The 144,179-nt window shown below is 37.2% G+C and overlaps 4 long non-coding RNA genes and 1 pseudogene across 4 annotated transcripts; 2 read left to right on the top strand and 3 right to left on the bottom strand.

Annotated features, from left to right (window-relative positions):
* Nucleotides 1-44,484: 44,484 nt before the first annotated feature.
* Nucleotides 44,485-49,458, bottom strand: LOC115832159. The gene is made up of 4 exons (XR_004027596.1): nucleotides 49,334-49,458; nucleotides 49,091-49,219; nucleotides 45,377-45,494; nucleotides 44,485-44,692 (listed from the first exon to the last, which is right to left on the bottom strand). It is a non-coding gene; the product is annotated as an uncharacterized LOC115832159 (long non-coding RNA).
* A 5,369-nt stretch (nucleotides 49,459-54,827) lies between these two features.
* LOC100588697 lies at nucleotides 54,828-55,531 on the top strand (annotated as a pseudogene).
* Nucleotides 55,532-77,790: 22,259 nt separating this feature from the next.
* Nucleotides 77,791-104,000, bottom strand: LOC115832152. The gene is made up of 3 exons (XR_004027590.1): nucleotides 102,321-104,000; nucleotides 90,068-90,072; nucleotides 77,791-77,802 (listed from the first exon to the last, which is right to left on the bottom strand). It is a non-coding gene; the product is annotated as an uncharacterized LOC115832152 (long non-coding RNA).
* Nucleotides 84,480-99,915, top strand: LOC115832151. The gene is made up of 3 exons (XR_004027589.1): nucleotides 84,480-84,495; nucleotides 91,142-91,144; nucleotides 99,230-99,915. It is a non-coding gene; the product is annotated as an uncharacterized LOC115832151 (long non-coding RNA).
* An 8,214-nt stretch (nucleotides 104,001-112,214) lies between the features above and the next one.
* On the bottom strand, nucleotides 112,215-123,803 carry LOC115832153. The gene is made up of 3 exons (XR_004027591.1): nucleotides 123,667-123,803; nucleotides 115,472-115,596; nucleotides 112,215-112,278 (listed from the first exon to the last, which is right to left on the bottom strand). It is a non-coding gene; the product is annotated as an uncharacterized LOC115832153 (long non-coding RNA).
* Nucleotides 123,804-144,179: the final 20,376 nt, after the last annotated feature.

Raw genomic sequence — 144,179 nt, 5'->3', positions numbered from 1 at the left:
CAGGACATTGAGTGGGCAAAGAATTATTGAGTAATACCCCACATGGGCAACCAAAGCAAAAATGGACAAATGGGATGACATCAAGTTAAAAAGCTTCTTACACAGCAAAGAAAAGGATCAACAATGTGAAGAGACAACCTACAGAATGGGAGAAAATATTTGCAAAATGCCCATCTGAAATGGGATTAATAACCAGAATATATAAGGGGCTCAAACAAATATATAAGAAAAAATCTGATAATCTGATTTAAAAATGGCCAAAAGATCTGAATAGATCTTTCTCCAAAGAAGACACACAAATGGAAAACAGTCATTTGAAAAGATGCTCAATATCATTGATCATCAGAGGAATACAAATAAAAACTATAGTGAGGTATCATCTTTCCACAGTTAAAATATCTCTTATCTAAATGATAGTCAATAATAAATGCTGACCAGGATGTGGAGTAAAGGGACCCCTTTAAATTGCTGGTGGGAATGTAAATTAGTACACCCACTATGAAGTGAAATTTGTAAGTTCCTCATAAATTAAAATCCAGCAATCCCACTCCTAAGTGTATACTCAAAGGAAAGGAAATTGGTATTTCAAAGAGATATCTACACTATCACGTTTACTGCAGCACTATTCACTATAGCCAAGATTTAGAAGCAACCTAAAGGTCCATCATCAGATGAATGGATAAAGAAAATGTGGTACATACACACAATGGAGTACTATTCAACCATAAAAAAGAATGAGATACTGTTATTTGCAAGATAGGTGGAACTGGAGGTCATTATGTTATGTGAAATAAGCCAGGCACAAAAAGACAAAAATTACATATTCTCACTTATGTGTGGAAGCTTAAAACTGAAACAATTGAACTCATGAAGATAGAGAGTACAAGGATGGTTATCAGAGTCTGTGAAGTGTAGTGGGGAGTGGAGGTGGGAGGGAAGTGGGGATGGTTAATGGGAACAAATAAAACCCAGAAAGAATAAATAAGACCCAGTATTTGCTGGCACAAAACCACGATGAGATACCATCTCACGCCAGTTAGAATGGCGGTCATTAAAAAGTCAGGAAACAACAGATGCTGGAGAGGATGTGGACAAATAGGAATGCTTTTGCGTTGTTGGTGGGAGTGTAAATTAGTTCAACCATTGTGGAAGATAGAGTGTGGCAATTCCTCAAGGATCTAGAACTAGAAATACCTATTTGTATGCAGAAGAATGAAACTGGACCCTCTACTTATCCCATTACTGGGTATATATCAAAGGATTATAAATCATTCTTCTATAAAGACACACGCACACATATGTTTATTGCAGTACTATTTACAATAGCAAAGACTTGGAACCAACCCAAATGCCCATCAATGATAGACTGGATAAAGAATATGTGGCACATATACATCATGGAATACTATGCAGCCATAAAAAAGGATCAGTTCATGTCCTTTGCAGGGACATGGATGAAGCTGGAAACCATCATTGTCAGCAAACTAACACAAGAACAGATAATCAAACACTGCATGTTCTCACTCTTAAGTAGGAGTTGAACAATGGGAACACATGGACACAGAGAGGGGAACATCACACACTGGGGCTTGTCAGGGGGTAGGGGCTAGGGGAGGGATGGCATTAGGAGAAATACCTAATGTAGATGACGGGTTGATGAGTGTAGCAAACCACCATGGCACGTGTATACCTATGTAACAAACCTGCACGTTATGCACATGTACCCCAGAACATAAAGTATATAAAAAGTACAGTAAATAATTCAAGAGAATTATAATAAATTCAACAGGAGATGTATGAGATTGCGAAATGGGGAATTTTTTTCCTTTTGTGTATCTTCTGATTGATTTTTGTAATGTAGACATATATTCAATAGATAAAATTTCTGTTGTGTGAAAACTAAAATGCATTAAAATGTAGGGTAATAACTAAAGATAAAACTAAACATAAATTTTATTGATTTTAAGTGTATTTGTAATAATAAGAATAGACAAAATGACTTTTCATATGTAAAATATTGGACTAGAGCCAAGGTCAAATTTGCCATCTGAATGTTTTTCATGTGCTTAGATGAGCTATCTTACTTTCTGTTTTGATAAAGGTAAAAAAAAAAAAAAAAAGCCCTTTTTGTTGTTGTTTTTTTTGTTTGTTTTTTTGTTTTGCTTTTACATGAAGCTGCATGTTAAATGAATTTTGAAAACAATTTCAACCCAAACCAACATTCTCTGGAATTATTAGGACAGAAAAATAGAAATATTGAAAGGTTGTGTCTGCTTTTTTTATTGGAACAAAAATATTTTAGCTGCATATCATACAAATCATGACTTTTATACACTATCCATAAATATTTTGTCCATTACTCATCAACTGAAAAAAGAATGTTTAAAGACAGAAACAGAATGGTAACTCTGATTCTTAGATGGACAGTTTCCTTTTTGGTGCCTGGATTTACAATCACTGTAGTACCAACACTACACTAACCAAAACAGCATGGTGCTGGTACAAAAAACAGACATATAGACCAAAGAAACAGAATAAAGGACCCAGAAATAAGGCTGCATGCCTACAACCATCTGATCTTTACAACACTGACAAAAATAAGCAATAGAGAAAGGAATCCCTATTCAATAAATGGTGCTGGGATAACTGTCTATTTGTATGCAGAAGAATGACACTGGACCCTCTACTTATCATCATATACATAAATTAACTCAAGATAGATTACAGACTTAAATGTAAGATCTCAAACCATAAGAATCCTAGAAGAAAGCCCAGAAAATACTCTTCTGGACATTGGCCTTGGGAAATAATTTATGGCTAAGTCCTCAAAAGCAATTGCAACACAAACAAAAATTGACAAGTGTGATGTAATTAAACTAAAGAGCTTCTGCACAGCAAGAGAAACTACCAACGGGGTAAACAGATAACCCACACAATGGGAGAAAATATTCACAAAGTATGCATCAAACAAAGGACTAATATCCAGAATCCATAAGGAACTTAAACAATTCAACAGGCCAAAAACAATCCCATTGAAGGGTAGTGGGAGGATGGGGTGAGCTGAGGGTAGTTAATGGGTACAAAAAAAATATTTAGAAAGAATGAATAAGACTAGTATTTGATAGCACAACAGAGTGACTATACTCAATGATAATTTAATTGTACATTTTAAAATAATTAAAACAGTAAAAGTAGATTGTAACACAAAGGATAAATACTTGAGGAGATGCAGACCCCATTTTACATGATGTGATTATTATGCACTGCATGGCTATATCAAAATATCTCATGCACCCCATAAATATATACATCTACTATGAACCCAAAAATTAAAATTAAAAAATTTTACAAAATATGATAAAGTTGGCAAAGGAAGACACACGTCTCAAGAGAGACACAGAAGCATCCAACAAACATTTGAAAAAATGCTCTGCATCACTAATCATCAGAGAAATACAAAACAAAACCACAATGAGATACCATCTCATACCAGTCAAGATGGCTTTTGTGAAAAAGTCAAAAAATTACAGATGTTGGCAAGGCTGCAGACAAAAGGGAACCCTAATATGCTGTTGGTGGGAATGTAAATTAATTCAGTACTGTAGAAAGCAGTTTGCAGATTTCTCAAAGAACTAAGAGTTGAACTACCATTCCACCCGGCCATCCCATTACTGGTTATATACCCAAAGGAAAATAAATTGTTCCACCAAAAAGACAAATGTATAAGTATGTTCATCACAGCACTATTCACAATAGCAAAGACATGGATTCAAACACAGTGCCCATCAATAGTGAATTGATGAAGAAAATGTGGTACATATACATGATGGAATACTACACAGTCATAGAAAGAACAAATGCAGCTGCAGCTGGAAACCATCATCCTAAGCGAACTGACACAGAAACAGTAAACTAAATACTGCATATTCTCACTTATAAGTGGGAGCTAAACATTAGGTACACATGGTCATACAATGGGAACAATAGACACTGGAGAATACAAGAGGGAGGAGAGAGAAGAGGGGTAAGAGTTGGAAAAAACTATCAGTCGGGTACTATGCTCTAGGGGTGACAGATTCATTCATATTCTAAACCTCAGCATCATACAATATGTCTTTGTAATAAACCTGCATATGTACCCTTGATTCTAAAATAAAAGTTGAAAAAAGAAAAAAAAACACTGTAGTAAAAAAAATAGTTCAGTAATCCCAGGGGTTTGTGTTACAGGTAAAGAGAGAAAGAGAAATAAAAAAGAAGAAAGAACCTCAGGGAGATGCTGAAAGCCAAGAGCATACATGCTTGGCCAGTGTTCCCTCTAGTCTTTTATACACTGTGGTGAGCAAGACCTTGAATGCAAAAACATGAGAGGTGAAGTTGTTGACCCTATGGTCAGGCAATTAAAGATACCAATCCTTAGCAGCACAGTAGACCTGAGGATTGTTCTTTAGAGTAGGTGAGCAAAGGGAGAGATTGAAAACAACAAAACAAGCAAAACCAAAGAGATGAGATACTAGTATAAATCACTGAAAAGTACAAGTGTTAAGGCAGTTAGTCTAAATGTATTAATGTGGCTTCTTATTAGCAGAATAGCCATCCTGCAGATAATTACAATATCTGAACAAATGTAAAAGGAAAAAGAAGTTGAATACACTGAGAGTGACAATAAGCAGAACTGAAAGGGATTTGGTCCTTGAAGGAAAGGACACACACAAGGTAGAACTAACATTTAAATGGCCTCCTTCTAATGACACTACAAAGCGTGTACGGGATTGGCAAATAGAACATAAAAAATTGCAGTTTTTATTTTATATTACATTATTTTGTTTTGTTTTGTGGCTTGTGATGTTTAAGCAGTCTAGGCTACAATAATAGGGAGATAACAAGGAGAGAAATCTTGCATAGAAGGGACCCACAATGGAAGGCCCAAAATTGTCATCTACTCTCTCACATTCTTGGCTGACTACTGAGTGGTATCAGCCTAAAGTAATCAAAAGGGTCAGAATCTAATGTGAAGATATTATTCAAGTGAAAAATTTAAGGATGGCCCACCAGGAAACTCCAGTTTCCAAAAGAAACTTCAAAGGAATACAGTCAGCATTCCCAAGGAGGGAAGTTAAAGTTTCATTTACACAGGCAGAGACAGGGGAGTTTCATCTAAGTTTAATATATAGTTGAAGCATTTTGATTGGTGATAGGCAGTGTTTCTTTTGGGGAAGAGGTCATTTCACAATTTTTTTAATACAGGGTATAACAGTCATAGGTTTTCCATCATATTGTCTAAGCAAAACAGGAACAACAAAGGGAAGTTAATTTATAACAAGGGTAATTAATTTAAAAGGCAGGAGGTTTTTGTCCCTCATGTCATTTAATTCTCTCTAGTCATTGAACAGAACAAGGAAAATAAGAAAGCGAGTTAATCTATAATCTGAGAATAAGTTGTAACTATATGTGACTCAGATACCATTCACATCTAACTCAAGGCTTCACAATGGCAAACAGGGAGGACTTGAAGAATTCTAGAAGAAAACAGTTGGAAGGCTATATAAATTGAGCAGAGATTACACAGATTTCCTAATGCATAAAAATTTGGAGTGTAAATCTTTCCAGGCTAAAAAGGCCCTAGTAAATACCTCAGGTTTGCCACAGACCTGCCCTAACAAAGCACAAAAACAAGACTCCATGAGTTTAACGTAATTAGCAAATAATTTGACTCTGACAGAATAAAGGTAACACTCTTCAGAAGAAAATAACAGAATCCGTAGTTTCTACAATAAATCAGAATTTTCAGAAAAAATTTAGCAGATAATCAAATAAGTAGAAAAATGTTACCAATTATCACAAGCACACACACATACACAGAAAGCACTTAGTAGAAATAGACAAAATATGACTAAGAGTTGAAATTACCAGACAAGAAATTTAAAGTAGCTATTAAAAATAGGCTCAATGTAGTAAACAAAAATAAATGCTTATAATGAATAAAAATTAGAAAATCTTAGCATACAAATTGAAAATACTTTAAAAACTAAATTAAAATTCTAGAATAAAAACTTACACTATATCAAAATTTTCTGTGCTGGGAATAAAAGCAGATTGGAGAGGAAGGAGAACTGGTCAAAGAATGATTAATAGAAATCATTTGTTTTGAAGAACTGAAAAATAAAGGACTGAATAATAAAGATTAGATTCTCAGTGACCTGTGGAGGAATATCCAGTCTAAAATATATAAAGTCCTAAAAGAAACAGTAGAAAAAAGGGGGTAAAAACATATTCAAAGAAAAGTCCAAAAATGTCCCACATTTTGTGGCAATGTCAACTTGCAAATTCATAAACTAAGCAGGATTAATACAAAAAAACCCCACACCTAAGCATATTATTGTCATACTGCTGAAAACCAAAGATAAAGACAAAATCTTGACAACGGCCAGACATAAAAAAATAAATTACACACAGAATAAAGATATGAACGGGATCTGGCTTCTTACCAGAAACAATGAAGGCCAGAAGATGACAGAACATCTCTTAAGTTCTATAAAATATGTCAACCCAGAATTACTTTTCCATCAAAAATATAATTCAAAAATTAGGGAAAAATAAAGTCATTTTCAGGTAAGTGTAACTGAGAGAATTTGTCACCCTCAGATCTGTATTATAAAAAAGAAGTATAATAGCTAAAGATAAATATATGAGATGAAATATGAGTCTACAGAAACAGCACTGATAATGCTAAATATGTGAGCAAATATAGAAATGAAAATTCTCTTAATTCATTTAAAAGATATCACTGTTTAAAGAAAAAAAAGTGGCCAGGTGCGGTGGCTCACGCCTGTAATCCCAGCACTTTGGGAGGCCGAGGCGGGTGGATCACAAGGTCAAGAGGTTGAGACCATCCTGGCCAACATGGTGAAACCCCGTCTCTACCAAAATTACAAAAATTAGCAGGGCGTGGTTGTGCGCACCTGTAGTCCCAGCTACTCAGGAGGCTGAGGCAGGAGAATCTCTTGAACCTGGGAGGTGGAGGTTGCAGCGAACCCAGATTGCGTCACTGCACTCCAACCTGGCGACAGAGTGAGACTCCGTCTCAAAAAAGAAAACGAAAACAGGAAAAAAACAGTATAACATTATATTAGTGGATTTATAATGTATGTAAATATAAATTACATGAAAACAATAGCACAAAGAAGGATAAAGTAGCACAATATTAACTTTAAGTTAAGTAATCTATGTTGAGTTAAGAATACATATTTAATCCCTACAGCAGCCTCTAAAAATAACACAAAAGTATATTTAAAAAGTCAATGGAGAAAATAAAGTGGAATATTAAACTGGACTATTAAACTCATTTTTAAGAAGATGGGAAAAAGTACAGAGAAACAAAACAATAGGTGGGATAAGTAGAAAACAAACAGCACAATGATAGACAATTCAAAGTGAGTCATTAATTAGACTAAAGGTAAATTACTAAACACTCCAATTAAAAGGAAGAGATTGTTTAAGTTGGTAAGGAAAGTAAAATTTGTTTTCCATAAGGAAGGTACCTTAAATAAAAGAATAGGCTTGAAAGAAAAAGAAGAAAAAGATATGCCACATAAATGCTAATATAAGAAAAATGAAGTGGTTATATTACTAATATAAGACAAAGTAAGCGGGGGCAAGGAATATTGCCAGAAACTAACAGAAACTTTCTATGATGATAAAACAGTAAACTCATTAAGGAGATACAATCCTAAATGTGTATAAACATAACAGCAAAACTTCAAATCACAAGAAGCAAAAAACAATAGAAATAAAGGGAAAAGTGGATGAATCCACAATCATAGCTGAAGTTTTTAACACTTCTTTCTCAGTAATTGGTGAACATGCTGGACCAACTATTAAAAAGTTCATAGAATATTTCAACAACAATATCAAACTACTCATCCTAATCAACATTCATGGGACATTTCACCCAACAAAGGTAGAAAAATCATCTTTAAAGTATATATGAAATGTTTAGTGGAATAGGCCATATATGTGCAATAAAATAAATCTTAAATTGCAAAATGTTTAAAATTAATTCACATCAGAATTATAAATCAAAAACGAAGTTAATTTTTAGAATTAGTAACATATTTTAAAGCCTCAAATATAAATAAATAAGACAGTCTATTTGAAATTACATAGATTTAAGAAGAAAACACAAAGCACTTTAGAACATACTTCTGATTTGATGACAATTGATAATAAAATATAGTATACCAAAATTTATAAAATTAAGTGCTCAGAAGGAAATTCAAAGCTTTAAAAAACTTATACTAGAAAAGAAGAAAGGCCTAAACATTTACTTAAGTTATCACTTTAGAAAATTAGAAAAAGAACTAACTGTAGGCAAAGTAAGTTGGCAAAAGGAAATAATGAAAATAAAAATAGAAATTAATTAAATGGAAAACAAAAATAACTAGACATCCAGAAATCAAGAGAGAGAAAAATTAACAAGTAAGGAATTCAAAGGAGATGCCACTACAGATAGTAAAAAACATTAAAATGATATAAATAAATATATTGAATAATCAAATGTCAGAAAATTCAACATCATGGATGAGATAAAAAAACTGAAGAAAAACACAACTTATCAAAACTGACACGTGGAAATTAAGAATGTGAATAGTCGTACAGCTATCCAAAGAAGATGGATTTTTTTCTTTAAAGCCTTACTACAGATGATTTCAATGCAAAATTCTATCAAGTATTTCACAAAGAAATTATGTCAATCTTACAGGATATCCTTCAGAAAACAGAGAACTCCTCTCAGCTTATTTTCTGAGGCTAACGTAACCTTTATGCCAAAACCTGCTGAACTATTACCTATAAAAGAAAATCAAAGACAAAAATCTCTCATGATTATAGAAACAAAAATCTTTAATACATTATTAGCAAATAAAATTTAGCAATACATAAAAAATCGTGTCAAGGTCTATCTTGGAAATACAGGTTTGTTTAATATTTGAAAATCTGTGTAATTTACTACTGAACAAAATATAGAGAAGAAAACTAAATAATTATTACAATTTCAGATAAAACACTTAACAAAATTCAATATCTATGCTTAATTTAAAAAACAAAAACAAACTCAGAAACCTAGGAATAATGGGAGCATCCATTATTGATAAATGGTATCCATGAGAAACCTACAGCTAGTATTAATATAATATAAAATGTTAATGTGAAATCGACACACTTTCTTCCTAAGTTTGGGAAGAAGGGAATATTGGTTATTATTTTACTACTTTTATCATTATTATGGCATAACTAGCTAATACAAATGCAGTAAAAAAAAAAAAAGACATGGAAATTATAAAGGAAAAAGTAAAAGTTTCTATATTTGTTGGGGGCATAAGTGTTTATATAGAAAGTGCTAAGGAAATACAAGAACTGTATTAATTTGCTAGAACTACCATAACAAAGAAGTGGTTGGCAACAGAAGCTTATTTCCTCACCGTTCTGGAGGCTAGAAGTCCAAGATCAATTTGCAGCAGGTTTGGTTTCTCCTGAGCCATCTCTCCTCAGCTTGCAGATGGCTACCTTCTAGGTGGTCTTTCTTCTGTGTCCCTGGTATCTCTTTGTGTGTCTAAATTCTCTCTCTTTTTTTTTTTTTGTTTTTGAGACAGAGTTTCACTCTTGTTGCCCAGGCTAGAGAGCAGTGGCACAATCTCAGCTCACTGCAACACTCACCTTCCAGTTGCAAGCGATTCTCCTGCCTCAGCCTCCCGAGTAGCTGGGATTACAGGCGCACGCCACCACACCTGGCTAATTTTTGTCCTTTTAGTAGAGACGGGGTTTCACCATGTTGGCCAGGCTGGTCTTGAACTCCTGACCTTGTGATCCACCCACCTTGGCCTCCCAAAGTGTTGGGATTACAGGCGTGAGCCACCGCGCCCGGACTAAATTTTCTCTTTTTACAAGCATGCTAGTCAGACTGGATTAGGGCCTAGCCTTATGGCCTCAATTTAACTTAATCACCTATTTAAAGGCCTTGTCTCCAAATACAATCTCATTCTGAAGTACTGGGTGTTAGGACCTCAACACATGAATTTGGGGGTGACAAAATTCAGCTCATAACAAGAACAAGTGAATTTTAAAATTTTGAAGTATATATTCTCAATATAGACAATTCAGTTGTATTTTTGTATAGTAGCAGCAAAAAAATAGAGAATAAGATTTAAATAACATTTCATTTACAACAGCATTAGAATCAGAAAATACTGTACACGCAACATAATATGGAAAAAATACACCACTGATACACACAACATGAATCAATCTTAAAAACATATTTTGAGTCAAAGAGGCCAGTCATAAAAGAATATATACAGTATTATTTTACTTTATGAAGTTCAAGAGAAGGGTAACTACTCCAAGGTAATAAAAATTAGAACAGTCTTTGCCTATTTGGGGATTGACTGGAAAGAGAATAAGCAAGTATTCTCAGGTGATTTATATGTTCTATAGCTAGCCTGTGTAGTAATTACACACCTATAAATATTTATTAAGGCCGGGCATGGTGGCTCATGCCTGTAATCCCAGCACTTTGGGAGACTGAGGCAGGCAGATCACCTGTGGTCAGGAGTTTGAGACCAGCCCGGCCAACATGGTGAAATCACGTCTCTACTAAAAATACGAAAATTAGCCAGGCATGGTGGCACGTGCCTGTAATCCCAGCTACTCAGGAGGCTGAGGCAGGAGAATCACTTGAACTCGGAAGGCGGGGGTTGCAGTGAGCTGAGATCTCACCACTGCACTACAGCCTGGGGGTACTCCATCTCAAAATAAATAAATAACAAATAAATAAACAAATATTAAAACTTGTTGAATTGTGCACTTAAGATCTGTACGTTCGGCCGGGCGCGGTGGCTCACGCTTGTAATTCCAGCACTTTGGAAGGCCGAGGCGGGCGGATCACGAGGTCAGGAGATCGAGACTATCCTGGCTAACAAAGTGAAACCTCGTCTCTACTAAAAATACAAAAAATTAGCCGGGCGTGGTGGCGGGCGCCTGTAGTCCCAGCTACTCGGAGAGGCTGAGGCAGGAGAATGGCGTGAACCCGGGAGGCGGAGCTTGCAGTGAGCCGAGACTGTGCCACTGCACTCCAGCCTGGGCGACAGAGCGAGACTCCGTCTCCAAAAAAAAAAAAAAAAAAAGATCTGTACATTCTCTGTATGTAAATTTTACCTCGTGTGTGTGTGTGTGTGTGTGTGTAAAATTGGAGTAACATGAAATACCAACTTCCGGGCAGGTAGTGTACTATAAAAATTAAGAGAACAAGTTTTGCAGTCAGACAAAGAGAATTATAAACCCAGATCTGCCAACCACTGGCTTTGTGGTATTAGATGATTTATATCAAGCTTGTCAAACCCGAGTCCTGTGGGCTACATGTGGCCCAGAACGGCTTTGAATGCAGCCCAACAAAAATTTGTAAATCTTTTAAAAACATTGAGTTTTTTTGAGATTTTTTTTTTTTATCATCAGCTATTGTTAGTGTTAGTGTATTTTATGTGTGGCCCAAGACCATTCCTCTTCCAGTGTAGCCTAAGGAAGCCAAAAGATTGGACACCCCTGATTTATATAATGTGTGTGAGCCTATACTTTCCAGTCAGAAAACCGGGGGTGTGGGGGGGTAGTAATAATATCTACCACATTGAGTTATCATGAGGCTTAAATAACATGTATGGTAAAGGTTTACCACAGTGCTAGTGTATAGAATGTACTCAAAAAGTAGTAAAAGTTATTATGATTAAAGTGCAATTGATGTTTTAAAGAAAAACAGTGGTTTTATCCTTAGGCTGAATTGTCTTCTACCCAGTAGTGTAATACAATACAAGATACACGGAGAGAGATGGATGAAGGATGAAAGAATAGCAGAGCAGACAAGCTGCTGCAGTTAAGGCAGAATGTTTACATTAGCATAATTGAAGGAAACAGAAATTCAGTGCCATTTCTAGGGATACCGTGAAGATTAAATGAGGTGCAACATGAAAAATTACTTGGCTTGACGTCAGGTATTCAGTAAACCTTCAATAGGTGGTCAATATTAATTTATTTGTATTACCATTCAACTTTATTAGCACAAATGCTAATAAATGTTTTCAAAAGCTTTTTAAAAACTTTATTCAGAAAATACACCATATAATCTATCCCCTAATAGTTTATTCCAATTGACTGTTAGTTACTCCTTTACTCAACAGATGTATATTTCTTAACAGATTAATAATTCTTACTTATATGGTGGCTTTTTAAAATTTACAGTCATATAAATTCATATATCTGAGTAAAAGATGTTCTCCCGTAAGATTTGCTCAGTTATATTTATTCCATTTTAATTTTTCCCCAAAATCAAGTCCTCAAGCATGTTAATTACCCCTACTGCTCTTCCAATTTATTACCCTTTGTTTATCTAGTTCTAAAAGTATGTGACAATGTTCAGATCTCAGCCAATTTTAATTAACTTCTGAGTTTTTAAACTAGTGAAACTGTCATATAGTTATGCTAGATAGATACTGAAATTTTAATATAATTTGATCAATTTGGAAATTCTCCTAATCATGCTGCTTATTACAAGAGTTATTTTGAATGTGTGATTTCCCTCTCCCTTTTCCCTCTCAATGAAATCATTAAACGCAGTTTTCTACCCTATCTCTGGCCAACTTTTGATCATAAAATAAATTTGTAAACTCTGGATTATTAGTACTTTTATTTATACATATTTTTGTTTTTATTCTTGCAACCTCTCAATATTTTAATTGTATCTATTTTAGTAATCAACAGAGAATTTCCAAACTGAGGATCAGGAAAAAAAAACAAATAAAGGTGAAATATTTAAAATGTTATCAGTTGTATTGCTCACTAACAGACCTCTTAAATAACAGCAATGGAAAAAAATTAAAACCACCTTAAACCTTCTCTATCATAAAGTAATTTGAGGAAGATAGTTGGAAAACAAATGATTAGGATAATATCTCTCAAAAACTAGATCAATTTGTCAATACTAATTTCTATTAGAATTAAACCAGCTCTTTGTCTTGGCTTTGGAAACATATTACATGATTAGATAAGGATAATGTGTGACTTAATTAACAAAGTTTTTGCATGCAAACATATCAATATATAGGGATTTCTCTAGGATGTCAATCACTATTCTATTCCTAAAAGTGTGAGTATATCTCTTGAAATTATATTTACGATAATATACTTAAGAATATTCCTTTAAAAAAAGAATATTCTTAATATATTAACTTCTATATACAAAAGAAAAATTTAGTTCAGATCTTAAATGAAATTTCACGCATTTCACTTTATCTTACTTTATTTTTATAACTTCAAATTTATTTTAGATTCAGGGTACATGTGCAGTTTTGTTTCATAGGTACATTGTGTGATGGTGAGGGTTTTCTGTTCCTGCATTAATTTGCTTAGGATGATGGCCTCCAGCTGCATCTATGTTGCTGCAAAGGACATGATTTTGTTTTTTTTATGGCTAGGTAGTATTCCATGCTACATATGTACCACATTTTCTTTATCCAATCCACCGTTGATGGGCATCTAGGTTGATTCCCTGTCTTTGTAATTGTAATTAGTGCTGCGATGAACATATGAGTGTATGTGTCTTTTGTGTAGAATGATTTATTTTCCTTTAGGTATATATCTAGTAACGGGATTGCTGTGTTTAAGGTAGTTCAGTTTTAAATTCTTTGAGAAAACTCCAAACTGCTCTCCATGGTGTCTGAACTAATAATTTACATTCCTATCAACAGCATATAAGTGTTCCCTTTCCTCCACAGCTTTGCCAGCATCTGTGATTTTTGACTTTTTAATAATAGCCATTCTGACTGCTGTGGGAAGGTATCTCATTGTGGTTTTGATTTGCGTTTCTCTGAATGATTAGTGATGCTGAGTATTTTCATGTTTGTTGACCACTTGTATGTTTTCTTTTGAAAAGTTTGTGTCTTTTTCCCACTTTGTAATGGGGTTATTTGGTTTTTGCTTGTTAAATTTTTTAACTTCTTTATAGATTCTTGTTCTTAGACCTTTGTTGGATGCATACTTCACGAATATGTTCTCCCATTCTGTAAGTTGTCTGTTTAGTCTGTTGGTAGTTTCTTTTGTTGTGCAGAAGCTCTTTAGTTTATATGTCGCACTTGTCCATTTTTGTTTTTTTTGCAATTGCTTTTGAGGATTTAATCATAAATTATTTCCCAAGATCGATGTCCAGAAGAGTATTCCACAGGTTTTCTTCTAGGATTCTTGTAGTTTAAGGTCTCACATGTAAACCTTTAACCCATCTTGAGTTAGTTTTTTAAGTGGTGTAAGGAAGGGGTCCAGTTCTATTATTCTCCATATAGCTAACCCAGCTATCACAGCACCATTTTCTAAACAGGCAGTCCTTTCCATATTTCTAATTTTTGTCAACTTTGTTGAAGAGCTGATGGCTGTAGGTGTGTGGCTTTATTTCTGGGTTCTTCATTCTGTAGCATTGGTCTATGTGTTTGTTTTTGTACCAGTACCACGCTATTTTTGGTTACTGCAGCCTTATAGTATAATTTGAAATCAAGTAATGTGATGCCTCTTGATTTGTTCCTTTTATTTAGGATGGCTTTGGCTATTCAACCTCTTTTTTGGTTCCATACACATTCTGTTTTAACATAATCTTAATTGTAGATTTTAAAATGTTTTATTCAACTGTGCTGGTCTTTTTCTTCCATTAATATGTTGATCATTTCTAAACTTTTCTTAATATGTGGCAATGGTTCAGCAAAATAAATATGTTCTGTTCTTATGAATATCATATATTTATAGGATACCTTAATTCAACTTTTTAAATGAGCATTATTCAAGCATATAATTTTGACATAAAAAGTTGATAATGCTGAGTGAAAAAGAAAAATAGGACTAACTCATGTCCTTCTTTGTTGTTAATGTTTATTTTGTTCTGTTTTGTTTTAAGGCACTCTGGTACACTAAGAAAGGATGAAATGCTTGTAGAAGGCAAGCATTTAAAATACACGCTTTCCATAGTCCCTTCATAAGAAGTAGAGTTCATGGTGTCTCTAATGTAAAAGATGAATTTTCCAGAAGAGAGAAAACCATGGTTCTCATACAAATATAAAATTAATGTATGCCAAAGATTATATTTAACTCACTAGTAAATGAGGAAACCAGTAAGATGTTACAACTCCCTCAAAAAAGAATTTAAAGTGTTTCCACATATAGGTAATCAGGAATTCTGAAATAAATTTTCAAATAGATACAAATTGATCACTATATATAAGACAATATAATAATCAATGGCATTCCACCTAACATATTTCATTTGCACTTCTGTGGGCAAAAATCACATTCATTATTATCAATTTTCTAACAATCACTCTCCAAGAAAACAACAAGCAAACATGCTGAAAGAGGTGCACTAGATAGAATGCCTAATAATCTTGTTTGCCCATTTCAAGATCTTTCACAATTTTTCCCTAGACTAAAACGTTTTCTTAAAAGTCTTCTTGGCTGGGTGTGGTGGCTCACGCCTGTAATCCCAGCACCTTGGGAGCCGAGGCTGGCAGATCATGATCATCCTAGCTAACATGGTGAAACCTCATCTCTGCTAAAAATACAAAAATTAGCCGGGCATGGTGGCACGCGCCTGTAGTCCCAGCTACTCGGGAGGCTGAGGCAGGAGAATCGCTTGAACCCGGGAGGCGGAGGTTGCAGTGAGCTGAGATCACGCCATTGTACTCCAGCCTGGGTGACAGAGCAAGACTCAGCCTCAAAACAAAACAAAACAAAAAAAGTCTCCTTAAACTCCTTAAATATGTGTCCTAATTAGAACTGAAATAGTTTTAGTTTTTCAACACTATTAGTTGGGGTGAGTGGCACTTCCTCGCTCACACAGAGTTTACGCATTATGTTGGAAGAAAGGTAGCTTCTTACATGTAAGAAAGAGGATAGAATTTGGGGAGTTTTCACTAGGGGTAAAAACAAAGGTTTGTAGGGGAGAAGGCAATGAGTGCTGATGGGAAACTTAATGTCATAATGTTGGGCATGTGTCAGCAGAGAGCATGACTATGAGGGACAGCACCAGCCCATGCAGAGCAGCAGACCCAACAGAACCAATGATGGAGCTGCTGTTGTAGCCAGAGATGCAATGACATGGATTCCAAGTCCCATGGGCTAAGAATCAGCCCTACCCCTGGTTTCCCAGATCTATGTAAGCTTGGAGTTTTCAAATGGAGGAATGGATCCTAAAAAATGCCTGACAGCAGATTTCTAGTCTAACCTCGTAACTCAAGACTCAGTACTGAACATAATTTGACTTATAAAAGTAATGTGACATTTTTAGAAAAGAAATATAGTATAGTAAGTCTATTCCCACTATACTAGTTTAGCATTTGATTAATGGCATTACAGAAAAAGATGGCTATTCTTCATTTATTTATATTTTCAAGGCCAATAAAGCACAGAATTTTTTACTTTGGGAAAATAAAGATCAGAAATAAAATAGTAAAACACATATTGCAGAATATATTTGATAAAACTGTCTCCTAAAACCCTTGACATTTTTAGGTTTTGCTAGTTAATTCAAAATCAGAGATCAGTAAATCTGTTGCAAAATCCAACTATGTTTGTGAATGAATGAGGTATGCATACCAGGGTGTGAAATTTTTATCAGTTATAGCTTCACTGGAAGAGGTTTTACCTCTAGAGGAACCAACATTTTCCTTTTATGGATATTTCTCAAAATAAAGTCAATTATCAGCTTAATATAAACCCCCTTAATAGATCATAATATTCACATCTATTAAAACACTCAATTGTTGATCCATGCATCCATTCAATAGGTATTTACATAGTGACTTTTTGTTGGCAGACAGTGTTGTGAGAGCACAGCAATGGCAAAATCTCCACTCCCACAGAGCTTTTATTTCAATGAGAAAGAAAAAAAGGGAAATAAATAATATGGAGAAAACGTACAAATGTAAAGGATATACAAGTGCCAGGCAGTGGAGAATGAAATTTATTGAAGTCGTCAGGAAAGGAATTAATGAAAAGATAACAACTATGCAAAATTCTAAAATTGTGGAAGCAAAATACTATATGCAGAATGCTAGGCAGAGATTTGCTGCAGAGGAATTAAAAAAAAAAAAAAACCACACCACCAACAAAACAACATTTACCCTGAGTAAGGAACACTGAGCATATCTGGAATGTTTAGGGACAGCAAAGAAGTATGGTTGAAGCTCTCTAGAAGGGAGAGCAGTAGTAACACATTGTATGAGTTATTGTACGGACTCTACATAGAATGGAAAACCATCTCATGCAACATATGATGGTAATGGTATAATTCCAAGATTGCCAGACATTTAAACAAGCATAATGCCCATTTACTGCACTTAAATTTGGTAGTCATATCAACTGGCAGTATAACATTTGCAAATTATTAAATGGCACTGTGTGTTCAGTTGCTGTAGCTAAGATCTAAGTATCAGTAGTTAAAACAAATAAATGTTTATTTTTTCTCTTGCATAAAAGTCTAGGCATAAGCAAACTAGGGCTGTAAGACAGTTCCATAGTATCAGGGTCCAAGTCCCTTCTGACTTCTTCTCTACAATCTCCAGTATATTGCCCTGTCAACATGGTCCAGAATGAATTATGACCAGATCACTAATCTAGTGAGTGGAAAAGATAAAAGGGAAATGGAGGGTTATGGCTTTCCTATAAGAGTGCAACCAGGCAGTTGTACACCTCATTTTTCCTATCCCCATGGAAGATTACTTCAGCTAATGCTACTGAAAGCAAAGCAGGAACATGTAGTTTCTATTCTGGTTGGCCACGTGGCAAGTTAAAATTAGGGGTTATATTATTAGGCTGGTGCAAAAAGAACTGAGGTTTTTGCCATTAAAAGCAATTAATGCCATTAAAAGTAATGGCAGGCTGGGCGCGGTGGCTCACGCTTGTAATCCCAGCACTTTGGGAGGCCGAGGCGGGCGGATCACGAGGTCAGGAGATCGAGACCACGATGAAACCCCGTCTCTACTAAAAATACAAAAAAAAAAAAAAAATTAGCCGGGCGCGGTGGCGGGCGCCTGTAGTCCCAGCTACTCGGAGAGGCTGAGGCAGGAGAATGGCGTGAACCCGGGAGGTGGAGCTTGCAGTGAGCCGAGATTGCGCCACTGCACTCCAGGCTGGGCGAAAGAGCGAGACCCTGTCTCAAAAAAAAAAAAAAAAAAGTAATGGCAAAAACCGCAATTCTTTTTGCACCAATCTATTACTAGAGAAAAAGCGGGTAATGAATGTTTGACAATTAGTATTGTCTAGTTTAAGAAGATTCGAATAACCATTTTAACTTACAATGTATTAAACATCTTTAAAAACAGTGTGAAATCAAAGAAAGAATATCTGACAAAGGGCCAAGGGATGTTGGTCCTCTTCCAGATCTACCAAGAACTAGCTGTGCAACCTTGAAGCAGTCACTCAACTCCTCTTAAATTTGGTATGCCATCTGTAGTACTGAACTAAAAATACTCAGCTGCACCTAAGCAAAAGACTCTCCCTAAAACTTTAGAAAAGTCATTTTTATCAAACATATACTAATTCTAAAATATTGAGGCCCATACAATGTTATAAAAACTCAACGGCAGAAATATCTGGCGTCCAGCCCAAGGCATACCACATGTGTCTCTTAAAAGCCAAAAGTAATTGTCTTTATCTTTGAAAATTAAGAGAAAAAAACCCCAAACTCAAAGTGAATATAATTTTTTCTACCTCTGTCCAGATGGAACTTTGCAATCGCCTCACTGATGGGGTACAATGACCCAGCTGAATGCACCATAGGATAACTGGCTGACATTCCTGACATCACAGCTGATAGGCCAGCCAGATAATCTTCCAGCATGGATATAAGAAATGAGCAGTTTGTTTTTGTACAGTTAATGTGGTTGCCACCCACAGTATTTATTCATGGAAAGCTATTAGTTGCGAATGTGCCAGATAACTCTAAGAAGTGCTTTACTTGGGTTCACAAATCACAGAAGATGCTGAGATGTGGTCCTATGTTGGATCTTGTCAGAGATTTTGTTTTCTTCATTGAACACATTTCCTTATAGCCCATTTGTGGTTCTGCTCTCTTTGCTATCTGCTTTCCAATGCCAGAAAAACATTAATTCACGGGGCCAAAGCCAGTCATGGCAAAAACCAGGTCCTTTGCTCCTCTTTCAATGAATGTTGTGAAGTCTCCCTCCATAAACAGAGAAAGGAAATTTGTCAGTCTTCATGTGGTGGCCAGAGTCAGAGTTCCCAGGAAAACCATTTAGTCTGAAGAAAATAGTATCCAGCCATAAAACAAAAAGAAATATTCTAGTGTCTACTAACATTGTAACCTAATACATATTTAAGAGAAAATAATAAAAAAGAAGGGCCTCACAAACACAAAAAACAAAAACATAGAATAACATTTCTTCATTTAGGTACTAACACTGTAGTCTATCAGAAACAACTACAGTGACTTAATGCTACACCTTTTTATTTTGATAACTTTTGCTGAGTGAGAAACATGATTAAAATAAATGATTAAACACATGCTACTTTACATAAATCAAATGTTCTGTGGGAATCGGTGATTTTCTTTAATGGGTTAATTTGGTATTCTGTTTAGAAAGCAAAAACCAGATATGATGACAGGGCACAAAAAGATAAATGTTCATACCTGCAATAGCAACAACAACCTCCACAATTAATTTGATAGAATGAATTTCTGTGGATACATTTAATAATTGAGGTGCTGAGTAAGTTCAATTTATTCATTCTGGTCTACTTCACACAATGGGGATTGACTCACTGGAATAAAATTCTGATGCCTCCAATCTCTGTCTTTTGTTTACATTTTCTTTTTCTTAAGTCAGGCATTTGGTAATATGGGCTGATAAAACAGAAGACAAAATATCAGTGCACAGCAAAATCTTTCAGGACCTAAAATTACTCATCCTCTCCATAGCTAATTTTGTTATGAATACTTTTGTAAAGTGGAGGATAGTTACCCTTTTGTTAAAAATAAATTTTCAAAATACTTTTGGCATCTGAACTACAAAAACAGTTGTGTTTAGTAAAAAGATCATTTACTTTAGAGTCATAAAATTAGGACTTGTATCATGGCTCCACCATTATAATGATTCAGTAATTCAAGGAATATATACATACGTATAATATAAACTAACTGTTATGCTGTAGGCAGTAAACAAATATTAGTTTATATTCTAACTTAAGCATGAGATTTAACGTAAAAGTCTTTACAGTACACTGGGTTAACAGCATTAACTCTGGTGCCAGGCTGCTTGGGTTTTAATCCTGGCACTTTTGACTTTATGTCTTCTGTGCCTCAGTTTCCTCATCTGTAAAACTGGGATAGTGTATTAGTCCATTCTTATACTACTATGCAGAAATGCTCGAAACTGGGTAATTTATAAAGAAAAAGAGGTTTAATGGACTCGCAGTTCCATATGGCTGGGGAGGCCTCACAACCATGGCAGAAGGTGAAGGAGGAGCAAAAGGCATGTCTTACATGGCAGCAGGCAGGAAAGCATGTGCAGAAGAACGGCCCTTTATAAAACCATCAGATCTCGTGAGACTTATTCAGTATCGTGAGAGCAGCATGGAAAAATCCCACCCACATGATTCAATTTCCTCCCATCCGGTCCCTCCCACTATAATATGTGGGATTATGGGAACTACAATTCAAGATGAGATTTGGGTGGGGACACACCCAAACCAAATCAGATAGCAATAGTATGTACTACCTAAAGTTGTTACAAGAGTAAACGGAATTTATTTATTTGTACTGGGGAGAGATGGCCAAGGAGACAAGCCAAGAAGGAAGTTACATGGAGTACCAGCCTTCATCCCACACATTTGGGCCATGCAGAGTAGATGACACTTGAGCCTCCTGGCTGGTCATGGGCCAATGCAATACAAAGCAGAGCTTAGCCCCAGAGGAAAGAGCTTGAGGATGAGATCACCAGCAGGGGTCAGAAAGAAGACGAGGCAGAATATCTCAAGGGCTAACCATACCTGAGGGACCAGCTTGGATCTGAGTGCCTGGGGCCTGTTGAGGCCAGCAGCCACACACCCTGTGTCCTTAGGCAACAGTTTATACCTGTGGTAATGACAAATAGGAAAAGTGATGCCATAGCAGGCAGTCATATAAGAAGATAGATGTCTGTTTCCTCTTCCTCTTTCCACCCCAATACAATAAACCTAAGTGCTGGGAAGGAACTTGGTGAATAAGTTTGTATCTCACCCTTGCAGAGCTCACTAATTGATAAGGCAAACATTCAAACAAAGAAATATTGAACAATTAAACTTAAGGACTTTATAAAGGTATGTTTGCGTTGGGTCCTGAAGGATGAGTATGAATTCTCCAAGCAGGCAAAGGAGAGAAAAACAAATTTAAAGTAAAATCTGATGCAAATATCATGAGGAAATTCTCAGAGGCATAAAAGTGCATGACACGTTCCCCCCACAAAAAGCACTCAATTAGAATTATGGGCACCAGGAAAAGGGAAGATGAGAAAGAAGTTAAAGAGGAGGCAAGAAAGAGGTGCTCCAGGATGGAAGGTGGAAAGAGTTTCATGCCAGGTATTGAAAGCCATTCCCTTTATACCCAGATAAAAGTTAGAAATTTATTCTGTAGGAAATTAGGAACCACTGAATAGCAACAAACAAAAAAAAATGGAGACTTTTGAGTCTCATGTGTCATAAATTATCTTCCGGACTTTTTGAAACAAACCGGTGGGGAATGATTTCAAGAAGAATATTTGATATAAGAAATTTTAGGAAAAGAAATAAACACCATTACAGGATTGCAAGGGAACTTATATAGATGCATTTTACTAGACCAGAAATCTCCTCAGACATTAGAAAACCATCACAAACCATTAATTTCATGGTTGCCTACTCTGTTAAAACCTATGATTTATTTGCCCCATACATACATACACACATACCTACATACATACATATGTACCTACATACATACCTAAATGGACTGGCCACACAAATACCCCCAAAATATGTGATGCTGATAAATACATGGCAGCATTTGCTAGAGATTTAACTCCATATTGACCCCACTTTAGCTCTCTATTTGACCCTTTCTTTTTTTCCAATTGGGAGAAAAGAAAAATAAGGCAAAAGAGCCACAATTTTTGGCAAAGCAGATTTAAAATAAGGTCTGCCAAGTTCAAAATTGAAAATGCAGCAGCTGTTTGCACAAAACATGGGCCAAAAAATTCCTGCATGACTGACAATGTGCCTTTGCTTCCGGCCTCACAATCCTTGATCAGGGTATTCGTTTCAGCAGCTGTCAACTAAATCTAGAAGGAAGAAGGTTTCTTCTTACTACAGGGGAGAAGACACCCAAAATGAAAGAATTAAGGGTGCATACTTTATAATGGGAGTGCTTCTAAGGAGAAAATCTGTGCTTCCAATGAGGGGGAAATGTGCATGGGAATAGAAAAGTAATGTTTCTCACAATGTGGGTAGATTCAACACAATGCGCGTCCTAAATATTTGAAGAAGTGTCTTCTGTTGCGGAGGAGAGCGCCAGGGGCCCAGACAGGGTGCATAGGACTAGAAGACACTAACTGCTTTTGGAGAAGGCACCTACGTCTGCCATGGCAACAGTGGAAGTGGCAGGAACAAACACTGAGAAAGTGTCTAAGGCAGCACCATCTCTCACATCAGCTCAGCAGCTGTGACGGGAGCAGGCCAAAGGCATTTGTGGAACCAGTTCAACAGGGGCAATGGCCACTGCCTGGCAAGTGCACAGCCAGCAGATGGAGAAAACTGCCCAAGGCTCAAAATGTAAAGGAATTCCATGGTGATAACTGCAGTTAAGAGCAACAAGGACACAGCAATGATTTAGAGAACGAAAACTTGGGGGAACTGGAAGGCAAATAAACAGCCCTTTTTACCTTCCTCATTCAACTGTAAAACAAATAGGAAGAAAGGAAAGTGGACATATGGATATAAAATTATCACACTACTGATAAAGTTTATTGCAGAATATAGCTCAAGATCTGTAGTTAAAGTGGCTTGTTTAGGCTTTATCTTAAACCAGACATTGGCATATCTGGATAACCACAAGCCTTGTCTATTGAGGCAGGCTTGGTGAAAGGAACACCTGAATTGTATGTGCTGTGGACAAATTATATCTGGGAAGTGATAAGGAGCTGAAATTGACACATTAGGACTTCCATGTTCCAAATAAAGTTATTCACTCTCCCACCCATGGGTAGGAATAAAAAGAGAAAGGATAGAGGTTCTCTCCCCAACCCACTGTAATTTTTTCTAGAGAGTGAAGTGGTAATTCTCTCCCCTTCATGGAAATATGAGGGGCATGAAGGGGGAATACTATTACATTAACTATAATAATAATAGCAACCATTATTTATGAAATGTTTGTTGTTTTCCAGCATTGTGCTTTGTGTACATTATCTTATTTAACCCTCACTACAACCCTATAGGTAGGTACTGTTTTTAAACCTCACTTTAACAGATGAGCAGATGGAATCTGGGGATTAGATATCTTGACCAAGATTACAGTTATTAAGAGACGAAGTCTGGATTCTGTGCTTCAAATCCCTGGATACTTTTGTCTCCTACAAGTGAGAACTGTGAGTTCCTTAGTGTTCCACCAGGAAGACAAAGAGACTGGGTAAGGATAGAAGTGGGTTCAAGTTCTATATATTATTGGGGAAGATGAGGGCAGAATAACTGACAAAAAATTCATGGGTTGGTTATAACTTACTCCCTCCAGATGCTGAGTCCCTGTTAGATAAATTCTTCAAAGCAAAAATCTATTTTTTTCATAGAAGCTTAGGGTTACTTAATTATATCACATACATAGAAAACATAGCTCCATATTCTAAGCATATACAGAGAAATAGCTTATAGATATGAATGTGGGTGGTAGCCAACTTATCTAAGCCTTGAGTCACCATCTTTTTACCTGTATCTATATCCTTTAAATATTGCTGGTGAGAGACAGTAGTCCATTTCTAAAATAAAAGAATATTCTTTTGCAAGCATAGAGTAAGATTATGCCAAATGGAAGTACTTAACAGTCCAAGACGCTTACATTGTCATCAACCTATGAAAAGCAACCCAAAATCTATACACAATTGGGTGATTTATAGTAAAGGTCTTTTAATTATTACCATGTGGTGGTAAAAAGAGCAAAAATAGGATAAAACAGCTATCTTCATATGTGTTAAATGAGAAACAGAAAACACTGGGATATTTTCATCTCTGTAAATTTGTTACTAAGTGGCCTTTATACACTTTTTGAAACCCTAATCTTTTCCCCATCTGGATCATAATATAATGCATATAATATTGCACTAAATAAACACAAAGATGTTTATAGTACTATTTGCATCACCTCTTTTGGCAGATTAGGACAATATTATATAAAAATACCATCTCAAGGGAAGATTAAGTTTTGACAGACGTGTCAATAACTCACATTTGGTCTTTGGTGTCCCTAATTACCATCCTTGCTTTCTCTGCTCTTCCCTTCCTGTCGTTCCTACCTTTCTCCAGGTATACAGAGCTCCTGCCTCTCCAGATTTCTCCTACCATGAAGATAAATGATCTGGTTAATAAATTAATGCATGTCTCTACAGATTTCTGTTTTAACATTAGTCTACAGCATGACTGCAGAGCTAAAACAAGGCAATAGATACGTGGAATCCCAAACACAAATAAACGAAATTTAGAGGAGGGAAAATCTTACTGGTTTCCTTAAAATTACACCACCTACGTGACACCATTTGCCCCACCTCTGAATGTTAAGGCTGATTCATAGAATTATCAGCTATCAAAAGATATTTAAAGTTTGTAAGTTCAGGAATAAACAGAATAATAGAGTCCAGTGGTTCTGAGAAGGCCTCTCTGCTATCCCAATAGCTCTTATACACAGACAATTGCTAACTAAAATCCCAAATTAGAAAGTGTCATTTTGTTGTCATCTTTTGAAAATGTACATACTCCCAAGCTAGACAACATTCTCAGCTTAATAATGCATCCAGCCAATATTTTCTAAGATACTTCTATGCACCTGGCTGTGTGCTAGGTACTAAGGATACAAAGATATTTATGTAACGAGCTCAGTAATTAGGTGGAAACCCAGACATGTAAACAAATAACTAAAAGGCAATATAATAAGTTCTATAACAGAAGAACTGACACAGAGATGAGAGTAACTGAGTCACCTGGAAAAAAAACTCTTAAAAGACTTCCTATAAAACACAACTTTTTAACTGGATCCAAAATGAGTGCAGTTTTTGATCAAAGAAGTCAGCAAGCATGAAGCTGCAGAGACTTGAAAGGACTCTACAAGAAAGGAAAGAATCAGATGTGTGCATAAAATAATCTCTGTTTATTTACACCTTTTTGGGGTCCTAGAGAATAAAGTAACTCTAAACTCAAAGAACATTCATACATCTCCTCTTGATTATAGCTAAAGACATAAATACGCACTAATAAACCAATGTGCTAAAAACATGCAATATTTTTACTAAGAAAACATGTACCAACAGGCATATGGGTAAATGTAGAACCTACTAGATATGTCAGTAGACATCAAGATAGAAAACAAAATTTTTAAATTGTGGTTTTATTATTTTTTACGTATGTGAACTCAGCTGTCTATTGTCTATTTACTTAACATTATTAAGTGCCTACCAATTGCCATGTGCTTTTCAAGACACTGGGGATTTATTAGAGAAGAAGCCAAAGTAACCAAACTTCACAGAGCTTACGTTCCTAAAGAAGAAGATGGAAAATAAACAAGAAACAAATATGTAATATGTTCCAGGTGTGGCTAAGTTAAAGCATCTTGCAAGCAACTCAAGGAAAAGAAAACCCATGTGAAATACAGGGAAAATAAAGTTTAGATTTGAGGCATTAGAGATTGGCTGAAGCTGCTAGAACTTAAGGTGCCAAGATCACAGAGACGCTGAAACCACCGAGAAGTGGGCAGACATTGTGTTGGCCATTTTTTCTTGCGGGGCAATTCTTGGAATGCTGAAAACCAAGTCAGGCAGTTTCCACACCCTTATATGTCTATAGGAGTCACTTGGTCCTCTAAATGTCAGGGTCTGGGGAACAAGCACGAGGAAATTATGCTGATACTCTGGCTACTGCTATTACTGTCCTTTGTCGTTTGTCACTTACCCAGGCATCTCATGACGTCTGTTAAGCAGCAGAGAAGCCAACAGAGGCATCTCCTGTCTCTCATTCAAGGGCAGAGGGTGTTTTGTGTCTCTTTCACCTTGCTGCAAAGGATGTTCACCTCTAGTCTGAGGGTGATAGTGTTTGTTGCCCTTTCCACAGAAGCTTGTCTTTTGTTCTGTAGAGAAGGTAGGGGAGAAGGTTCTTGGTAAGGCTTTCTGCCTTTTCCTTTTCCTCTTCCACAATATCTTTTGTTCCCCACTCCTTTGCCTGCATCAAGATGAAGGCTTTCTCAGGACTCCCACCATGATCCTAATCTCTCTTATAAGTACCTGGTGAGCTCTGTGGTGATCATGCACACACCTGCAATTTCCCCTTGTGACTGTAGCTCCCAGGGATTCTATGCACTCATGCTAAACCAAAGTCAGCTTTTAGCAATTTGTCAAAAATTGTAGTTGCATTCTTCTGAACACATTTTATGGGGTCCAGCATCTACTGCAAAAAAGCAAATTCTCATGGTCTGTGTCTCCTTTCAGGTGAATATCTTTCTTTAGATTTTGTGTTAGTTGGCTGCCCCAAAACCTCAGCTCTCTGATGAATCCAAGAACAACTATGAATTTGTAGATGATCTATTTCCTATTTTATAAGGGTACAAAGGATGCCCTGACCAGCCTTTTACATCAAAAGCAAAAGCCAGAAGATAACTCTCTCCTTTTTTTAACCACTAGTACAGTTCATCTGTATGTTGGGAAAGAAATAGTCACTTATTCCCACCCCTTTTATAATAGCTTATGCTTTTCTTGAATTTTACATATTTAAATGTTTTCACCAAAAAAAGACAAGTATGTGAAGTGATAGATATGCTAATTATCTATAATTAATGAGTTAATCATTTCATGTTGTATACATATATCATAACATCACTGTATACCACTAAAATATATATAATTATAATTTTTCAATTTACAATAAAATTTTAAAATAAAAAATATCTAATAATAACAAAATTCTTTGTGAGAAATAACCTAATACTTATCAAAATGTTGAGCAAATGCTTGTGGATTTACTCTGTCTAAATACTTTGGTCCATAAATAAGCACATATAGCTTTTTTATGTCATATACCAACAGATGGTACAGAAATGTCAGTCCTCTTATCATAAACTAGTGGAGTGACAGGCAAATTAATGAAACACATGTCCTTTTTTCTGATATTTAGTGTACCACCATATGATAAAAGACTTTAAATTAGGCTTTATAAAATCTTATTTTCAACGGCAAATATGTAACTGAAAGAAGACTGTCTATCAACAAATTTCACCAAATTGACTAAAGGTACTAATTAAATTAGCAAGTAGTTTTAAGTTAATAGCAGTTTATGTCCTAAATAGTAAATAAGTGACTCATATTTGGCCTAAGAAGTGGCTCATGGGATTTAAGATACAAAGATTAAGTGTGTTTCATTTGAACAAATGAGCTTGGAAAAAAGTACTTCTTGAAGAATACCTTGGAAAACAGACGACTTGGGGGGAAAGTTGATAAACATAGGTCAGTTTTCTACCAGATAAAGAGGCTTGTTTATAATTAATCTGATGGTGCTAAAAAGGCTTTTAATTAGATTTCTAACACAAAATGGGAAAGGATAGGTTTGGGGTCTGAAACACAAAAGTTCAGCCATCTGCTGCCAACTAGCTCTTGCCAACATGTGATTTGCAAGTTAAATTATGCCAGCTGATGACATATGGTGCTCCTTCTCTAAATATCTTACTCAAAATGAGTTTGCTGCTCTACCACTTGGCTAAATACTAAATGCTCTCAAATGCTGAGTTTGGCTTTCAGAAGAAACAACGGTTTCCATAGTTTTCCTTAGCAAACAAATGTAAGTAAAAGAACACAGATCTCAGTTATTGGCTATGTGTTATTGTCCTGTGGCATGATTGTGAGTTATAGAAATTCGGCCTCTGAAATGTTCACATTCAGAATTTACAAACAAAATTCTCCTCAGTTTTAGGTTAACGAAGTAAAGAAGACAAAAGTCACCTCCCTAGGTTTTGATCTGTATTTGAGGAAAGAAGAAAGATAATCTAAAAAAGTTAAAAAAAAAAAAATTTGAATCCATTGCTTCATCTCTAGAATGATGTGTCTGTCAGCTGGCAGAAGAGTTCAGACTGACAGTGCAGTAGGTGTCAAAAATTTAAACCATCAACACACTGCAAAACAATGTATTTTTATTCCCAGTGGTCTACAGCTGCAAAGTTCTGTCTCTCAAGGTTTTGGGCTTTGCAATAGTTACAGTTTTGTCTCCAGAATTATTGATCCCATCTGGCTTGAGTTAATGCCACAACATTTTTCCAGACCCTTTGATCTCTCAACCTCTACAAAATTCTCCATAGCAGTTTTAATAGGAACTAACTAAACACATCTATGTAAGCCGATAACTACACTTATGCTAAGACTATATAAGTACACACAAACACACACACATACATCTTCCACTAATCACACCATAAATTTCTCCACCTGCGATACATCCCTATTGTCACTTGAAGGTAGGGATTTGAGGCTATTTGATTGAAAATTATGGTGCCTATCGATCATAGTTTTTGTCTCAAGCATGGGAGGGAGGCCAGGGCAGTGACTGAGAGTGGCTCGACCCAGGCCTGCAGGCACCCCTTGGCACAAACATCTTGTGCACTATGGACGGCATGTTGATGACATTGGGAGGCAGACAGGTTCCTGGGTGGAAAGGAGCAGGTCACCAGTGAAGCCCCACTTTCAAGCCAGGGATGGCCTGGAACCTGGGGGCTGGGCTGCTAGTTCCAGGTCGAGTCCGTGGCCTGGAGAGAGAACTTATGGGTGCTTTTTCCAGGCCCACCCATGGCTACCCATAAACCAATTAGCACACACTTCCTCCCTTCTGAGCCTATAAAAACCCCAGAATCAGCCAGATTCATACAGATGCTGGGACTACCAGCTGTGGGAAGGAGCTACCCACTCTGGGTCTCCAGAGAGCTGTTCTGTGGCTCAATAAAGCTCCTCTCCACCTTGCTCATCTTTCAGTTTTCTGCAAACCTCATTCTTCCTGGATGTGGGACAAGAACTCAGGACCCATCGAATGGTATGACTGAAAGAGCTATGAAACAAACAGGGCTGGAACATGCCCCCACTGCTCACCATGTTGTGGGCAATGAGAAGGAGAAAAGAACTGTGGCCTTTTGGGGAGCCCAGACATAGGAACCCCCCAAGCCAGGGCTGTGACACCCTCTTTGAGACTCTGATTTCTGGCATTTTCAAGCTCCCAGGAGCCACTGTGTTCCCTCTGTCCAGATGCAGGTGCCTGCAGTGGAAGCTGTTTGTGGTGCATCTGATCCAGCCACAGGCTTGCACGGGAGTCAGCGCCTGAGCCGGCATCTGGAGCTGCCTGCCCTGCTTCAGCAGCCGGCAGGCTTGGCTGTGCACAGTGGCCAGACCCCACGCTCACTCGCTCATACACCCTGTGCCACTCCATCCCCGACTCACCCTTGGCAGGCATGGGATCCAGGCTGGCAGCCTGAGGCAAGCGCAGCCTGCCAGGCCGAGTGGGTGAAACAAGCTCAGTGGGCCTCGAGCAAAACTCGAGTGAAGGTTCCACCAGCTGCAGAAATTTCCAGCTGGAAAAGTGACACTCAATGGCTCCCATGACAATATTTCATTACTTTGTATCTCTGTGATACGGAGGATTTAAAAATAATGTAATCAACAAATAAGTGAAAATGTAGGTTGATGAACCAACACACAAAAAATAAAATGCTGGTAGAGCATGAAATGATTGTTTTGGTTTTCCTTGGGAAGCCAAAGGAAATTGGGATTTCAGGGAAACTGACTGACATGATGTATTAGTCTGTTCTCACATTGCTATGAAGAAATACCCAAGACTGGGTGATTTCTAAAGAAAAGAGGTTTAATTGACTCATAGTTCCATATGGCTGGGAAGGCCTGAAGAAACTTATAATTATGATGGAAGGCACCTCTTCACAGTGTGACAGGACAGAGAATGAGAGCTGAGTGAAGGGGGAAGCCCCTTATAAAACCATAAGATCTTCTGAGAACTCACTCACTATCACAAGAAAGGTATGGGAAAAACCGACCCCATGATTCAATTATCTCTACCTGGTCCCGCCCTTGACACATGGGGATTATTACAATCCAAAGTGAGATTTGGGTGGGGACACAAAGCCAAACCATATCACATGAGCACTGACCAATCAGAACATAGCTGGTTTAGAGTAGTGTCTCGGACTGGGAGGCCCCTGCCTGTGTCAGGAATTAAAACTTTAATTGCTGGACTGTGACAAGAGACAGAAGTGAGGCAATAAGCGATAGGAGATAATTTGACTTAGGAAAGATGTTACATAAAACTAGTTCATAATCATTTATATGTTTTAACAACCAACATATTATATTTTTATACAATGGCTGAATATTAGTCCCAGTCTACAGTCTTGCTTCCGATGTTCCCGATAGTGAATTTTTGTAACACACAAGGTTTCAGAAAATAAATCTTCATAGTTCTAAAGGATACACTAAATCCTGATGAAGTTAAATCTATCACATCTCTTTATACTACCAGTATCAATAAAACACAGAAAAATCTACCTGTTCAAGAATTGAATATGAGATGTGTGTGTCTGCATGTGCTGGAAACGGTGGGTAAAATGTGTGCATTTCAGTGTTCTAAGCACTTAAATGTATGATTCAGATGTCTCAGCTTTACTAGACTTTAAATACGAATATTGTCACATTAATTGTAAAGTCTTATTTCCTGTATTTAACTACCACCTTTACTTGCAGGCTTCTACCCCACCCTACCCATGGTATTTCTGATAATTCTTGGAGCATGCTTGTCATGTGCTTATGAAGCAGAACAGCAGTTCACAGAAGGCACATGACTTGCTCTATGTGCTTAATGTCTCACTTTGCTACCCTTTTTATGACTCTCTACACAAGAGGTTTCTAGACTGTGCCTCACATGTTGATACTGCTGATGTTTTCAGGACACTACTTTATAAACTGTATGGTTTCTGCTGCTTCCTGACCAGGACTTCAGGTATCAAATTCTCTGTACTGAAGAGCGAAATTCTAATTATTAACCCTGTGTGGTACACTGTCACTAACATGGAGCAGGGATCCCTCTTAGGGGCCTGCTACCCACTGCCCACTCTCCATGCATGAAAATAAAGAAAAATTTTGAGTTCCTTCAAGGAAATTTCAAGGTACCTAGCTAGCTTTGGTAAGTAAATGAGCAACCTGATAAGCAAAAAGGTGATAATAACTTAAAACAACAGCCAAGGAAATTTGAGCCTCAAGATGTTTGATTCCCTTGGTAGCTAAAGGTAATATCTTAACATATACTCCTGAGTTGTTTTTCAGAAACCTGGACCCCCACTGGGTAGAAAATGCCATCCACTGGCACGGAGATCTCAGATAAAGGGGCACTGAGGGCTGAAATCTGACTGCTGTTCTAAATTTCTTCCTGAGGGTCATGGAGAGAGTCATGCCCACAGGCCAAACTTCAACATTCCTTTCTGCTAACCCCAAGACTTTAGACAAAGATTTGCTCTCTTAACCAATCACAAATCAAAGAATCTTTGAATCCACCTATAACCTGAAAGCCCCTGCTTCAAGATATCCCACCATTTTGGGCCAAACCAATGTATAACCTCCATATATTAATTTATCATTTTGCCTGTAACTTCTTTTTTGAAATTTAACCCTGCCTTTAAAATCCCTTGCTTGTAAACCATCAGGGAAGTCAGGTCTTAAGCATTAGCTGTCCAATTCTCCTTGCTTGGCACCCTGCAAATAAACACCATGCTTTCTCTTGCTGCAAACCTCAGTGTGGATATTTGGTTTTACTATGCCAGATAAGCAGACCCAGGCTTGGTTTAGTCAAACCAACCAGGCCACAAGGTGTCACTGCTTTTGCCCTTTCTCACACAGTCCTTTCACTTCTTCCTTAACCGCTATTTAATAATGGCTTCCTCTGAACTCAAAACTATTCTAGAAGGGCAGTGAATTGAATGGTCCACAATAAAATGTGACTCAGACTACACTATGAGTGTCCATCCTCTTGCACACAATGATATACCTAAGCAAGGTCAAGTAGAATCCTTCTCAGAAGTTGACAAGGCTACTGAAGGAGGGATAGTTTTTCTCCTTCTGTGAGATCATAATTTTTTTAAAAACTAGCTAAGTCTGGACACTCCAGGAGCCATCTAGATGCCACACAGAGACAGTCTGTCTTGAGAACAAAGCCAAGAAGAGGCAAGCACAGCATAATTTAGAATGGCGCTCACTAACAGAGTTGCCACCGTGCAGTGTTTTACATTTGAACTGATTCAGAATAAATGGAAATAGTTTATTTTCTCAGTTGCCATTAGCCGCACTTCAAGTACTCAATAGTCACATGTGACAACTGAATTAGACAGTTGAGATATAGAACATTTCTATCATCACAGAGTATTTTACTGAACAGCATGATCTAAAGGAAGAAACTGAGTTCTAATTTTATCCTTTAAACCCCTGTATCCAGCATTGCCTAAAGCTGCATCCACTTTAAATTTCATTTTGATTTAAGCTAAAACAATGAAAGTATGTTTAACTTTTACTTGTGACCTTTACAAATTTACAACATAAACTAGCCCTCGGTCCTTTTCCTCAGAACCAGATGCAGAAAACAGACAACCTTCTCATGCTTTTCCAAGTTTTTTTTTTTTTTTTTTTTTTTCCGTGAACTATCCTGAGAAGACTCAACCTCACCGTCTCCTTCAGAAAATATACACACACATATAAGCACACACATTTACCATGAAAAGAAATTTGAGGCAGGGGTTTGGTAGGTGTTATCACAAAGCCAGTCTCTAGTGTCAAAGATAATCAAACTGGACACTAGTTTAAAGTAGTGAAAACAGATTTTATTCAGTAATTGTTAACAGTAGGAGAAAGAGCGGAGCTGCATTCTGATTTGCACAGAGGTGACTGGGCAATTTAAAGCAGGGAGTCAAGTGAAAAATTACAGTCAGTCAGTAGAAATGCCATTAGGCCAGCTGTGTCTGCTGGCTGGCAACTACTGAAGTTAGGATTCTGTTCTCTTACAGAGCCTGGAAGACAGAGACTATCCTTCCTGATGATTGCATTTCAAAAGCATGGTTTTCAGGCCCTTGAGAAAGACATTCTTGAATTGTATGAAATACAAACACATCTCAAAGAAACAGAGAAAGGATTTACAATTTGTTTGTTTGTTTGTTTAATAAACATTCTAAGAAAGGGAGACCTGTCATCAGATATTGAGTAGAACAAAGGGAAAATTCTTTTGACAGCCCAGAGCTTTTCAAGACAGGCACTCAAAAGAGGGCTGGATTGTGCCAGAGACAGGCCTTAGGTAGCTATTGGCCATGTTAAAGTTTGGTCAAGTCTCAGTAGTGCACAGGTTTGAATGGAATATTTGTACCCAGAGTTCTTTGCAGTTCTCATTACCTAGATTTTTCCAGAATGCTCAGTCAAATGCAAATTATGTAATTTAATCTACAAGGCAACCCTCTGATGCCGAGATCATTATCCACTTTACAGATGAGGGAACTAAAGCTCAGAGGGCTTAAACTACTTGTTCAGGTCACATACCAAAAAATTAAGAAGCATATTGGAATCCAGATTTCTGACAAAATTGTGTTTTTCCTCGTCTCGCCCATAACTTTGTCTCCCTACAGATCTACCTAATTTTTCATGCATGTTTCTGTAACTAGTTTTCACAGAAGTGCCCTTGCCTTTAAATGACAAAGCCTGTAAGATTTGAATAGGAAGGAAAAAAAACTCAGCAAATGTCAGAAACTTGTGATTAACAGGCAGCAGGTGTATAAACTGAAAGTGCGAGACTCACATCCATTGTCATCTCAGCAAATGGCTTGGTCCCAAAGTTGCTGAAGGGGGAAATTTGATTATCTTTGCTTCCCCAGAAGACTGATAAATCGAATTCAGACTGTTATTGTTCCAGATACAGCCTGAATCTTCCATAGGATTTTAATCAGCAGCAGCATTATGTAGCATATGGGAGTTATTTGGCTGAAAGGAGACTCCAACTGTCACTGGTACATCCGCTCAACATGAAAGGAAAATAATAATACAAAATAATGGGGCTTTCTTATCTACAGAGCAGCTTCCCTCTGAGAAACTCTGTGGTTTACTGTACTGCATCTTTACAACATCCTGTTACATGGGTCAAGCAACTACTTGACTATAATCTTGGAGGCTTACTGGCTGATTCCACCAACATTTTAATGTCTTTCATAGCTCTTTCTCCATCTCAACTTATAAATCCTGTTTCCTCTTACTTTTCAATCTCTTCTGTTCTCTTTATTGGTTGATTAACTTTCACCCATCCCTCCTCATTTAAATTGTTTCATCCTTCATTCATCTTTCTCAGTACCAGGTGTTTTTCCTTTCCTACCTTTATTTTATAGAAGCCTAGATAGGGAAATTAGAATTCATATGGCAATAGTCTTTAGTTCAATTACATCGTCCTGTTTTTCTACAGTATCGGGCAAATGTAGCCTTCACTTTACTTATTTACCTTAGTCACCAAAACTCTATTGAATGTGTTTGTTTCAAGATTCAAAAGGGAGTAACACATGGTCTTTTCCTTCAAACATGGAAGACAAACCAACGGCTAATGACAATAGAGTGTGATAAGTGTCATCTTCTTACTGAGCCCATTAAAGTACAGAGAAAACACACTAAGTGTGCGGTGCCTACAGTGGCTGATCCCTAGAGCCAGATTCCAGAGTCAGGCTCAGAAACCAGTCACCAGGTTTCTTTAAAACCCTTCCCCCATCTTTTGACCTTTCTTGACATGCCTCAACCCCCATCCTCACCCTTTTGCTCCACACACCTAGAAAGGTTGTGAAAGGAATATTATGCTTAACAGTCTTAAACTGTCACCTGAGGATGACATTAACTGAGCTCATCTGTTAACTCATGAGTCAGCATTTTTAGTAAACTAGGAATCAAATCTAAAGTACCCCCCAACCCCGCTGCGTGTGTGTGTGTGTATGTGTGTGTGTGTGTGTGTGTCTCTCACACACACACACACTTTTTCAAATTACAGGGAATATGAGCAACGAACAAATGTTTTGCTTCGTAATAGCACCAACATTTTTTTTTAAAAAGTATCAAGACTCTCTTGAAATTCCTATATTTTGTCCAAAACGTGTAGTCAAAAGTGGTGAACTAGACATTGCCAGTTTTACGCCCTTGGGTAAGAGATAAGCTTTATCAAATGACAGCGAAAAGAGAAAGATGGTTACAAACAGAAATGATCATGAATTACACACTAATTCAGTAATGGAGCCAGCTAAGAAGGTACTATTTCCTTTCCCTGTCTCTGGACCTAATCATCTAACTTCAAAAACTCAACTGCCAAAAGAGAGAAGATGCCTTCTCTACCATGACATTACCATCAAAGTGTTCAAGCTTTAGAAAGGAAAACCTAAAGTAATGAATGCTTGCAAAAGAAAATCTATGCTGTCTGTACTTGGGTGGGAATTCAGTAAAAAAGAATTCCTCCTTCACAATTAATAATGAAAAAAAAACCTATTTCATTCGCATCAAACCCTAGGAAAAATTAGGCAGCAAAACAATTCTGAGTGTCTCAGATAAGGCCTGAAAATCAGAATCTAGTCACTTGGGATCCAGAGAGAAGTGATGTTGTTGTTGAGAGTTTATGCTGAGAGTAAAAATTATGTAGCAAAAGGTCTCTATATAAGATTGTAATATAATCCTTTTTTTTTTTAACTGAAATAATAACCTTTTCTTCCTTTCTCTTTGTATAAACACAGTACCTAGGACATAATAGATGCTAAATGTTTATTGCATAGATAAATGAATAAACATTATTTTCAAGCACTCCAAAACAAGATTTAAAATAATTAGCATAAAGAATTATAAACATAAAAAGCCTTTTAGATTCAAAAACCATAAACATAGAACTAATAAAAACTGCATAGGAAAAGTTCAAAACCCACATATTAACCTCCCAATAAATTTGTTAATCTCGATTTGCAGTGACAACACTGTTATTGCAAAACCAATACATCTTAAGCTAATGGGCTAATTGCTTCAGCAAACATCTTAGAAGCCTGACTGTTTTCACACAATGAACTTTTCATTCTTGTTTATGTCTGAGTCTAAGGCAGGAGTGGGATGTGGAGGCGAGATACTCTGCACCATCAAGCTATTCAGGGACCTTGATATTTTAATCTGTTGGTTCTTTCATTGCCTATCACCTCAGAGTTCTCCACAGGATGCCCTCCATTTAGCCAGCAGATGATAGAGACAGGGAGCATGTGGTAAATGGTGTGGGAGGTTTTGTGGTTCAGGCAGGGATGCGGGCACATTCCTTCTGCCCACATTCCACTGGCCAGAACTCAGTCTTTGACTTGAAGTCAGACAGGCTGAATAGCTTCCTTTTGATACATAATAGGCATGTTAGTTTTTAAGCAGAGAAATGACCAAGATGAAAGTTGGGAATTACATTGGCCATGCTGAGTAGAAGAACCTAGTGAAGGGATAAACTAGACACAGGGAGATCTGTTAAGAAGCTACTGCAGTAATGTGGGCAGAGAATGATGAGGCTCAGACTAAAGTAGTAGAAAAATAATAACAAGAAAATGATGAATTTGCAACATACATTGACTGACTTGTTGACTGAGCAGGAAAGAACCAAGTAATATTCTTGGGTTTTACAAATTTATAAAATTTGGGTGGGCTTTTAGTTAACTGATGCATTTTTTGTTGGTTTATTAGTTTTTTCTCACAGGGATTATGATAATACAGATTTAAATGTGAAGGAAAAGTTCATAGAACGCAGTGTCTGTGGGAAGTCAGGGAAAGCTAATGAAGAGTCAAGAAAAAACAAAGGGAATGTTTTGAAATTCTGTAGATCACACTGAGGATTTTAAACTCAAAGTGTGATAGCAAATTAAGTGTCAAAAGAGGACAAATTATCTTCAAATATTTTCCCCTATTTGTTTTGTTGCTATTCTCCACAACTGCCAAACATTCAGATGCAAATAAAATGCTTGAATAAATAATTCCATTTTGGCTGTGGCAAATGGCTTACAGTATGCATTTTGGGAAATTCTGTAAAGATGTTATTTTTAGGGCTTTGAGGAGAAAAACTACCTGGGAGGCTAACTGGTAACCACTTAATCAGACAATTGATCTAATTGAAATAGCTTTAGTCACATTGTTGACACGTATTATAGCAATTAACTAATGCTCAATACGTTTAAAATACATCATGGAAAGTCCATTACTTAGACAAATAAGGGTGCCATTAATCCCCCCCCAAAAAAATCTACATTTCAAAGCCTTCCTGCAGCCTTTCTGCAATTTATGAGAGACAGGGACATAGCAGCAGTACCAAGCACAGGGTGATCCTTTTAGTGGTAATAACAGCCAGAGTGATTAACTTAATGTGAGAGCATTTCCATTTCCTTGAGCATGTCGGCACCCCCTCTTGAGTCCCACCTGGGGCCAATTACCAGAAAATTCCAGAATATTCATATTCTCTCTGTACTGGGTCATTCACAATAAAAACAAAAGAGACTTCCTTTCTTTAGGTCTTCTAAACATTTAATTCCTTTTATGGAAAGAAACAAATTCACATACATCTCTCAGTTGTTCGATACAAACTTGGGAGAGGTACTTTTAGGTATCTATGCTGTTTGTAGGCAACAGGAACATTTTAAATAAAATTCTCATTAATTTCTCAACAATTATGCAATAATTTACACGTGCAAGTACTCTATCAAATACCTTTCATCATACACATTCATAAAGTAGAATTTGAAAAATATGCTCACACAGTAACAGATTCAGAGTGCAAAATGGAGCAGCAGAATTCCTAAACAGGAACATGTCATTGCTAACAAATAATAAAGCACCAAAGAATACTTGAGCTACTATGAAGCAAGTACTCTTCACTGAATCCTTGTCACAACCAAATAACGTAGGTGCTGATATTAATCTCTATTTAGAGATGAGTAAACTGAGGCACCAGAGGGTAAGTAACTTGCTGTAAGTCACACAGTTGGGAAATGACAGAGAAAATGCAGGGACTCGGCTGGCTGCAGGGTTCACCCTTTTAACCCCTTGATGTCTCTTGGAGCAGGAGCACAGAGAATATTCCAGTATCAGAAGCTACATATGTGGTTTATAGGATGGGAAGGGCGTGGGCAAGAAAGGAGCACAAGGGGTGAAACGGAAGTGTTAGGCAAGGATCAGGTGATAAGATATTTGGATAATAGAAATTACAAAACTATTTGCTAATAATTCCAGTAACAACAGTGATAATCATAAGGCTGTGGATTTGCACAAAACATGCAAAAAGGTAACGGACAAATCAGGGTTGGAGCCTCAGCCATCTGCATCTATTTCCAGTCTTTTGAAAAATAAATACTGTTCAAGTAACTCTCCGTTGAGAGAGGCTGGGAAATAAAATTTGTTTACTTGTAATTAACATTGGTCATCTTTCCTGAATTGTTGCTTAGATGCCAAAGATTTCTATCTACATCTTGCTTTCAGAAAGTTTCTGCCAAGGATCAACCTCATATTACTGATTGCAGTTTCCTCAGTAAAATTGTCTGTGACCCATTCTCAAGACCTATCAAATAGAATGTTCTGTATCAACACGTGTTTCTGTAAGACCAATTTTCTCTTGATTAAAAAATACATCTCAGAATCTGTGTACACAGGCAAATGTCTTTGCCACTATTGCTCCTAGTAAGTTGCAATCACCCATGCACTATATCACTTTTAACAAAACAACTAATTTTTATTTCTGATTATTAGAGCATAGGTAATTGAGAGCTATCTGTCATATGCAAGCTTTGAGCATACCAGAAATTTCATAAATGCATACGATGCACACATTCTTTTTATACTTTCTTAAAGTGGTTAGATAGAAAACCAAAAGTGCCCCAGGCTAGATTTCCCAGCAAGGAGATACTGATATGGAGATAAACATGAAGGAAGATTATCAGGGAGTACTTTTGTTACTGAAACACCAGGGGCTCAGTCTAAGTCCCATTCCTCCCTCCATAGAAAGCCAATCACTGAGACAAAAAGTATTGCCAGGGAAGAAGGTTATTCAGATGCTGCAGCCAAGGAAAACAGGATATGGGTTCCAATGCATCTCCCCAACCAACTAAAATTAAGGTTTTCTATAGCAGGACAGAAATGTAACTATGTGTGGGAAAACAGGAATTAGTTGAGGGATGGGGCAAGGGAGAGGTGTTAGGCCAACAAGAAGCCCGGTGGTCAGTTAAGCAATCATGACGGAAGAGGGAACAAACAAACAATGATTTCTTTTCAGCCATATTAAAAGGCATCATCACATATTTCCAAGATTGGCTTCTAGATACAATAGTGACACCTGATTAGGTAACTATCATCAATAGAATCTTCAAACCAGAGCCACACTTGTACATATTTTATTTTCAAGTGCACACATGAAGGCCCATCATCAGTAATAAAAGGCTTAGGATAAAAATTTAAAAATCACTAGAAAGTTTCACAAGTTTTTATTGCTAATTAATCTAAGAGAATGTCACTAAATTTTAATAATGGTAAATATAACTAAAGTAGTTTGATAGAAATCCTATTTAATATAGCTTCCTTAAGGACAAGGCCAACGTTTCCTCAACATTAAAACTTTGTACCCATATCACAGTTTGTCCTCATTACTTAAGGAAAAGATCTGAAACCAACTCAAATTATTGATTAAACTAAATTACTTTGGAAAAAAACAATATTTAAAAATTTCTATTCTCACCTACTTTTCCAAATAACAAAATAAATAGTGTACTATTGCTGTTCAGAGCTTATAAAAATAAGTCTTTATTTTAAAACTCTATATTTCTCTAGATCATTAGAAGTAAGCAAAACCAATCCAATTTTAAATGGCTGGTGTGCTCTATCTTTTTCTGGAGGCATGGCAAAGGTAGCTTAGGAATTTTAGCTAAATAGAGCAAATGATGAATTGTTGGAAATGCATACAAAACAAAATAACTACTACAGAACCAAATAAAAGCCTTCCATTAGAAACTAAAAACGTCAGTGGCTTTATATATATGTATGTATAGGTGAAACCCAAAGGAGAAAAAACAGCAAATAAATGAAAATTAAAAGGAGAAACATAAACAGAAAATCCACTCCAAATTTTTCTCTTACTCAATTGAACCTTGGAAGTTACGGTGTTACCCAGTGCCTACACACACACACACACACACACACACACACACTGAATATTTTGTTCCTGGTACACAAATTAATGTCTTTATGTCCACCAGTACCACTATACATTTCATGCAATTAAGAAATTCACTTCAGGCCGGGCACGGTGGCTCACGCCTGTAATCCCAGCACTTTGGGAAGTCAAGACAGGAGGATCACTTGAGATCAGGAGTTTGAGACAAGCCTGGTCAATGTAGTGAAACCCTCTCTCTATCAAAAATACAAAAATTAGCCAAGCATGGTGGTGTGTGCCTGTGGTCCCAGCTACTCAGTAGACTGAGGCACAATAATCGCTTGAACCTGGGAGGTGGAGGCTGCAGTGAGCTGAGATCGTACCACTGCACTCCAGCCTGGGTGACAGAGCAAGACTCTGTCTCAAAAAAAAAAAAAAGAATTCACTTCAGGCACATGACTAGTAAGTACCTTGGTGTTAGTACTATCTACAAAGCAATATAAGCGTTTATGTGAAATTTGCTTGTACTGCTTTATAGATAAAGCAATCTAAAAGCATGCTAAATCTGGCTTCGTGTTTAACTATATTAAAAAAGAATTGTCAAACTGTTAATTTATTTATTTACAATATTTCTTATTTTACCTTCATCAAGACGAAGAGCTTTATCTATGGGCAATGTTAATTTGCCAGATTTCTCTAATTTTCTATTAGGTTTTAAAGAATAGTTTACTATCTAATCTTTTTGTTTGTTTGTTTGTTTTTTGAGACGAAGTCTCGCTCTGTCGCCCAGGCTGGAGTGCAGTGGCGCCATCTCGGCTCACTGCAAGCTCTGCCTCCCAGGTTTACGCCATTCTCCTGCCTCAGCCTCCTGAGTAGCTGGGACTACAGGCGCCCACCACCAGGCCCCGCTAATTTTTTGTATTTTTAGTAGAGACGGGGTTTCACTTTGTTAGCCAGGATAGTCTCGATCTCCTGACCTCATGATCTGCCCACCACTGCCTCTCAAAGTGCTGGGATTGCAGGCGTGAGCCACTGCGCCCAGCCCTAATATTTTTAACCTTCTATTTTCTCTGTATGTACATGAAGGTGATAGACAGAGAAACAGAAAAAAAAAAAAAAAGTTCATATGACATGCTTACACTTTCTGTTTTTTCCTAAATTTTCTTTTTAAATACAAGTCATTTTACTATAGTACAAAAATTTACCATACAAGATTCTTTCTCATACAAAAATCTTTTCTTTAACCTTCCTTACCAAAAATATATCTTCATATCCATAACTTTTTCCTGTCTCTCTCCCATACTTACTGGTTCCTTTCTTCCTTATCTCATAAATAAGCTTTCCAAGTCCATAATTAGAATTAACCTTTAGGTAACTTCTGAATTAGACAAAATTACTATTTTTCTCAATAAAAACATATCTTCTTTGGCACATTTTATATATAAAATTTTATATTAACTAGAATTCTTATTCTTACTAATCTTAAATGTTAATGAAAACTAGGAGGCAAGAAATACTGAACTATTTGTTAGATATTAACTAGCATTTTATAGATGAGAACAGTTCACACTTTTTAAAAACCTGTTTCCCCATATCATAGCCCTTTTTTAATTGGAAGTGACCCAAACATCCAATGAGCATTGAAAATAATTTTAAGATTTTAAACTACACAAAAAGTTCACCTACAAGCATTTATCTCATTTACATGTTTTCAATTCTTTCATTTTTTAACAGTTTATTTAGATTACTTCTGAAAACTGAGATATTAAACAAAGTTAATAATCATTTTAAGTCACTTCCTTGTTAACCACTTTTTATACCCTGTGAATATGACGTGCTCACCTAAGTGAGGACTTTAAAATTAAATATATAGGCATTTTCCCTAGTAACTCAGAAGATTCAGCTGTTTTCATTAATACAACATTAAATTAGACTTATTTGTCAAACAAATCACACAAACATAGATTATTTTATTTTGGCTGGGTTTATAGTTTTATAACCTTCTGTACCAAACCTTGACACCTCAAAATATCTAATAAAGACAAATATAAAACTCAGACAAAAATGTATGCTGACAATTCTGAAGACATTTCTACTTTTATTTTACCAATAATTTTAAAGCCATCTTTTTAATTGACTATTTTCTCAGGTCACATGAACTTGAAAAATGCTTGGACATATTCACTTAATTTATGAGTGCTTTTTTATTTATGAGCCAATCTGGTACCCTGTAAAAACAACACATATCATCTAGACCCACATACATATATACAAACAAAGACCCAATAGTTTTTACTTTAGAATTCTAGGCATGAGATAGCAATACAAACTCACTGGTTTACGAACATGTTCACAGGGCTAACTTTTTTGCCCTGATAGATAATACAATGAAGGCTATGAACTAAAACTGGGTAAATCGGTTCCCATGGCAGTTTAACTTTTAAAGGCCAAACTTCCCCAGATTCCAAAGAACACTGGGGCCAAACAGCACCACAGAAGAGCATCACAGTACTAATCAGGCCCAACCCTGTTTAGAACAGCAGCATAAAAGCATACATACATGGACCTCCATCCTGCTTTCCCATTCAACAGCAAAATGAATTCAATTCTAAGACAGCACTACAATGCAAAGACATCGCGATCAGACAAGATCAGCCACACTCAGAGTGGTATGGCTGTAGAATTTCCCCTGCTCCGTCAACCCACAACTACATACAGACTAACCCAAAGAATGCACCCATGTGGGCTGCACTCTGGGATCAAACCCTGACCTCCCATAATTACATAGACATACACAAACAATCACCAAAACACAATCCAACTTCTGTAGCAATGAACAAGCCCCAAGAGTGTTCAAACTGAATCAGTCAAGGTATTATCCTCTCTCCATCACTTTGGCTTGTTTAACCTGCAAACTGATATGCCTCTGGGATTTCCCAAATCGAGAGGAACCATTCCCACTGTCTAGTACCCATAAAAGACACTCACCTTTCTGGACATAGATGTCAAATTTCAAAGGCTGTTCTTCCTAGGCAATCAGGAACATGGTTGGGGTGGGCAGAAGTGGGCCCAAATCGGGAGAGACTAAAATCCACCTCTGGCCAAAATGGTCAGGTAGCTGCTTAGGGGGCTTCTGAAACTCTCCCAGCCCATGGCAGCTGAGTCACAAGCAATGCATTCACGGTCAGGAAACCAAAATTTGTTACCAAAACACCAGGAGTTTGGTCCCATTGCTTACTGCACAGAAAGCCAATCACTGAGACAAAAAGTATTGCCAGGGAAAAAGGCTATTCAGGTGCAACAGCCAAGGAGAGCAAAAAATCAGCCTCAAATCCATCTCCTCGACCAATTAAAATTAAGGGCTTCTATAGCAGGACAGAAATGTAACCATTTGTGGGAAAACAAGAATTAGGGAGGGGTAAGGGAGAGTAGTTGGCCAACAGGAAGCAGGTAGTCAGTTAGGTAATCAGGATGGATGAGGGGGATCTGACATCTCATTGTCCAGATGTCATGATCTGGTAAGTTTCTGTTCATTGATACTATCTGGGAGCCTTGATGATTGGATTCCTGAGAAAGGAACTCCCATAAGACAAATGTAAGTTTTTGAAGTTTTAAGACTGGGAGGGCCAATTTCTATGTTTATTTAAAAACACTGTAAACATCAGTTCTATGAGACGATTGAGTTGGCTTCACTTTTTGTTTTTTTTGTTTTGTTTTGTTTTGTTTTGTTTTGTTTTGTTTTGTTTTTGAGATGGAGTCTTGCTCCATCGCCCAGGCTGGAGTGCAGTGGCACAATCTTGGCTCACCACAATTTCCTCCTCCCAGTTTCAAGTGATTCCCCTGCCTCTGCCTCCCAAGTAGCTGGGACTACAGGTGCGCACCACCACACCTGGCTAATTTTTTTGTATTTTAGTAGAGACAGTGTTTCACAATGTTGGCCAGGGTGGTCTCGATTTCCTGACTTCTTGATCTGCCCGCCTCATCCTCCCAAAGTGCTGGGATTACAGGCGTGAGCCACTGCGCCTGGCAGAGCTGGCTTCACTTTTAGGGTCAAAGCAGCATAGGGCAGTGAGGAGAGTAGAGCTGAAATGCAGGTCTAGTGAAAGTCCCAGGTAATCACACATCTCAGGACTGTGTTGCCATTCAGAGCTGTCCCAAGCTTCTGCAAACTTATGAAACACAAGGCTGTGTACATATATGTATATATATTTAAGATATATACATGCATGTGTGTATGTATTTAAATATGTATGTATATTTTTCTTAAAACCATGCATGGTGACCAATTTTCTTTTTTTTGAGATGGAGTTTCACTCTTGTTGTCCAGGCTGGAGTGCAATGGTGCAATCTCGGCTCACCGCAACCTCCGCCTCCCAGGTTCAAGAGATTCTCCTGCCTCAGCCTCCCTAGTAGCTGGGATTACAGGCATGTGCCACCACGCCCGGCTAATTTTGTATTTTTTAGTAGACACAGGGTTTCTCCATGTTGGTCAGGCTGGTCTTGAACTCCCGACCTCAGGTGATCCACCCGCCTTGGCCTCCCAAAGTGCTGGGATTACAGGCATGAGCCACTGTGCCCGGCAACCAATTTTAAATAATCTATCTTGCTTGGATATTATAGAAGATTATCTATAACAAGAGTTAATAAGCCTAATATTAAAATTAACTAAATTATACTTAATTATAAGATGTTAATTTTATAAGACATTAATTTTAATATCTTAGACTTATAAGATATTAAGATTTTAGACTTATAAGATAATTACAGCTACACAGACATGTAGTTGGCAGCTTTAGTGCTATACCCTTAGTCATGGTTTAAAATAAACAGAAAACAAAAAACTCACATTTCCAGGTGTCAAAGAGCTCTCCTTTCTTGTAGAAGGTCAGTGTATTCTTGAACAAACAAACCAACCGAAAAATAAGATTTTCTGTCTTCTCTAACCCAACAGAATAGGTCTCCACCTAAAAAGGATGATCAAATAGGCTATAAAACCAAATTCACAAACATTTCTGGCACATTAGGAAATAACTTCTGAGTTACACAAAAACCAAAACCAGAAACAAAAACAAAAGCACAGAATCCACGGGAAAAAAGAAACAAAAGTCAATGAAGGTAAAGTTCCATTGCCACTTGGAATTTGCTGCAGAAGCCAAGAGAGGATGTTTGCTTCCATGCCTACACACAGATTGGCTCTGGAAGGTGCATTTACAGGGATATCTTGGTGGAACCTCTAATTTGAATGAACTTATGCAAAGATTTCTTTAACTCATTGGCTAAAGGAAGACTGTAGACTGGTTCATTAACTCTATAAAAAATAAAATAGAAATGAATGCCTAAACTAAGATCTCCTTCAAAGAAGGAAAATTCCCAGCTTTGCAAAGTTCAACCTCAGAGCAGGCTGTTCTTCCTCTGATTCCTTCTTAATGAAAGCTGTACCGGCTCAGAGATCTACTTCCACCTGTACTGGCCAGATACCATGAGCCATTCTATTCTATCTTTAACCATGCTCAGCTGCCTTTCTGGATTATTCAAGTTATCTCCTGAAATACCTCTCATTGTTTTTGTTAGTACTTTGGTTAAAACTTTTTATTTTATTTAACTCTATTTTTCTCAAAATGAGCATTCTTTCATTTTGCAGAATGCAGTGTACATAAATTTCCTCAAATGCATGTAATGTGTTACACTAGAAACACATAGTTTCTCCTCTTTCCATGATTGCTGTAAATCAAAAGTAGAAATTAAATGGCTGAACTCAACCTCTTATGGGCTAAGAACCATAAAAGTATTCAAACTCTGTTCAAAATTTATTCTTGGTGGAACCAAGAATCCACGAGCCTCTTTTACATGGTGTCTACTTTGATGGAAAATCACCCATGCATGATGACTTCTCCCCTCCATCAGTCTCATTCTAATAAGAGCAGCATACTGGCAGCTACAAAAGAGAATATATATTGAATCAAGGAGTATTTTCAAAATTTTTCTCTCTTAAGTGCTTAGGGAATTATATCCAGTAAATAATAAAGCACTCCACAACTTATTCTAAAAAATTTTCTGATTTAAAGTTTCTGACACAGCATGATACGGTTGATTGTGCCAATGGATTTTCCTCCTTAAGTCAAGAAAAACTGCACAACAATAATTACCTAATTAAGATTTGCATAATTATGATTACTAAATCCAAGAGAACTATTGTAGTAACAATATAACAACTTATCTAAGGCCAATTAAGTTGTGTTTCCGTTCTGCTTTAATTTATTTTAATCCAAAAAAGCAATAAACCTGATATGTCTAGTTGATGACTTAATTAACTACAGTATAATAAGAAGTTTGAAATTGTTATGATGCCGAAAACCTCAATGCCCTTCAAGGGCAGCATCTTTATTCTTTATTACTTAAATAGCTTAGAATTTTCACCATTTTCATAAGAAAGGCTATATCCCAAATTAATATCAACGTGCAACAAAACTTAATGATTCAGGGATTTTTGTTTAATAACGAGAAAGGGAAAGAACAGGGTAATGTCACTTTCAGTGAAATGGAAAGAATTGGTTTTATATCTTTGACAGTCAGATTGGAAAAGCAGCAACGCAAAATTGAAACTCTGTTCACTTTATGAAAGGAGCAAAAGCATTCAACGACATAGAAAATAGGATCAAAGAGAAGGTGTGAGATAGATTTTATCCAAGGTCTTTGATTCATGTGTTTTGAAAACATCTCTAAGACTTCTTGAAGAGGAGGACAAATGTTAAAATCTTCAAGTGGGTTTCATAGTTCAAAATCAAAGGCACCCCACACAATCACAAAGAGGAAAATCAGAAAATCACAGAGATATATCGAGCTAGAGTGGCTTAATCAGAATGATAAAAATATGAAAACTTTCTTTTTTTATATTCTTAGTTTTAAAAAATGTATTGGTTTCATGGCTGCCAAACATGTGGTCGCATGATCACTCATGTTTTGTCAACAATACCACACAATTTGAGAAGCTGTTAATATCCACAGCTATCCACTCTCCTTTGAATCCTCAATTCTTCTTCCCAATATTTTTTATCACAATTAAGTATCTAACTCTTTATTCACCCATTTTTTACATCTATCTTAATTTACCAAATAATTTTCTTTTCAGAGATAAATTGACATAGCTATTTCCTTTCACTTTAAGAATATTTGGCCTCAATATGGTGATATCTTCAGTTTAAAAAAACCTACAAAAATTTTCTATTAAATTCAAGAGACCTGCATTTACTTTCTTTAGAACAATCAATGTTTAACATTTCATGAGGATGATGGGTTCACACAGTTTTATAAAGCTGTCATCCATGACATTTTAGAGATTTGACCCGAGCATTTCAAGCTATGAAAAAACTTTGATATTTAACTAAAATATCATCAAATGGGACTCGATTTAATGTTTTTATACTTAATTATTTAATATCTAGACATCTCTAAGCATTTATTTTTCTACTTCCTATCCCTGTACATCAGTAGTTCTTTTTTTTTCCATTCTAACACCTGTTTACATGCAAAACAATCACACACCCAGGTATTAAAGTTGGGCTGTCGATAAAAGTTGGGATTATAGGCTGGGCATGGTGGCTCACGTCTGTAATCCCAGCACTTTGGGAGGCCGAGGCGGGTGGATCATGAGGTCAGGAGATCGAGACCATCCTGGCTAACACGGTGAAACCCCGTCTCTACTAAAAATACAAAAAATTAGCCGGGCAAGGTGGCGGGCGCCTGTAGTCCCAGCTACTCGGGAGGCTGAGGCAGGAGAATGGCGTGAACCCGGGAGGCGGAGCTTGCAGTGAGCCGAGATTGTGCCACTGCACTCCAGCCTAGGTGACAGAGCAAGACTCCATCTCAAAAAAAAAAAAAAAAAAAAAGTTGGGATTATACACATTTGCTAATATGGGCTATCACTAATTTCATTTCTTTCTCACAACGATTAGAAACAAATATGTGAGAACTGATGTCTTTGATTATCACCACTGGAATGCAGCAAATGTTTAAAGAGAAACCCCGTTGCTCATGGGGTTCCTCCTTGATACTTTTAGTCCCCTTGATATTTTTACTCAGAACATGTCAGAAAAATGCAATACTCACTAAAATAGGAAAGTGTCATAATCACTGACTCCCCAGACAGAAGCTTCTTTTACAGAAGAATAAACTGATTCTTTAGAAATAAAAGTTACTTTCCCAAATTGGTAATACAGATTTTGATTAAAAATGAGTGCCTTTCCTATACTACTAAGCTGGGCTTTGTTATTTCTTTCATCTTAAAGATCCTTTGGTATTCTGGATTTCTCTCTATAGCTCCTTCTTACTTTTACTTATAATTACTGTGTGTTATCCTTCAGTTCCCTAAAGTTGAACAACTCTGGCTTGTGAGCTTATTAAAAAAATTTTAAGGATGGATAATCTTTATCAACAGCAGGGTAGTATTATTAACATTACCCATTTAGCATATATAAGCATTTTTCAAATGACCAAATAATTTAAGATTTAATGTTAAGTCAAAAGCCAGTGAGTCACACCACCTTTGCCTTCTTATGCTTACTTTTAAAGATTGTCTTAGCGTGGGAAGAAGTTCTCAGCGTTCACTGTCGTCCCTTTCCCTAAGGCAATCTCTTCTTTTGTTTGTCAAGACTTCTACATTTCTTTCTTGCCTCAAGGAAACAATCTTACTCTATAACAGTTAGAGAGGAAAAATAAAATAAAAACCTTTCTGATTCGAGAAGGCAATTGAATAAACAATCTGTAAAACATTTTTTTTTTGTTACAGAGTTTCAGGAATAATTACCATTTTTGAACAGCTTCTGCATTGAAGCATATTTCTTATAGTTTCTTAGTCTGAGTTTGGAGCTCAACGTCTCTCATCCTAAACTCCAAATCAAAGCAAATGGGGGCACCAAAGCACATAGATGTTTAGAGTTTAGCAGTTTTAACATACAAACTACCTTCAGACAATTAGAACTGTTGTATTTGGCTATAATTCTTAAAAGTCCAATTTAAGACGTGTTTAAGACTTACAGAAGGATGCTACTGAAATGAAGATGCAAAATCTGAGCCTAAACTTTTTCTAATTATTGTCATTAAAACATCAATGGCTTTGCTTTCATGGCCCTAATCTTATGGAACTCGATCAATATTAAGTTCAGCAAGTGTTTCATTTGTAGTTTACATGTAGTTACAATAACAGTCACCAATTCAAAATGATGTTTGTCAACTCTAAAAACAGTGTGAGATTTTGTGTTTATTTATTTTTATTATAGTAAAGGTTCATGATAAAGACATTAAACAGTTAAAAATACCAGTGTTGAAATATTCAAACATTAACTCACCAGTAATATGTTTGAATTAAAACTAGAGTTTATCTTCTCTTAAGAGTTAAAGTATTAATTCGAGCATATCCTTGATAGATACTAAAAACTATCATGGCTCTCTTTCTCCCTTCCTCTCTTGTTAAGAAAACATGAGCTACTTCACCTGAAAGGTATTTCTATTTTGCAAAAAAAAAATAACATTTACAATCCTTCACATCCAATTTGTATTTCATAAAATAATTTCTTCTTTCTTCTTTCATCAAACAATTAATGAATACCTATTACATAAATGCGATGCCTGTCCTCATGGTGTTTACAGTCTAGTGCTAATCATGGGCATAAAAAGGGGCAACAAGTAATTTGAGACGAAGTGGAGTGTTAAAGGAGCCATTAGGAAAGTACATTTGACCTGAATTCACAGCCAGAAAAGGCTTCCTGGAGGAGTTGGCAATCTGAAAAAAGAATAGCAGTTAGCCAGATGAGAAGGTGAGAAAAATAGCTTCTAGACAAAAAGAGCAGCATGAACAGTATATGGGAGAGTCAGGAGGAGAAAAGGGAAAATGAGAGAGTGATTAGAGCATCTAAGGAAGTGAAAGAATACAATGAGAAATGAAGCTAGAGTGCAAACCAGTGGCCTCAATACACAGGAGTACTGTGGTTTGAATGTCCCCTCCAGAACTCATGTAGAAATTTAATCGCCATTGTGACAGTATTAAAAAGTAGGATTTTTAAAGAAGTGATTAAGGCATAAGGAGCCTGCCTTCATGAACAATTATGCTACTATCTGGAGAGTAGTCTCCCTGTAAAAGGGTAAGTTTGACCCCCATTTTCTGTCTCGCATGCATTTTTTCTTGCCAAGTGATACCTTCTACCACGTTATGACACAGAAAGAAGACCTTTACCAGATGCAGCCCCTCAATCTTCAATTCGCCAACTTCTAGAACTATGAGCTAAATCAATCTCTTTTTATTTAAGAAATTGTCTAGTCTGTGTTAATTCTGTTATAACAGCAGAAAACAGGCTAAGACATGGAGCTTTCATACTATGTTGTAAAAAATGGTTTTGTTTTTATCCTAGCATCAATGAAGGGTCATTGGATGATTTTAGATAGGAATGTGGCATGATTAGATTTGTGGTTTACAAAGAGGGCTATAGCTGATTGTTTCACTGCCAGTCCAGCTTCAATACAGGGAATGAATCTGAAGGGAGTCATCCTGGATTTAAGACCATTTAGAAGTCTGTTGCCAAAATATAGAGAAAAGAGAAAACTGGACTAGATCGAGGAGTGTTGGTGCATATGGAGAAAGATTTATAAAGAAATTCAATTTAATGTGCTTTTCAGGTCCATAATGATTTGGGGAAGGGAAGGAGATGGAGGAAGTAAAGATGACTTTGACTTAGGCAAAGGATGCGTGGAAATGACATTAAATGAATGGGTAAAACCGTGCACCTTTGAAGGTGCAAACATGAGTTCAGTCTGAGACATGTTATATGTGAGATGTCTATGGATTTTTTTGTGTAAAAATTCAATAGCAGAGTCAGGAATATAATAGAGATTTTTATAATCCACTGAGGGAATTATCTTGATTGCACAGGATAAGAAATACAATGGTAATTTTTAGGATTTACTTTGGGATTGATCCCAATTACTAAGAATAAAACCTGAGAAGCCCCAATAATTAAGGAAAGAGCATAGAGTAAAACCTGAAAGGGAATTTGAAAAGAAATAACCAGACACTTAAGAAATATAAAATGCAACAATATAGTATTATAGAATCCAAGGAAAGCAGATGCCATATTTGATAGGTAAAGTAATGGCTCTCAAATGAGATTCACATTCTAAATCCCAGGAACTGTGAATATGATATATTATACAACAAAAGGGACTTTGCAGAGATGATTAAGTGAAGGACCCTAAAATGGGAGATTTAACTAGATTATTACCTGGGCAATCCCAATGTCATCACAAGTGTCCTTATAAGACAGAAGCAGGAGAGTTAGAGTCAGAGAAAGGGATATGGTAATGGGTGGTGTACTAAAGAGACTGGGAGAGAAAAAAGAGATGAACCAGAAAACTCAGATGGCTTCTAGAAGCTGAAAAAGGCCAGGAAATGAATTCTCCCCTAGAGAGACGAAATGTGGCTTTGCCAATTCATTTCAGACCTCTGACCTCCAGGATGTAAGATATATTTGTGTTGTTTTAGGTCACACATTTTGTGGCAATTTGCAACAGTAGTAGGAAACTAATACCCTATATGAGTTGACTTAAGCAATAGAGAATTTATTAATTACTTTTAAAAGAGAAGGAATCTTTTAAAAAAAAAATTTGTGAAATTGCAGTGTTTTTGAGTAATTAAAAAGAATAAGTCATCCTTTTGAATCTTCATTGGTTACATCGCTGCCCTGGGCGTTTCGGGTTGCTAGCTGCTTCAGCTCCAAGTCTGGGATATATGAAGCAAAAAGAAAACCCAAGGAACTCTCCAGTGTGTTATTTCTTGGTCTCAAGATTCTTAGCTGGTCTACTTTCCTCTTTCTACCTTTCGTAGCCTTCTTCTGTTTTTTTATGCATAATGTTCAGGGGTTTTAGCTGTACTTGGCAGGAAGAATTGGGAGGAAAGCTCCAAAATTGAGTTAATTTTATTTTTTAAAATTTTTGTTTATCTATGCTTTCCAACATTTTTCCATTGGACATGAATTACTTGTGTTTTAAATAAACGTGTTTTTACATCATAATGCCTACATTGGTACTTTACATGGTACATAGTAATTAATATACAAATTGAAATTTATTTTGCATAGAATACAAAATCTGAAACCAAGAAAAATAAACAAATATGATAAATGTTCCCAATCCTATTTCATCTGTGATCTGTGAATCATCAATGACATCACCTCTCAAACGGAATTTTCTTTTTTCCTTTTTTTTTTTTTTTTTTTTTTGAGACAGAGTCCCGCTCTGTCGCCCAGGCTGGAGTGCAATGGCAGGATCTTGGCTCACTGCAAGCTCCGCCTCCCGGGTTCACGCCCTTCTCCTGCCTCAGCCTGTGGAGTAACTGGGAGTACAGCCGCCCGCCACCACGCTCGGCTAATTTTTTTGTATTTTTAGTAGAGACGGGGTTTCACCGAGTTAGCCAGGATGGTCTCGATTTCCTGACCTCGTGATCTGCCCACCTCGGCCTCCCAAAGAGTTGAGATTACAGGCGTGAGCGGCCTCGCGCAGCCTCAAATGGAATTTTCTAAAATACATCCTATACAAGGTGATTTTCAAAATACTTAACAACTGGTATGGCACAGGCAGAAACTAATAAAGTGATTGTCTGGCAGTCAGAAAGGATACTGGCTAGTACAATATAGTGAGGCGTATCAGTCCTGCAACAGTGAAGCTGATAAAATTCCTAAGAAAGAAAAGAGTTCCGTGGACAATGACCTTTGGGAAATAATGCTTATCATTTCCTTCTCTTCAGAAAAAAAAAAAAGTATTTTTAGCTTTATTAAATCTAGATTTTTATTTTATCATGAAGTTGTTTTCGTATCACACCCACTCCCCACACACATATTCACAACCTAGAGAATACAATTTGAAATGTTCTCTCAAGTGCTTTTATGCTGCTATTCTGCCAACTCATTTCTTGTCCGTATCCTTTTCTTCCAGTTAAGAATTATTGCCGCTCAAATAGAATTTATTCCATAAAATTACTTATTCTATATCTTAGTGTGCTTAAGAAAAATGACACATCTAAAATTAAGTCATATGAGACATTAACACTTCCCTGGATCTATGGATACATTTATTTACTGGTGCATATTAGCAATAAGTAAATGCAGCATGGGCCGGGCACAGTGGCTCACGCCTGTAACCCCAGCAGTTTGAGAGGCCAAGACGGTCAGGTCACCTGAGGTCAGAAGTTTGAGACAAGCCTGGCCAACATGGTGAAACCCCATTGCTACTAAAAATACAAAAATTAGCCAGGCATGGTGGCGCATGGCTATAGGCTCAGCTACATGGGAGGCTGAGGTGGGAGGATTGCTTGAGCTCGGGAGGCAAAGGTTGCAGTAAGCCGAGATTGTGCCAGTGCATTCCCACCTGGGCTCTGTCTCAAAAAATAAAATAAGTAAATTTGGCATATTAGAAAAAGGTGAAAGTGATGAGTTCAGAGCTAAAATCACAGATAGATTTTCTGCAATATCATCCCTTCTCACTCGGTAACAGCTACTTGTGGAAAATTCTGCAGCTGTATCTTGGCTCAGATACTACAAAGTTTAGTAAAAATCTGCCATCATCACAAGATGAATAAATGAAGACCCGTGTACAAAGTACTTTATGCCTCATGTATGGAGTAAGGTTGAATAGGAATTATAAGACATTGATCTAATTCTTTTTCATATTTAAAGTGATATTTTGTTTTTAGAGAGAAAATAAAATCTAGAAGCTTTCTCAGTCCCTCTGCTATTGGAGATGTGATAGGAACCAACTTCTGTCTGACACTCATATTGTCATTATGTCTATATCATATTGCAACACTTAGATAACCTATGAAAGGAAGTTAACCGGTGTGTAATGAGATATTTCCAGAGGTAATTATATCAAAGAAGAACAGATCTCTTTATGGAAGGGGATCCAGCAGATAATGCAAAACTATTAATAAAGATAAGAATGGAGAGAGGAAAAACCACAATGTGTCACTGAAAAGGATGTAAAATTAAACTTCAAAATACATGAAGATAACGAACATTACAAATAGGCAAACCAGCCAAACAAACCAAACCAAAAATAGATATTACAAAACGTGAACAGGTAGATATAAAAATAAACCAATCAACATTTTTGGAAATTAAGAATATGATCATTGAAATTAAAATTTAATAAGCCATATACAGTAGTGTTGAATAAAGGAATAATTCAATTTAAAGATAATAATAGGAGAAACGAGAGTGTGGCATGAACATGGGGAAGCAAAATAAAACAGGAGGTATGCGACCATGAAGTGAATGCTTAGCCTCAGAGATCAGAGGCTTAAAGAATAGGATACACTAAAACCTAAAAAGAAAGAAAAATAGTATCCCAGCATGCTAAAGAAAAGAAAAGTTCCTCAACACCCTTCCTGGTTATTTTTCCAATATAATACACAGCTGGGCCCACCTTACCACCTCCTGTTTGATACCAACTTTATCAAATTTTCCATTAAAACCAAACTGGACTTAGTGTAGTCAATGATGGACTGTCTGTATGCCAAGTGTATCCCTTGTATAACTGATTGTGTAATGGCTGAAACTGGGAAATTAGGGCAGAAGTATCGAGCAGCTATAAGGATTGTTAAGGATCCAATATTTGAATGATTACCGGGGACACACAAACCTATGCAGATGACAGCTTAGTACAGAGAGTAACTCACAAGTGTTACATTGTGTCTTTGGTTGACCAGGACCTTAAAAAAAGAATCCAAAAGAATCCTGGAGTTCCTAACACGTACATTTCTAACCATAGATAAAACTCTGAACAGATGTCACTTGACTATGGAGCCCCTAGGTTTTAACTCTTATAAGACAAAGTTCCTCTGCCTTTCTTCGACCACCTTTCTACTGTTTCCAGTTCATTAAACATTCAGTAGCTTGATATATTCTTCCATTTACCCATTGGCTCTGTTATGAGCTGAGTATGGTTAAATATGCTAACTTTCTGATGCTGTTTTGAAATTGATGTTTTGTCTCATTTAAAAATTTTAGGCCAGGCGCAGTGGCTCACACCTGTAATCCCAGCACTTTGGGAGGCCAAGGCAGGTGGGATCACCTGAGGTCAGGAGTTCAAGACCAGCCTGACCAATATGATGAAACCCCATCTCTACTAAAAATACAAAAATTAGCCAGGTGTGGTGGCATGCGCCTGTAATCCCAGCTACTTGGAAGGCTGAGGCAGGATAATCGCTTGAACCTGGGAGGTAGAGGTTGCAGTGAGCCTAGATCATGCCATTGCACTGAAGCCTGGGCAACAAGAGCAAAACTCTGCCTCAAAAAAAGAAAAAAAAAATTAATGATCAAAGTGTACAAAATCCTAGGAAGAATATGCCTTATACTTTTTTCTAAGTTCTGTTGCACAGTGTGGTGAATAAGGTTAATAATAAAGTATCACACATTTCAAAATTGCTACGAGAGTAAATTTCAAATGTTCTTAACATGAAAATGTTAAGTATTTAAAGTGATGGGTATGTTAACTAACTTGATTTAATTAATTATTTGACATTGCATCCATAGATTATGACATAACTTTGTAACCCATAAATTTACACAATTACAAATTGTCAGTTTACAATAAAAAGTGGCATATTTTTAGGAAAAAAAACCAATAGAGTATTCACTACAAACAGAAGGCAGAGGTTAAAATATTTAGAAAGAAAAGAAGGAAGGGAAGAAAGAAAAAAAGAAGAAGGAAGGAAGGGAGAAAGAGGGATGAAGGAAGAAGGAGAAGAAAGAAGACGGTTTGCAGACACAGGAAATAGTCGAAAATTTACAAGATAGATTGAATGGGACTTTCTCCACCACTTCTTTTCCCTGCCAAAAAAGGGAAGAGAAGTAATGACAGAAGAGATAACGACTGATTTTTTTTTTTTTTTTTTTTTTTCAAAATGAAGAGAGGAGACGTAAAATCAAAAGGATATCCAGTTCCAAGGCTGGAGTTTTTAAAGTTCACCTTAGAAATGACATGGTAAAATACAAATGTGAAAAGTTACCATAAAGTAAAAACAGTTACTTACCAAAGAATAGTAATCGCATTGGCAGTAAACTTTTTAGCAAAAATAAATAAACGCTAGAAAATATTGGCATAACATCTTCAAATAGCTGAAGGAATTCCACACTAGTGCAACCATCATCCAAGAGTAACTACATTTGGCAATGCCGGAGACAATTCTCTGAGAGGGTCTCCTACAAAAACACAACTAAATGATGAATAACATATTTCTCAGTGCATGCTCAGCTCCAGGGAGCGGGGGAAATCTGTTATCCCTCCCTCAGAAGGACTTGAGTAGTAGTTGAAAGTGCGTGCTGTGAGAGGTAAGCAAGTGAGAGAAATGTGATTGCTCCTCAAGCAGGTGGCTTTAATATGAGCAGGTGCCCTTAATATGAGCAGGTGCCCTTAATATGAGCAGGTGCCCTTAATATTACTGCAATTATACATTAAATTTTTAGCCGACAACGAAGTAAGGAAGCTGAAGCTGAAATGCCTATCTTAAGCTAGGATACCCTAAAAGGTACTCCAGAGACCCTTAACAGAAACAAAAGCTGAAGAAAAGCATTCCCAATGTAAGGCCACACTATTCCCAGACTAAAGTCAATCATAAGTTTCTAAATACTATCAAGCAAATAAGGAGACGAGATGTCATGAATGAGGCAGCAGAAAAAAGAGAAAAAAAAAAAGATTTAGCCCATAAAAACCTTAAGATAATTGTCAGACGCAAAATGTAGAATAGCCAATGTATAAAAAAATAAAAGCTGAATTCACTGATGGACCAAGCCACAAGAGACTTTCATAAATGAGCAGGAAATTCTAGAAAAGCAACCAAATGGAACTTCTAGATATTGAAAATATAATGGCTGAAATGAAGTAAAAACTAATTAAATAGGTTAAATAGCATAAAAAGCATAGCCAAAGAGATAACGGTAAAGGTATATCTGAAAAATTACCCACAAAACAAGAGCAGAGAGCCAGGGGAATAGAAATATCAAAACGGAGATATATACATGTAGGATTGAATGAAAATGTTCAATCCAAAGTACCGCTCTGAGTAGAGTCCTAGAAAAAGAGAAAAGAGGGAATAGAAGAGAGGCTTGCCAATAAATGTATGAGCTTAGGAAAAAATGATAAATTTATTAAAAATAGAACTACAAACTTTCAATCAGGAAGTAGAAAGTCTGAATAGTCCTAAAGTTATTATAAAAATTGATCAATGCCTAAAGAAAGAAAAATTCCAGACCCAAGTGATTTAACATGCAAGCTCTAATATACTTTTGATGATAATATATCTTCAATCTAATATAAAATCTTCCAGATAATGGAAAACTAAAGGGGGAGGATATTGCCCAAATCATTCAATGAGACCAGTATAACCTTGATACATAGACATGATAAGGAGAGTTAAAAAAAAATGGAAAATGACAGGCCAGTCTCTCTCATTCATAAATATACAAACAAAAGTTTTAAAGAAAATATTACCAATCTAAATTTAAAAATTTATAAACTATACAATCTACTAAGAGCAATTTATCATTATCCCAGAAATTCACGAATGACTTATTACAAATAAAATTACAGAAAATGGAAGGAAAAGCATATGATCATCTTGAGAGAAAAACTTATTTGAGGAAAAATAGACACTTATTCAGAATAAAAATTCTTTAAATTTTAAAAACTCTCCAAATAATTTGATGAAAAACAGACACTGATTCAGGAGAAAAATTCTCAGCAAAATAAAAAGGGAAATGAACTTAAGCTGATAAAAGATATCTGCCAAAAGCCTATAGCAAATGTTATTGTTAATGGTGAAATATTAGAAGCATCTCTTTCAAAGATAGAAATTTAGCAAAGAATCAATAGCTTCAAATTAACATTCAGTTGGAATGTCTAACTAGCAGCATCAGACTAGAAAAATCATGGGAAACTAAGGATGTGAAGAGAACAGACAAAACATATTATTCACAGATGATATAAGGGAGAAAACACAAAATAATCTATCTAAAATTTGTAGAAATTGGTTAAAGTAAAGCCAGGTGGTTTGTTATAAGATTAATATGCAAAAATTATTTGTGTATTTGTATTCATCAAACAACAATTAGGAAAAAGAAGCCTCGTATAAGTGACATTTGTGACAGCAACAAATATTGTAAGAATCCTAGGAATATACCTAAAAAATATTTCAAAATTATATGGAGAAAATTATGTGAGCATAAAAAGATATTCCAAATGATTAATGAAAATATTACATATTTTTGAATAAAGAGATATTCTTAATGTCAGCTCTTTCCTAAGTGATGTGAAGAGTCAGTGCATTCCCAATCAAAATTACCATAGGATTTGCTGTAAAATTTGATAAGCTGATTCTAAAATGTTTATAGAAGAATACAGTCAAGTATATCCAAGACACTCATAAAGAAAAAGGAGCGGCCGGGCGCTTTGGCTCACGCCTGTAATCCCAGCAATTTGGGAGGCTGAGGCAGGTGGATCACCTGAGGTCAGGATTTCGAGACCAGCCTGGCCAACATGGTGGAACCCCATCTCTACTAAAAATACAAAAATTAGCCAGGCGTGGTGGTGGGCACCTGTAATCCCAGCTACTTGGGAGGCTGAGGCAGGAGAATTGCTTGAACCCGGGAGATGGAGGTTGCAGTGAGCTGAGATCACCCCATTGCACTCCAACCTGGGCAACAATAGCGAAACTACGTCTCAAAAAACAAAAACAAAAACAAAAACAAAACAAAACACAAAAAAGGAGCTCGGGGTTAGGGTTTCACTGCCCTGTGTCCTCTGCTCCAGGAGGCCTAGGTGATTCTGCCATAGCCTCAGCCTCCATCGCTCTGTGACCTGATGGTATTGGAAGATTCAGAGCTAAGACTCCAGGACACTCCTGAAGCTGAGAAATGGAACTGGATACTATTGCTTGGAAATGTCAATAGCAAGAATAGACACCCTATCCCACACTTTCTGTAGGAGAGTAGGACATTACCTTCAGCAGGTACCTGGCTCCACGTTGCAAAAGTACCTTCTGAGAGAGCAGCTGATCCTGACAAGAGGGATTCTCCCAGCACAGTACACCAGCTCTGCTAAGGGACAGACTGCCTTCTGAAGTGGGTCCCTGACCCCTGTGCCTCTTGGCTGAGAGAGACCTCCCAACAGGGGTCGACAGACACCTCATACAGGAGAGCTCCAGCTGGAATCAGGATGGTGGCCCTCTGGGACGAAGTTTTCAGAGGAAGGTGCAGGCAGAAATCTTTGCTATTCTATAGCCTCCACTGGTGATGCCCAGGTGAAAAGGGTCTGGAGTGGACCTCCAACAAACTGCAGCAGACCTTCAGAAGACAGGCCTGACTGTTAGAAGAGAAACTAACAAACAGAAAGCAATACCATCAACATAAAGGACCCCCACACAAAAATCCCATCCAAAGATCATCAGCCTCAAAGATCAAAGGTAGATAAATCCACAAAGATGAGGGAAAACCAGAACAAAAATGCTGAAAATTTCAAAAACCACAATGCCTCTTCTCCTCCAAAGGATCGCAACTCCTCTCCAGTAAGGGTGCAAAACTGGACAGAGAATGAGATTGATGAATTGGAAGAAGTAGGCTTCAAAAGATGGGTAATAACAGACTCCTTTGAGCTAAAGGAGCATGTTCTCACCCATTGCAAGGAAGCTAAGAAACTTGTTAAAAGGTTACAGGAACTGCTAACTAAAATAACCGGTTTAGAGAGAAACATAAATGACCTGATGGTACTGAAAAGCATAGCATGAGAACTTTGTGAAGCATACACAAGTACCAATAGTCGAATCGATCCAGCAGAAGAGAGGATATCAGAGATTAAAGATCAGCTTACTGAAGTAGGGTGTGAAGTCAAGATTAAAGAAAAAATAATGAAAATGAAGGAACAAAGCCTCCAAGAAATATGAGACTATGTGAAAAGACCAAACCTACAATTGATTGATGTACTTGAAAGTGACAGGGAGAATGCAACCAAGTTGGAAAACACACTTCAGGATATTATCCAGGAGAACTTCCCCAACCTAGCAAGACAGGCCAACATTCAAATTCAAGAAATACAGAGAACACCACTCAGATACTCCTCAAAAAGAATAACCCCAAAAGAAATAATCATCAGATTCTCCAAGGTTGAAACGAAGGAAAAAATGTGCAGGGCAGCCAGAGAAAAAGGTCAGGTTGCCAACAAAGGGAAGCCCATCAGGCTAACAGTGGCTCTCTCTGCAGAAACCCTACAAGCCAGAAGAGAGTGGGGGCCAATATTCAATATTCTTTTCGGTTTATTATTGAGAGGGAGTCTCGCCTGTGCCTAGGCTGGAGTGCAATGGCGCGATCTTGGCACACTGCAACCTCTGCCTCCCAGGTTCAAACAATTCTCCCTGCCTCAGCCTCCAGAGTAGCTGGGGTTATAGGCGTGTGCCACCACACTTGGATAATTTTTGTATTTTTAGTAGAGATGAGGTTTCGCCATGTTGGCCAGGCTGGTCTTGAACCCCTGACCTCAAATGATCTGCCTGCCTTGGCCTCCCAAAGTGCTAGGATTACAGGAATAAGCCACCACGGCCAGCCTCAATATTCTTAAAGAAACAAATTTTCAACAGAGAATTTCATATCCAGCCAAACTAATCTTCATAAGTGAAGGAGAAATAAAATCCTTTACAGATGAGCAAATGCTGAGGGATTTTGTCACCACCAGGCCTGCCTTACAGGAGCTCCTGAAGGAAGTACTAAATATGGAAAGAAAAAACCGGTACCAGCCACTGCAAAAGCACACCAAAATAAAAAGACCAATGACACTATGAAGAAACTGCATCAACTAATGTGCAAAATAACCAGCTAGCATCATGATAACAGGATCAAATTCACACATAACAATATTAACCTTAAATGTAAATAGGCTAAATGCCCCAGTTAAAAAACAAAGACTGGCAAATTGGATAAACAGTCAAGACCCATTGGTGTGTTATATTCAGGAGACCCATCTCATGTGCAAAGACACACATAGGCTCAAAATAAAGGGATAGAGGAATATTTACCAAGCAAATGGAAAACAACAACAACAAAAAAGCAAGGATTGCACTCCTAGTCTCTGATAAAACAGACTTTAAAACAACAAAGATCAAAAAAGACAAAGAAGGGCATTACATAATGGTAAAGGGATCAATGCAACAAGAAGAGCTGACTATCCTAAATATATATGCACCCAATACAGGAGCACCCAGATTCATAAAGCAAGTTCTTAGAGACCTACAAAGAGACTTAGACTCCCACACAAAATAGTGGGAGGTTTTAATACCCCACTGTCAATATTAGACAGATCAATGAGACAAAAAATTAACGAAAATGAACACTCCTCAGCAAATGATAAAGAATGGAAATCAAACAGTTTCTCAGATCACAGTACAATCAAATTAGAATTTAGGATTAAGAAACTCTCTCAAAACAGCACAACCACATGGAAGTTGAACAACTTGCTCCTGAATGACTACTGGGTAAATAATGAAATTAAGGCAAAAATAAAGAAGTGCTTTGAAACTAATGAGAAGAAAGAGACAATGTACCTGAATCTCTGGGACACAGCTAAAGCAGTATTAAGAAGGAAATTTATAGCACTAAATGCCCACATCGGAAAGCTGGAAAGATCTCAAATTGACACTCCAACATCACAATTAAAAGAACTAGAGAAGCAAGGGCAAACAAATTCAAAAGCTAGCAGAAGACAAGAAATAACTAAGATCAGAGCAGAACTGAAGGAGATACAGCCACGAAAAATCCTTCAAAAAAATGAATGAATCTAGGAGCTGGTTTTTTGAAAAGATTAATAAAATAGACTGCTGGCTAGACTAATAAAGAAGGAAAGAGAGAAGGATCAAATAGACACAATAAAAAATGATAAAGCGGATATCACCACTGATCCCACAGAAATACAAACTATCATCAGAGAATACTACAAACACCTCTACGCAAATAAACTGGAGACTCTAGAAGAAATGGATAAATTCCTAGACATATACACCCTCCTAAGACTAAACCAGAAAGAAGTCAAATCCCTGAATAGACCAATAACAAGTTCTGAAATTGAGGCAGTAATTAATAGCCTACCAACCAAAAAACACCCAGGACCAGACAGATTCACAGCCAAATTCTACCAGAGGTACAAAGAGGACTTGGTACCATTCCTTCTAAAACTGTTCCAAACAACAGAAAAAGAGGGACCCCTCCCTAACTCATTTTATGAGGCCAGCATCATCCTGATACCAAAATCTGGCAGAGACACAACAAAAAAAGAAAATTTTAGGGCAATATCCCTGATGAACATTGATGCAAAAATCCTCGATAAAATACTGGCAAACAGAATACAGCAGCACATCAAAAAGCTTATCCACCATGCTTAAGTTGGCTTCATCCATGGGATGCAAGGCTGGTTCAACATACACAAATCAATAAATGTAATCCATCACATAAACAGAATCAGTGACAAAAACCACATGATTATCTCAATAGATGCAGAAAAGGCCTTTGATAAAATTCAACATGGCTTCATGCTAAAAACTCTCAAAAAACTAGGTATTGACGGAACATATCTCAAAATAATAAGAGTTATTTATGACAATCCATAGCCAATATCATCCTAAATGGGCAAAAGCTGGAAGCACTCCCTTTGAAAATCAGCACAAGACAAGGATGCCCTCTCTCTCCACTCCTATTCAACATAGTATTGAAAGTTCTGGCCAGGGCAATCAGACAAGAGAAAGAAATAAAGGGTATTCAAATAGGAAGAGAGGAATTCAAATTGTCTTTGTTTGCAGATGACATGATTGTATATTTAGAAAACCCCATCTTCTCAGCACAAAAACTCCTTAAGCTGATCAACTTCAGCAAAGTCTCAGGATACAAAATCAATGTGCAAATATCACAGGTATTCCTATACACCAACAACAGACAAGCAGAGAGCCAAATCATGAGTGAATTTCCATTCACAATTGCTACAAAGAGAATAAAACACCTAGGAATACAACTTACAAGAAACGTGAAGGATGTTTTCAAGGAGAACTACGAACCACTGCTCAAGGAAATAAGAGCGGACACAAATAAGTGGAAAAAAATTTCGTGCTCATGGATAGGAAGAATCAGTATCATGAAAATGGCTACACAACCCAAAGTAATTTATAGATTCAATGCTATTCCCATCTAACTACCATTGACTTTCTTTGCAGAGTTAGAAAAAAACTACCTTAAATTTCATATGGAACCATAAAACAGCCCATATAGCCAGGACAATCCTAAGCAAAAACAACAAAGCTGGAGGCATCACGCTACCTGACTTCAAACTATACTACAAGGCTACAGTAACCAAAACAGCATGGTACTGGTACCAAAACAGATATATAGACCAATGGAACAGAACACAGATCTCAGAAATAACACCACACATCTACAGCCATCTGATCTTTGACAAACCTGACAAAAACAAGCAATGGGGAAGAGTTTCCCTATTTAATAAATGGTGTTGGGGAAACTGGCTAGCTATATGCAGAAAACAGAAACTGGACCCCTTCCTTACATCTTATACAAAAATTAACTCAAGATGGATTAAAGACTTAAACGTAAAACCCAAAACCACAAAAACTTTGGAAGAAAACATAGGCAATACCATTCAGGACACAGGCATGGGCAAAGACTTCATGTCTAAAACACCAAAAACAATTGCAACAAAAGCCAAAATTGACAAATGGGATCTAATTAAACTAAACAGCTTCTGCACAGCAAAAGTAACTATCATCAGAATGAACAGGCAACCTACAGAATGGAAGAAAATTTTTGCAGTCTACCTGTCTGACAAAGGTTGTATCTAATATCCAGAATCTACAAGGAACTTAAACAAATTTACAAGAAAAAAAACCCCATCAAAAAGTGGGTAAAGGATATGAACAGATGCTCCTCAAAAGAAGACATTTATGCAGTCAACAAACATATGAAAAAATGCTCATCATCACTGGTTATTAGAGAAAGGTAAGTCAAAACCACAATGAGATGCCGTCTCAGGCTTTTTAGAATGGCGATTATTATAAAGTCAGGAAACAACAGATGCTGCAGAGGATGCGGAGAAATAGAAAGGTTTTTACACTGTTGGTGGGAGTGTAAATTAGTTCAACCATTGTGGAAGATAGTGTGGCAATTCCTCAAGGATCTAGAACCAGAAATACCATCTGACCGAGCAATCCCATTACTGGGTATATACCCAGAGGATTATAAATCATTCTTCTGTAAAGACACATGCACAGATATGTTTATTGCAGCACTATTTACAATAGCAAAGACTTGGAACCAACCCAAATTCCCATCAATGATAGGCTGGATAAAGAAAATGTGGCACATATACACCATAGAATACTAGGCAGCTACAAAACAGAATGAGTTCACGTCCTTTGCAAGGACATGGATGAAGCTAGAAGCCATCATTCTCAGCAAACTAACACATGGACAGAAAACCAAACACCGCATGTTCTTGCTTATAAGTAGGAGTCGAACAATGGGAACACATGGACACAGGGAGGAGAACATCACACACCGGGGCCTGTCAGGGGTTAGGAGGCAAGGGGAGGGAGAGTATTAGGACACATACCTAATGCATGCGAGGCTTAAAACCTAGATGACAGGTTGATAGGTGCAGCAAACCACCATGGCAAATGTACGCCTATGTAATAAACCTGCACATTCTGCACATGTATCCCAGAACTTAAAGTAAAATTAAATAAAAGAAAAAGGAGTGCAGACTTGCTTGCCCTCATAGCAAAAGCAGAGCTTTATTATATTACTAGATGACTTAGGACAACACGATATAATTTCAGAGAAAACCAAACTGCTCAATGGAATGGGACTAGGGAGACCAGAAATAGGTCCAAACAACATATGAGAGAGCTGGCATTTCACATCACTGGGGAAATGAAGTTCTTTTTAATAAATACTGATGGTTTTACATACATAAAATCAATTAATATGAATTCATAACTTAAATGTGAAAAGCAAAGTTTTAGAGATTTTGTAAGTTTAAGGGAATATCTTTATGACCTATAATTCAAAGATTTTTAAAGCGTTATGATGTTAACTATAAAAATCTTAAAATTCTACATTGCTTCTTAATGAGTCATACAAATATATATACACTAAAACTTTATTTAACCTATGTGGCTGCTTTTTACATTATAAGCAGATAGTTCACAGATCACAAGGAGCTAATTTCAAAACATTTTTCATGAGAAATAATCTTGCAGGGGAAATAAGCCCAAAACCCAACTAAGAAAGACAGTCCATGGATACTCAATAATCATTTCTTAGAGAAAAATAAATTAACTTGAGTGATGTGAATAATTATAGAAAAATAATTAACCTGAACTAGAACTGAGATATTTATCTGTTGTTGTTTTAGTCTTAGCATCAAGTATGTATTTTCTTTAAAGGCCATTTTTTTAATCCTAAAAAATTTCAACTGTAAATAAAATCCATCTCAACTCAAAAATCATTCTCTCAAACAAACTTGATTTAAGCAAGAATGTAATAGGAGAAAAGTGATACCTGCCTTCTTTTTCCATCATATTCAAGGCATTTTTCTTCATTATCAAATATTGTTACTACAGGATTTGGATAGTCCCTTTTTATAAGTCCTAGAAATTTTGTCTGTGCATTTTGCCCTCATGTTGGTTTAAAGCTACTGAATTCCTGCAGTTTATTAAAGCTTTTCTGGGTTGCTCAAACCATACTGACCACAATAATTAATACTGGATAATTTTACATGTAGTCCCTAGACATAAATTCAGGTAGTATATGTATACCTATGATTCTGCTGTTGTCCTTAGGATCACACTGCCTTACCATGTAATCAGAAGGAATATGTTGAAAATAGAGTAACTGATCTCATTTCAAACCTATGAGTCATTGGCATTAGTTATCCAATGAGTTTTGTAAGCAAAGTCATGTATAGAATGTATACACATGTAGTTTTGTCCTATCTTATTTTTTCTACTTTTTACAGGGTCTTCCTAAAGTAGCGGGTAGTCACAAAAATGCTCAAATAACTAACTTTATAAATGCTAGTTTCCAATCTATTAATTAAAAAAAAGAAAAAGAACACTTACCAATGAATGTACTTAATTCAAAAATGGCTTCTACCAACATTGTTCTCAACTCTAATGTACCCTGGTAAAATAGCCCATGTATGCTTCTTTGAAATTTTGCCATCTCATTACTTACACCAAAATCAATGTTTAAAAAAGCAAAAACAGAGAGACAACATTGATGTTTGGTCTAGCAGTGTTGCTAAGTATTTTAAAAGTAGCAAAGAGTAAATTAAGAACCACACAACTCATAGTTCAAAATACTATTATTATATGCCCCTCATCTGCAGCTTGCCTAATGGTTTTCCAAATATTAAAAACCAAATGGAGTTAGTGAATTAATGGTCATTACAACACCCATCAGCACGTCTATAAACCATGTGTACAGCTTTATCATATTTTACACACCAAGCAAGAAAGTCAATTATTTGTGACTTCTCTTCCCAGTTAGATTGCACCTCCTCAAAGGCGGAATCATTTTCTTTCCATTTCGCTTCCCTTAGAGTGCCTCATGCCTAGTTGGCTCTATGTGCTATTAATTGAAAAAAGAAAACTAAAACAGAAACTAAGGTTGAACTGTGGCTTGAAACAATGGATGGAAATAACGTAAGTGTGGAACTCTCTTTAATCTGACCCCCTTAAATTATTCTATATGCAAACAGTTTTTAAAGAAGTCTCCTTAAATGCAAATCACTGTCAGGTTCCATATGGTAACCAAATAAAATATTTCTGAGGCATTATTTAAAACATCGCAAAGTAATACATTGGAAACAAGTTTTAGTCTCTGTTTCTAAGATGAGTACACAAAAAGATTTTTATCAAATCATTTGAGTTATTGACCTCTTACAAATAAGAATAATGCATTGGAATTTGGGGACTCAGGGGAAAGGGTGGGGGTGGCAAGGGATAAAAATTACACATTGGGTACAGTGTACGCTGCTCAAGTGATGGGTGCACCAAAATATCAGAAATCACCACTAAAGAGCTTACTCATGTAACCAAACACCACCTATTCCACAAAAACCTATTGAAATAAAATATTAAAAATCAAAAAGAAACAGTCACAGGAATGGTTTTACACTGAACAAGCACTTTCAACAAAGACTTGGAGCTTTGAGTCCTTTTTGAGTCAAATAGCTTAGTATTTTAGGCTTTTGTTCTCTCTGGTAAATATGAATACTCTCCCTGAAAAGGATAAGTTGTTTCGTTTCATATCTTGCAGCAGTGTCTTCAGAGTTAAAACCTGTTACTTCATCTTTTTACTGAATGATAAGTCACTTGGGCTTTCACCAGTGGCTTTGTGCTTAAGTAAATACCTCTAAATATAATCTAGCACTACCATCAGCTTACCTAAAAAAGCACCCCTTCTGTATAATTTCTCACATCTTCAAAAGAAACAAAGATACAGTAACTGGAGGGTACAGTGCTCCAAAAGATAGACTTTTCCTGCCAGGCTTAATCAAACATCACGAATTCTATAGACTTTTCTGTATCAATAGCTTTGTAAAACAAAAATCCCTCCATAAATAGGAAGATAGTGAAAAGCATGTTGGTTCTGTGATTGCTCGGCATAAAATCCATTAGATTCTAGCCTGCATTCTTTCAGCATCACTTATAGCTGCAAGAAAAACCAACAGCACCTCCAACAGCAAAGATAGGAACAGTGAGCTCTGGAATTCATGTCGTGATTATTTTGATAAAAACTATATTCATTTCAATGACATTTTGACAAGAAGCGGCAGCAGTGATGAGTTCATTTCCTTGAATTCTCTTTGCCCAAACAGCCTAAGAACTTACCTTTTCACAGAAAGACATTTCTGTAACCATTTTATTAAGTTTTAGCTAAGAAGCAATGCTTCCCATTTTTCATACATTTGAGAAGTCAGTTTACGTAAAAGCAGCTACCCTGAGGACTCATTTTTATGAATCAGCTTTTACTGTTGTTTCCAAGAGCTGACATTAACATGCACATTTTGAAGTCATTGTAAGTATTGTCTGTTAATTAACATTTATTTTATTAATGTAAAATTTACTAAATCATTCCTTGTTAGAGATTCAAAAATTTAATGTATCCAAATGACTATATAAAATGCATGGACATCTCACATTTTAAGTGTTAGTAGCAGCTAATCTTTCAACAAAATTGCTTCAGTTCTCTAAAATTTGTTTAGAAAATTTCCCTTTAATGACATCACATTTAGTATTGAACCTGAAAGAGAATGTAAAAAAAGAGAAAGAAAAATAAAACACAGGCTATAGAGACAAGAGAAGATATTTTGATAAATACACAATTTCTCAACCTGAACAAACTTCAAGTCATGTAATTTGATATAAATTGCCCCCAAGAAGAAAAGCAGTGAACAATAAAAAACTATTTTCAATAAGTGAAAAATCTGTGATATAAAGTTAGAAATGTCTCAACTACTGACTAGGGTTTCAATGTCCTTATATATCAATCATTGCAAGAAAATGTTTCCAGTTAGTTTTGACAAGAAATTAGTGAATATGTTCGTTTTGCTATTATAACATATCCACAGTCTAAGAAATTCTGAAGCTATAATTTGGGGTAATTATTTATATTATAATCCTCTCAAGTTTATAAAAGGATTTATACCAGGGTTATTTTAAATATAGTAAACCCTGCAATGCATTAAATATTGACTCAAAGATTATTTCCTATTTTGTCATGGATCAGATACAAAATTGATAAGAATGATTGATAATTTATCAAAAGTAAGATCTAGCAACTTGGAAAATAAGAAGTTATGGTTCAATTTTCGATTTCATTTACAAATACTTTTCTCCCAGAGATTTATCTCTGTATAATGTGTCAGGATACACAGAATACAGAATACAATTAACTACTTAATTATACTCTGTATTTAGTAGTGTAGAAAAATTTCAATGAACTTTTTTTTTATCTAACAACAAAGAAAATCTATGGGATATCTACTATGGGACAGATACTAAATGGAAAAGACAGACATACACAGGTGAATAAGACATGGATGGTATTATTGTTGTATTCACAATTTAGTGGAAGAAATAGAAAAATGACTAGTAACTAAAGTACAATGTAAAAAGTGTTGTTTATATGGTGTTATGGAAGTACAGAATGGAAGAGGAGTCAGGGAAAAGTTGACAAAGAAAGGGTTTTGAGCTGGGTCTTAAAGGAAGAACAGGAGTTCAGTAAGTAGAAAGAAGAGGAAAGTATCTCCATCAAAGAGAGTAGCAAGTGTAAAGGCATAGTGATGTTCAAAAGCATGACATATATAAAGAACAGTGAGAACTTAGGATATGATGTCCTAAACAATCTCGAAATGCAAAGGAAACAAATTGGGAAGGGATATGAAAGGAAACCAGAGCTGGACAGAAGTTAAAGCAGCAAAGATAGATTTTATTCATGAATTATTGCAATAAGGGAAAAGTAATAGAACTGAGCTCCATTCTGAATATAACAAGAACAAATGGGGATTTACAGCCAAAGATCATCATGCAGGTATGTGGATAAAAAATTATAAAGAGAAAACATCAAGGGTAAAGGGGATTCTGGCTAAACCAGCTCACCAGGATTCTTGCAGAAGACAAGACAAGGTGATCAGCTATTGAGGGTAAGGAATTAGGAATTTGATCAGATATCAAGGGTGGGAAAGTCTTGAAAAACTGACGCAGCAGGAACCTTACTAAAACTGAACTAAGGGCCAGGCATGGTGGCTCACACCTGTAATCCCAGCACTTTGCGGGGCCAAGGTGGGCAGATCACGAGGTCAGGAGTTCAAGACCAGCCTGGCCAATATGGTGGAACCCTGTCTCTACTAAAAATACAAAAATTAGCCGGGCGTGATGGCAGGTGCCTGTAGTCCAGCTACTCAGGAGGCTGAGGCAGGAGAATCGCTTGAACCCGGGAGGCGGAGGTTGCAGTGAGCTGAGATCGTGCCACTACACTCCAGCCTGGGTGACAGAGTGAGACTCTGTCTCAAAAAAAAAAAAAAAAAAAAAAAAAACATACAAACAAAAAACTGAACTAAGTGACCCCAGGACAGAGCCCAAGGGTGAAGTCTAGTCAAAAAGAGGACTCAGAGGAGCATAACTAACTGGAGTCTTTGTCAGGCGGTTGAATGGGCTTTCCTGCTATGCTAAAGGGTTTGTCCTTCATCATTTAACAAACAAGAAACCAGGAAACATTGGGAACAGAAAAAAATATATAGTATTTAGAAATAAAAAACATAGTCGTTTATATTAAGAACTCAGTCAATAGGTTAAAAAAATAAGCGTTAAACCCAGCTGAAGACATAATTACTTGCAAGATAGGTAAGAAAAAATTGCCTAATATGCAGCCTGGAGATGTAAAGAGACAGAAAAATAATAAAAGGAGTTAAGAGACAAGGAGAACAAAATATGAAAATCCAATAAACATCTAGACGGAATTGCAAAAAAAAATAGAAAGAAATATGGAGATGCAAACACCTGAAAAGTAATGTCTGGAAGAAGTGAGCTGCCATGTTGTGAGATGGCCTGTGGCAAAGAGCAATGGGATATCTCCAAGGGCTGAGAGGGTCCCCACGGACAGTCAGCAAGGAAGCAGGGTCCTCAAGGCCTGCAGCTGCAGGGCTCTGAATGCTGGCAACTGTGTGAATGTAGAAGAGAATCCCAAGCTCCAGAAGGCGTACAGCCTGGTCAACACCTGGTGGGTACCCTTGTGAGACCCTGAGCTGAAGGCCCAGTTAAGATGTGTCTGAACCCTGACCCATGGAATGTATGAGATAATAAATCAAAGGACTTACATCCATGAAAGGGAGAGCAAACTTTTCAGCAGTGGAAATAAGAGTGGTGCGATACCTGTGGCGATCTCCAAGCATAGATGGATGACCATGAGTGGAGATGTTGGAGAGAATTGAAGCTTTCCATGTGAAGAACAGGACAAGAACATACCTCTAGGAACACCTTGATGTGTCTCACCAAAGTCTACGCATCTGTTTGAAAGCTTTGCCACGAAAGGCAGGCTGAACTCACATAGGTTCAGCATAGCCTTCTTGGTCACATCTTGGAAAAAAATGCCAGTGTTCAACAGGTTATGCCAAAAATCCTGGAATCTGCTTAGTTGTTTATATCCTTTCCACCCTGAAAATATTCTACCCCCTCTGACAGACTTGTCAATGACTATCAAAATGAACGATTATGTATCGAACATCTACTAGAAGCTATGTTACATGACAGTTTTCTTTCATATTAAAAGTATGATGACTAAAGCCATATGTATTCATGGGCATTCACCCCGGGATGTGCTGCATGTATCATGATCGAGATGCCATAATACTCTTCTAGAAAAACAATGCAGCTTACCCATGAAAATCAGCTTGACTAGGTAGCTAAATTATGCACATGGTTTGTAAATTGGCTCCACAGGATGCTCACTTGAAGCCAATCTGGGATCCTGTCCTAATAACTATAGAAGTGGGCCAGGGAGAGCTTCCAATATCAGAAATTGGAGAAGTGTCAATCCACATCTGGGATCCTCAGTAGCAGAGGGTGTAGGATATTATTATTCAATATTACTCATTTAGATTTGCTGGCAAACACGACACAAACAGATGCTGCATACATAGCGATCTAGTTAAGGGCACGGGCTATTTTTCTAAAAGGAAGAGCAATTATTGTCCATTTCAACTGTAATTCCTTGACTAGTAGAAGACAGTCTAAAAATACATTGCATAATCATAAGATATATACGATTATTTATAAAATCGTATAAGACATAATCACACAATAACAACTGCCCATGTACTACTTCCCCAGCTAAAGAAGAAGCTGACATTTTTTTCTCCTCAGATATATATAGCTGTGACAGTCTGAAAAGTGCCTTCAGGGAAGGTTATAAGAGTCTCTAAATACAAATCCGTGTCAATTAAAAGTGGACAGCACCTTGGGGAAACTACAGAACAAATTGTGTCTGCACTGACTTGGACCCCATTCCTCTTTTTTATTTTTATATTTTATTTATTTTATTTTATTTTTTATTGAGACAGTCTCACTCTGTCACCCAGGCTGGAACACAGTGGCGCGATCTCGACTCACTGCAACTTCTGAAGCTCAGGTTCAAGCGATTCTCGTGCCTCAGCCTCCTGAGTAGCTGGGACTACAGGCGTGCGCCACCATGCCCAGCAAAATTTTTTGTATTTTTAGTAGAGATGGGGTTTCGCCATATTGGCCAGGCTGGTCTCAAACTCCCGAGCTCAAGTGATCTGCCCACTTCGGCCTCCCAAAGTGCTGTGATTACATGTGTGAGCCACCACGCCTGGCCCCATTCCTCTTGTCTATGACAATCACCTACCTGCTCTAGTCCCTAATTCAGCTCATCTTTTAAATACCAAACTTCTGGCTACTCGGTGCCCTTGTGCCAGTGTGGGTTACAGGTGCCTTTACTCATGCTGACCCAGCCTCCTTGTCCGTCTCATGGCAGATCCCACAGACCCACTGTTCAGCCCCTTGGTGTGGTTTCTCCTCATTCCATTTTCCATCTCATTTGCTAGGATCGGCAGTGCAGCAGTAACATCAAGAGTAATGGTGAAACACTGGAAAATTCCAGAAGAAATAAATCTTGGCTCCCAAGTATTTAACATAGTGTCTCTGATGGGTATGTATTAATTTCCTATAGCTGCTATAACAAATTACCTCCAACTTGGCAAACTAAAATAACAGAAATTTATTCTATCACAGTTCCGAAACCCAGAAGTACTAAATCAAAATGTCTACAGAGCCATGCTCCCTTTGAAGACTCCAAGGAAGGATCTGTTTCTTGCTTCTCCTAGTTTCTGGTGGATCCAGGCATTCCTTGACTTGTGGCCACATCACTCCTTGGTTATATTGTCTCCTCTTCTTCTCTTACAAAACTCCCTATGCCTCTCAGTTATAAGAATACATGTGATTGCATTTAGAGCCCACCCAGATCTCCTGGATAAGATTTTCCTCTTCAGATTCTTAACTTAACCATGTCATTGATGAACATCCACAAGACTCTAGCCAGAGCTTGAAGACACATATAAACTTAGAGAAAGCTACTGGATCTCCCTTCTGGAACCTCCCAAAAAGCTCTCCACAATCTGCTACTGGAAGATTATAACTCCAGCAAGCTGGTCCCAGAAGTAGTGCAATATCTTATAACATTCGATAGATCTGTTTTTCCAAGAGAATCTCGTTTTACAAATACCTTTTCTGTCTGGCTTGGCATTTAATGAGATTAAGATCAATCTTGGGCTTCTGCACTCAGAAAAAGAAGTCCATTTTAGCAGTGATAATATAATAATAATTATTATTATTATTATTGTCATTGTTACTAAGATACTCATCTATTGATTCACTGTAGACACTTACTTGTTTAATGTTGATGTAAGAAAAAGCATTTAACCTCGGGATTCCAGTTTCTGCAGCTACTAAAACCATGGAACTATATGCTACATTACAGGAAATAGGTGATAAACTAGTTCATGAAAAAAACAAATGGTTGAAAGTTATCCATAATTAATTAAAAAATACTGTCTTGTATTAAAGAACATATATAAAGCATAATATTTTGAGATAACACGAAAACTAAGAAAACATCCTAAAAGCGCCCAAAGAAAAAAAGACAGGTCTTCAAGCAAACACAGACCGTTAGAATGCGACTCATTAACAGTGGTAGAGGAAAAAATGAATCTCAAGTACTAAATTAAAATATTCAACCTAAAATTCAAGCTTAGCTAAATCACCATTCAGAAGCGAAGCAAAAGAAAAACATTTTTAGTTTTTTAAAATTACCATTGCAAATGCTTATTAAAGAAATGATCAGAAGATAATTCAGAGAGAAGTTTAGAAATTTACGCTAATGAAGGAGGAGGATGCAAGAAACAATTGTAAGCAGAGAAATCAGCAAGCACAAGTAAATCTCATCAAGTATTGTCTAAAGCAGTGATCATAATCACTAACCTAAGGATAAAGAGCAGGAACAAACAAAATATTAAAAAGTGACAACTAACGTATAGCTATGTGCTAGAAATTCTTTCAGGTGCTTTAGGGAGAGTGAGAAAGAGAGAAATGTAGTTTCATGGTTTTGAAGAGATGCAGGACATGCTACCCCAAAATATTTTAATTTGAGAAAACTGCAGAAGCAGAAAGGTCTCTTTGACTTTCCTCTACCTTTCCTCTCTGAAGCAAGTCATGAAATCTAGGAAGAATTTTCTGACCCTCCACTGAAGCAAGTTATAAGACCTTCAAGTGAGAGGGGCCCTCTCTATACCTAAAGGAAAGGAACATTCTTATTGCTGAAGGCAAAGTATTACAGAGAAGACTCTGAACAATTAGGCCTCGTATTATACATATATTTTTTATATATATACACACACACACACACACACAACTGTATATAAAGCCTAATATATATAAATTCTCTCTCTATATATAAACTATATAGCTGGTCTTGAACTATGGTTTATATATATTAGGCTTTATATGCAGTTGTGCGTGTATATATATATATTATATATGTATAATACGAGGCCTAATTGTTCAGATTCTATATAGTTTATATATATAATATACTCTATATGTATTATATATATAATACACTCTATATATGTATTATATAATATATAATAAACCCTATGTAGTTTATATATAATATATATATACACAAACTATATAAACTATCTAGAGTTTATATAGATAGACTATATATATAGTTACTACTAATATCCTCACTTATAGATGGTGAAACCAGGCCAAAAATGACTAAATACATTGTTTAAGAAATAACAGCTGGCAAATAGTAGACCCAGGATTTGAACATATACTCCTGACCAGTACCCTGTCCTGCTACTGTGAGTTAGTAATGTAGAAGAAACATCTAAGAAAATTAACCCAAAAATGTAGGCAATAATGACATGTAATATCAAGAAAAGTTACTGGAGTTAAAGTTTTCTTATCCTCCTGTATCACTTTGGGAGAGATTAGAGATCCTGATTAAAGTTGAGCTTTACTTAGATAAATAGGCAAAACAAACAAGATCTTTTCCATGTTGCTGACAGAAAGTGGTGTGGTATTGTTGAGAAAATTTGAAAATATGCATACCCTATGACCAACACTTCCGACTCCAGATATCTGTGAGAAACCCCTGCCAATGTGAAGTAGGAGATGTATATTCTAGGAAGTAAAGTATATAATAGAATAAAACTGTAAAAATTAAAAATGTCTACTGAAAGGAGAATGGAGTCAAAGTTTTCATATATCCAAATAATGCAATATTATACCGCCGTGAAAATAAATAAACTATAGCTACCTATAATAATCTAGATAAAATGCAGTTCATTAATATTAAGTAAGAAGTTTTATGAGACTGATATCATTTTGTTGAATTTAAAAACAATTAAAATTAAATAATTTCTTATTTAGGCTAATAGATTTAAGGTAAAACTACTGAAAAAAATCAAAAGAAAGACAAAATTAAGATAAGAAAATGTAATTTTAAAAAGAAGCACACAAGTCGATGAAAGCTGTCAATTTTTTTGTCTTTAGTTGTCTGGTAGATTCATCTGCATTAAGGAAAAAATCAACTGTACCATGCAAGTATAAATGATAACTTGTCTGTCACTAATCAAGAACTATGATTTCCTGAAATTATAGAGAAGGAAAAATATATTTTTCCCATCCATCCTATGTTCCTAGCAGAGGCTCCTGTAACAAGACGGACTAACGAGAGAAGAGCATACAAATTTATTTAATATAAGTTTTACATAGTGTGGGAGCCTTCATAAGGAAATGAAGGCCTGAAGAAACAGTTGAACCTAAGTGTTTTGTATAGTAGGTTTAATTAGTCATGGAAAATTAGGATAGATCAGAAAGGGTATGTGCTAATGGTACTAAATAGCGAGAAACTTAGGGAGGTCTGTTTGTTCAAATTCTTCTCCATGATGCTTTGTCATATGATATATGGATGTTCCTTTTCTTCAGATATAGAGAGGGGCCATCTCACCTCAGGGTCTTATGGCCTGCTTCAGTGGAAGGTCAGAAAATCCTTCCGAGGTTTCATGACTTGCTTCAGGGCAGAAGGGTAGGGGAAAGACAGAGAGACCTTTCTGTTTCTACAGTTTTCTCAAATTCCTTCAGCTTAAAATATGTTGGGGTAGTGTGTCCTGCACCTCATCAAAACCATGAAACTACATTTTTTTTTCTCCCTGGGAAATGTAGAAAGATGATAAGCCAAGAGTAGGTGCCATTCGTGTGGGGAAGACCCATAAACAGAATCAAAGAAGTCACAAATGAAATAACACTGCACCTGGGTATTATTATTTATTTATTTTTAAATTAATTAGTATTATTATTTTTTGAGACGGAGCCTCACTCTGTCACCCAGGCTAGAGTCCAGTGGCATGATCTCGGTTCACTGAAACCTCCGCCTCCTGGGTTCAAGCAATTCTCCTGCCTCAGCTTCCCAGGTAGCTGGGATTACAAGCATGCCCCACCACGCCCGGCTAATTTTTGTATTTTTAGTAGAGACAGGGCTTCACCATATTGGCCAAGCTGGTCTCGAACTTCTGACCTCAAGTGATCCACCCACCATAGCATTCCAAAGTGCTAGGATTACAGGTGTGAGCCACTGCGCCCGGCTAGGAGCTGGGTATTAAATAACAAATTTCCTCTTTATTCCTGCAAGTCACTCTAGTAAGCACTGGTGGAAGAAAAATGAGTTTCCTGGATTCAGTTTCCAAGTCTGCTATCAAATCATTCTGTGAGCACATGGAAATAAAGGAATAATTATACTTCACAGCTGTGTAGGGTCTTTCAGGCATGTACATTAACTCATAATTCTCTTAATATACCTGTGAAATTACAGTGCAGTCATAGATCTTACCACTATTACTAAGTACCTAAAATATAATCAATAAAACTTAGCCAGTATTATTATACTGATGTCACTCAATGTATTTAAGTATAAGGAAGTTACCATGCTATATAATTCACTAGAGCATTGATTCTCTTTTTTTTTTTTTTTTTGAGATGGAGTTTCACTCTTGTTGCCCAGGCTGGAGTGCAATGGCACAATCTCGCCTCACCGCAACCTCCGCCTCCCAGGTTCAAGCGATTCTCCTGCCTCAGCCTCCCTAGTAGCTGGGATTACAGGCATGTGCCACCACACCTGGCTAATTTTGTATTTTTAGTAGAGATGGGGTTTCTCCATGTTGGTCAGGCTGGTCTCGAACTCCTGACCTCAGGTGATCCGCCCGCCTTGGCCTCCCAAAGCGCTGGGATTACAGGCATGAGCCACCGCGCCTGGCCGCATTGGTTCTCAAATATTATTTAGCTTAAGAATTACCCAAGAGTCTTGTTAAAATGCAGAATCCCAGGACTCATCACTGGTAATTCTGATTCCTCTCTTCTGGGATTAGGCAGAGAAATTTACAATTGTAAAAACCTACCCAAACAATTCAAATGCAAATGGTCTTCAGTCAGTACTATTAAAAATTACTGTTTAAGCGGACCAAAGGATATGCCAAACAATAAACCAAAGAATTTTATGTAACCTCATATAAGTGCTAATCTAAGGCGTGCAAGCCAAGTTCTAGGCATCTCCCACCCATAACATTATGACCTGCTATTGACCCAAGAAAATATGGATGGACTGACCACAGGATCTAGCTCCAAATTTTCATACTTAACCCTGAAGCTCACAAAGAGGCTTTGTTCTCTTTGGGGCAAGTTCTGAGGGATCCATACTAGGACTCTAATTCATTCAACACTGATGACTCAACCCCTTTTCCAAAGAATTTCAAATACTAATACAGAAGATAAACTTGTAAGCAAGCATTCAAATCAATCATGAAAAATGTTATAATAGCAGTAAAGTCGAAGATTAATTGGGACATGTCTAATTTCATCTTTTGATAAATAAGAAGATTTCACAGAGAAGGCAAACCTTGAACAAGATTCATAAGTAAGTGGGAACTTTAATCTTCTAAACTAGAAGAAAAAGAAAAGTGAAATAAGGGCAAGTGGGCTACAGGACGCCCAATGCAAAGACCTCAGTACAGCAAAGACCCACAAGTGAGAAACTAGGGCGTGCTGGGCCCACTTGGAAACCTCAACACTTAACTTAGACCGCTAAGATCATGCCATGTTATTGAAAGAACTGGGCACACCTCTGGAGAGGTACCACTCCCCTAGTACTTAGCAGAATTGGGCATAACTTTCCAGTTCGTTCAAAAATATGTATAAACTAAAATCAAAATTCATTTCCATCATTTTCATTATCCTCTCACAAAAGAGTTACCTGTTACTTGTGCTAGCCTGTTTTCCCTCTTTTTACTTTGGTTGTGTGTATTTTTTTCTTTTTTAACGGTTTAGGGGAATAATCTTACCTTATTACCACGTGGTTAATTTGATATAACTTTTGATACTGCCAAAATACAGGAGAGGGTAAGGCGAACCTCCACGCACTATCAAATTAATTCTGCCTGTTTTTTCCTAATGTAGAAGACCCACATCCCCGGCCGACCTCTTTATCTTTAAAGTGATTACAGAGTCTAACGCAGCTCAGAGAAAGCTTCTCGTGGAGCCTGCGTCCACGTGCTGTCCTCTCTTTGCGTTCTCCCATTCCTCCTCTGGGGACCCACCTGAGGAAGCCAGGGGGCAGTCTGTCTTGGGCCTTGCACATAGAAAAAGACACCACAAATGCATGCTGTACTATGATTCTGAGCTTTACTCCTTTTTTCTTGAAAGTTGTTTTAGAAGGAGAGAAAAATGTGCAAAAATAAGCTGATTTAGAATCTGGCTCTGAGTTTTTGTTCTAACTTCGTTGGTTTTGTTTCATATAAAGAGAATGTGGAACAGAGTGGAGGGCCTGACCTTTCTGGCTGTGCCTGGGAGCACATGGCCAATTTTTGAAGCTGCTTGGAAGAGAAGGTCATAAGCGGCAGGAAGTACTAAGGCACTAGAAGGTGAGAAAGCTTGAAAATTCCCAGAATCTACCTTAGAAAGCAGCTTCATTCTTTTTTTTTTTTTTTTCAGACTGAGTCTCACTCTGTCACCCAGGCTGGAGTGTAGTGGCATGATCTCAGCTCACTGATCTCTTTTTAGTATCTCAAATTTAGGTGACATTGTTATCAGTTTCCTAAAATTATTTGCTCCTTGCCTTTTAAAGCCTGAAGTAAGAGTTCCTAAGGGTTATGTAAGTTATTCCTTTTTCTTTTTTTTTTTGAGACGGAGTCTCACTCTGTCCCCCAGGCTGGAGTGCAGTGGCGTGATCTCAGCTCACTGCAACCTCCGCCTCCCAGGTTCACGCCATTCTCCTGCCTCAGCCTCCCAAGTAGCTGGGACTACAGGTGCCCACCACCATGCCTGGCTAATTTTTTTTTTTGTATTTTTAGTAGAGATGGGGTTTCACTGTGTTAGCCAGGATGGTCTCGATCTCCTGACCTCGTGATCTACCCGCCTCGACCTCCCAAAGTGCTGGGATTATAGGTGTAAGCCACAGCGCCCAGCCAAGTTATTTCTTAAATAGCATGTTCCTGCATAATTCTTAATAGTGTTCCCTTTCAAATCCCAAAAGTGTTTCAATGTGGATGATAAATTATACGGCAATTCTAAGTATAAACGGTAACAGTAACAGCTAATATTCATTGAGTACCTATGTACAGGGGACTATTATAAGAGTTTTGTATGTGTTAAGTTCTCCCTTTTTACATCCAACAGTTCATGTAGATACTAATATTCTCACTTTACATATGAGAAAACTGAGCCACTGAGAGGTTGAGTGACTTTCCCAAGACTATATAGCTAACAAGTAGAGTGTGTATAAGAAAATAAAGCCTGGGCACGGTGGCTCATACCTATAATCCCGACACTTTGGGAGGCTGAGTGGGCAGATCACAAGGTCAGGAGTTCGAGACCAGCCTGGCCAATATGGTGGAACCCACTCTCTACTAAAAATACAAAAATTAGCCAGGTGTGGTGGCGGGTTCCTGTAGTCCCAGCTACTCGGGAAGCTGAGGCAGGAGAATCGCTTGAACCCAGAAGGTGGAGGGTACAGTGAGCCAAGATCTTGCCACTACACTCCAGCCTGGGCTACAGAGCGAGACTCCATTTCAAAAAAAAAAAAAAAAGAAAGAAAAGAAAAGAAAAAAAAGAAAAGAAGAAGAAAATAAGGAGTCATGCAGGCTGTGGAAACACAAAGAAACACACAGACACATTGTGGTTCCCCCCTTAACCCCTTAAGTGATTACTAGTTTCACAGTAGAAATACACAGCCCCCACACAACTCCCTATGCATCCTCTCCCCAAGACAACCTTGGAAGGCAGGTTCTGTTTTGTTGGGATTTTTTTTTCAATTGGCAGTTAGCTTTCAATTTTAAAAACATCTTCTGGCCACTTGTAGCCATCTCCAGAAATGACAATATCAATTTAATTTTATAATGAACAACTTCCTTATGACTAGAAAAGCAAACCAATCAATTAAGAAGCAGCGGAGAACAGAAAAAAAAAAGAGAAAAACAAAGAGGAAAGGTTTCTCTCTGCTTTACGTCTATTTCCAATTACAGTTCAATCATTATTCTCATTTTTTAAAAATTCACTAAATATAAATCATAAAGCTAGAATATGTTCTTATTGCCACTAGGAATAAGAAGAAGAAGAGGGAGGGAGGAAGGAAGGAAGGAAAGAAGGAAGGAAGCAAGAACAAACAAAGTAAGAAAAGAAAAAGAAAGAAAAGAAAAAGAAAGAGAGGAATGAAAAGAAAAGAAAGATTTATGTAAACTTCAAAGTGTTCAAAAATTTGAATGGAAGCAAATATATGGAAAAATACCACATGCTTATGGATTACTATTGTTAAAGTATTCATGGTACCCAGAGACACCAAATTCAATGCAATCCTTATCAAAATTCCAGTGGAAGTTCTAAGTTCTTTGAGAAATCTCCAAATTGCTTCCCACAGGGGCTGAACTAATTTACATTCCCACAGGCAGTGTATAAGCATTCCCTTTTCTTCACAGCCTCACCAGTATCTGTTATTTTTTGACTTTTTATAATAGCCATTCTGACCACTGTGAGATGGTAAATCATTGTGGTTTTGGTTTGCAGTTCTCAGATGATGAGTGATGTTGAGTATTTTTTTCATATGCTTGTTGGCTGCATGCATGTCTTCTTTTGAGAAGTGTCTGTTCATGTTCTTTGTCTATTTTTTTGACTATTCTAAGAAAATTTTGGTGGGGTTGTTTGTTTTTCCTTGTAGAGTTGTTTAAGTTCCTTACAGATGCTAGATATTAGACCTTTATCAGATGCATAGTTTGCAAATACATTTTCCCATTCTGTAGGTTGTCTGTTTACTCTGTTGATTGTTTCTTTTGCTGTGCAGAAGCTCTTTAATTATGTTCTACTTGTCAATTTTTGTTTTTGTTGCAATTGCTTTTGGAGTCTTTATCATGAAATCCTTGCCAGGGTCTATATCCAGAATGACATTTCCCAGGTTTCCTAGGGTTTTTACAGTTTTACGTTTTACATTTAAGTCTTTCACCCATCTTGAGTGAGTTTTTGTATATGGTGAAAGAAAAGGGTCCAATTTCATTCGTCTGCATAGGGCTAGCTCCTAGCATCACTAATTGGTGAGGCTTTTGTTCTCTCTCTCTCATTCTTTTTTCTTTTCTTCTTTCCTTCCTTCCTTTTTTCTCTCCTTCCTCCCTCTTCTTCTTCCTCTTCCTAATGGCAATACAAAAATATTAGAGCTTTAGTCTGGTATTGAATAGGGAGTTCTTTCCCCGTTGCTTGTTGCTACTGAATTTATTGACCCAGTAATCCTATTACTGGGTATATACCCAAAGGGATATAAATCATTCTACCATAAAGACGCATGCACACATATGTTCATCACAGCACTAGCAAAGACATAAACTCAACCTAGATGCCCATCACTGGAGACTGGATAAAGAAAATGTAGTACATATAAACCATAGAATACTATGCAGCCATAAAAATGGAATGAAATCATATCCTTTGCAGCAACATGGATAGAGTTGGAGGCCATTATCCTAAGAAAATTAATGCAGGAACAGAAAACCAAATACCACATGTTCTCACTTATAAGTAGGAGCTAAACATTAAGTAAACATGGACATTAAAAAGGGAACAATAAACAGTGTGGTCTATTGAAGGTAGAGAGTGGGAGGAGGGAGGGGATCTAAAAACTACCTGTGGGTACTATGCTGCTCATTACTGGGTGATGAAATAATATGTACACCAAATCCCTATGTCATACAATTTACCCATGCAACAAATCTGCACATGTACCCCTGAACCTACAATAAAAATTTGAAAGGAAAAATAAATAATCAATCAATTTAAAAAAATCCAATGGCATTTTTCACACAAACAGTTTAAACTTCCCTTTCTTAATTATTAGAATGTTATTCCTTTAGTTACAGGAAAACATCCTTCATATGAGAATTTTACCTCCTACTTTTAAAAAACAATGAAGGTCAGAGTGATCTTTTTGCAACTGCTATTTTTTAAGTTTCTTTCATTCAAAATAGTCAATAAACCAGAGAAGCATATTTTTGGGTAGCATATTCTTAACTCTTTCAATGTAATGGAATATTATTCAGCCTTAAGAAGGAAGGAAATCCTTTCCTTCATGACAACATAGATGAACCTGGAGGACATTATGTCAAGTGAAATAAGCCAAACACAGAAAGACAATACTGCATGATCTCATTTATATGTGTAATTTAAAAAGTGGAACTCACAGGAAGTAGAGAGTAGGATGGTGGTTTCCAGGAACTGGGAGGTGGGGGAAATGGGAAGATGCTGGTCAAAGGGAATGAAGTTTCAGTTATGCTGGACGAATAAGTTCTAGATATCTAATGTCCAGCGTGGTGACTATAGTTAATAGTCTTCTACTGTATACTCAAAATTAGCTAAGAGAGTAGACTATAAATGTTCTCTCCAAAAAAAAAAAAAATGCTATGTGAGGTGAAATATATGCTAATTAACTTGATAATGATAATTATTTTATAATACATATGTATATGAAAATCACATACAGTATTTATTTGTCAATTATACCTCAGTAAAGCTGGGGGTCAGGGGAGCAAAGGAGAACAAATATACTGACTCAAGTTTTGTCAGACCCAGTCTGGATACTAGTTTAGTGATTACTTTGTAGACAGACATCATCTGGAATTAAGCACATTGCCTTTCTATGATTGGTAAATAAACAATATTAATGTAAATAGGGAGATTTATTTAGAATTAATATTACATGTATTGCTTAAGAGAATAACAGCTACATATTAAGCACATTACACAAAATAGAGTTCCAACACAATTAATAAGCTATTTACATGTATACCTTATTTAAACAACTAATTCTTCCTGACGCAAGGAATTAGTATGTTTGCTCATTTTTCTGCTCATCTCTCCAGATGACCTGTCTTTACTTTCTTTAAATTTCACTTTGCTTTGCCTTCACTCAGAGTGGAAAGAACTATTTTTATCCTTTAGGTACCTACTCTTTCTGATGGAAAAGCCTGGCTTCCTGCTAGAGTCACCAGAGAGACATTCGCCTCAAGAAATCAGATTTCGGTCTCTCGTACACTTATAGTAATGCAGATAGAATCGGGTAAACCTCTGCCCTTTTAAATCCAGCAGCAGGAACCCAGCAGTTGTTCCTCACACAGCCCAGCTCAGCTGCCCACAGCACTGGTATTGCTTACCCACTTTGCTAAGAAATGGAGTACACTGTGGGAGTTTTTGTTTTGTTTTTTGTAGTTCTTACTATCTTACAACAGGCATTTTATTCTTCTTAAAAACAATGAATTTATTTCAGTAAGGTAAATACATATGTGTCAGGAAGAACTTTTTTGAAATCATTTCTCTTTAAAATTTAGTCCTGACCAAATTTCTCACTGCCTGGACAGAGAAATAAACAGTAAAAATCATTACTATAAAAAGGATCAATAGACATGTACACATGGTAGAACCATGTCCCTGGGTTGTTGGTGGTGGTGTTTTGCTGTTTTCTTTTTGGAGATGAGAAGGGTAGTCAGAAATATTTCTGATGAATGTAATCTTTAAACTTTAAAATGTGAATAGGAATTTTTTCTAGGTAGAGAAAGCAATTTCAAGACAACTTCTATTCATGCTTTCAATCAGTTCTCCAGAATTAAAGAACATGAGAGTCCAGGTTTGAAAAAAATGCACTGAGGACTCCCACATGATAGATTAAAAGAGCTCACATCAAGACATACCATCATACTTTCTCAGAAAGTTGGCAATAAAGAGGTACAGTGATATACCCAGAGTGAAAGAAAGAAGCCCCATACAAAGAAATACCATAAAAAATGGCATCCAAATTTTAAAATGTTTCAGAAATCCAGAAAACAATTTGAGGGGAAATGATGTCTAACATAGTATTCTATACCAGACATTTATCAATCAAATTTGATAGCAGAATTAAAATAGTTCAGATATATAAAATAGATCAAGGTTTAGCCACCTTGCACCATTTCCTGGGAAACACCTGCGTATTATAAATTTTAAAACTTTATGTTTTCCTGTTGCATCAACATCCCCACAAACAGGCTCTGAGCACCCCACACAGGAAACCGGGTGCATGTATGTGATAAGTGTTGCCCTACCACTAGTTTCTCTTCTTGAAGGTAAGTCACTTGCTAGGTGACAAAACAAATTTAAGAAGACTGAAATCATTTCAAGTATCTTTCCCAAACCGCAACATTAGCAAACTAAAAATCAATAACAAAAGTAAAATGGTAAAATTCACAAATACATGGAAATTTCACAATAAACTCTTGAATAGTCATTGAGTCAAGGAAGAAATCCAAAGGGAAATTAGAAAATACCTCAAGACCAACAAAAACAAAAACAATGTGCTAAAACATAGAAGGCAAAAAAAGAGCAGTTCTAAAAAGGAAGTTTACAAACATCTACAGTAAGAAAACAAAAAGATCTCAAATGAACAATCTAACAGTATAAGTAAAGGAACTAGTAAAGATCAGGCTAAGCACAAAGTTAGCAAATGGAAGAAAATAATAAAGATTAGAGCAAAAGTAAATGAAATCAAGGGTAGAAAAACAGTAGAAAAGGTCGATAAATTAAAAGCTGGTTTTTGAAAACACAAACAAAATTGATAAACCCTTAGCTAAATCAATTAAGAAAAAAAGAAAGAAAATTAAATAAAATCAGAACTAGAAGAGGAGATATTACAACCATTGCCATAGAAATAAAAAAGATCATAAGGGACTATAATGAGCAATTATACACCAACAAATTCAACAACTAGAAGAAACAGACCTATTTCTAGAAACATATAATCTTCCATGACTGAGTCACATAGAAAGCTTGAGCAAACCAATAACAAATAAGGATTAAACCAGTAACCAAAACCCTGCTAACAAAGAAAAACCTACAGCGAGATGGCTTCACAGGTGAATCCCACCCAAAGTTTAATGAAGAATTAATACCAATCCTTCTTAAATGCTCAAAAAATGAGAGAGAGCACTTCTAAATGGCTTTTATGAAGCCAGACTCACCCTGATAGCAATGCCAGGCAAAGGCATCACAAGAAAAGAAAACTACAGGCCAGTATCTCTGATGAACATGGGAACAAAAGTCCCGAACAAAATACAAAGTAAATTTGCAAAATACTAGCAAACCAAATTTAGGATTATACACCTTGACCAAATGGGATTTGTCACTCAGATGCAAGAATGATTCAACATATGTAAATCAATCAATGTGATAAAACACATTAACAGAATGCAGGATAAAAATCACATAATCATCTGAACGCATGCAGAAAAAGTGTTTGAAAAAATTTAACATCCTTTCAGGATTAAAAAAAAAACTCAAAAAAATTAGGTATAAAAGGAATTTTCCTCAACACAATAAAGGCCATATATGGAAAGCCCACAGATAACATCATACTCAGTGGTAGAAAACTGAAAGCTTTTCTTCTAAGATCTAGAACAAGGCAAGGATGATCACTCTTGCCAATTCTATAATTCTACTCAAAATAGTACTGGAAGTCCTAACCAGAACAATTAGACAAGAAGAAGAAATAAAAGGTATCCAAATAAAAATGAAGAAATAAAACTACAGCTATAGATAACATGTTTTTACATAAAAAATCCTAGAGACTCACAAGAAAACCTGTTAGAACTAAATAATGAATTCAGCAAAGTTGCAGGATACAAAATCAACATATAAAAATCAGCAGTATTTCTATACAGTAACAAAAATGTATCAAAAAAATCAAGAAAACAATCCCATTTAAAATGGCATCAAAAATAAAATAATAAGAAATAATTTTAATAAATGAGATAAAAGAACTGCATACAGAAAACTATAAAATATTGATTAAAGAAATTGAAGAAGCAAAATAAATGAAATATATCCCATGTTCATGAGTTGAAAAAATTAATATTGTTAAAATGTTCATATACCCAAAGATATCTACATATTCAATGAAATCCCTATGAAATTCCAATGGAATTTTTTACAGAATTAGGAAAAAAAAAATCCTAAAATTCATGTCAAACCACAAAAGACCTCAAATAGCCAAAGCAATCTTTTTTTTTTCTTTTTTGAGATGGAGTCTCGCTCTGTTGCCCAGGCTGGAGTGCAGTGGCACGATCTTGGCTCACTGCAATATCTGCCTCCCGGGTTCAAGCAATTCTTCTGCCTCAGCCTCCCAAGTAGCTGGGACTACAGGCACGCGCCACCATACCCAACTAATTTTGTATTTTTAGTAGAAATGGGGTTTCATCATATTGGCCAGGCTGGTCTCAAACTCCTGACCTTGTGATCTGCCCGCCTCAGTGCTGGGATTACAGGCATGAGCCACTGTGCCTGGCCTGACAAAGCAATCTTAAAGCTACTACAAAGGTATACTAATCAAAACAGCATGGCACTGGCATGAAAACAGACATAGACCAATGGAAGAAATATAAAGAGAGCTCAGAAATAATCCACATAATTACAGTTAACTGATCTTCACAAAGGTGCCAAGAACACACCATGGGGAGAGAATATTTTCTTCAATAAGTGATGTTGGAAAAACTGGATATCCACATCCAAAATAATAAAATTGGACCCTTACTTCAACCCATATACAAAAATTAACTCAAAATGATAACTGTTAAGACCTGAAACTGTGAAATTTGTAAAAGAAAATAGAGGGAAACTTTTCCACATTGACCTTGGCAATGAATTTTTGGATATGACAACAAAACACAATCAATAAATACAAGATACACAAGTGGAATTATTCAAACTAGAAATCTTCCACACAGAAAAAAAATCAACAAAATGAAAAGGTAAGCTATAAAACGAAAGAAAAATATTTGCAAACCATACACCCAATAAGCAGTTAATATCCAAACAACTCAGAAGAAAAAGAAACTGATTAAAAAATTAGCAAAAGAACTGGCTAGACATTTTTGCAAAGACATACAAATAGCCAATAGGTATATGAGAAGGTGCTCAACATCATTAATCATCAGGGAAATGCAAATAAAAACTACCATGAGATATCACCTCACATCTGTTAGAAAAACTGTTTATCACACACACACACACACACACACAAAGATAAACATTGGTGAGGATGAAGAGAAAAGGGAACCCTTGTACACCGTTGGTGGGAATGTAAATTGGTGTGGCTACTATGAAAAATGTATGGAAATTTCTAAAAAAATGAAAAGTAGAACTACCATATGATCCAGTAATTCCACTACTGAGCATATATCCAAAGGAATTGAAATGAGGATCTCAAAGTGATGTCTGCATCTCCAGCATTATTCACAATATCCAAGACGTGGAAGCAACCTAAATGTATATTGATGGACAATTGAATAAAGAAAACATTATATATGCATGCAATGGAATATTATTCAGCCTAAAATCATTAAGGAAACCCTACAATTTGTGACAACATGAATGAACCTGAGGGACATTATGCTAGATGAAATAAGCCAGACACAGAAAGACAAATATTACAATATCTCCCTTACATAATGAATCTAAAATAGTCAAATTCATAGAAGCAGAGAGTGAAATGGTGGCTGCCCCTGAAGGGAAAGGCATGGGAATGTATTAATTAGCCTAAGTATACAAAGTTTTGGTTATACAAGATTTGTAATTCCAAGAGATTACAGCATTGTACCTATAATTGACAATACTGTATTGTGCACTTGCCAATATGATAAAAGGGTAGATCCTATGTTAAATGTTCGTATCAAAAATATTAATCATATTAATAAATAATGAGAGCAGGAGGAAACTTTTGGAGGTGATGGACAGGCTTGTGCCATTGATTGTGGTGGTGGTTTTGCAGGTATATACTTATCTCTAAACTCCAAGTTTTACACATAAAATATGTATAGCTTTTTAGATGTCAATAATGTTTCAATAAAGTGCTTTTTAAAATACCTATTATTAGAGTTATACAAAGAATGAAGTGGTCAAGAGAGGTGACTATCAAGCAATAAAGAGATTGGTATGCCAACATATGGCATTTCCAATTTAATTGGTAGATGTAGTTGAGTTATTGAATATTTATAAAATAGAGAAGACTCATGATTATATCTAGATTTTGGGAAGAGCATCCAGGTAGTGATATAATAAGACACAAAACAAGAGCCAGATAAATCAATTATGGATCCAGTATAAACAAATAGGAAAATATTCCAAAACGTATGATAGATAAAGAGTTACAATGTTAATAAACCAGGAACTCTTGTATATAATGGAGGGGACCTGAAAGAGCAAACCAATAGAAACATTGGCAAAATATGTAAACACATATTTAACAAAACAAGAAATATAAGTAGTCAAGAAGAGATAATGATATATAAAAAGATACTCAACTCACCATTAATCTCAAATGTGGACGTTAAAAAAATGCCATTTTTGTCCAAACAACTGGCATAAACAATAACAGCAAAAATGGGCAACCTGGCATTTATGAAGGTAGGGGAAGGAGGCACTCTCAAACGGTTGCAGAAAATGTAAATTGCTAAAATTCTTCAGACAGTCAAGCAAAAATTTTGATGCCAAGAGACTGTTTGGTTCAGAGTGAATTTCTGTGTTTACCTTGTTTCTGCCCTTCCCTAATTGCATTTTGCATATGGCTTTGGCATAGCAGTGCTGCAAACCTACAGTTCCCTAAGATCATTCATGGTAGTTCCTTTCGGCTAAGTGGCCTACTTTTCTAATTGCACATTTTCAGCATATGAGTTGATCAGTGTTGTTTTAGAGGTAGACCTTTTTGGTTGAGCTCCTTGTGTGCAGAGGAAGATTATCTGATACAAACCGCACCACCTCCTCTTTCAAACTGCCTTGTAGGTTGGGAGAGTTTCCCAACAAGGCACCAAGGACAAAGGTTGCCTGAAATACCACTTGGAGGAGCAGTAATGTGTAGCGCTTATGAGGACAGACACCGGGGCCAAAGATTTCTGCCACTTAGCTGAGTGCCTTTGGGCAATACTTAAGTTCTCTGGCCTGTTCCCTCAACTGTAAAGTGGGGATATTGATAGTCATCTACATGATCGTGTTGTTGCAAGAACCACTGGCACCCAATAGATGTTTTCTGTCATTTTTACTATAAATAATCTAAGATAAAAATGATATTGGCCTAAAATATGGCATAGAAAATAGAGGAGTGAAGGATTATGGAAAAGAAAGCTTAAATGGGGCCTTGGCCATCCTTGTTTTTCTCTTTTTTTTTTTTTTTTTTTTTTTTTAAGACAGAGTCTCACCTGTCGCCCAGGCTGGAGTGCAGTGGCACGATCTTGGCTCACTGCAAGCTCCGCCTCCCGGGTTTACGCCAATCTCCTGCCTCAGCCTCCCGAGTAGCAGGGATTACAGGCGCCCGCCACCACACCTGGCTAAAAATTTTTTGTATTTTTAGTAGAGACGGGGTTTCACCGTGTTAGCCAGGATGGTCTAGAACTCCTGAACTCAGGTGATCCGCCCGCCTCAGCCTCCCAAAGTTCTGGGATTACAGGCGTAAGCCACCGTGCCCAGCTGGCCATACTTGTTTGTCTTTAAGTGTAGTCTGAAAGTATTCAGACAAAAACAAGAGCCATTTAGTTTCTAATATTTATATGTTTGTTTATAACAATTCTCAAGAAACTATGCTTTTCTGAGAACTCAAACGCGTGATAATTTCCTCAGGAATCGAGATTTGGCAAATCTATATTTTCAGTAACCTAATGTGATCTCTTTTGTAATATTTTACAATCTTTAAAACCTTTAGTCTCACTTGTATCATGTTGCTTTTGTGATGTTCAGACTACGAGTTAATGTTGTCACTTAATTCATAACAAGCCCATAAATCTAGCTCAGCATTCAGAAAATGACACTTTTAGCACATTTCCCTATTTCAGGGACCAGGGGGTACAGTTTGATCCTAAATGAATAAGATGCAGTACAAACTGTGTGGATGCCATCTCGGTGGATTCTCCTACTCTTGCTTCCTTCTAATATTTCATTCATTTTCAAAGTTAGACCTGTCTTCAATTCCCCTTCAGCTCCTGGCACTCTCGACTGATTTCTTTTGAGTCTACTATTTTCTGTCTTTCCCGGTGAAAGCTGTAAGACTTTGTCAAGCTGTGCTCTAAGTTTATTTCCCCAAAGCCTTTCAACTGTGTCTGCCTCAAGGCCTCAGGCATCAGGTGTTTCTCCTTTAGTGGAATGCCAATTTTAAAAGGATGAAAAGCATAGTATGGAACCCTTTTAATATTTGGTTTCATGACTAGATACGCCAATCTCATTGGAACAAACTTGGTATATCATTAATTAAACCAACTTATTACCCAGTTTATTTATAGTATATATGAATAATATTTGCAGCTCACTGGAGGGATAGTTTATTAATTTGGACTTTTTTTTTAACCTCAAATTATAGCAACCCACTCCAGCCAACTTAAGAAACCCAAGATTCAAGGAAGTTTCATACAATACATGGCCAGAGAATCAGACGGGCCTTTGAAATGAACAGGATTTCTTTAACCTCTCCTTCCTTCTGCCAGTTTGTTTTATTTCTCTCTCACATTCACCAACTCTCACCTTCCTAGCCACTCAGACACCCTGATTTGTCTAATTTGTAAACACTGTGGAAAATACAGCAACCAAGGACATATCTAACACTAAATACCCAGAGAAAGGTCACCAATGCCTCCTACCTTCCAGCTTGTGTCAAAGAGATAAGAGCTCTTGAATAAATAACCACTGTCAAACAGATGTTGTATGTGATAAAAGCATTGTGGCCTAGGAGAATTACGTTAACTAAGTAGAAAGATTGTAGAAAGGGCAGAACCTAGTAAAGTGTAATTGAGAAGGCAACCAACAGGAAGGCTGCACTACTTCCTTTAAAAGAAGAATAACCATTGAGGAAGATGTTGCCTTGTGTAGTGTATGGCCATTGTGTTGGCTGCCATCCTCTACTAATTAATAAAGGGGAAAAAATCAATCAAGATCTCGATGGAACAAAATAGAGAGCCCAGAAATTGAATTACATAAATATAGTCAACTGATCTTTGAAAGAGCCCAAGGCAATGCAATGGAACAAAGACATTCTTTTCAAAAAATGGTGTTAGAACCACCGGACAAAAAAAGTTGCTTAGACACCAAAAAAAAAAAAAAGTGCCTAGACACAGACCTTATACCCTTCACAAAATTTAACTCAAAAGTGGATTATAGACCTAAATGTCAAGTGCAAAACTATAAAACTCCTAAAAGATAACATAGGAGAAAATCTGTATGACCTTGGTTTTGGCAAAGACTTTTTAGATACACCACCAAAGATACAATCCATGAAAGAAATAATTGGTAAGCTAGACTTCATTAAAATTAAAAGTTTCTGCAAAGTACAATATTGTAAGAATGCAAAGTACAATACTGTAAGAATGAGAAGTCAAGCCACAGACTGGGACACAATATTTACAAAAGAGATATCTGATAAAGGAATGCTATTCAAAGTACACAAAAACACTTGAAATTCAACAATAAGAAAATACCTCAGCTTAAAAATGAGCCAAAAACTTAGCATTTTGCCTCACCAAAGAACATGGAAACTAAGCAAATAAAGATATGCTCTATATCATATGTCATCAGGGGATGCAAATTAAAATAGCAGTGAGATACTACTACACATCTATCAGAATGGCCAAAATTCAAATGCTGACACCACCAAAAGCTGACAAGGATGTAGAGCAAAAGGAACACTCATTCATTGCTGGTGGGAATGCAAAATGGTGCAGCTCAGCCTGATAACTTCAGTCAGTGGCAGCTCTGCTTTTCTCTTGGGAGAAAGTCCCAGAGATGACCCACAGGCTTTCTGCCATTGCCACTGCAGTGGTGCCACCTTTGCTGCCCTTGGCCTGGGGAAAAAAAAAAGGCCCTGATTGCTTTGCTGATACCTCCAGCATGCCACAGCCACCATTTAGTGAAGAGCTCAGTCTCTCTTTTCCTGTGAGACCCTGAGTCCCTGCTCTTCACAAGGCGGGGCCTCCAGTTTGGAAATCAAACAATCTGTTCTTGAATGACTTTGGGATAAAAAATAAAATTAAAGCAGAAATCAAGAAATTATTTGAAACTAATGAGAACAAAGATACAACATACCAGAATCTCTGGGATGCAGCTAAAGCAGTGTTAAGAGGAAAGTTGATACTAAAAATTTTTACTAAACACCCACATCAAAAAGTTAGAAAGATCTAAAGTTAACAAACTAATATCATATCTAGTGGAACTAGAAAACAAGAGCGAAGCAACTTCTGAGCTAGCAAGGAAAAGAAGTAACCAAAATAATGACTAAACTGAATAAAAAGGAGATGAGAAAAAACATACAAAAAATCAACAACACCAAAAATTGGATCTTTGAAAGCATAAATAAGATTGATCAGCTGCTAGTTAGGCTAATAAAGAAAAAAGAGAGGAGGTCCAAATAAACACAATCAGAAATCACAGAGGGGGCATTACCACCAACCCCACAGAAATACAAAAAAACCCTCAGAGAATATTATAAACACTTCTATGCACACAAACTAGAAAATTTAGAGGAAATGGGTAAATTCCTGGAAACATACAACCTCCCACAATTGAAGCAGGAAGAAATTGAAACGCTGAACATACCAACAAGTTCTGAGATTGCATCAGTAATAAAAAACTTAGCAGCCAGAAAAAGCCCTGGACCAGACAGATGCACAGCTGAATTCTACCAACATATATAGAAAAGCTGATATCAATTCCACTGAAACTATTCCAAAATAACGAGGAGGGACTTCTCCCTAACTCATTCTGTGAGACTAATGTCATTCTGATACCAAAACCTGGCAGAGACACACACAAAAAAGAAAACTCCAGGCCAGTATCCCAGATGAACATAGACACAAAAATCCTCAACAAATACTGCCGAAATGAATCCATCGGCACATCTAAAAGCTAATCCACCAAATTCAAGTAGGTTTTATTTCTGGGATCCTAGGTTGGTTCAACATATGCAAATTAATAATGTTATTCATCACATAAAGAGAACTAAAAACAAAAACCACATGATCATCTCGACGGACACAGAAAAGTCTTTTCATAAAATTAAACATTCCTTAGTATTAAAAACCCTCAACAAATTAGGCATCAAAGGAACATACCTGAAAATAATAAGAGCCATCTATGACAAACCCATAGTCAAAATCATACTGAATGGGAAACAGCTCAAATCATTCCTCTTGAGAACTGGAGCAAGACAAGAATAACCACTGTCACTATTCCTAGTCAACCTAGTGCTGGAAAACCTCAACAGAGTTATCAGGCAAGAGAAGGAAATCAAAGGCATCCTAATAAGAAGACAGGAAGTCAGACTATCTTTGTTTGCAGATGATATAATTTTATAACTAGAAAACCCCATAGTCTCTGCCCAAAGACTCCATGATCTGATAAACAACTTCAGCAAAGTTTCAGGTTTCAAAATCAATGTACAAAAATCGGCAGCATTTCTATACACCAATAGTGTCCAAGCTGACAGCCAAATTAAGAATGTAATCCCATTCACAATAGTCACAAACAGAATAAAATACCTAGTGATATGGTTTGGCTGTGTCCCCACCCAAATCTCATCTTGAATTGTAGCTCCCACAATTTTCACGTGTCATGGGAGGGGCCCAGTGGGAGGTAATTGAATCATGGGGGTGGGTCTTTCCCATGCTGTTCTCGTGATACTAAGTCTGACAAGATCTTAAAGGTTTATAAAGAGGAGTAAGATGTGACTTGCTCCTCCTTGCCTTCCACCGTGACCCTGAAGCCTCCCCAGCCACGTGGAATTGTGAGTCCATTATACCTCTTTTTCTTTATAAATTACCCCATCTTGGGTATGTCTTTATCAGCAATGTGAGAATAAACTAATATGCCTAGGAATACAGCAAACCAGGGAGGCAAAATATCTCTACAATAAGAATTACAAAACATTGCTGAAAGAAATCAGAAATGACACAAATAGAAAAACATTTCATGCTCATGGATAGGAACAATCAATATTGTTAAAATGGCCATACTGCCCAAAGCAATTTATAAATTCAATGCTCTTTGTATCAAACTACCAACAACATTCTTCAAAGAACTAGAAAAAAAGAATTTTAATTTTCATGGAAACAAAAAGAAGAGTAAATAGCCAAGGCAATCCTAAGCAAAAAGAACAAAGCTGAAGGCATCACATTACCCAACTTCAAAGTATATTACAGGGCTACAGTAACCAAAACAGCATGGTATTGGTACAAAAACAGACATGTAAACCAATGCAACAGAAGAGAGCCCAGAAATAATGCCACACACCTATGACCATCTGATCTTCAACAATCCTGACAAAAACAAGCAATGGGAAAAAAGACTTTCTATTCAATAAATGGTGCTTGAATAATTGGCTAACCATATACAGAAGATTTAAACTGGACCTCTTCCTTACACCATATACAAAAATCACTGCAGATGGATTAAATACTTAAATGTAAAACCCAAAAACCATAAAAATCCTGGAAGACAACCTAGAGAATACCATGCTGGAAATAGGAACATGCAAAGATTTCATGACAAAGATACCAAAGCAAGCACAACCAAAACAAAAATTGACAAGTAAGATCTAATTAGACTTAAGAGCTTCTGCACAGCAAAAGAAACTAACAACAGAGTAAACAGATAACCTACAGAATAGGGTAAAAATTTTGCAAACTATGCATCTGACAAAACTCTAATATCCAGCATCTATAAGGAACTTAAGTTTACAAGAGAAAAACAGACAACCCCATTAAAAAGTGGGCAAAGGACATGAAGGCAGTTTTCAGAAGAAGACATGAACGCAAACAAGCATGTGAAGAAAAGCTCAATATCACTGATCATTAGAGAAATGCAAATCGAAACCTCAATGAGATACCATCTCACAACATTCAGGATGGTTATTACTAAAAGATCAAAAAATAACAGATGCTGGTGAGATTGGGTAGAAAAGGGAACACTTATACACTGCTGGTGGGAGTGTAAATTAGTTCAACCATTGTGGAAAGCAGTATGGCAATTCCTCAAAGAGCTAAAAGCAGAATTACCATTTGGCTCAGCAATACCATTACTGAGTATATATCCAGAGGAATATAAATCATTCTACCATAAAGACACATGTACACAAATGTTCATTGTAGCACAATTCACAACAGTAAAGATATGGAATCAACCTAAATGGCCATCAGTGACAGATTAAATTAAAACATGTGGTACATATACCCTGTGGAATACCATGCAGCCATAAAAAAGAATGAGATCATGTCTTTTGTAGAAACATGGATGGGGCTGAAGGCTATTATCCTTAGCAAACTAATCCAGAAACAGAAAACCAAATACTGCATGTTCTCACTTATAAGTGGGAGCTAAATGATGAGAACTCATGAAGAAAAAGAAACAACAGACACTGGAGTCTACTTGAGGGAGGAGGGTAGGATAAGGGAGAAGAGCAGAAAAGATAACTATTGGGTACTGGGATGAATACATGGGTGATGTAATAATCTGTACAACAAACCTCCATGACAAGAGTGGTACTAGGGAGGTTATAGTAAGGAAGAAGAATATATTTTACTACTTTTACTTGGAGTTGAACCAATGTTTTTGGTTCCTAAGATCAACAGATAACTCTTATCGTTTAAAAGTTGAGAAAGGCATATTGCTAAATATGGGGCATGAGTTAGCAGTTCTTGCATACTTTCTTGGTAGGTAAGAAGCTGTAGACTTCTATTATTAGATCCACAATCTGATGTTTTAATTAAACTATAACTACAGTATATACATCCCCAAATTATTTGGGGGTTTAAGGATAATAGGAGAAGGAATGCTAGGTGTTATTAATATTAGGGTATTTTTCTCACATTAAAGAGGGTTTAATATTGTTGATGTGATATGTGAAGACCCCTCATTGGGTGGTGATTAGTATGTACAGAGAGTAAAGGACTGTGATTAACATGTTAAGTCCCATAAGAACGATGGTGAGATTGGATCAAGAGAATAAGGCTATGGTCACGAAGAGTTCCCCTACTAAATGAATGGTAGGGAGTAGGGCAAAGCTGGTGAGGCTAGCTAAAAGTCATCACATGCCATTAGGGGGAGTAGTGTCTGAAGGCCTCGAGTAAGTAGTATAGTTTGTCTCTGAACTCGTTCATAGTTCAAGTTTGCTAGGCAGAATAGTAGGGACGAAGTGAGTCTGTGGGCAATTATAGGGGTGGGTGCACCTATAAAGCTTCAGGGGTTTGAATAAGAACAGCCACGATGTGGCTTACAAGAGAGTAAGCAATGAGCGATTTTAGATCAGTTTGGCGTAGACAAATGGAGCTTGTCATAATTATTCTCATAGGGATATTATAAGGAAGGGTAGGCTGTGTATTCTGTCAAGGGGTTAAGGATTAGAGTGACCTGCATCATTCTGTAGCTGCCGAATTTTAGGAGTACCGCTGCAAGTACCATTGAGCCGGCAATGGGGGCTTCTACGTGGGCTTTAGCAAGTCATAGGTGGAGTCTGTAGAGAGGCATTTTTACCGTAAATGCCATGATGCATGCTAGTCATAGAAGGTTGTTAGATTAAGAGTTATTTCTTGAGTAGTATATGTTGTGATTAACATATTTAGTGAGACTGAGGCATTTTGTATATAGATAAGTGCTACAAGCAAAGGTAAGGATCCTACCAGTGTATAAAATAAGAAGTATAAGCTTGCTTTCAGGCATTCTGCTTGATTACCTCAACGAGTAATAATAATTAGGGTGGGGACTAGTGTGGCTTCAAAGATAATATAAAATATGATGAGTTCTGTGGCTGTGAATGTTATCATTAAAAATATCTGTATCCCTACTAGTATTCAGATATAAAGTTTTTTTCATGGGAATGATTCTTTGGATAGATTATATTGGCTTGCTAAAATTATAAGGGATAGTAGCCAGGCTGTTAGGATTAGAAGGGGTGATGACAGTGGATCAGAAAAAAAGAAAGTTAATGAGAAGTTGAAGAGTTATCAGTAAATTGGTTGAAGAATAGCAGGCTGATGAGACTGATAAGTAAACTGTTGAAGCTGTATTAATTCAGATTATAGAGTTCTTAGAGCATCACATTATTGGGAGTAATATAATTGTTGGGATAATAATTTTTAGCATTGGAGTAAATTTAGGTTTTGTACATAATCTAGGCCATAGGTGTTGGAGACTGTAACTAGTAAGGCTAAACCTACAGCAGCTTCGCAGGCTGCAAAAACTAAGAGGATAATAGGTATTATGGATGCCAGCATGAAATGTATATTTAAAATTACGAGAGTACTTATAATAAATATTGATAGTATTGGCTGGGCGTTGTGGCTCATGCTGCAATCTCAGCACTTTGGGAGGCCAAGGCAGGTAAATCACTTGAGGTCAGGAGTTCGAGACCAGCCTGGCCAACATGGTGAAACCCTGTCCCTATTGAAAATACAAAAACTTGCCAGGCATGGTGGTGTGTGCCTGTAATCCCAGCTACTCAGGAGGCTGAGTCAGGAGAATTACTTGAACCTGGGAGGCGGAGGTTGCAGTGAGCTGAGATCAGGCCACTACACTCCAACTCAAAAGATAGATAGATAGATAGATAGATAGATAGATAGATAGATGATAGATGATAGATAGATACATAGGTAGAAAGAAAGCATTATGCCTTCTAGGCATAGTAGAGACAATATCAGGTGGGATCGATAGACTATTACCCCTACTAAAGATGTAATAAAAGCTAATGTAATATTAGTATAAATAGAAGGCATTTGGTAATTATGATATATCATAATCTAAAGAATAAAAATCATTTATTTTGACTTAAACTATTCACCAACTCAATTCATTCTAATCCTTTTTGGGTTCATTTGTAGGCTAGACTGAAGATTAAAATGATAATTAATATGAGAGCTGTACTAATTATTAATTTTAGGTCAGTTGTCTGAAAAGCTCATGGTAGGGGTAGTAGTAGGGCGATTTCTAGATCAAAGAGAAGAAATGTGATGGCTACTAGGAAGCACTTTATGGAAAAGGGGAGGCAGGCAGAGCCTATTAGGTCAAAGCCACATTCATAGGGGCTTGATTTTTCTGTGTAGATATTAAGTTGTTGGAGTCAAAACGCAATTGTTACTAGTAAGAGTGTTAGTAAGGTGCCAGTTGCTAAGGCTAATGTTAGATTAATAACTTTTTCGGGTAATGCTGAAACTAATTGATTGGAAGTCAATTGTACTATTTTATACTAAAAGAGTATGATCCTTGTTAATAGATAGAAACATATAGGAATAGTCATACTACGTCTACAAAGTGCCAGTATCAGGCTGAGGCTTCAAATCCACAGTGGCAGTTAGATGTACAGTGAAATTTTAGTTGGCGGAGTAGGCAGACAGTAAGAAATGTTGATCCAGTAATAATGTGAAGCCTGTGAAAACCTGTGGCTATGAAGAATGTTGAGCTGTAAACTCCATCGGAGATAGTGAAAGGGACTTCAAAATATTCTGAGGCTTATAGATGTGTAAAGTAAACGCCTAGGGCAATTGTGAGACAGTGCCTGAAGTATGTATTTTCGATTACCTTCTATTAAGCTTTGGTGAGCCCAAGTAATTGAAACCCCGGATGCAAGTAAAACAGATGTATTAAGAAGAGGGACTTCTAAGAGGCTAGGTGGAGAGATGCTTGTTGGAGGCCAGCATCCTCCTAATTCTGGAGTGGGGGCTGGGTTAGAGTGATAGAATGCTCAGAAGAAGCTGGTGGAAAAAGAACACCTCTGAAATAATGAGTAAGATTTTTTTGTATCGAAGGCCTTTTTGAACAGTTGATGTATGGTGGCCTTGGAATGGGCCTTCTCGGATAATATCGCATCATCATTGATATATTGTTAATGTATTGGTTAGTAGCCTAAAGTCAGGAAGGTAGTTGAGTTAAAATGAAATCATATGGCTAGGCCAGAAGTTATAAGTAGTGCTGAAAGGGCTCCTGTTAGTAGTCGGGGGCTAGAGTTAACTATGTGGTAAGCCTGAGTTTGGAGGGTCATTATGTGTTGTCGTGTAAGTAGAGGCTCACTAGGAGTGTAAAGACATAGGTATGAATGAGGGCTATGGCAAACTTGAGGATGGTTAGTAAAACTAGAATAATAAATGTAATTGAAGCTGTGGGTAGGCTAATAGTTGATAATACTAGTGTAGCTCCTCCAATTAAATGCATTAGTAGGTGGCCAGCTGTATTGTTGGCTGTTAATCGTACAGCTAGTGCTGTTGGTTCGATGAATAGGCTAAGTTTCAATGATTACCAATATAGGGATAAGTGGAATCAGTGTGCTTGTGGTAGGAAGTGCGCTATGGAAGCTTTAGTCTTAAAGCGGAAGCAGTGACTACTACTCCAGCTCACAAAGGAATTGATAATCCTAAGTTTATTGATAGTTGAGTAGTTGGTGTAAATGAATGGGATAGAAATCCAAGAAGATTAGTTGAACCAATAAAGAGAATCAGGGAAATTAACATAAGAGATCAGGTTTGTCCTTTGATATTATGCATTGATACTATTTGTTTCAATACAAGTTGGATTAATCACTGTTGAATAGAGGTCAGTTGGTCGTTGACTGAACAGTTAGGGGTGGGAAATAAAATATAAAAATCCCAGTATTTTCTGGGCTAAAATGATTACTTTCTATTTATATCTTGACAAGGTTTTGACTTAGTACTTACCAAACACTTCAGACCTCCTCCCTGAGCTCCAGTGTACTTCGCCTAGTTAATGTAGCTTAACTACTAAAGCAAGGCACTGAAAATGCTTAGAAGAGTTCATGTAACTCCATAAACACACAGGTTTGGTCCTGGCCTTTTTATTAGTTCTTAGTAAGATTATACATGCAAGCATCCCCGCCCCAGTGAGAATGCCCTCTAGATAATCCAAATCAAAAGGAGCAGGTATCAAGTATGCATAAATGAAGCTCACAACACCTAGGTCAAATACACCCCCACTGGAAACAGCAGTGATAAAAATTAAGTGATAAATGGAAGTTTGACTAAGCGCATGTGCCTTTATCATTAGCCTCATCCCTGCAACCATATTTATATACACAGGCCAAAAAGCTGTCTTCTCAAACTGGCACTGGATAACAATCCAAACCCTAAAACTCTCACTCAACTTCAAACTGGACTACTTCTCTATAATATCCATTCCAGTGGCACTATTCATTACATGATCCATCAGAGAATTTTAAATGCGGTAGATACGCTCAGATCCCAACATGAACCAATTTTTCAAGTACTTACTCATTTTTCTCATTACCATATTAATTCTGGTTACTGCCAAAAACCTTTTCCAACTCTTTATTGGGTGAGAAGGCGTATGGATTATATCTTTCCTATTAATCAGCTGATGATATGGCCGAACAGATGCTAATATAGCAGCCTTTCGGGCAATCCTATATAATTGCATCGGTGATACTGGCTTTGGTTTAGCAATAGCATGAGTCCTCCTATTCTCCAACACATGAGAATTTCAGCAAATGTTTATTTTAAATCCCAACCCCAGTATCCTTCCACTAATTGGTCTTCTGGCAGGGGCTGGAAAATCAGCCCAATTTGGCCTCCATCCTTGACTTCCATCAGCTATAGAAGGCCCAACACCAGTCACAGCTCTACTCCATTCTAGCACAACAGTTGTAGCAGAGGTTTTCCTACTTATCCAATTTCACCCTTTAATAGAAACAACTTAATCATTCAAACCCTCAGATTATGCCTAGAAGCTATCACTACACTATTTACAGCCATCTGTGCCCTGACACAAAATGATGTTTAAAAAATTGTAGCATTATCCACCTCAAGTCAATTAGGCTTTATAACAGTCACATTTGGCATTAATCAACCTCATTGAGCATTTCTTAACATTTGTACCCATGCTTTCTTCAAAGTCATATTATTCATATGCTCTGGATCTATTATCCATAACCTCAGTGATGAACAGGATATCCGAAAAACAGGTGGGTTATTTAAGGCCCTACCCTTCACTTCTTCCTCACTTATTTTTTTTTCTTCCTCACTTATTATTGGCAGCCTTGCACTCACAGGAATACCTTTCCTCATAGGTTTCTAATCCAAAGATCTCATTATCAAAACTGCAAACGTCATATACCAATGCCTGAGTCCTTTTAAGTACTCTCATCAACACCTCCCTAATTGCTGTCTACAGCACCTAAATTTTTTTCTTCACACTGTTAGGACAACTTCGCTTCACAACTTCAGTTATCATCAACGAAAACAACCCCCTCCTACTTAATGCAGTCTAACACCTGACAATTGGTAGCATTTTCACCAGATTCTTCATCTCCAGCAACATTACTCTAATGTCAATTCCCCAAATAACTATGCCACTCCACCTAAAACTTGCAGCCCTTGGCGTAAGTATTTTAGGCTTTTCACTAGCAACAGAACTTAATCTCATGACTAAAAACCTTAAACTTAAGCATCCATCACAAACATTTAATTTCTCAAACATATTAGGGTTTTATCCAATCACAATACATCGTGCAACTGCCCCCCACACTCAAATCCACACGCAAGTCAAAATCTAGCCTCCATTCTACTAGACCTAATTTGATTAGAAAAATCAGTGCCAAAAACACTGCTCAAGTCCAAAATTTAGCCTCCACCATTGAATCTACCCAGAAAGGCCTAATTAAACTCTACTTTTTCTCTTTCCTTATTCCATCTCTCCTAACTCTATTCTTATTTAATCGATTCCCCCGAGTAATCTCAATTGCAACATAAATACTAACAAACAGAGATCAACCAGCAACTACCACCAATCAACACCCATAACTATACAAGGGAGCTACACCCATAGAATCCTCACGTAATAACCCTACTTCCTCACCCTCAAAAATTACCCATTTTTCTATATTATTAAAATCAATTACAATTTCCACCTCGTCATATTCAACTATTCACCCAACCACCAACAACTCTAACAACAATTCTAATAGTAAAGCACCTAAGATATATTATATTATTTATTCGAGGGAATACCATGTCTGGTGCACCGATTATCAGGGGAACTAATCAGTTGCCAAAGCCCTCATTTATGATTGGTATTACTATGAAGAAAATTATAACAAATGCGTCAGCAGTGACAGTAACATTATAAATCTGATAATGTCCTAGTAGAGTTCCTGCTTGACTCAGTTCTGTTCGAATTAGAAGACTTAGGGCCATTGCCATAGTATTCCTTAAGCTCATTGAATGAAAGATCTTAGGCTATGTACAAATATGCAAAAGACCCAACATTGTAGGTCTGTATGGACTACTTCAGCCCTTTGCAGATGCAATAAAACGTTTTATTAAAGAACCCCTGTGACTTTTAGCATCCACTATTCCCCTATACATCATCGCTTCAACCCTAGCCTTATCTAATGCCCTCCTTATATGAATCCCTCTCCCCATACCAAATCCTCTAATTAATCTTAACATAGGTCTCTTATTTATACTAGCCACATTAAGCCTAGCTGTCTACTCTATCTTATGATCAAGAGGAGCATCCAATTTGAAATATGCACTAATTGGTACACTACGAGCAGTAGCCCAAACAATTTCATATGAAGTTACCCTAGCTACTATCCTCCTGTCAGTTCTGTTAATAAGTGGTTCATTCAGTTTATCTATACTCATCACAAGAGTTTATTCTGACTACACCTACCATCATGACCTCTAACCATGTGATTTATTTCCACACCAGCAGAAACTAACAGAGTCCCATTTTACTTGACAGAAGGGGAATCAAAATTCATTTCAGGCTTTAATGTGGAATATGCTGCAGGTCCATTTGCCCTATTCTCTATGTGGCATACATAAATATTATTATAATAAATGCCCTAACCACTATTATTTTCGTAGGAGCATTATATGATATTCATACACCAGAACTCTATACTATAATTGTCATCACCAAAACCCTCCTTTTAACAACCTTATTTTTATGACTTCAAGAGTCATACCCTTGATTCTGTTATGATCAACTTGTACATCTTCTATGAAAAAATTTCTTACCATTCACACTAGTGCTTTGCAGATGACACATCTCTATGCCTGTCCTAATATCTAGTATCCCACCTCAAACATAAGAAATATGTCTGACAAAACAGTTACTTTGATAGAGTAAATTATACAGGTTTAAATCCTCTTATTTGTAGAATTACAGGAATTGAACCTACCCCTGAGAATCCAAAATTCTCTGTGCTACCTAATATACCACATCCTATACTAAGGTCAACTAAATAGGCTATTGGGCCCATACCCCCAAAATGTTGGTTTTTATCCTTTCTGTACTAACTAACACTCTAACCCAACTTATTATCTCTTTCACCATCTTTATAGGAACTCTCATTACAATATTAAGCTCACAATGACGTCTCATCTGAATAAGCCTAGAAATAAACATACTAGCCACCAACCCAGTTTTAACTTAAAAAGAAAATCCACTCCACAGAAGCAGCTACCAAATATTTCCTCACACAAGCAACTGCATCTATAATTCTCATAATAGGACTCATTTCCAATATGCTATTCTCTGGACAATGAACCATCATAAACTCAATCAATCAACTATCATCCTTGATAATAATAATGACCTTAATAATAAAATTAGAAATGTCTCCTTTTCACTTTTGAGTCCCAGAAGTAAGTTGAACTAAAATTCTGTCTTGGACAACCAGCTATCCCCAGCCTCGATAGGTTTATCACCACTACTCATGAATCCTCTCACTATTTTGCTACATAGATGAGTGTGCTCATTTAGCTATTCTTGAGTAGTTCGTCTGGTTTTGGGGGTCCTGGCTAGCGTTCTCTCTGTGAAGTCTGTTCTGGTTAATTCATTATGCAAAGGTACAAGCGTTTGTCTTTGCTTTTTGATGCTTGGTGTGATTATTTCATCTTTCCCTTGTGGTACTATAGCTATTGCACCAGAGTAACTCCTATCACCTATACTTTTGTCCAGGGTAAATGATTTGGTTTAAGGAGATCTGGTGATACAGTTTAATAACGTTGGGGCTAGAGTTGCCTCAAAGTGATCAGGTGATATGAAATCTTCCAGGTGTAAGCCAGGTGCTTTAAGTTAAGCTACACTTTGGTTAGTCCAAGAGCACTTTCCAGTATACTTACATGTTACAACTTATCTCCTCTATACATGTGCAGGAAAATTATTAGTAATAGTGGTCTCTAGACAAGTATTTGAGAGGGTGATGGGTGGTGTGTGCATGCTTCACAGCCTCATTCAGTCAAGCACTCTGTTCTTCATTTACTGCTAAATCATCCTTGAATCTTTAGGTTTCATTATGGTTATTGTAAAACTTTCTGGGAAATAGAAAATGTAGCTCATTTCTTACCATTTCATAGGCAACACCTTGACCTAATGTTTTTATATACATACTTGTGCTTACTCTAAGGCCTTTTTAGGGTTTGCTGAAGATGGTGGTATGTAGGCTGAGTGGCGAGGGATAGCGAGGTATATTGGAGTTTACCGATTATAGAACAGGCTCCTGTAGAGGGATATAAAGCACTGCCAAGTCCTTTGAGTTTTAAGCTGTTGCTTGGAGTACTCGGGTGAGTAGTTTTGTTAATTTAACTATATGGGTTTAGGGCTAGGCATAGTGAGGTATCTAATCCCAGTCTGGGTCTTAGCTATATGTTTTCAGGATATTAAAATCACTTTCGTAGCTTATGTAACAAGTCTTCACATGTACCTCTGAGCCTAAATAAAAGTTTTTAAAAGTCTATTAAAAGTTAAGTTCTATATAAAAGAAAATCTTTGCATTTTTAAAAAATATAAAATACTTTCTAGTTAACTTTTACATTGTTACTAAAAGACATAAAACTTTATTAAATAAATTAAGAAAATATTTGTTGCTGCCAGTTTAAAATGGCAGACTGAAAAGATGTAGTTACCTCTTCAATGTCTCACAGTTTTATTTAACTTAGGGTAAAGACATATAATATGAGATAAATTTATAACCAAAGTACATTTTGGAGTGGAGAGCCCATCCCTGGACCAAATATTCTGATGGCTCTTTCATAGCTAAAAGTAGAAAGAGTTATAAAGGCAGATAAACTATGCAGGCAGATGAAGACATAGGTCAGAAGCTGAATAGGAACAGATGTCAGCATTGGTGGAAACTGCTCTTTCTAGAGAATCTAGAGGAGGCCGATGCTAAGAACTAGCAGGCCCAGAGAGTAGGCAATAACTAAAGAGAAGCAATCAAAGGAAATTATTTTAAAACTGTCCACATCACGGTATCTTGGCTCCTCCCAACAGACTCCCATTGCCATGTGAATGATGCCTGACAGGTCTTGCATGTTCCCTGAGCATAAACCAAAGAACTGTTTCCTAAAGAAACTGAATCAACTGCTTGGAAATAGCCAATGTTCCAAGTGCTAGATTTTCCATCTAAAGTCACCTTGATTTTCTCCAGGGTATCCCATGGGCAGACTGTCTGCCTGCTTCTCATCTATGTACCATCTATATACATTCAAATGTAACCTGCTGATTACCAGTAACATCACACACAGACACAAACAATACACAACACACACATATACTTCCCTCTTAGATAAAAAAAGAAATGCTCATTAGTTTGATATACAAACATATCTAAATAGCAGCAGCGACATTTATCCCTGCAATTTAAGTGAATCAACACTTTTTTATTCATAAAGATGAATGGAAATCCAATTATCATGAGACATTTGGGAAAATCATTGTGTAATAAAAAGTATCAAGAAGAATAAGACAAATAACTGATCCTAGAGAAAACTCAATAAGGAAATAAAACATAATAATACATAAATAATAAATAATAATAATAATACATAATAAAACATAAATAACAAGGTCTTTCCTTGTAATTTTTGTTTTCTCCAGGATCAATTATTTGGCTTATTCCCCTTGAAACTTGTCTTTGTGTGAAGATTTTTAAGAAATAAGACATGCATATCTTCAGTTCTCTCCTGTTCCACTTGACAAGATAATATATCCATGCAACAAGAATAGAATGCCATGAAAAACAAATATCTAAGAATGAGTTTTTGAAATTCAAAAGATAATTTCTGAAATTGAAAACTCAGCAGAAAGGTTTCCTGATAAAGAAACCTCCTAGAGTACATAGCAAAAAGACAAAAAAATAGAATATAGCAGATTTTGATTCCTAATAAATAGGAGGTTCCAAAGAAACAACAAAGAAAATGGAGATGCAGAAATTATGTATGAGTTCTAAATTCCTAGAGTTAAAAACAGATATGAGACTTTATATTTAAAGGGTCACTAAGTGCCAAGCAGAATGAAATTAAAAAGACCTACACCTAGACATGTAATAATGAAATCTAAAATATCTAGGATGAAGATAAAATATTAAGAGCTTCCAGAAAAAAAAAATAGCCTATAAATAATGAGTTTTGGTGTAGAAGATATTTTCAGTGCTCCTCTGTGCCACAGCCCCTTGCTGCAGATCTAATTTCAGGACATTTGGAAAGCACATTTCACACAAAGGGACACCTCACAGATGCAGCATCCCAACTCAAGTGCATACTGTCTTTCCAGGGGATAATTCTGGGTGGCATTATATGTGCTTCAAAAATCCTAGCAGACTAAAGCTCCAAGCAGTGACCTCATTATCTTTCCTCCTTCCTTGTCTCACTACTCCCTTCCCTTAACCCTGTTTCTTAGAATATTATTTCAAACAAATGAACTTCACTTAAGTCTTTTTCTCAGGCATTAGTTTAGGGAAACATAAACTAAAATGTTGGTGCTCACATTCCTGGTGACAATGATGAAGGAATAATTACAGCTATGACAGCCTAACAAGAGCAAAGTGAATTTTACTCCTAGAAAAAACAAAATCTAAAAATTAATGACAATTGGCTTTGGGTTTAAGCAATGGGCAGATGCTGGAAGAGTTTGCAGGAGACTCATAGTGAAACCTGGAAGACCTCAAGGAGGCTGTTGGAGAGGGCTTGAAGACAGTGAGGATGTTGTTAGAGGCTGTCCTACTCAGCCCAGGCTGTTATATCAAAATACCACAGATTAGGTGCTTAGCCACAGACACTTCTCACAGTTCTGAAGGTTGGAAGTCTGAGATCAACGTGCCAGCAGATTTGATTCTTGATGAGGGCCCTCTTTCTGGATTGCAAATGATCACCTTCTCCCTGTGTCCTCATGTTACCTAGTGTAATGCCTTTAAGACCTAGGTCAATTTCTATCCCAACTTAACTCTGCTTATCTTTAGGAAACAGGACTAAAGTCAGAAGTTTCCCCTTGTGATTAAACCAGCTAAGACTGGTGGGATCTAAAATGGCAGGTCATCTGACCTCTGAAGAGCTTCTAACTTCATTATAATCTAATTTCCATGCTCAGTGACACTCCCACAAGCACCATGACCATGATAATCACTATGACAATGACCAGAATAAACCATAAAATGACAAAAAGGAAGGTGGCAACTCCAGTTCCAAGAAGTTCTCTACCCACTCCCAGAAAATACATGAATATTCCTCTCCTCGTTTTTAATGCCCAACCCTTTCATTAAATATGCCCTATACCTGCACTTCTAGACGCTCACTTTTGGTTTTGCATATCGACTTTGTAGCACTGGACAGGGAAAGACCCCATTTTAAGGGGGACCAACTTTGTTGGTATCACTCTCATGGCCTTTCCTCAATGTGTGTACTTGTAGAGAAATCCATCTTTCTTCCTCTTCTTATAAGGGAACTAATCTCATCATGATGGCTCCATCCCCATCAGCTCATCTAAATGTTATTAATTCTCAAAGGCCCCACCTCCAAAGATAGTCACATTGGAGGTTAAGGCTTTAATATATGAATTTGTGGAGGATACATACATTCAGTCCGTAACAGAAGCTAGTGAAAAGAGGCAGTTTTTATGTAGTGGGAGAAAATCTGGCAACACTGTCACCTTTGGCAATAAGAAAAATAGAAAGAGTACCCAGTAACATTGGGATAGTTAGGGAGATTTGAAGGCAGAATTTCAAGCTTCATCTGGCTGATTTTAGCTGCCTATGATAAAATATAAGAGAGAAATGAAACAAAGGGGAAATACTTCCATTTTTAAATCAGAATTTAAATGAAACATAAAAGGTCAAGCTTTCTGGGACCAAAAATCTGCAATCTCTCCAGAAAGAGAATGTCTTAGTACAAATTTTTTTCAAAACAAATATCAAATTGTGTGGAAGTATAAGATTTTTGATAAACTGAAGAAAGAGCTAAAGTGGTATCTGAAAGATAACTTCAAACAAATAAAGGTCCTTGTATACCCTCTCTGTGACACATTAAGTTTTCTAATAATATTGAGGACGTTATCATAGGGAACCAAAGGTAATGAAGGGACTGTCGCAAATACACTTATAGGTGTGGCTGTTATCTAAAGCAGGACTTTTCAACCTTGGCACTATAGACATTTTGGGTCAGATAATTTTTTGTTGGGATGAGGGAGTCTTTTGTGTTGTCTTGTACCTTGTAGAATGTTTAGCAATATTTGTGGGCTCTACCCATTAGATGCCAGTAGGACGCTCTTCACCCAATTCTTTTATCTTTTTTTTTTTTTTTTCAGATGGAGTCTTGCTGTGTCATCCAGGCTGGAGTTCAGTGTGGCACAATTTCGGCTCACTGTAACCGGTGCCTCCTGGGTTCAAGCAATTCTCCTGCCTCAGCCTCCCGAGTAGCTGGGATTACAGGTACCCACAACCATGCCGGGATAATTTTTGTATTTTTACTAGAGATGGGGTTTCGCCATGTTGGCCAGGCTGGTCTCGAACTCCTGAACTCAGGTGATCCACCCGCCTCAGCCTCCCAAAGTGCTGGGATTACAGGCGTGAGCCACTGCGCCTGGCCTCTTCACCCAATTCTTGACAGTCAAAATTGTTTCCAGGCCATCTAAATGCCTTAGGACAAAATAATCTACATTTTAGAACCACTGGTTTAAAAAAGTGGATTGTAATTTAATACACAGAAAGTCCACAAAAACTTTAAAGGAATGATTATCAGCTTGGACTGAAAGAGAGAGAAATGGGACAAAATTAAAGAAAAAGCTCTCTCCAGATATCTAAACAGGAAGGACACTAAGAAAACTACTTAGTTGCAAACATAGGTTATTTTATGAAAAGTTCAATCTTTCCATTGAAAATGAGTCTTATGCCCATCTTAGATCTGAGCAAGATCTATAATTGCTTTAACCAATAAAATATAATGCAAGTCACCCTATGCCAGGTCCTGGCCTGAAGAAACTGGCAGTTTCTGGTGGCAACAGTGGGCCATCTGGTGCAACCACTGCCATCATGCTGGCCATCTCAGGGAGGGCACAGGAAGGAGTTGGACAGCCCTCGCTGCCTGCAGCCCACCACCCTGGGAGCTGCCATGATGGAGCTGCGCCAGATTGCATGCTGAGGCCATAGGGGCAGCTCACAGCAATGTGGTGCCTGCCCTGGATGTCAACCCAGGCCCAGAAAGGACCTGGAGTTGCCAGGAGGATGGGGCTGCAGCCACCCACATTGTAACTGTGGATCTGGGCCTCCCACTACAAGAGCAGGCAGAAGCCCTGCTCCCCAGCACAGCTGCAGCCTCCCAAACCAGAGCTGCAGATCCAGGCATTCCTGAACTCTTGGGGGCCCTGGGAAGGCCCCCCTTGCCCTTGCAGGATTAGAGGTGCCTGTTCCCACTGCCTAGCCTCTCCCAACTCCCAGCATTGGTTCCAATATTGGAGCAGGATTGTGGCTGAGCTTGGGCGCAGTCACAGCCCAGCCAGGTGTGCCCACATTTGGGGCAGCATTGACATGCCAGCCCCCTGCTGCCTTGGCCCCCTCTAGACTTGGGGCACCAAGAAGTGTGGGAGGGGACATTGAGGTGGGGTTGGGGGTGGTTGGGAAATGGCCTGCAGGTACCAGCAGCCTGGGCTCCATGGATGATGTGGGAGGCAGACAGGCTCCTGGGAGGAAGGGGGTGAGTCCCCAGTGAAGCCCCACCTTCAGGCCAGAAGAGGCCTGAAGCTGGGGGCCAGGATGCCAGTCCTGCTGATGAGATGGGGAACTTATGGTGCTTTTTCCTGGGCCCTCCCATGGCTGCCCATGGACCAGTCAGCACATACTTCCTCCCCTCTGAGGTCAATAAAAGCCCCAGGCTCAGCCAGAGCAGGGCAGAGAGTGGAGAGAATAGAGAGGTGATGGGGCTGGGATGGCCAGCTGTAGAGAGGAGCTACCCTCTCTGCTGAGAGCAGAGAGGAACTACCCTCTGAACTGAGAGCTTCAGAGACCAGCAGAGGCATCAGAGCTACCAGCTGCAGAGGGGAGCTACCCTCTCCAGGGCCTCTACTTGCTGAGAGGAGCAGACATTGGTAGTAACAGGGAGGAGCTACCCTCTGCAGGTCTCCTCTGAGCTGTTCTAACGTTTAATGAAGCTCCTCTTTGTCTTGTTCATCCTTCACTTGTCTGCATACCTCATTCTTTCTGGACATAGGACAAGAACTCAGGCAAAGGCACCACTGACCACAGAGGTTTCCAGCCAGAAAAACTGACACCCCAAAGATCCCATAACATTTATACTTCCTGTCTCTCTATAAACTTATTCTTGGAACTCAACTGCCATACATAAGAAGCCTAAGACATGGACAGGCAATGTGTAGATACTCCAGTCACCAGCCTGCAGTGAACTGGAACTGAGGCATTCAGGTCGTTTGGGCCTTCTGATGACTGCAATATCTATTTCTAAAAGACTGCAACCATAGAAGAGATCCCAAGCAACAACCCAGCTAAGTCTAGTCAACACAGGAACCATAATAAATAATCAATAATATGTTGTTTTAAGCCACTAAAATTTTTAGTGCCTTATTATCCAGAAGTAGATAGCTGGTAATCACAGAAGAAACTTTGAGTAATTTAACTGAACTTTCAGAGATTAAGCTCTTGATCATCACACCAGGTAAGAAGTTTAGACAAGCTAAAATTATGGCTGAAAAAAGGGAGAAAATATAGAATGAACAATTGAGACAAGAGATGATGAATATCTCTAATGGTCTTGGACAAAATGGCAGCATTAGGAACTGTAGTCTGTTCCATTAAGACTCCTGTATTAAATCTTATAAAAATTCCAGCTGGTTACTACCTTGAAGTATCAGAAACTGAGTGAACTTAATGTGGTACTGTACAAGTCTGCTCTCACAAGAAATACTCAAGACTGGGTAGTTTACAAAGGAAAGAGGTTTAATGGACTTGCAGTTCTGCTTGGCTGGGGAGGGCTCAAGAAATTTACAATCATGGCAGAAGGCACTTCTTCACAGGGTGACAGGAGAGAGAATGAGTGCCAACAGGAGAAATGCCAGATGCTTATAAAACCCTCAGATCTCATGAGAACTCACTCACTATCAGGAGAACAGCATGGGGGAAACAACCCCCATGATTCAATTAACTCCCACCGGGTCCCTCCCATGACACATGGGGATTATGGGGATAACAATTCAAGATGAGATTTGGGTAGGGACACAGCCAAACCATGTCAGGTACATAAGGAGATATATCTATAGTGTAAGGAGTGAACCAGACACCTCTGGGGTGGGTCCTTGGTCACATCCTATCAATGCACATATGATTTCATTATCAGTTGTAGTAGACAGCTCCAAGTGGCCTCAAATTTATATAATGCTGAAAAATGTGCATCTTTTTGCATTTTGCCTCAGCGCTTTCTCCAGCATTGTAGGAACTTTCAAGTACTAACAACAAATGGCAGTGGTAAGGAGAAATTTAATGCACCTGAAGAGAAACCAACAAACAATGTGGAGTGGTAACCTGTGTATTAAGTACTCCAGTGTCCTATACTCCAGATGGAAAAATCTGGGAGGTAGTAGGTACACTTCTCAGAAGATGCTGGAGGAATTGAGCCCAGTTGTCCATAGCAGCTACTTTGATAGAGCACCCTAACGTTGCATTTTCTTTCTTAACAACCTCACTCTCCGCACTCTCTCACTTCTGATTCCTGGGTCTAACACCAAAATAAACTACCTATACTTAAATTTTTGCTTAGGCCCTGCTTTCTTGAGGAACCCAAATTAAGACAGTGAGTTTGATATCTGCACTTTCAGAGCTCTTTGAAAATGCCATGGAGCCTAGATTTCCTTACCCGGACCAATTATTACAAGGCATAAAAGAAAAATATATTTTGGGGCATGCGAAAATATATAAATCTTACATCTCATGAAGATTTAGTTAAAAAAATTATAGATTAAATCGAAAAAATTGTAAACTTTCTTGAGAAAAGAGCTCAAAATCCAGAAAACAACAGAACCAACCCAGGATTGCAAAGGTAAAAAAATTATGGATGATAATAGTATAGTACGCCTAGCAAATATTTGGACAAAATTAGATAGACGGTCAGAGGACTCCAAGAATGCTCTCAAAATGAAAGTAAGTGCCATGTAACATATACTATTATTATTATTAAGAAGCTGTAAGATATTTATAAAATACATTTACGTAAATCTTTTATACGTTTATTTGATGAAAAGTATATATTTTCTTCTGTCAAAAAGGAAAAATACAATAGGAAATTCTAGGGAAACTGTTGAAACTTACACTCCAGATCTGAAGTAAGTAATACATGGTACAACTTATTTTACTTTATCTTACTTTTTAAAAACTACGTACACTAAAATTGATCTCTTTAATGTACAATTCCATGAGTACTAAAACATGTTAATACCATCACTATCCATAGTTGAGGATACAAAACAATTTCCTCCACCTACAAATCTCCATCGTGCTGCCCCTTTGTAGTTGCACCATTTCCCCAACCCTAACCTCTGGCAACCACTCATTATTTCTTTTTCTTTTTCATTTGAGACAGAGTCTCACTCTGTCACCCAGCCTGGAGTGCAGTGGCATGATCTCAGCTCACTGCAACCTCCCCCTCCCAGGTTCAAGCGATTCTCCTGCCTCAGCCTCCCGAGTAGCTGGGATTACAGGCACGCGCTACCATGCCCAGCTAATTTTTGTATTTTTAGTAGAGCTGGGGTTTCACCATGTTGGCCAGCTGGTCTTGAACTTCTGACCTCAGATGATCTGCCCGCCTCGGCCTCCCAAAGCGCTAGGATTACAAGCGTGAGCCACTTCACCCAGCCTCACTCATTATTTCATCTTCACCACAGTTTTGCCTTTTGTAAGGCATCATATAAATATAATCATACAGTATGTAACCTTTTAAAACAAACTTCTTTAGCACAGCTTAATGCCTTAAATGTTAATCCTTGTGTGTATCAATAGTTTATTACTTTTTATTGTTGAAGATTATTATATGAATGTGTCATAATATATCCACTCATTGAAGAAATTTAGTTTATCTCTATGTTTTGGCAATTATAAAAAGAGCTGTCATAATTATTGTACATGAGCTTTTATATGAACATGTTTTTATTTCTCTAGAATAAATACTTGAGTGGGATTGCTTGATCATATATTAAGTGCATATTTACATTGTGACATCTGCTTGGTTTGTGACATCTGCTTGGTTTTGTGACATCTGCTTGGTTTTCTTTTCCAGTCCTTCTAATATATATTATCTCACTGTGGATTTAATCTGTATTTTTTTAATGGCCAATGATGTTGATCATCTTTTCATATGCTTGTTTCCATCTGTATATGCTCTTTGGGGAAGTGATGGTTTATGTTCCAATTTTTAAAACAGGATTGGTTGTTTTACTACCTGTTGAGTTTCGAGTGGTGTTTTTATATTCTATACTTAGTCCTTTGTCAGATAGGTGATTTCCAAGTATTTTTTTCTCACTTTGTAGCTTGTCCTTAATTATGACTTAATTTTGAACAAGCATTAACATGTAAGAATCCGAATACATATGCTCTGTCTCTCGCAACATCCTCATTCTCTTTGAAATGACATAGGACTACATGCATTTTCTGTGGGTCTGGTTATCATATTTATTCCTGTAATATATTCATATAATCATAATATTATAACAACCTTTATTTATTTTCCATTTTAAAAACTTAACCTATAAGCAAAGGATTTTGAATTCCCTTAGTTATTCGATAGAATGTAAATATTACAAATAGAACAATTAAAAAGTAATGGTTTGGTATTGCTTTTAAGAGCCAGACTAGACACTACTTGGGAGTACCTACTTGCAGATAGGGGTTACCTGCTTCAGGTCACCTCTCTTCGGAGAGCTGTCCAGTTGCGCAGTAAAGCTTTTCTCGGCCTTGCTCACCTTCCAGGTGTCTGCATAACCTCATTCCTCCTGGATGCGGGATAAGAACTCGAGACCTGCCGAACAGCGGGAATGAAAGGAGCTGTAACACTTTCCTGGCTGACTCACCGAGCTGCGGGCAGTGACACGCTCACAGACTGTGGGAGTGAAGAGTAGTGATTCTTCTGGGGGCCCAGACCTTGGTATTGCCTGAGCCAGAGCTGTAACACTATAGCCCTTCCACCTCTGCCAGCAGTGGGTGGCCGCCCCACACAGCAGGAAGCAGAGGCCGGGCCAGGCCAGTTCAGGAGATGCGGGCTGGAGCAGGGCCCCAGGACTGTGAAAGAGCTGTAAAAAAACAGACTGAAACACAGCCCCCTGAAACACACCCTCCCTCTCACTGCGCAGCGGGCGATGAGAAGGAGAGAAGAGCTGCGGCCCTTCTGTGAGCCCGTAGCTCAGGGCTCCTACCTTGAAATATTTCTGCTCTCAAGGCCCTAGCACTCTGGGCCTGTGATGGGAGTGGCAGCCTTAAAGATCTCCAAAATTCCTTCAGGGTCATTCTTTCCCTGTCTTGATGAACGGCATCTGGGTTCCTTTTATCCATACTAATTTCCGTATCACTTGGCCACATTCTTGATATTCTCCCCAAAACAACCCTTTTCATTCTTTACATGGAAAGGTTTAGAATTTCCAAATCATTAATTTCTGTTCCCTTTTTGATTATACATTCCATCTTTAATTTTTTTCTCTCTTCTGCATTTTACTTTAAGACATTAATAGAAGCCACGCAGCAACCTGAACAGTTTACACAGACATTCCTCCACAAATATCCAAGTTCACTGCTCTTCAATTCTGCCTTCCACAAAGCCCTAGGACACTGAGGCAACGCAGCCAAGCTCTTTGCAACTTTGTAACAAGGTTGTCCTTTCCTCTAGTTTTCAATATAACGTTTGTAATTTCCATCGAAGACCATCTCAGAATCTTTCCCTATTTCTGCCAGCATTCTGATTATGACCACTTACATACACACTAAGAAGACTGAGGGTCTCACTGCCGCGCTCCTCTTCTGAGGCTAATCATCTCCTAAAGGCTCCACCTCTTAACATTGTTGCACTGGGGATTAAGACTTAGCATGAATTTCAGAGGGAACACAAACATTCAAACCATAGCAATGATGGTAACTATCTTACCATTGAACTAAATATTTGATATTTTCATTTGAACTAACAGTTGGAGAGTAAATTTGTGAAGTGATGATGAAGGGTTAGGGGAGCAGTGGGGAAGAAAAAGGACACACTATTCAAGAGCGGGTGGCACCAACGCTTATAATCCTGAATATATGCATTTGCAAAACAGCATTTTAGGGCCACTGTGAAACATCTGCCTGCAGCCATTTTGTTGTATTTAGTGAAAATCTGGCTTCAAATGAATAGCCTCACTACAGGGCTACTTTACTCATTTCTCTAGTACAAGAATTTTGGCAGTTGGCAAAGTATAATCAAATTATCACGGGAAGAAACACAAAACTCCCAAATCTACTAAGGGAGAAAGCTGTGCAGTTCGAGAAGACTTCTGACCACTATCATCTATTGTTATATTATCTCATGGCAATAAATGGATCACGGGCCTAAACATTGGCAAAATGCCTAAAATATGTGAAACAAGAGAGAGAAGAAATAGAAGAATACACTTTTGGTTAATAGAGTCCCTGAATTTTTTGTTGCTATTTTATTCTCCTTGGGGAGGAAGTTGACTTAGTTATATTGGTTAAGATGTATTTAATTTTCAGCTATTTTCAAGCTTTTTCATTTGTTTTTAAATGTCCATAAATAACAAAATGTTATACATACTAGTACAGACTCATTCTAGTATTTTCAAACAGTTTCAAAGTTCAAGGGTTAACTGTTTTGTATTTTTCTTAATATAATTTTAGCAGATCTTTGCCCCCAAGCTTTTGTTAGCTAGCTGTGATAATGAATTGCTTTACACTTTAAAACTGGCAAACCTGTTATTAGCATTTCAAAAACAGATTATAGTAGGTTTTAGATTATGTTTGTTTTTGTTTTAAAACTGCTGTATGAATGATTATAGTTAAAGACAATGACTCCCAAGTAGAGAAAAGAAAAAAAAACTCACATAAAGGAAAGATGTATTATGAACTAGCAGTGTTGACTTCACTGACTTCACTTATTTTTATCTTGCTTAAATACATAAAAACATATGACAGAATAAATCCCTCATGTGCCTAATTCTCTCCCAACCGTAAAACCAAGCAATTATAGCAAATACTATAAAATTTAAGAAAATAAAAATTCAGAGTAACAGCATTCAATTAATGTGATGGATGACATTTTGCTAAACTAAATTAAAACTCTCAATATAAATGCGGTACTGAGTGCTACAGTGTAAGTTAGTGGAGGTTCGGCAAACTAATGGTGATGTGATGGCAGGACCACCTCACCACTTTTCTCTATTTAAGTGATCTTTTCCTTTGTGATAGCATCTGGCCTTTCCCTTGATGCACATGTTGCATTTGCATTTTAAATCAGCCTCTGTTTTCCTCTTCTCAATCCACTACAAATGGTACATTACTTTCCCTCAATGCTCTTTCTTACTCTCAGATCCCAATATATTATATTGCTTAATAAATTGAAGTCTTAATCTATGAAAACATTTTCAATAGAAATTTATGCCTATACATTTGTCTGTTAATGTTAAAAAGTCCAACATGAAAATTGTGTTAGAAAAGAAATGATTTTATCTTTTTGATATTAGGATCAAATGGTAGATATGCTTATAATAAAAATTCAAATATAAATATAGTAACAGATAGTAATCATTTTAATGTTAGAAAATGTCAAGGTAATTGCTAATGGTAAGACATGTTTCTCAGTACATTAAAAGCTAAATGCTGTCAATTGTGTCAATTGCTTATTTCAAATAGAATCAAAAAACTAACACTAAATTAATGACTATATAGGATGTGTGGATCATCTAACATTTCCTGACAACACATATGTGAAATCTGATTTGAAAAACGCTAGATTAAAGCAAATACCTTTTCGGGAAACAATGTAGTCCATGTATTACCTGGGGACGTGTCAACGGTTTGAAAAAATACTACTTATAGTTTGTATTTAGTATAATATATCAGCTCCAATCAGGTTCTAAGTGTAATTTCAAACTCTTATTCTAATTCAAGAACTCTAAGTCTGAAAAGAACTTTCCCACATATGCAGAGTGACTATATTGGAGCTTAGTAGAATGCATTTAAACATATTCTGCAAGGGAGCTGAACACTGTCTTTGACCTTTTGTTGATATATGATCTCACAAAAGAAATTTTAAAACCAGTATAAGCTTAATATAATAGAACAAATATGTGTGAGGCATACAAAATTAGAGTTTTAGAAGAGTTATGTATCCATTTTGTCTCCAACATTTACTTGCTATGCAATCTTGGGCCAACACAGAAGGTAATGATAATTAAATGTGTAAAGTAATATGCAGTATAAGGGATACTTTTTATATTCTGTTGTAAAACAATTTTAATTATTTCTTTTGATGATACACAATGGTGATATTATAATGTTATTTATAAGTTTTCAATTTAGGAAACTACAGCATGTGTTTTTCAGGAATGACATATCATCCATAGAGGACAAAAGAAGACTTCTTCTATGTTTACTGATTTCTATTTGGCTCCTTATCATATAGAATAATAGCATTTTGTACATTCTTAAAAAGAAAGATTAGTTTGCATTCACAATATTTACCTCCAGACTCAGTAAGCATTTGTTGAAAATCTTCTATGATTTATTCATTGTGATTAGTAATAACAACTACACAAAGAGGTTGAAAAGACCCAGTTATCATGGACCCTGCAGTTTAACAGGAAGATACACATAAATGTTCATCTAACTAGGCAGCATCTGATAAACATAATAAAATAGATACAATATTCTACAGAAGAAAAGAAAACAGAGATAATTTCCAACTTTGGAATTCTTGGTAGCATCCATGCAAGATGTCTGTACCAAGCATTTAGTCTCTATCTTGACAAAAGTTACTTTCAATTTGTAGGGATGTAAACACATTGTAAAATACATTTCATTTGTAAGAAATCAGAAGCCCAAGAAATTGAAAGGAGTTATTTTATGTTTAGAGAACAATAAATCATTTCATATGGCATGATTTTTGTCTTCAAAATTGTTTTGTGAAAGATGTGGTTGAAAATAGTCTAGGGCCAAATCAAGTAAGAATCTGAATATTAATTTAAGAAAGTTATATAATGTATAATATATAATACATTAGGCTGTAGATTTTTTGTTGTTGTTGAGACGGAGTCTCGCTCTGTCGCCCAGGCTGGAGTACAGTGGCACGATCTTCGCTCACTGCAAGCTCTGCCTCGTGGGTTCACGCCATTCTCCTGCCTCAGCCTCCTGAGTAGCTGGGACTACAGGCACCCGCCACCACGCCTGGCTAATTTTTTATATTTTTAGTAGAGACGGGGTTTCACCGTGTTAGCCAGGATGGTCTCGATCTCCTGACCTTGTGATCCACCCACCTCGGCCTCCCAAAGTGCTGGGATTACAGGCGTGAGCCACCGTGCCCGGCCTAGGCTGTAGATTTTTAAAGAGAGGAAAGCCATGATCAGACATAGGGGTGGGACATATACAAAGATGAGAAAGACCAACAAGAAACATTGCTGGGTCTGAGTTTTTGCTGGTCTGAGAATAATAGAAAAAAGTAATAGACAAAAACATAATAAGTAGCAAGAATCTATAGAATTTCCTGATTAATGGAATACAGGGTACAGAAAGGAAAAATTATCAGGTAATTTTGAAGTCTGAACCTTAGGAAATGGTGGTAGTCTTACGAAGAGAGCGGAAAAAAAAACAAAAAGATAACGGTGATGGAAAACAGAAATTAGAAATTGGGGGAAACGATGAGCAAATGAGCACTGAGGTGCAGAAATAAAATTTGGTACTTATGAGATCATTGAGAAAATTTACAAGAACTGAGGTGAGAGCAGGAATTCAGAATGTAAAGAGTTTAAGAATGAAAGGAGACTGTCATTTTCAGCTTAATTCATATTAGACAACATCGAAAACCTTCCCCATACAAAAATGTAAATATGGTGAATACATTTTAACAATCTTTCCCAATGTACGTTTGTCCCTGCCGGAAAATAAGGGAAACTTTAAAGCCAAAAATGAAAAAGATGTTGAAAACCACTGTAAAAAATGGGCATTTACTTGTAGCAAACTTAGGTCATTCATTATTCTGTGCTACTTATTGCCTTGCTTTCTAATCATTACAAAGAGGACAAGACATTTTGCCTTGAATCCACAAAGTTAACATTCCTAATTTAGACTGTAGCATAAAACACAAAAGGCTACATTCTCAGTAGTTAGGTTGATTAAAATAAAGGAAAATAATAAGGAAATATATTTGGATTGGTCCACACTCTAATTGTGTACTGTCTTAGTCATTCGCGCTTCTATAACACAATACCATAGACTGGATGGCTTATATATTGATTTATTTGTCTATTTTTCCACCAATACCACTCTTTCTTGATGACTATAGCTTGATAATAAGTCTTGAAGTAAGGTTGTGTCAACCTTCCAACTTTCTCCTTCTCTTTCAACTCTGTGTTGGCTATTTCGGGTATTTTACCTTTCTATATAAATTTTAAAACCAGTTTTTCAATCCACACAATAATTTGCTGGGATTTTTACGGGGACTGCGCTGAATCTCTAAGTCAAGCTGGGAAGAACTGACATCTTGACAATATAGAGTCATGAAAATGGAATGAAAGGCAAGGACATACAACATTAACAATATTCTCACAGAAAAGGATAGTGGTCCAATCTACCATAGATAAACTCTCCTGTGGAAGTGAAATAGATGGACTACTCTATAACAAATTTTTATGTGGTAAGAAAAACCCAGAAAATAAAACCCAACATGGATACCAACACGAGTGTAGTGCAATGTCTTACGTGAAGACAAATGCAGACATTCTAAATAAAATACTATCAAGTCAAATTCATGCAGCACAGAAATGCAAGATGGTTCATATCTAAGAACATAAATGCCTCTCCAATTATTTAGTTCTTCTTTTATTTTGTTTATCAGAGTGTTGTAACTTTCCTCATATAGATCTTGTACATACTTTGTTAAATTTATACCTAAAAATTTCATTTTGGGACTGCTAATGTAAGTGGTATTGTGTTTTAATTTCAAATTCCAGTTGTTCATTTCTTATATACAGGAAATCAACTGAGTTTTATATATTAATCTCATATCTTGTAACTTTAGTATAATTGCTTATTAGGCCCAGGAGTTTTTTTCCTTCCCAATCAGTATATCTTTTATTTTGGTTTCCTTTCATATCGTATTAGCAAGCATTTTCAGTATGCTGTTGAAAAGTACTGCTTAAAGGGGACATTCTTGCCTTGTTCTTGGTTTTAGTGGGGAAATTTCTAGTTTCTTACTGTTGAGTATGATGTTAGTTCTAATATGCAGATATTCGTTATCAAGTTAAGGAAGTTCCCTTCTATTCCTAGTTTACTGAAAGTTTTTAATAATGAATGGGAATTGGATTTTGTCAAATGTTTCTTCTGCATCAATTGATAGGATCGTGTGACTTTTTTTTCTCCTTTGGCCTTTTGATATGATGGATTATATGACTTGATATTTTTAAAGAAATGGAAGAAACTGAAAAGCAAGTTAATGTGTGAAAGAAGCCAATCTGAAAAGTCTATATACTCTATTCTAAATATATGATATTCTGGAAAGGGAAAAACTATAGAGACATTAAAAAATATCAGTAGGTTGACAGGAGTTACAGAGGAAGCAGGGTTGAATAGGTGGAGAACAGAAAAATTTTAATGCAATGAAACTGCTCTCTTTGATATTATAATGGTGGAAACATGTCATTGTTCATTTGTGCAAATATACATAATGTACAACATCAATATTAACTATGGACTTTCGGTGATAATGATGTGTCAATGTAGGTTCAATGGCTGTATCGAATGTACCACTTTGCTGGGGGACTATTAATGGTGGAGGGAGGCTATTCATGCATGTATAGGGGAAAGGGGTAAATGATAAAGCTTTCCTCCTTCTTTTCAATTTTACTGTGAACTGAAAACCGTTCTAAAAAGATAAAGTCTAAAAAAAGAATAATCACAAAGAAAGCAAAAGAAAAATAATAAATATGAGTAGATAATGAAATTAAATAAATAATATGAAATAAAGAGTTGGCTTTTTGAAAAGAGTAATAAAGGCTGGGCGTGGTGGCTCAAGCCTGTAATCCCAGCACTTTGGGAGGTCGAGGCAGGCAGATCACCTGAGGTCAGCAGTTTGAGACCAGCCTGGCCAACATGGTAAAACCCTGTCTCTACTAAAAACACAAAAATTAGCCGAGTGTGGTGGCATGTGCCTGTAGTCCCAGCTACTCGGGAGGCTGAGGCAGGGGAATCACTTCAACCTGGGAGGTGGAGGTTGCAGTGAGCTGAGATTGCACCATTGCACTCCAGCTTGGGCGACAGAGCAAGACTCCATCTCAAAAAAAAAAAAAAAAAAAAAAAAAAAGACTAATAAAATAAGCAAAGCACAGCAAGATTAACAAAGAACAAACCAAAGGAAGAAATAATCATTTGAAATTTTAAAATAGGGAGAATATGTAGAAGCAGCAGAAATTTAAAAATGAGAATTTTATATCAACTTTAGGACAAAGATACAAACAAAATGGAGAGTTTTCTAGATAATTATAATTTAATTTATTCAAAGTGGTTCAGAAATAAATTTTTAAGATCCACATAGACCTACAATTATTAAAGTAATTAATATCTTTTGAAAAATCTCATTTAAAAGAGAAAAATAATTTTGTAGGTGATTTCTATCAGACATTAAAGAGAAATATAATTTTAATTTTTGATGATGTATCAGTTCATTTATGCTATAGTTGCAAAAAATCTCAAATGTGTCAGTGATCCGCAACAACAAAGATTTTTTTCTCATATAAATTGTGTGTCCAATCCCAATGCTAATGCACAAGGAATACTCTCAGGGACAGAGAGAGTGTAAGTCAAATAATAACAGGTAAGGACACACGATCAATATACTCACAAGGAAAAGTGGTAGTCCAATCTACCAGATGAACTCACCCATGGAAGAGAAATAGATGAACTACACTATAACATATTTTATGTGGTGAGAAACACCTAGAAAGAAAATACCGACATGAACACGGACTCAAGGTTAAGTTGTAGTGCAATATCCTTCAAGAAGACACATGCAGACATTCTAAATAAAATATTATCAAGTCAAATGCATGCAGCACAGAAATTCAGGATGGTTTATCATGACAAAATATAATAATATAATCACTCTGCAAGATATTATCCAGGAGAACTTCCCCAATCTAGCAAGGCAGGCCAGCATTCAGATTCAGGAAATACAGAGAACGCCACAAAGATACTCCTCGAGAAGGGCAACTCCAAGACACATTATTGTCAGATTCACCAAAGTTGAAATGAAAGAAAAATGTTAAGGCAGCCAGAGAGAAAGGTCGGTTACCACAAAGGAAGCCCATCAGACTAACAGTGATCTCTCAGCAGAAACTCTACAAGCCAGAAGAGAGTGGGGCCGATATTCAACATTCTTAAAGAAAAGAATTTTCAACCCAGAATCTCCTATCCTGCCAAACTAAGCTTCATAAGTGAAGGAGAAATAAAACACTTTACAGACAAGCAAACGCTGAGTGATTTTGTCACCACCAGGCCTGCCCTAAAAGAGCTCCTGAAGGAAGCACTAAACATGGAAAGGAACAACGGTACCAGCCACTGCAAAAACATGCCAAATTGTAAAGACCATCGAGACTAGGAAGAAACTATAGCAACTAACGAGCAAAATAACCAACTAACATCATAATGACAGGATCAGATTCACACATAACAATATTAACTTTAAATGTAAATGGGCTAAATGCTCCAATCAAAAGACACAGACTGGCAAACTGGATAAGGAGTCAGGACCCATCAGTGTGCTGTATTCAGGAAACCCATCTCACGTGCAGAGACACACATAGACTCAAAATAAAGGGATGGAGGAAGATCTATCAAGCAACTGGAAAACAAAAAAAGGCAGGGGTTGCAATCCTAGTCTCTGATAAAATAGACTTTAAACCAACAAAGATCAAAAGAGACAAAGAAGGCCATTACATAATGGTAAAGGATCAATTCAACAAGAAGAGCTAACTATCCTAAATATATATGCACCCAACACAGGAGCACCCAGATTCATAAAGCAAGTCCTGAGTGACCTACAAAGGGACTTAAACTCCACACAATAATAATGGGAGATTTTAACACCCACTGTCAGCATTAGACAGATCAACGAGACAGAAAGTTAACAAGGATATCCAGGAATTGAACTCAGCTCTACATAAAGTGGACCTAATAGACATCTACAGAACTCTCCACCCCAAGTCAACAGAATATACATTTTTTCAGCACCACACCACACCTATTCCAAAATTGACCACATAGTTGGAAGTAAAGCTCTCCTCAGCAAATGTAAAAGAACAGAAATTATAACAAACTGTCTCTCAGACCACAGTGCAATCAAACTAGAACTCAGGATTAAGAAACTCACTCAAAACCGCTCAACTACATGGAAACTGAACAACCTGCTCCTGAATGACTATTGGGTACATAATGAAATGAAGGCAGAAATAAAGATGTTCTTTGAAACCAACGAGAACAAAGACACAACATACCAGAATCTCTGGGACACATTCAAAGCAGTGTGTAGAGGGAAATTTATAGCACTAAATGCCACAAGAGAAAGCAGGAAAGATCCAAAATTGACTCCCTAACATCACAATTAAAAGAACTAGAAAAGCAAGAGCAAACACATTCAAAAGCTAGCAGAAGGCTAGAAATAACTAAAATCAGAGCAGAACTGAAGGAAATAGAGACACAAAAAACCCTTCAAAAAATTAATGAATCCAGAAGCTGGTTTTTTGAAAAGATCAACAAAATTGATGGACCCCTAGCAAGACTAATAAAGAAGAAAAGAGAGAAGAATCAAATAGATGCAATAAAAAACGAAAAAGGGGATATCACCACCGATCCACAGAAATACAATCTACCATCAGAGAATACTACAAACACCTCTATGCAAATAAACTAGAAAATCTAGAAGAAATGGATAAATTCCTCGACAAATACACCTCCCAAGACTAAACCAGGAAGAAGTTGAATCTCTGAATAGACCAATAACAGGTTCTGAAATTGTGGCAATAATCAATAGCTTACCAACCAAAAAGAGTCCAGGACCTGATGGATTCACAGCTGAATTCTACCAGAGGTACAAGGAGGAACTGGTACCATTCCTTCTGAAACTATTCCAATTGATAGAAAAAGAGGGAATCCTCCCTAACACATTTATGAAGCCAGCATCGTCCTGATACCAAAACCTGGCAGAGACATAACCCAAAAAGAGAATTTCAGACCAATATCCTTGATGAACATTGATGCAAAAATCCTCAATAAAATACTGGCAAACCGAATCCAGCAACACATCAAAAAGCTTATCCACCATGATCAAGTGGGCTTCATCCCTGGGATGCAAGGCTGGTTCAACATACGCAAATCAATAAATGTAATCCAGCATATAAACAGAACCAAAGACAAAAACCACATGATTATCTCAATAGATGCAGAAAAGGCCTTTGACAAAATTCAACAACCCTTCATGCTAAAAACTCTCAATAAATTAGGTATTGATGGGACGTATCTGAAAATAATAAGGGCTATCTACGACAAACCATAGCCAATATCATACTGAATGGGCAAAACTGGAAGCATTCCCTCTGAAAACTGGCACAAGACAGGGATGCCCTCTCTCACCACTCCTATTCAACATAGTGCTGGAAGTTCTGGCCAGAGCAATCAGGCAGGAGAAGGAAATAAAAGGTATTCAATTAGGAAAAGAGGAAGTCAAATTGTCCCTGTTTGCAGATGACATGATTGTATATCTAGAAAACCCCATTGTCTCAGCCCAAAATCTCCTTAAGCTGATTAGCAACTTCAGCAAAGTCTCAGGATACAAAATTAATGTACAAAAATCACAAGCATTCTTGTACACCAATAACAGACAAACAGAGAGCGAAATCATGAGTGAACTCCCATTCACAATTGCTTCAAAGAGAATAAAATACCTAGGAATCCAACTTACAAGGGATGTGAAGGACCTCTTCAAGGAGAACTACAAACCACTGCTCAACGAAATAAAAGAGGATACAAACAAATGGAAGAACATTCCATGCTCATGGGTTGGAAGAATCAATATCGTGAAATGGCCATACTGCCCAAGGTAATTTATAGATTCAATGCCATCCCATCAAGCTACCAATGACTTTCTTCACAGAATTGGAAAAACTACTTTAAAGTTCATATGGAACCAAAAAGAGCCCGCATCGCCAAGTCAATCCTAAGCCAAAAGAACAAAGCTGGAGGCATCACGCTACCTGACTTTAAACTATACTACAGGCTACAGTAACCAAAACAGCATGGTACTGGTACCACAACAGAGACATAGATCAATGGAACAGAACAGAGCCTCAGAAATGATGCCGCATAGCTACAACTATCTGATCTTTGACAAACCTGACAAAACAAGAAATGGGGAAAGGATTCCCTATTTAATAAATGGTGCTGGGAAAACTGGCTAGCCATATGTAGAAAGCTGCAACTGGATCCCTTCCTTACACCTTATACAAAAATTAATTCAAGATGGATTAAAGACTTATATGTTAGACCTAAAACCATTAAAATCCTACAAGAAAACCTAGGCAATATCATTCAGGACATAGGCGTGGGCAAGGACTTCATGTCTAAAACACCAAAAGCAATGGCAACAAAAGCCAAAATCGACAAATGGGATCTCATTAAACTAAAGAGCTTCTGCACAGCAAAAGAAACTATCATCAGAATGAACAGGCAACCTACAGAATGGGAGAAAATTTTTGCAACCTACTCATCTGACAAAGGGCTAATATCCAGAATCTACAATGAACTCAAACAAATTTACAAGAAAAAAACAAACAACCCCATCAAAAAGTGGGCAGAGGACATGAACAGACACTTCTCAAAAGAAGACATTTATGCAGCCAGAAAACACATGAAGAAATGCTCATCATCACTGGCCATTAGAGAAATGCAAATCAAAACCACAGTGAGATACCATCTCACACCAGTTAGAATGGCCATCATTAAAAATCAGGAAACAACAGGTGCTGGAGAGGATGTGGAGAAATAGGAACACTTTTACACTGTTGGTGGGACTGTAAACTAGCTCAACCATTGTGGAAGTCAGTGTGGCGATTCCTCAGGGATCTCGAACTAGAAATACCATTTGACCCAGCCATCCCATTACTGGGTATATACCCAAAGGACTATAAATCATGCTGCTATAAAGACACATGCACACGTATGTTTATTGCGGCACTATTCACAATAGCAAAGAGTTGGAACCAACCCAAATGTCCAACAACGATAGACTGGATTAAGAAAATGTGGCACATATACACCATGGAATACTATGCAGCCATAAAAAATGATGAGTTCGTGTCCTTTGTAGGGACATGGATGAAACTGGAAAACATCATTCTCAGTAAACTATCGCAAGGACAAAAAACCAAACACCGCATGTTCTCTCTCATAGGTGGGAATTGAACAATGAGAACTCATGGACACAGGAAGGGGAACATCACACTCCGGGGACTGTTGTGGGGTGGGGGAGGGGGGAGGACAGCATTGGGAGATGCACCTAATGCTAAATGACGAGTTAATGGGTGCAGGAAATCAACATGGCACATGGATACATATGTAACAAACCTGCACATTGTGCACATGTACCCTAAAACCCTAAAGTATAATAAAAAAAAAAAAAAAAAGAATCTCACTATTTTACAGCAAAAGTTGTAATGATTATACAAGCTTTGATATTGATGGTTGTGTTTCTTCCAGAGCAGAGAGTTATTAGTCAATTATAACTTTCTCAAGGTTTTGGCAAAGAAAAATATTTTTACCTCAAGGGCGTATGTTCAGCACAGTGAAAAATGTGTTTTAGTAAACACCAATGATTACTTTTAAAAGAGTTTGGTTTTCTTAGTGTCATTCAAATGAAAATTTAAAAAGAAAACCCTATTTTCTTAGATTGCTCTGTCTGAATTCATGTATCTTTGTTCTTGAGGCTGTATTTCTCATTTATTTTAACAACTCTATGTGGAATTGAATAGGTGTGAATTCTGAGCAAAACTATTCAAAGCTTCCATTATCATTTCACAAGTGTCACAAATAATTATAAGTTGTTCTTTCATTTTTAAAGGAGAAGTTTGGCAATGTACTAAAGAAAGCATTATCTTCAAAGATTGCTGCCAAAACTTGTTCTTTGATGACTCTCATATTTGAGAGTATTGACATCATATCACTGGAAAATATGATAACTAAGGATACATTTTCCCCAAATCTCCTATATTGTTTTATACATGTGAATGTAAAAATTCCCAATACAAATTGTTCCCAGAAATATAGTGTTAGACTTAATTATAACAAATGACATTTTCACAATCATGAGCCTGAATGAGACTTAATGTCTTCTGATGTCTTTAGTGATATTGGTTTCCTGCCACCAACATCTCCCAAACCAACTTCTGCCTTGGGGTTTGGAAGAGATCCTAATTGCTATATTGAGATTTAGTTCTATCATATTGGGCTTAAATACATGACCATAAAGTTTTAGTGGCATTTTAGAAATTAACACAATTTTTAGAGGTATAACAAATCTAAGAAAATTTTACCTCTAATCGCATTTACCAGAACTCATTCTGATTCTGGCTTCAATTTGCTGTTTCCTTACAAATCAGCAAAATAAAATATATCCACAAAGGAAAATGTACCAATTTTCCACATTCATCTTCAATAGTAGAGACAGAAGCCAACAGCTCTGCGAGAAGCCTACAGTCCTCCTTCTATCTGCCACATTTTCCTTGGATTTTTACTCTCCACACTTAGATGACTACATCAGTCTTCTGTTGGCTCAAATTTTAACACCTCCTCATGTGTGCTCACTCTCAGCTTATGGTCTTATTTTCTTTTATTTAGAAGAACAGGGCCATCAGAAGTTTTTTACAAGCTCCCATTTCCATTTCTGCAAACTGTCTACATTTGAACCCTTATATGTACACTGCCATTCCCATTGTCATTAAAGGAACTGCCTTCCCTCCCATTGCCATAGATGAACTGCCTTATCTCCTTTATAAGCCAAATCTCCCACCGATGTTCTGGTTCCCCTCCCATCTCATTTCCTTAAGGATGTAGCTTCAGCAATGCTCCCCTTTCTTCTGCCATAAATTTCACTCCCCACTAAATTATCCACATCAATATAGAAATGTGATGTTTTATCTTCCTTTCAAGAGAAACAACTTCCTAAAAGCATATAGGATACCGCTGTTTACTAGAATATAGCATATCTCCATCTACTTTCTCTCTTATCTTCCTCACCAATCAAGCTTTTGTTTCTACTACACTGAAACAGCTCTGGTGAAGGGCATCAACAATCAATTTTCAGTTCTCATCTTAACCTATAAACAGAATTTGTCATAATTGATATTTTCTCAGATGCCTTCTTCACCTATCTTCTCGGTCTCCCTCTTCCTTTGTTCTCCTCTCATCACATTAGCTGCCTTATCTTGGTCTCTTGCTGTTTTCTCCCCATCTTATATATTTCTAATGTTGGAGTACTCAGGTTCAAGTCCCGGGATAGTATTTCTTTTTCTATCTATACACTTATTAAAATATCTCAGCTACTCTGAAAGCTACAATATTACCTATATTCAGAGGATCTCCATATTGTACCTTATGTCTAGATCTCTCACAAAACTTTGGAATGTTTTGTACAGCTGCTTACTCCCCATCTACAGTTGGATGTTTAATGGGAATTTCAAATTTGCCACGTACAAACTGAATCTTGGCCTTCTCCCTTCATGAAAATTGATCTTTGAAAACCCCCAATTCAGTCCTTGGCAACCTCATTTTTCTACTTGCAGCTAAAAATCTTAATTTTGTTACTTCTTGTTTTTATACTCACCATCAATCTGTCATCAAACCCTGTTGACTTAACTTCAAATATATTCAGAATCTGCAATTTTTTTATGACCTCCATTGCTACTACCCTAGTGCAAATCTACCATCATTCCTCCCCTGAGTTTTTACAGCACTCTTAACTAGTCATTTGCTTCCAGCCTTGAACCTTCACAGCTTATTCTTAACCTAAGCAACATCATATTTCTTCTCTGGTCAAAACCCTAGAAGAGTTTCCCATCTCACATGTGCCATTCAGGGTTCTCCAGAAAACTGAACCAGTAGGAGATGATAGATAGATAGATAGATAGATAGATAGATAGATAGATAGATAGATAGATAGATAGATGATAGATAGATAGATAGATAGATAGATGATAGATAGATAGATAGATAGATAGATAGATAGATAGATAGATAGATAGATAGATAGATAGATAGATAAATAGATAATACAGAGAGAGAGACTTTAAGGAACGGGCTCATGTGATTATCGGGGCTGGTAAGTCTGAAATCTAAAGGACACTCTGGTGCGCTAGAAATCAGGCAAAAGTCAATGTTGTAGTTTTGAGGCAGAATTTTTTCACCTCCAGGAAATCTCAGTTTTTGCTCTTAAGGCCTTTTCATCCTGGAAACCCACCATATTGATACAGACAGGAAACAGGGAAATACTGGGTAAAAGAGGGCAGTTCCCCAGCAAAGGCCCTGCCCCTAAGCCTGGAAACTCGCAGCCCTAAATGGGAACAGGCATTCCTGTTTTCATGACTGAATGTTGCCCTTTGGCCCACCACACTTCCCTATCCTATACCCATATAAACCCCAAACTCCAGGCTCCATTAGCAGACGAGCAGATGAACATATGTACAGAAGAGCAGAGATGCAGAGAAGCAGTTCAGCAGAGAAGGAGAGAAGAGTCTGAACGTCAAGTGGAGTTCAGCTGGAGACAGTCAGAGAGGTCAGCTGTGGGACAGCCAAACTCCAGAGGAAGATCATCTTCCCACTCCATCCCCTTTCAGCTCCCCACCCATCCCATTAAGAGCCAACTCCATCATCCAATAAAATCCCCATATTCACTATCCTTCAACTCTGTGTGTGACCTGATTCTTCCTGGACCCCAGACAAGAACCCAGGTACCAAGAGGGCACTGGTTAACACTTAAGCCATCTGTGGATGGCAGAACTGAAAGAACATGGTAGCACACCTATTGGGGCTTCGAGAGTCACATACCCACATCCCTAGATGCCACCATAGGGCTGGACCCCAGACACATTTGCCCTGGCTCTTGCATCTGCCCATTTGCATGCTCCCCCTCCTGTAAGGGGTTTGAGCAGTGGTGGCCAAACAGATGAGCAACACTTCTGTTACACATCCTGAGAGGGGAGTCAGGGAGCAGAGAACTCTCCTGTTTCAGTATGACCAAGGATAATCACCTGTATTTAAAGTCAGCTGATTGTAGATGTTAATCACACCTACGGAATAACTCCCCAATAGCACCTGGATTAGTGTTTCATTAAATAATTAGGTACTATAGCCTACTCAAATTGACACATAAAACAAAGCATCATATCAAACAAAGCCCCAAATTTCCTTAAAATTTCCTATAAAGTTCCATATAATCTGGCCCTGTGTTATCTCTGTCTCTATCTCTTTTCATTCTTTTTCATATTCACTCTGCTCCAGTTGCACTGTTCTCCTTGCAATTGCTCAAACTTACCAAGTAGGTTTTTTTCTTTAGAAACTTTTGTTTTGCTCTCTGAAATATATATCCCCTAACGGCCTCAACTTGCTCAGATTTTGCTCAAAATCTCCCTTCTTCCCTTTACAACTTTATCACCCTTCATAACACTCATCACAATCTGACATGTAACACATTTACACGCTTCTGTGTTCGTTGTCTATCTCTTTCCACTAGGATCTAAGCTTTAGGAGGGCAGGGATCTTTGTCTACCATGCTCACAGAGAACAGTGTCTGAAACATAATAATCTGCTCAATTAATGCATGTTTTTAAAGATATCACAAAGATTTCTATGCTTACACTGAAGTATTTCCAATAAGTGTAGTCTAAGGGCATTGGATTGTAGATTTTAAAGCCTGAGTTCTAATGGCAGCTCTGCAACTCACCTTACTTCCTCTTTGGTAAGTCGCTTAACTACTTCAGTGTACAGAGTTCTCCAACTGTGGAACAAACGTACTGAATGAGGTTCTCATCAATTTACAAACCCCATCTTGTTCCTTTTCTCTATATCTTACTTTAAATTTAAATAGGACCTCACATTATATTACAAATGATATTACAGTGACATTGTAAATATATACAAGTTATAATACAGGGATATTACAGGTCAACAGGTTGAAAAGCCTACGCATTACCTAACTATTAAAAAGTATAGTATAAACTATTCCCTCCTAATTGAGGAGGTATAAATGAAAACCAACATGGTGCTTGTTTTATTTATGCCACCAAATTAAGAATGTCTTTTCAGATGTTACCCAACCTCATTCCAATGTTATAAACACATGTCCATATATTACTTATAATGCCTTGCATACCTGGAGGGCCAACTATGGATTTCAGAAGCTGAAAGGTCCATCTCTTCATAAAGACACCACTTTTTCTTCCTCCATACTTGAGAACATTCTGTTCTCTGTGAAATGTAACGTAAAAAATGTTGTCATTCTGGTTTAGAGCTCTAAAATGGGGTCAAGAAACCATTCTAGGAAGACCACCTGCATGACCTGCAACCTTGTAAAGCAGTGTTGTAGGAAGAAACCAGGTTCTCGTCACGTGACCAGGAAAGATTAGACTCACAGACATAGAAGGGTGAGGAGTGGAATTTATCAAGTGAAAAGGAAAAAGAAAATACAACTCAGCAAAGTGAGATGGAGTCCTGCTAACAGGATCTCCACCTCAACAGATTAAATCCCAAGTTACTATCCAGGAACAGGAGAGGCCAGGCTCCTCCCCACTGCAAAAGGCATGAATTTCCTGGGGCTCCACCACATCCTCACAGTGTGCAGGCTAGTTGGCGATTCTCTGGGGACCCGTTTTTACTTGGTTGTCTCAGCAGGAACTTGTCTTAAACCTTTAAAGTGGGCCAAACTGCCATGACCACAACATCCTGGAAAACGGCTGACTTTTGCCACTGCTGCAACTCCTGAACGGTGACAACCAATGAACGATGGAGTCAGGTATTATTTTGATAATTCTTTCAAAATAACTTATGCAATCACTTTCAGCATTCTGTTAAAAGTTCCCATTCTCCTTCCTTTCTTTGGGACACAACTTGCCTTCTAGTTGCATCTGGTCTCCTGAATTGCAATTCCTAAGACCCTAGTAAACACCCTGTCTTACTGCTTTGCACTCTGGTCTTCTTGGTTACATCTCCTTGATTTCTATATAATCTTTTTTCATATTTTATTTTCCCCTCTTCATGGTTCCTGAATGCTTATTCTCTTTATGAAGTGAAGCAGCAGTTGCACCTTGTTTGATGGTACCGCAAAGCCCTATGAATCCAATCTACAGGGCTCTTTAGGTTTTCCTACTTTTCTTTACAGGAAGTAATGACTAGGGTCACTAATTGGCACTTTTAGCAATCTTCAGTGACCCACTTTCTATTTCTTCTCTCTCTCACTTCAAGACAGAAGTGTGAGTATTCATTGTCCATAAGACTTTAAATCCATGTAGTCAATACTTTACAACCCTTAACCACAATCAATATTAGAGACTTGTACGACACAACAGTGCATTTTCTCTTGCCCAGGAAGCTTTCATTTCCTATGAGAGAGAGAAAATGATGAATCCTGTATAATCAATATTTCAGATGTTGAGTTTCTCTAAATCTTTCAGCTCTAGGAAAGGAACCAAGTCAGTTATAACCATCATATAAGTTTTTACAGGGTTTTGCTCTCCCTGGCTTAATAATAAATTAAATTTCTAAAATATCTAGGATGAAAAGACTCATAGCTAAAATTCAAAAGTTCAGCTTAGTTCTGACTGCAATCGTAGGCACAAGTATATTAGTGCTAATGCAGAAGAAATGCATGCAGACCAATTAGAGCGAAAAATCTAAGAAAGAACACAGCCACAAAAGACTTTCATTGAAGTTAATCTCCTAATAGAGAAAATGGTTACGTGGCAAGGCAAATTGAAATACTCATTAACAATGCAACTGTGCTTGACAAGGGAATCTTGGCCTTTCTGGAAATTTAGACCAGTCCTTTGAACTCTGACCACTATATCTCCATAATACCACACAAAAAAAGAAAAAATTGCCTCTTTTAAGATTGAAAACATACATCGTTAATTCTAGGTTCCCAATTTTACCCTTTGAACTTACATAGAATTAGTAAAACTAAGGCTCTAGAGAAACAGTTTTCAATGTTGAAAACTAATTCAACATTGTTTCTAGTGCTTCAAATCCTTGAACACTTTTGCAAAACATAGGCCATATTTGGATGCCTACTAAGGTCAAGCCCCTATCCTAGCTGCATTACATGTGTTATCTCAATTAAACATCACAGAAAAACTGCAGGTAGGTGTTACGATTCACATTTTATGGATTAGAAAACTAAGGTTCAGAAAGGTTAAGACAATTTACACAAGGCTATGCAGCTAGTTAGTGAGAAAACTCAAATGCAATTTTGGTCTATCGGATTCCACAGTTAATGTCCTTTCTTTTTCATTATTTGTTTATAATTTTTATGTATACATAATAGTTGTACATATAATGGGGTGCATGTGATATTTTGATACAAGTATACAATGGATAATGACCAAATCTGGCTAATTGGGTTATCCATCACCTCAAAAACCTACCATTTCTTTGTGTTGGGAACATTCCACATCTTCGTTACCGAAATGAACTGACATCCACTTGCCTGGTGCAGTAAAGCCAAACATCCAACACCAAAGTTTTGCAGTAGGAAAAAGGAAAGTATTTATTTTCAGGGTGCCAAGCAAGGAGAATCAGACTGGTCATGCTTAAGACTTGACCTCCCTGATGGCTTAAATGTAAGGACTTCTAAAGGCAGGGAGGCAGAGGTTACAGGCAAAGTCATAAATCAATACCTGGAGGCTATATATTGGATTGTCCTAAAAAGGCAGGATATCTTGAAGTGGGGGCTTTCGGGTCATAGGTAGATCAAAAGACTTTCTGATTTGCAATTGATAAAGGGGGAAAAGCTTTGTTTAAAAATTTGGGGTCAGCAGAAAGAAAGGTTAGGTCTGGCCTGTGGGTATGACTTCCTCTAGGACCCTAAGGAAGAAATTTAAAACAAAGAACAGAGGTCGAGACTATAGTCCTTTCTTCCCCCTTATCTGAGGTCTACATGCCAGTGGATCCATCTGGTGGGGTCTGGGTTTCTTAGAGACAACTCAGGGACATATATTAAGATGTTATCTTTAGTTTCCATAGGGAACCAAACATCTAGTGACTCTAATTTCCGTGGCTATTGTTTCTTAAAACAAAAGCTACTATTACCTTCTTGTTTATCAGGTTGATCATTTACTTCTCAAGGCTAGTTAGGTGCCTGAAATTTCCCTTGAAGAAACTCAATATTTTCATTTATTCTTATGCTTCAGTAGGGGCAGCAGCAGGCCCCTGTGAGGGGGTCCTTGCCCCATCTCATCTTTGCTTCTAGATATTTCAAAATATACAATAAATTAGTTAAACATAATTGCCCAATTGTGCTACCAAAGACTAGATCTTATTCTTTCTACCTAATTGTATTTTTGTACTCATTAACCAATTCCAAAATGTCTATCAATGGATGAATGGATAGAGAAAATGTGGTACACATACACAACAAAATATTATTTAGCCATAAAAAAGAATGTAATCCTGTCATTTGCAGCAACATGGATAGAACTGGAGGATATTATGTTAGGTGAACTGTCAGGCACGGAAAGACAATATCACATGTTCTCACTCATATGTGGCAGCTAAAAAACAATTGATGTCTTGGAGGCAGTAAATAGAATGGTAGTTGATGTCCTTTCTACTGAGCAGCATAAAAATGAGTCACAATTGAGACTGAGTTAGAGGAAGCACTTTTTTTTTTTTTTTAACATCAGAGACTTGGGAATCAACCAGCTAGGATTGCACCTGACAAAACAGTCTCTGGACTGCTTTCCCAGATCACAAGGAAGCAGGGCCTAGGACCCCAGTAGAAGAGCCCAGCGAGATGGTCAAAGGAAAACTTTCTAGGCCCAGATGTTCAGGGGCAACATTGGTGAGGAAGAAGTGAATCATTAACAGTGACCATTTGATCACTAAAATAAGTGTCATTTGCTCCATGGATGTGTGTGTGTTTCGATATTTTGCATCCAGTTTATTGATAATGTAATAAGGAAACTAAAACGTGCACAGTACTTCAGAGTTCACATCATGTTTTATGACTGACTACCTCTCTATATACCCACAACAATCCTGGAGTCATGTATGACGTACTTTTAGAGTCTTTAAAGAATATGACATACTTTGTAGAATCACTGTCAATTTTGGGCAGCCTACTGTATACTAACTACTCCACCAGTAGTTCATACATTACCAAATTATATACTCATAACACCCGTTAGGCAGGAAGAAACTTAGGTATGATTTTACTGTCCCCCAAATCAAGAGGCTAGTAAGGTAAAATCAAAGCAAAAATAAGTAATTAAGTAAGTAAATAAATAAATAAATAGGGGGAAGAAACAGTGGCTTCATTTTAATTAAAAAAAGAAAAGTGATGTGCTATATGAAGGCAACTCAGTATACTCTCCCAGCACCCCATTTCAGTCACATTGCTGGCCTTAAGCATCTTCTACATAGAATTTCTGGGCTCCCACTGAGCAGAAAAGGCTCAAACTGAAGCCTGATTCCAAATCTAGAATTAAAATTAAATCAATTGCATTTGTATTAGTTTCATATATTACTACAACATTTTACCCAAAACAATACAAATGTATTATCTTCCCTTTCTGGAAGTCAGAAGTTTGAAACAGGGCTTACTAGGTATAAAATCAAGGTGTTGGCAGGGCTGCATTCCTTTTGGGGGCTCTGGAGGAGAATCAGTTTCTTTTTATTTATTCGTTTCTAGAGGCTGCCTGCATTCCTTGGCTCCTGGGTCCCTCCCACATTTTCAAAGGCATCAGAGTAGCATCATTGAATCCCTCTCTGACTGTGACCTCCTCTTGTGTTGGTATTTTCTTCTTGTAAGGATTCTTGTGTTTACATTAGGCCCACCCATAGATAATCTTCCCATCTAAAGGTCATCAATTTAACAACAGCTGTAAAGTCTCTTTTCCCAAGTAACCTAGCATTTTCACTGGTATCAGGGATTAGATATAAACATCTTTGGGGGGCTATTAGTATGCCTTCCAAGGCACATTTGTCTGAAATTCACATTTGCTGATCTGGAAACAGACTTTTAAAAGTTTATAATAAAGGATGTGATTGCCTTTTAATATGAAAGATGATAAAAATACTTTTGATTATAACTTAACAAAGTTCTTAATATATTTCCGAGGAGCAAAATTTTTTAACTTGACATCTAAGAAAGGGTCCACATTTGGGCTACATAATAAAATAAACCAAAACAACACTTGATGAGTGGAGAAACAAACTACCATAGCAAAAATAAATGCCATAAAATTTAAGGCACAGAGATGAAAGAAGATGTATGTCATAGACCCATCAGCTTCAATGTTAGGCTTTTCTATCTTCTAGCTAGGTGACTATAGCTAACTTACTTAAGAAATCTGTGCTGCTGGAAACCATCATTCTGAGCAAACTATTGCAAGGACAGAAAACCAAACACCACATGTTCTCACTCATAGGTGGGAATTGAACAATCAGAACACTTGGACACAGGGTGGAGAACATCACACATTGGGGCCTGCCATGGGGTCAGGGGCTGGGGGAGGGATAGCATTAGGAGAAATACCTAATGTAAATGACGAGTTAATGGGTGCAGCACACCAACATGGCACATGTATACATATGTAACAAACCTGCACGTTGTGCACATGTACCCTAGAACTTAAAGTATAATAATAATTAAAAAAAGAGTACATGGGAAAAAAAAGAAAAAAAAGAAATCTGTGCCTATTTCTGTGTTTCATATGTAAAATGGAGACTGTTTTAATATCACAGCTACGTTTTACAGTTGTTGTGAGGATTAGAGATCATACCACTTCTGGCCGGGCATAGTGGCTCACGCCTGTAATCCCAGCACTTTGGGAGATGGAGGCGGGTGCATCATGAGGTCAAGAGATCAAGACCATCCTGGCCAACGTGGTGAAACCCCGTCTCTACTAAAAATACAAAAATTAGCTGGGCATGGTGGCAGGCGTCTGTAGTCCCAGCTACTTGGGAGGCTGAGGCAGGAGAATAGCTTGAACCCAGGAGGCAGAGGTTGCAGATCACGCCACTGCACTCCAGCCTGGGCGACAGACTGAGACTCCTGTCTCAAAAAAAAAGAAAAGAAAAGAAAAGAAATCACACCATTTCCACCCCTATCACAGGGCTTGGTGCATGGCAGTTACTTGGTAAAGGGTAATTATTCAACTTTCACTTCTTTTAGTTCTGTTATTATTACACAAGAAACTCCCCATGCAAGGATGTTTTCCATTACATGGTTAAATGTGTAACAGTCCTATTCCTAAATGAAATTTGGCTTCAGGAGAGTTTCTGCAGGGCTAGAACTCTTTTCATAATAATACTTTACAAAATTGCCTGATGAACTGCCCAGTAACAAATTAAAGAAATGGTCGAGTTTTGACAATTAAATTACACAAAGTTCCAAATGCCGTATCACAAAACTAAAAATAGACAACATTGAAATGCTAATTCAGCTGAAGAAACACTGATAGCAAGATATACTGTCTGCCAGCTCTAACAGGACATAAATAATCTCCTGACTTGAGTTAGAGGTCAATTTAATAAATGAAGTATATAGATCTTACATGTAAATATAATCACTGACCTCTTTTTCCAGTTCTGTGAGGTCATTAAGTAATTCTTGACATGACCATCCCACGTCACCATTAAAATGAAAAGGTTTCTGACCTAGCTGATCATACACAAATTACTTCAAACCTCAATTTAACTAGGATACACAGACCATAAGTTTTACAAAATATTATGCTAAATACCTAGCAGGTAATACATTCCCTATAAAATATAAATAAAGGCAACATAGAATATTATTTTATAAATTAAAAAGAAAAATATTTAGAGTTGTTGCTAGGAAATACTATTATTTTGGTCATCAAAATACCTAATGCTGCATTTCTAGACTAACAATTCAACAAGACAAATATGTTTCTAGTAGAAAATCTATCAAACATCAAAGAAGGAGATTTTATCAATAAAACAAGAGGAAAAGCTTCTTGGTGTAATACCTGTGGCATACATTAAAATGTGCATATTTTGTTCCACAATCTATAACAAATCCCACCTGTAAAGTTTATAGCTTCTTTAACTAGATATGAAAACCGCAAACTCCACCCACAGGCTTCCATATTCACAAACAAAATAGATCAAAGCAATAATGATTTGTTCTTTTATAACATTGTTCCCTATGAGGAAATTACTTTATGGCTTCCTGTCTTATTCTTTTGAAATTTCAGTGAAAATCTGAAAACTTTTATTGCCATTTAAATTTCAGATTACAACTAACACATAAGATAGTGCCAGCCAAGGCAAAGAAATTCCACCATTGCTAAAGACCCGGAGAGTCAGTACATGTTGCCAAAGGCCCTCCTGATTTCATCAGTGTGATTTCATCAGAGTCTTGGGATGAAGAATCAGAGAAAAGTTTATATTCCTATGGCTGCTAGAACACTGGGATTTTAATATAATCAAAGAATTAGGTCTTGAAGGATTTAGGATGGAAGCCTTTGGCTATCTACAACTCTAAGATTTTGAAGTTGGGAAAACTATTAAAATAAGAAGAATGTAAAATGACAAGTGCCTTGATGTGAGGCCTTTGCTGCACAATATGGTGTTAAATGAAGCTAACCAATTTCCACTTTGTAGTTTTGATAGAATATCCAGAGGGCTTTTTGAAAGTAAAACATAATGAAAGGAACAAAGGCTGAGTGATCATTTTATCAAGGGGCCCTTGGTTTACACGGTAGTTCAGTTTGGGCCAGTCAACACCAGAAAACTCAAGAAATACCAAAGAACTTCTCCTCCTCAGAATCTCATTTCATCTTTCACACAACAGCATACTTTAATGTGCATTTCATCATTTTTCTGAAGTTAGACTTCTCTTATTTTTCCATTCAAGAGAAAATATGACTGAGTCCATTTTGGATTATGGAAGCTTTAATATGCTATTATAATTATAATTTGCATATACCAGGTTTGCTGAAAAATTGGATTAATTACTTCATCAAAAAATATTTTCTGAGTATCTTTAATGTATTGTAATATCTTGTGATATACGCTAAGTTCTTTTTTTTTTTTTCCTGATACAGGGTCTCAATCTGTCACCCAGGCTGGAGTGCAGTGGCTCATCATGGCTCAACACAGGCTCAACCTCCTGGGTTCAAGTACTCCTCCCACCTAGCCTTCCAAGTAGCAGAGATTACAGATGTAAGCCATCATCCTGGCTAATTTTATATTTTTTGTAGAGACAGGGTTTCTCCATGTTGACCAGGCTGGTCTCAAACTCCTAAACTCAAGTAATCCACCCACCTTGACCTCTCAGAGCGCTGAGATTACAGGCGTGAGCCACTGCCCCAGGCCAAACTATACTAACTTCTGAGAATAAAATAATTATCATGAAAAAGAATATTTCCTGTCCTCATGGAACTTATGGTCTACAGAAATAAATGATAAATGACCAATTATTCATTTCAAATGTGATAAGCCATATGAAACGGAACAGGCTATGATGAGAACTATCAATAGATTTGATTAAGTAGGGCCTCAGATAATGATTCCTAGAGAATAGATACATAAGCTGATTTTGAAGGATGAGCAGGATATTAGGGCAGAGGGCTTGAAGCTGCAGTGAGGAGAAAGAGGCCTATTGTGGCTGAGCTATCAGGGCCCAGATTGGATTGAAGTATTGCAAGTTTGAGAACTGAGAGAACAGCAAAATGAGCAGAACCAAGAGTGAGGGGGTAATAGCATGATATAAGATAGAGGGAGAAGCAGGAAGACATGCCAGGCCGAGAGGCCATATCAAACGTTTTACTTTTATCCTAAAAACAATGACAAATCATTAAAATATATTGAATAATATACAATCGAACTTATGTTTTTAATAGATAATTTTGGCTGCAATGTGAAAATGAGTCCATTATTTTTAATGAAGCATTTATTTTTCAAAAATTCATAGCATTTCCTCACACTACATAGCAATAGAAGATCAAAAGGAAAATGAGTGCAAAAGGTCAATGAAAAATAAATATACCCTAAATAAATCTGAATTCCGATGCAACTATGTGATTTGATGGAATATCGTAAATACAAGTATCGGACTCAAACTAGGATCTCTGTCAATAGAGTACAAACTCTGAGACTGCAATTCATCTTTATTGTCCATCCACTAATTTATCCCCAGCACATAGAACTGGGTATGACAATAAGAAATCTTCAATAAATACTAATTAAATGAATGAACAATCAAATAAAAATTTGTTTCCAATCACCTTACATTAGTAATAATTATATTCCCCATACTTGCCCTGATAATTTCCACCAATATCTTTTTATAGAGTCTTCTTCTTCTACCACTCCTGCAAACTTAAGACAAAAGAAGGCAGTGGAGCTCAGTAAGAAGATGAGCATGGTGCAAAGTGGCATCAAATAACAATGAATTCATAGTCTGAAGGAAAAAATTCTAAGAGAGTATAAGATACAAAGAGAATGAATTAGTTTAGGGCATTACATCCTTATCTAAAGAGGTTCAAGCCCCATTAGAGCATGGTAATATATAGCCACTGATAACACCCTGTTTTCAAGTGTTCATGTTGAAATTATTGTGTTAAACGTGATCAGTGTGAGGGAGTGTGCAGTTAAATTACATGTCCACTATTGCAAAATAACAAAGGCATCTTACATGTGCACAGTCAACATCATTATCCTCTAATGGAAAGCAGATGGGAAAGTAAAGTATGAGATATCATTAGGCTGATGGTTGAACAGCTCTGCACCTCCCACTCTTCCTCTGCAGCAGCACTGAACACTTCCTGTGTATTCAATGTTCAGTCAGCCAGGAAAGATAGAACCTCTTGCATCCATTGCCTATACACACACACACACACACACACACACACACACACACACACCTTAGACACATGCATCTGCCTTAGGTGGAAAAAATCCGTGTGAGAGCGTACGTTAGAGAGCAGGCAGAACCCACTGGGTGGTGGTCTCTGAAACTTAAGAGCCGTGCTTGGGCCCAAAGACCAGTCTCCAAGTCACTTCATATGCCAAATTCTATAAAAAGACACACTGTTATTCAAGAGTGAAACTAACATAAAGACATTTTAGATCTATGAGAACTCACAATATTTGCCCTGGAGAGATGTATACAAAAGAATTACTGGAGAAGGTGCCTCAGCAAGTAGTGAAATGAAGCCAGGAGGAAGTAATAAAATGCAGAAAGTAGTGCTAAGTTATTTACTCAATATTATTGGGAAATTGTAATAGGTATTGATTATTAAAATACACATACAATAGAAAACTAATTTAAGGATATTATCAATATACAAGTTCTGTCCATGAATTAATTCTATGCTTATATGCTTGCACATTATGTAGGGGAAGATGAGAGTTGCCCAAGGTGGGAGGGGGCACAGAAGTGGAAATTAGATGATATAAACACAGTTTATGTCTTTTCTTTCTTTCTTTTTTTTTTTTTTTTTTGAGATGGAGTTTCGATCTTGTTGCCCAGGCTGGAGTGCAATGGCGTGACCTCTGCTCACCGCAACCTCTGCCTCCCAGGTCCAAGCGATTCTACTGCCTCAGCCTCCTGAGTAGCTGGGATTACCTGCATGTGCCACTGTGCCTGGCTAATTTTGTATTTTTAGTAGAGATGGTGTTTCTCCATGTTGGTCAGGCTGGTCTCGAACTCCCAACCTCAGGTGATCCACCTGCCTCAGCCTCCCAAAGTGCTGGGATTACAGGCGTGAGCCACCACGCCCGGCCTGTATCTTTTAAGGTAGATGGATGGCTTAGTAATTTTAATCTTTAAAAAGTATAAGTTTGAACATCTATGTTAAAGTGAAAAAGGAAACAATAATAGAAATACAAGTATCATTTTCAATTAGGAAACACAAAAATAGAAAAAGGTCAATGATGCATCTAACAAAACCAAGGAAGGAAGACCAAAGAAACAATGAGATAACATGGTGAATAAAAAACACACAAAGCAAGATTTCAAGATTTCTGTGGACACAGTAAATATTAATATGCTTAGCTCATCTTTTAGAAAACATTTTAAGATTTGTTAAAACAAATCAACCACATTCTATTTTAAGGTCCACACAT

Source organism: Nomascus leucogenys, chromosome 21 (assembly GCF_006542625.1).
Source record: "Nomascus leucogenys isolate Asia chromosome 21, Asia_NLE_v1, whole genome shotgun sequence".
NCBI lineage: Eukaryota > Metazoa > Chordata > Mammalia > Primates > Hylobatidae > Nomascus > Nomascus leucogenys.
This window is presented reverse-complemented; position numbering and strand designations above follow the sequence as displayed.